The 120,707-nt window shown below is 48.7% G+C and overlaps 11 protein-coding genes across 12 annotated transcripts in view; 7 read left to right on the top strand and 4 right to left on the bottom strand.

Moving 5' to 3' along the window:
- SRGAP3 (SLIT-ROBO Rho GTPase activating protein 3) overlaps positions 1 to 7,854 on the bottom strand; it is a 64,869-nt gene extending 57,015 nt beyond the window's left edge. The window contains exon 1 of the mRNA XM_083869494.1: positions 7,757 to 7,854. Within this exon, the coding sequence (XP_083725620.1) occupies positions 7,757 to 7,823 (67 nt within the window). The 5' untranslated portion in view covers positions 7,824 to 7,854. The remainder of the gene's footprint in view (positions 1 to 7,756) is intronic.
- Positions 7,855 to 25,429: 17,575 nt separating this feature from the next.
- THUMPD3 (THUMP domain 3 tRNA guanosine methyltransferase) lies at positions 25,430 to 31,124 on the top strand (the record flags this gene model as incomplete). Its single annotated transcript, XM_083869670.1, has 9 exons — positions 25,430 to 25,642; positions 26,028 to 26,105; positions 26,634 to 27,176; positions 28,010 to 28,140; positions 28,561 to 28,630; positions 29,015 to 29,130; positions 29,280 to 29,390; positions 29,590 to 29,713; positions 29,947 to 31,124. The coding sequence occupies 9 exons, from the start codon at positions 25,430 to 25,432 to the stop codon at positions 30,076 to 30,078; spliced, it is 1,518 nt and encodes a 505-aa protein (XP_083725796.1). The 3' UTR covers positions 30,079 to 31,124.
- A 432-nt stretch (positions 31,125 to 31,556) lies between these two features.
- VHL (von Hippel-Lindau tumor suppressor) lies at positions 31,557 to 33,403 on the top strand. Its single transcript, XM_083869766.1, has 3 exons — positions 31,557 to 31,792; positions 32,426 to 32,536; positions 32,907 to 33,403. Exons 1-3 carry the CDS (start codon positions 31,570 to 31,572, stop codon positions 33,089 to 33,091), a joined length of 519 nt encoding a protein of 172 aa, XP_083725892.1. The 5' UTR covers positions 31,557 to 31,569; the 3' UTR covers positions 33,092 to 33,403.
- A 3,398-nt stretch (positions 33,404 to 36,801) lies between these two features.
- Positions 36,802 to 50,385, top strand: IRAK2 (interleukin 1 receptor associated kinase 2). Its single transcript, XM_083869129.1, has 13 exons — positions 36,802 to 36,972; positions 38,278 to 38,457; positions 41,123 to 41,287; positions 41,556 to 41,668; positions 43,068 to 43,262; positions 43,688 to 43,752; positions 44,177 to 44,291; positions 44,556 to 44,665; positions 45,045 to 45,240; positions 45,931 to 45,993; positions 47,014 to 47,214; positions 47,380 to 47,881; positions 48,184 to 50,385. Exons 1-13 carry the CDS (start codon positions 36,834 to 36,836, stop codon positions 48,300 to 48,302), a joined length of 2,163 nt encoding a protein of 720 aa, XP_083725255.1. The 5' UTR covers positions 36,802 to 36,833; the 3' UTR covers positions 48,303 to 50,385.
- A 721-nt stretch (positions 50,386 to 51,106) lies between these two features.
- SEC13 (SEC13 homolog, nuclear pore and COPII coat complex component) lies at positions 51,107 to 57,500 on the bottom strand. Its single transcript, XM_083869841.1, has 9 exons — positions 57,420 to 57,500; positions 57,064 to 57,108; positions 56,002 to 56,117; positions 55,469 to 55,620; positions 54,785 to 54,918; positions 53,883 to 54,016; positions 53,287 to 53,407; positions 52,355 to 52,501; positions 51,107 to 52,020 (listed from the first exon to the last, which is right to left on the bottom strand). Exons 1-9 carry the CDS (start codon positions 57,420 to 57,422, stop codon positions 51,910 to 51,912), a joined length of 963 nt encoding a protein of 320 aa, XP_083725967.1. The 5' UTR covers positions 57,423 to 57,500; the 3' UTR covers positions 51,107 to 51,909.
- Positions 57,501 to 57,797: 297 nt separating this feature from the next.
- Positions 57,798 to 71,371, top strand: LOC310913841 (cullin-associated NEDD8-dissociated protein 1-like). Its single transcript, XM_083869628.1, has 15 exons — positions 57,798 to 57,884; positions 59,959 to 60,102; positions 61,298 to 61,452; positions 61,867 to 61,990; positions 62,623 to 62,879; positions 63,488 to 63,593; positions 64,662 to 64,807; positions 64,970 to 65,262; positions 65,627 to 65,768; positions 66,337 to 67,842; positions 68,199 to 68,294; positions 68,989 to 69,158; positions 69,269 to 69,433; positions 69,744 to 69,851; positions 70,031 to 71,371. Exons 1-15 carry the CDS (start codon positions 57,817 to 57,819, stop codon positions 70,256 to 70,258), a joined length of 3,708 nt encoding a protein of 1,235 aa, XP_083725754.1. The 5' UTR covers positions 57,798 to 57,816; the 3' UTR covers positions 70,259 to 71,371.
- A 110-nt stretch (positions 71,372 to 71,481) lies between these two features.
- On the bottom strand, positions 71,482 to 73,352 carry RPL32 (ribosomal protein L32). Its single transcript, XM_083869629.1, has 4 exons — positions 73,216 to 73,352; positions 72,569 to 72,669; positions 72,196 to 72,377; positions 71,482 to 71,654 (listed from the first exon to the last, which is right to left on the bottom strand). Exons 2-4 carry the CDS (start codon positions 72,662 to 72,664, stop codon positions 71,525 to 71,527), a joined length of 408 nt encoding a protein of 135 aa, XP_083725755.1. The 5' UTR covers positions 72,665 to 72,669; positions 73,216 to 73,352; the 3' UTR covers positions 71,482 to 71,524.
- Positions 73,353 to 73,877: 525 nt separating this feature from the next.
- Positions 73,878 to 77,428, bottom strand: MBD4 (methyl-CpG binding domain 4, DNA glycosylase; the record flags this gene model as incomplete). Its single annotated transcript, XM_083869292.1, has 7 exons — positions 73,878 to 74,045; positions 74,178 to 74,281; positions 75,036 to 75,185; positions 75,409 to 75,543; positions 75,840 to 75,914; positions 76,270 to 77,042; positions 77,235 to 77,428. The coding sequence occupies 7 exons, from the start codon at positions 77,426 to 77,428 to the stop codon at positions 73,968 to 73,970; spliced, it is 1,509 nt and encodes a 502-aa protein (XP_083725418.1). The 3' UTR covers positions 73,878 to 73,967.
- Positions 77,429 to 77,619: 191 nt separating this feature from the next.
- Positions 77,620 to 105,625, top strand: IFT122 (intraflagellar transport 122). Of its 2 annotated transcripts, none has more exons than XM_083869801.1 (29): positions 77,620 to 77,695; positions 78,343 to 78,409; positions 79,518 to 79,602; positions 80,390 to 80,468; positions 81,216 to 81,292; positions 81,715 to 81,781; positions 82,497 to 82,643; positions 83,363 to 83,438; positions 83,976 to 84,167; positions 84,857 to 84,995; positions 85,603 to 85,805; positions 86,273 to 86,410; positions 87,096 to 87,260; positions 88,089 to 88,286; positions 89,661 to 89,801; positions 91,455 to 91,508; positions 92,806 to 92,967; positions 95,686 to 95,852; positions 96,667 to 96,838; positions 97,409 to 97,511; positions 98,260 to 98,400; positions 99,021 to 99,118; positions 99,993 to 100,093; positions 101,047 to 101,212; positions 102,188 to 102,299; positions 102,688 to 102,816; positions 103,644 to 103,726; positions 104,366 to 104,530; positions 105,203 to 105,625. In XM_083869801.1, the coding sequence occupies exons 1-29, from the start codon at positions 77,655 to 77,657 to the stop codon at positions 105,290 to 105,292; spliced, it is 3,558 nt and encodes a 1,185-aa protein (XP_083725927.1). In that variant the 5' UTR covers positions 77,620 to 77,654; the 3' UTR covers positions 105,293 to 105,625. The 2 variants fall into 2 exon arrangements, with proteins under 2 accessions (XP_083725927.1, XP_083725928.1); XM_083869802.1 differs by having other exon boundaries at positions 104,369 to 104,530.
- A 3,522-nt stretch (positions 105,626 to 109,147) lies between these two features.
- Positions 109,148 to 111,883, top strand: RHO (rhodopsin; the record flags this gene model as incomplete). The annotated part of the gene is made up of 5 exons (XM_083869842.1): positions 109,148 to 109,508; positions 110,434 to 110,602; positions 110,716 to 110,881; positions 111,113 to 111,352; positions 111,764 to 111,883. The coding sequence occupies 5 exons, from the start codon at positions 109,148 to 109,150 to the stop codon at positions 111,881 to 111,883; spliced, it is 1,056 nt and encodes a 351-aa protein (XP_083725968.1).
- A 2,196-nt stretch (positions 111,884 to 114,079) lies between these two features.
- H1-8 (H1.8 linker histone) lies at positions 114,080 to 115,380 on the top strand (the record flags this gene model as incomplete). The annotated part of the gene is made up of 5 exons (XM_083869293.1): positions 114,080 to 114,095; positions 114,294 to 114,556; positions 114,636 to 114,768; positions 114,847 to 114,899; positions 114,976 to 115,380. 5 exons carry the CDS (start codon positions 114,080 to 114,082, stop codon positions 115,378 to 115,380), a joined length of 870 nt encoding a protein of 289 aa, XP_083725419.1.
- Positions 115,381 to 120,707: the final 5,327 nt, after the last annotated feature.

The raw sequence follows: 120,707 nt of genomic DNA on the forward strand, positions 1-120,707 counted from the left end.
GGGCACAGTGTGGCTGTGTAATTTTCCCAAACTCTGCAGGTTCCAGACTAAAACCTGCAGCACCACACAAAGAACCTCCCTGAACATCAGTGGAGCTTCACAGCCAGGAAAGCACATTTGGAAAGCTAACAGAAACACTCCTGGGAGGCAGATTGTTTAAGGCAGCTCAACAGCACCAAACGTGTAAGAGACAGACAGCAGTGGCCTTCTCCCAATTTCCAGCTCTCTGGTCCCCAGTCTCCCCCAGGGCAGAGGTTCCCAAACTGGGGAACCCACCTTGGACAGACAGACCACCCCACAGCCACATGAACCCCAGCCAGAGGCACTGCTGCTGCTCCCTCTGGAAATGCTGTGCCTGCAGAGCTGAATTTGGGGACCCACCTCCAAGAGAGGCTGGGAAGCACCAACTTCCACTCTGGGATTATGTTACCGCACCTTTTTTACATGTCTTTGTTGGTAAAACAAAGGGGAATATTTAAATTAAGGAGGATTAAAAAGCTCTCCTTCCCTACCATGGCCATCCTCCCAGCTGTCTCCTCACTGCTGAGTGTCAACAGCCCTGGGGACACAGCACAACCCTGGGACAATCAGCCAGGGCTGTCCCTATCCCTGGCCTGGCTGCTGCACCGTGGTGGGGCCATTTCTCACCTGAACTCTAAAGCCAAGCTGCTGGTAAATCACAGGCATTACACACTCCCACAGCACCCTGGCAGTGAGGAACACACAGCTCCATCACTCCAACTGGGTCCAGGCCAGGGAACACACCACAGCCCCGTGAACTCCCTCACTAATTTTATTTTGATACTCCACTTCCTCTCTTAAAATTGCATGTTGCAATACGCTGTTCAGTGGCTGCCTCTGCCCAAACCACCGCAACTGCCTCACAGAGAGAAAAGGGAGGCCAAAATAAGTTCTCTCAGGCCAATTTGTCAGGGAAAAGTTTCCAAATCAGGCTCTTGAAGACGTGAACAGCACAAAGTGCATCCAGTAACACAGAGCCAGAGCAGGAGCACAGGGCAAGGGCTGGCAGCCCTAAGGAGGTCAGCAGTGACAGGTACAGCCCACCACAGCCCACAGGCTCACCTGTCCACACATCCCTGTGTCCTCAGTCACTGCTGTGGCACAGCCACCAACACACACAGGTGGGGCACACACAGCACATCAGTCATTGGTAAGGAATATTCACCTTGTCTGGAGGAGGGTTTGCTGGCAGCTCAGCAAAAGCCTCCTGGGATTAAATCAACAGTCAGGACCAGAGAGCCACCCAGGTTGTAAGAAAGGGGAGATTACTTCACAGCAGTGTTGCTGTTGAGTGGCAGGAGGAACATGCCTGTACCTGCTGCTGAACTCTCTGCAGCCCTGAGCCCCAGCCAGGGGTTACCTGTGTGAACTGTCCCACACCTGCCAGGAGCACAGGTACCTCCCAGGGCAGGAAAGGCATTGCAGAGGTGACTGCCACTGCCATGCGTGGTTGCTTGATGAACAGCTACTGAAACCAAGCCAAACCCAGGCAGGAGAAAACCTGAGAGCTCAAGGAGGAGGGATCTCCCCCATCTTCCACAGGCCAGCAAAAGGGAGAGTAAATCCTGCTCCTGACAGGAGCTGAAACTGCACACAGAACGTACAAGATTCCCCCTTACAGAGGCTTATAAATATCTGCTAAGCACCATTTGGTGCTGCACTTAAAACTCTCCACCTGGAACGAGGACTAGCTACAGGCCTCAAGTAAGTGCCGTAAGAGGGTTTTTATTGTTATCAGGAGGAGAGGTGGACTGACAAATAATGCCAGCTGCACACCCAGGCACCGGCCAGCCATCAGGGAAGAACACAGCCAGGCTTACAGGATCCTCTTCTGTATCTACATCACCTCAGAGCAGGCAGGACCCCAGTTCCTGCCACCAGCCCCCTGCCCTGGGACAAGCCATGGCCTGGGGCATGTTGCTCAGCAGTTCTGACCTGGAGTCAGAGGCAGGAGGAGCTGCTGAGGATGGATGGATGGACCAGAGCTGGTGGTGGTCAGTCACACACAGGAGCTGCTGACTCAGCTGAACCATCCCAGCCTCTGCTGGGGCACTCAGCACTTGCACTCCGCAGGAACATCCCTGATAAATTCAAACTGTTTCCATTAGAAACTGACAATTAATCTCCATTAGGAATCACATCTGAACTCTCTGCTATCCCTGCCCATGGCCCAGGGCACACAGAGGGCTCTGTAAACCCCAGCTGGGAGGGAACAGCAGGGAAGGGAAGGGAAGGGAAGGGAAGGGAAGGGAAGGGAAGGGAAGGGAAGGGAAGGGAAGGGAAGGGAAGGGAAGGGAAGGGAAGGGAAGGGAAGGGAAGGGAAGGGAAGGGAAGGGAAGGGAAGGGAAGGGAAGGGAAGGGAAGGGAAGGGAAGGGAAGGGAAGGGAAGGGAAGGGAAGGGAAGGGAAGGGAAGGGAAGGGAAGGGAAGGGAAGGGAAGGGAAGGGAAGGGAAGGGAAGGGAAGGGAAGGGAAGGGAAGGGAAGGGAAGGGAAGGGAAGGGAAGGGAAGGGAAGGGAAGGGAAGGGAAGGGAAGGGAAGGGAAGGGAAGGGAAGGGAAGGGAAGGGGGTGGTAACAACCAGCGGGGAGCAGCTCTCCCCAGGTCTCACAGCAGAACCCAGAGCAGACACATCAGGATCTGCGACCTGCTGCAGACAGCTCCACCAAAGCCAGCTGAGCTGTGCCAGGCACACTTCCCCACATTTTGTTAAGCACAACAATTAAGCCAACAGACATTTTCTATCCGTTTCTGTGACTAATGCTTAGCAGTCTCCCACCAGCTCCTACAAAGGGCTGCAACTTTCTCTCTTGCACTGAACCTTTTCATTGAATGAGCTGTCAAGTTCAAGCCTTGATGCCTCTCTTTGTTAGAAAGCAAAGCTCCTCCTCTGAGCAAACCAGTATCTTAGAAAAATTGTTTGAATTTTCCCAACATTTTCTGAGCAAAATGGAAAGAGAACAAGAGGCGGGAAAAGAAAATAGACATAAAAGAAGGGATGCAGCTACTGCAATAGAAGAAGTCAAAGGAAGCTAATGGGCAATGACAAATTAACCTAAACTTTATGAAAATGGAAAAGAATACATTCATTTTCTTAGCCCCAAGTCTGCAGATCTTTTTAGTGTTTTTATATGCTAAAACCATCAAAAGCCTACTTTTATTATCAATTTACACAGCAACTCAGAGTCCCAGAAGTCAAGGAATCATCCCTTTGCCACTGTGCAGTCAAAGGGATGCACCATTTGGAGAGCCCCACCTCCAGGATCACAGAGGATCATGTCACCTGCCAGTCACACAGCACAAGATGCTACAGCAGTCCCCTGCCCACAGCAGCCAGAGGGATCACACAGGGACCCGTGTTCTGCCGGGGTTAAGGAAAACTGCAGGAAGCAATACAAAATCCAACAGCCAATCAACACAATGCACAATTTTCTGCAAGACTGCCAACGCTGGACCATAGGCAGTGGCATCTGCATAACTAAAACTGGTTCGGTTTTTTTGCATTAAAGCCACAAATCAGGCACGTGACTGTAAGGAGGGAGAGACATTTATTTCGATTTCTGGCCAGACAGACCAATTAAAGCTGCACATCCGAAAACACGCACCTTAAATTGTGCATCCAAGGATCTGCTGTGCTCTGTATTCCGCAGGCAGCTGTCATGTGGCAGTTGTAAATCTGCAGCCACATCTCCATTGGTGTTTATTTTTAACACCACCACTCCTGTCTGCAAGGCTAAGGCAAATGAGAAAACCTGCCTCCTAAAAGTATTCTTAAATATTTTCTTTCTGGTACCATCCAGCAAGCATCTCGTGGCAGTGCTGGGGCCAGCTCTCCCCTCTCCCGGACAGCTGGAGGGTGCAGAGCAGCAGCAGAAGGGAAGGACAGACCCTTGGACAGGAGAGATCACTCTGGGAAGGAGCTGGCAGTGCTGGTGTGCAGGAGAGGACCTCACACACCCCCACTATCTCTCCTGAAAGCATTTTCAGGACAACTCCTTGCCACCGTGAGAGGAGCAGACACAATTCTCCAGGGAAGGAAGGAAGATACAGAGCCATCAAGGGCAGTAAATCACCCTGTGCAGGAAGATAATTCCCCAGTTCCTCTCTCCTCCTCCCAATCTCACTCCCCACGCACAGTGTGGGCTCCCCGATTGCTGCAGCACCCGCAGGTCGGGCAGGGCTCAGCTCCCACCCTGCAGCTACTACAGGCCATCCCCAAACACCCCACCTCTGCTCCAATTCCCAACAACCAGAGCCAGAGGCTTCAGCAAAACTTCCCTGAAATCGCTCTCAGGAACTTTTCCCCCCTCCATGTCACTGCAGGTGTGCTGTCAGCTCCTCTCTCTGGCACAGCAGCTTTGTGCACCTGAGGCTCTGCTGGCAGGTCACTGCCTCACCCAGCACTGGCTGACACCCCAACAGTAGCACCCTGCCCACTTCCAGTCCTCTCTGACCTCATCCTCAAATGCATTTCCAGTGCAGCTTTGCTGGGCTTACTCCTCTTCCATTCATGCTGACACGTGCCCTGGAGCTCACACACGGGGTTCCACCTTTCTCCCTTCCATTTTCCTGTCCATGTCATGGGGACAAGAACTGTGCCATGGTCAGATTCCAGGCCCAGCCTCCACAGTATGAGGTCACTGCTTCATATTTTCATCCATTATCATCCTCATATTTCAGCATTTCTGTATCAACACTTTGGTTGTTAGTCCCCCTTGCCACCACCTCCCCTCTTCTCTATCCCTATTTCTCTTCCATTTTAGTCTTTCTCTGGAGGTTTGGGCAACTGTCTTAATGAGAGTAGCAAGGGATTAGATATGAATAGAGTAATGACTCAATCCTTGAAGAAAATAAACAGGCTATCTGGGATAATGAGGTAGCCTACATCTAATCCTTCAGTCAAGCCAGGAGAGACCAGACTGCACAACTGGAGGTGGGTGTTCATGGTCACTGTCACAGCCTCAGAGAAGGTTTAGATGGTCACAAACCCTGGCCCATGTCAGGCTGGCACACTTAACTGAGCACAGAAAAGCCCTGCTCCTTCTGCAGTGCATCCTCAGCCACCAGCCCTCCTTGAGTCCCCACAAATACAATGACCAAGTGCTGTCCTGCCTGCCCAGCCACGTTTGTTTACACTGCCCCTGTCCAGTGAGGCAGCACAGGCTACAGCAGAGCTCTGCACCAATCCCTCCAGCTCAAGTGGTCATCCTCCTGCAACAGCTCAGCAAGGTGGGAACATCAGAACCACCCTGGTCTGCACAGAGGTGACAGCAAGTGAGGGCTGCCCCACGGAGGTGACAGCAAGTGATGGCTGCCCCACAGAGGTGACAGCAAGTGAGGGCTGCCCCACGGAGGTGACAGCAAGTGATGGCTGCCCCATGAAGGTGACAGCAAGTGATGCTGCCCAGGCACAGCTGTGAGCACTGGAGCATCTCACCACGGTCACCCCAGACCACCCTGGTCCTGTAACAGACCCAGCGTGTCCAGGGATGGAGCTGCCCCTCCCCAAAGGCAGCAGCACACAGGGCCTTGGGGTCTGCCTGCCCACCCCTCCCCAGCTACAGGCACATCACACCCTCCCAACATAAGCATCAGACTTTGTTCAGGTGAAATCAGACCAAGCACCCAAATCAGGAATCAGACATTCCTGGAGCTGTAATTATGCACAGAACAGTACCAAGGAAATTATTACTGGCCCATCAGCAGTGTCTGCGTTAGAGCTGCCCAAAACGTGCTCAGTGTGGTGTAATGTAACACCCTCACACACACTCCAGCATTAACTGCCTCACATATGGAAACCATGAGGCTACAGCAGCCAGGCCAAGAATGATCATGGCCTGCGAGTGCTCCGGTTACAAACAACAATCAGAAAAAACACTGGCCATACCCACAGCAAAGCTTTTGGCCCAGCTCAGAACCAGCCCTGCTCACACTGACCCCAAGCACCCTATAGGAACAGGAATCACCCAGCCCAGGACATCTTTGGGAATACCGTGAAACCATGGGACAGTCCCTGGGAACAGAAGCAAATCCCCTCCCATGAAACGAACAATACCACAGACTCAAAGAATATTTCATCTGCTTAACTGCAGGGTGCAATAACATCGATTTGCCCAAATTACACACAAGCAGAAAGGTAATTGGCACCGAGCAGGGCGTGTTGTGACTGTTCCGTCACTCTTTGGGGCCAGCTACAAAAGACTGAAATTCAGGAAAGTAAACAATGGCACGGAACCAAGAGCCAGCCCCTTCCCCAGCATCCCTCCCTCTGGCATCGCTGCCGCAGTCAGGCAGAGACTTTTCCAGGCAGAGTCTGTGCAGACCAGCCATCACCCAGCTGAGCTCCAGCTGGAGAAAAATGGAAGCTCTTTTGAGTTTGGACAAGCACGAGTTAATCTGCAAAAATGCTATTTTAGACTGTTAATTAACCGTGTCCTGGATTTAAATGTGGTGAAGTGGTGAACACATATCCATATGAAACAGGCAAGTGAGGGGAGAGCAGAGCTGGTTTTATATAATGGTGGGGGACTGAGGGAGGCAATGGAAGGAAAAGGAATGAAGCAGAGCAGCTGAGAGTATCCTCCGTCTGAAGGTGGGAAAAGGAGCTGTCATCAGCTAACAGAATTAGCCATTACGGCAGTACAGAGTGGATTTATTAAGTTATCCAGAAATGGCCATTAACAGAGTTTGGTACCAAAACAATCCCTGGGTGTGCAATGGGCAGAAGGCTCAGTTCATTCCTTCTGGGTGTGCAATGGGCAGAAGGTTCAGTTCATTCCTTCTGGGTGTGCAATGGGCAGAAGGCTCAGTTCATTTCCCTCTGGGTGTGCAATGGGCAGAAGGCTGCAGGGGCTCAGTGCATTTCCCTCTGGGTGTGCAGTGGCCATAGGTCTCATTTCACTCCCTCTGCCCCAGCCCTCCCAGCCCTTCCCTGTGCTGAGCCCTGCCCTGTGTCACCGGGTACCAACTTTCCCTCCAAACCAGAATCAGCTCGGAGCCTGGCATTCCATGCTCAGCGATGCCAACAGACAAAACCCTCCAGTTTTATCCTTCCCCAGCACTCAGCAGGGCAGGGGCTGCCGCACCGCCCCGCGCCCCGCACCACCACCAGCCCTTGCATAATAATAATGACTGCGGGGCTGCAGGCGAGGGGCCGGAGGGGGAAGGCGAACTCCCTTACATAAGGGGCCAGGATGGATGCGCTGGGCCCCGCACGGCCCCGCACGGCCCGGGGCTCCCGGGTGGGCTGTTCCCGGGTGGGCGCTGCCCTGGGCGGTCCCGGGGGCTGCAGGATCCGCGCCCATCACCGGGGGATGCAGGGCGGTGGCAGCGCCCGGGGACAGGGCAGGGCAGGGCAGGGCAGGGATGGGCAGGGCAGGGCAGGGCCGGGCAGGGATGGGCAGGGCAGGGCAGGGCAGGGCAGGGCAGGGCAGGGCAGGGCCGGGCAGGGATGGGCAGGGCAGGGCAGGGCCGGGCAGGGATGGGCAGGGATGGGCAGGGCAGGGCAGGGCAGGGATGGGCAGGGCAGGGCAGGGCAGGGCAGGGCAGGGCAGGGCAGGGCCGGGCAGGGATGGGCAGGGATGGGGCTGCTCCGCTGCCGCAGCGCGGGAGGGGCGGGGGGCGGCGGCACAGCCCCCGAGATGGAGCCAGAGATGGAGATGGAGCTGGACCCGGAGATGGAGCTGGACCCGCCCCGCCCCGCACACAAAGGCGGCCCCGCAGCGGCCCCGCTCCGCACCTTTGACCTGCGCCTCGTAGTCGGCGATGATCTCTTTGTCCTTCTTGAACTTGCCCTGCGCGGACATGGTGCGGGAGGGCCCCGCCGCCTCCTCCTCCTCCTCCCGCTCCTCCTGCTCAGCCGCCCGCGGCCCCGCCGCCTCCAGCGCCCGCCCGCATTGGCGGCTCGGCCGGGGACAGCGGGGACAGCGGGGCAGGGCAGATCCGGGCCGATCCGATCCGATCCGATCCGAGCCGAGCCGAGCCGGGCCGGGCACAGCCGCTCCCGCCGGCGGCCGAGGCGGGGCCGAGCCGCGGTTCCTGCGCTCAGGTTGCGCCTGGGGCGGGCGCTCCGGACCCGGCCCCGCCCCTTCCCCGCCCGGCCCCGCCCCTTCCCCGCCCGGCCCCGCCCCTTCCCCGCCCGGCCCCGCCCCTTCCCCGCCCGGCCCCGCCCCTTCCCCGCCCGGCCCCGCCCGGCTCGGCTGCGCCCCCCGTGCCACCGCCCCGCCGCTCCCGGGCATCCCCCGGGCCCGTCCCCGCCCCGCCCCGCCCCGGGCTCTGTGCCCTCCCCGGGGTCTCTGTGCCCTCCCCGCACGCTCCCCCGTCCCCCCGGCCCCTCCTGCGGGGCTCCGGCTCCATCCGGCCGCCACTGCAGCGCGTTTGTCACTTTCTGTTAAAACTGAGGAAAGAAAGAGAAAGCGTTAGTTGCGAAGCGAAAGCAGCATCAGTGTTAAGGCACTTTGTTAGGGGAGCTGGGTGAGCTCAGACACTGCTCCAGGAGAGCTCAGACACCCGGGCAGGAGAGCTCAGACCCCCGGTCGGTGAGACCCCAGCCTCCCGGGCAGCGGCACACCCCAGCCCGGACAGGCGGCTCCTCTGCGGACCCACAGTAACTGAGCGCAGCCTCTGTCCGGCCCGGCCCCGCTCCCGTCGCTCCTCCGCACAATGGGGGCTTTGATGGTGTCCTGTGAGCAGAGAATTCAGGCAGATTTGATGATTCACAGTTGCTCTGCCAGCTTTAAAGAATAACCCCCAGCCCGTTACACAAACAGTTTACCCAGAGCGGGCAGGGGCACAGAGGAGCGTTCTGCATCTGGGGCTGGGGCAGGGCCGGGGAGGAGGGGGAAAGCGAGTCCTCCAGGGAAACAAACACTGCAGAACGCCAGGCCCAGGCTCAGGGCTGAGCGGTAACTCCAGCTCCAGGGGGACCAAGAGGCTCAGAGTCCCAGGGAAAGCACAGACTGTGCCAGAGCCCCGCTGGGCACAGCGACAGGCAGAGGACAGGGGCCCAGGGAAGGCACAGGACAGTGGCTTTGGGTGTGGGTCAGGGCTTTGTGGCAGGGCAGGAGCAGCCAGACAGCGTGTACCAGTCCCGGGGTGGGCTGCTGCATCCCCTGCCAGGGAATCTGGGAAGGGCTGGGCTGGGATGCTCCGTGTCAGTGCCCTGAGCTGTACCTGCAGCAGGGCTGGGATGCTGTGTGTGACTGCCCTAAGGGATGCTCCATGTGACTGCCCTAAGGGATGCTGTGTGTGAGTGCCCTGAGCTGTACCTGGAGCAGGGCTGGGATGCTCTGTGTGAGTGCCCTAAGGGATGCTGTGTGTGAGTGCCCTAAGGGATGCTGTGTGTGAGTGCCCTGAGCTGTACCTGGAGCAGGGCTGGGATGCTCTGTGTGAGTGCCCTAAGGGATGCTCTGTGTGAGTGCCCTAAGGGATGCTCTGTGTGAGTGCCCTAAGGGATGCTCTGTGTGAGTGCCCTAAGGGATGCTCTGTGTGACTGCCCTGAGCTGTACCTGGAGCAGGGCTGGGGGATGCTGTGTGTGAGTGCCCTAAAGGATGCTCTGTGTGACTGCCCTGAGCTGTACCTGGAGAGGGCTGGAAAGGAAACACAAGGAGAGTCAAGAGGTAACCCGGAATGATCCTGCAGGAACATCAGGTCTCTGGAGGGGGTGTCACTGGGTTTGAATGATCAGTACACACCAATGGTGTATCACCTCCCAAAGGAGGAAAAGCCAATTCACACAATGACCAGAAGAGTCCAGGGATAATGATGTTGTGTTCCTTCACAGCCAAGAACATTCTGGAGGGACCTTACAGTCCTGAGCTCGCTCTCCACAAAGAAAAAACAAACCAAACTAAGCAAGGAAAGAGAAGCACAGGCCATTTGACAAAGGGCTCATCCTGGCAGCAGTCACTCCTTGCAACACCCACAGGGATTCAGGGAGCAAGGACCAGCATTCCTGATAACCACCTGTGCCATAAGATGGATTTTGATTTTCTTGTGAAATTGGTTCAAACCTGTGAGGCCTCCTCTGAGGTCAAAGCCAAGAGAGAGTCTGAGGGTGTTAAGCATCTTTTCTCAGAGTGGTCTGCAATATAGTGGTGAAAGAAAATTCCCAGTCATTAAATGATCCAACAGTGCCAGGAGTTTCTGCTACTCAGATATCATGAAGAATAAAGAAGCAGTGGTGGCTGAAGAAAAATAATCCAATCATGAATTAATGATCTTTAATAAATATCAATGTCTAAGATACTTTGTGGAATTTCTACTTAAAAGAGCTTCTTAAAAGGAAGGATTACATTGTAATTCACTTCGTGACACTTTCAACCCAGAATTTTTTAATGAAGAATGGGATGGGATGGGATTTAATCATAATAAACACTTCAAGCTTGAGGTATAGAGAAACCAACAGTAGCTATGGCAACGTGGTCACTCCAGTAAGGCTAATGCAGGTTATTTCCAGGGCAGTAGCCTTGTGTGTGCTCAGGAAGCAGAGGTAATGTTGGCTTAAAGCAATTCCTAAATTAAGGAAAATGTTTTAAGCAGAAGCTGTCTTGCACTCTTTGTTTCCAGCTTCAAACTGTAAGTGTTTTATGATGTGCTGAGCATACAGCAGCCTCAGCAGAGTATTGACATGTCCAGAGACACTCACGTGTGTCACCACGGGGTGGGCAGACCCTCTGCTCATGGATTCACAGACTGGTTTGGGTTGGAAGAGACCTTGAGGCTCATCTCATTCCAACCCCCTGCCATGGGCAGGGACACCCTCCAGTAGACCAGGCTGCTCCAAGCACTGTCCAGCCTGGCCCTGAATACTTCCAGAGACGGACTGTCCATCATACCCACCCTCACACCAGTGAACCTTGCCAGAGAAGGCTGGAGCCACACCAGGCCACAGATGATACAGACACCAAGCTGTTTGTGGAAACCCTTCACAACCTTTGGCAAGTGCCAGAGCTGCAGCACTGCTGCCAGTTACTCACCCCAGAGTAACACGAACCCAGCTCTCCCTTGGTCTTTCTGCCTTCCTTAGGTCTCTGAAAGGCAGAACCCCTTGTGCCATTCCTTGCGTTGATGAAGTTGGGGAAGGGGGATGACTTTGGCCATTGATGTGTGGCTAAACCCTCTGCAGCCTCCTGGGAAGTTGCTGTAAATCCCTCCTTGGTAAAACTGTTCCAGTACAGGCTTGAGGGTCCCAGGGAGGTGTGGGCTCTGCCTCAGGCTCATGAGACCTGCAGTAAACCAGCCATGGGAGAGATGGGCCATGCAGGAGAGCACTGAGCTGCAGCACTGAGGGCAGCAGAAGCCAGCCCTGCTGGCTGTCCCCTCTGTGGGAATGCAAGGCTCTGATACAGCACTCTGGACTGCTGGGGAAAGGCCTCCACACACCTTTCCCAGTGCAAGAGTGAACTAGCTGGAGACACGTAACACAGCAGCTGTTGGTGCTGCACTACATCACCTTCATTGTTTGAACCTTACATCTTCTTTCCTGCCAGCAAAGTGCTGTTACCTTGTCATATTAACAGGGAACTGCTTCTCCACTCTGTTCCCTTTTTTGTCTCTGTAGTGAAGTGCAGTTGTAGCTTGGCACTGACAAAGCTGTATCGATGTGTCCTGCCTTTGCACCCAAAATAACTGCAGACAAAGATTATTTTTTTTATGTGGAAATGCATGTTGTTTTTCAGGTAAAACATCCCAGAAGTTTGCTTTTGATTTTTATTTTATTTGGGTCTCCAACAGCTCAGTTGTAAGTAGAAAGGTATCTTCCAAAAATACATGTGTAGTATCCTTGAGGCCATGAACATTCAGAGAAGAAAAAGAGCATTCTAAAGTACACACTCCTCTTGATCCCAGCGTTTTCCACCGTTGCCATCTTAAGCCCTTGTGGTACCAGTAGAATTCAGCATTACAGAGGTCAGTAATTCAAGTCCCTGTAAGAAATGGGGATATTTATGTGTGACTAAATGCATGAAGAATTATGATAAACAACTTGGCAAGGCAACAGCAATTCTTCCCAGTAACTCTAATTCTCCTGTAAAAGGCACTGGGGTCACAATCTGCTCAGAACCCGTTGTAGCTGCACAAGGCCGTGGTCTCACTGCACAGAGCTTATCAGTGCTGAAAAGGCTCTTGCGAGCAGCTTCCTGCTAGAGATCTGCTACCTCTGTTTCCTCAGGGAGATTGCCCACACTCTGTGGTCAAAGCTGCGTTTTCATTTCCCTGCTGCAGGCAGCAGGTTCAGCTGGTGCTTGAGCAGCCACTGCTTTTGGGAGTGGGCACTCAGCATCCCCACCCAGGCCCTTAGGAAGGACATCCCCTGCACAATGCTGGCGTTTGTGTGTTAATATCCAAGGTGTGCAGCTGAAACCCAAGCGGCTGTTTAAGCCTTGCCCATGGGATGGGTTGCAGCCCTTTGCCCTGTACTGTGCAGGCCCCCAAAGAAGTGCTTGTGCACACAGCTCTCCAGGAAAAGCAGCAGGAGCTGTTTACTCTGTTGGGCTGCTTCCATAGCTTTGATCTTGTGCTAAACCCAGACTCCTCTTGGGCCCATCCCTCCTGTGCACACCATGCTGAAGCCAAAGCTGCCAGAACCAGATTGTTAATTTTACTCCCACTGATCTAGAGGAAAGCTAAATATGTAATATTTCATATGCATCAGTCACCCCCCCTTTCTCCATATGTCATTGTTCCTCTCTGCCTCCATTTTCTTCCATTTCCCCCATTCTCTGCCCCCCAGGGGTGAGGATGCCCCACCCTGCTCTCCTGGGAGCTGTGGCTCCATCCTCCAGCAGGGTCCCACCATCTCCTCTTCCACATACGGGCACAGCTCTCTCCAGGGCTGGGTACAAACCTCTGCCATTTACTGCAGATGGATTTGCAGTTTGGTTATGACCCGGCCCACGCTTTGCTCTCACAGGATGTGCTGCTCTCCCCTGGTTATGTGCTCCCAGGAGTTCATCCCAGTGCCAGAATCAGTCTTGTTTTGTGTCATCTCAGAGCAACTGCACTGGCCTTTCTTGCCCTCATCCCCATCCCCTGCAGGGCTGAGCTCCCTCAGCCTGTGTGGAGCAGCCCTGTTGTGCCTGGCACACGCAGGTGACACTCAGACACAAAGTGACAGAGCACCTGCTGCAAGGGCTCGGGGCTGTGGCTGTGCCCGTGCAGGAGCTCTGGAGGTGAGGGGCTCTCAGGTGAGGCAGGTCCCTGTCAGGCTCTGCTCCACCACGCCCAGGGGTCCTGCATGTGCAGACGTGACCCCAGAGATGCAGGTCCCTGCCCTCCTCAGGGTCTGCCCCACCAGAAACACAACTGTGGGGAGGGAGAACTGAAATGCAGCAGTGCTTTAAAACCAATTTTAACGTTCCCAAATCCAGATGACCTCTGTTGCAGTTACTCAGATTTTACATTTCTGGTCTGTGCCACCGGCATAAGTTGAACTTTGCCAAAACAGCACTTGCCAAGAAGTGTTTGTTTCTTTTTAAAGAATATCAAGGCTTTGGGGATTTTCATACAGAATATGATTTGTGGGTAAAATACATGATGTTCACATGCAAAAGAAATAAAGTCAAGAAATCCAGTGTTTATAATCACCCACTGGATTTAAATAAACTGATTTAATTGGTTTCTGAGGGGAAGGAGGAAAGAGCAACACAGGAATTCTTGTCCCACGATTTCCATCTGAAATCTAACACAATTAGTGCAGCAGGATTCAGTTACCAAAGGCAAAAAAAAAAAAAAAAAAGAAGGGAAATCAGGAGTCAATTGAGTTGCTGCAAAATTTAATATCTTGCTGTCATCTTTGTTCTTGGTAGAGAGTTGCTGTAGCAACAGACCAAAAAAAGAACTTGCACAAGAGGAGGAGCTTGCTGCTCTTTTAACAACATCTCTTTACCCTCCCTGAAATACTGTTTATGGCCAATCAATCCCTTCCTGGGGTCTCAATGACTGTGGACAAGGCCACAGCCTGCAGGTGTTACACCTGTCACACACACAGTGCTGTTCCCAGCTCCTCTCTGCAGGTCACATGGTGGAAACTCTTATCTGTAGAACTGAGCCCATCCTTATCACATGCAAGAGACATCTATTCCTTGATCCTTTTCCATCACTGGGGGCTCTGCACCCTGCAGATCAGCACTGCGTGGGACTGTGCAGCTATAAATAAGAGACAGCTCTCCCTGCCAGTGCCTTTCTGGACAGTGCTGACAGCTCAGGAAGGACAGGCCAAGGGGCAGCAGAAGGCAGCAGCTCCAGGGTAGTGAAGCCAGCAGCCTCAGGTCTGCTCTGCAGAGCAGAGCCTCAGGAACTGTGTGTAGTTGGTGATGCTGAAGCAAAGGAAGCTCCAGTGTCAGTGATGGCTGGGCTGTCAGTGTTTCCCAATAGTTGGGTCCCTGCTGTTTGTTGTTCCCAATTAATTTAGTCACACACAATCTCCAAATGTCCATCTGTAGTGTGAAACACACTAACAGCGATTTTAGGCATTTTGGGATGCAAAACTCCTGAGTGCAGGAGCAGGTTGGTGCCCTGTGGAAGGGCCCCCCCACAGCCCTGCAGGACCAGCAAGCCTGCCCATCATGGCCCTGAACATCCCTGCACCAAAACAGGGTCCCTGCACCTCCCAGCATGTGCCTGATGTGGTGCCTGACTGGATGTGCCAGCAGGGCGCAGAACTGAGGGTGAGCCCCTGTTCCTGCCCAGCATTTCCAGCAGCACCCTGAGCCCTTGGCAGCAGTGAGGGGCAGGTGGGTGGGCACGGGGCCCACTGGGACGGAAACTGATCTGGGTGATCTGGGACACCAGAGTCTCGCCCACATCCCCATCTCCACATCTGTAAGTGGAGCTACACTCCTTCCTTCTGGGGGCACTTTGATGGCTGCTGATAGAAAGGAACATCCCCCTCTGTGCAGACTGGATGGCCCTGCACTCTTGCCTCTGTGAAGGGGCCCCACCAACTTGTTGCAGACATTCAGTCTAATTTGATTTTTTTTAAAACTCCACTCTGTTGCTCCTCTCTGCAGCATCTCCACCTGCCCTGGTATCACCTGTTGCCAGGGATCCCTCACCAAACAGACCACAGGGGCACCAAAGCCACCCCTGGGGCCATCACCTTGTCTCCAGGGCTGCAGGGAGGGCCCTGCTGGATTGTGGACGGAGCCCCCCCTTGTATCCCACTGTGCATTTTTGCTCCAATTACTCAGGTCTGTTGCAGTAGAGGAAAACGCTGCAGTACCTGCAGCTGGAGCCGGGGCAGAGGGGCCCACCCCACTCCTTTGTTCAGTGCCAGCAGCCCCTGCACTGCCGGGGCTTCCAGCGGGACAGGGGAGAGGAGAAAAGGAAAAGCCTGGGAAACTGAGCTGGCACTGTGTGCTCGCACAAAGCGCTATTGTTGGCGGCTCAGAGATGCAGTTTAGTAGGGCAGGCTGTCCTCCCCGAGCAGCCCCGGGCGGCACACAGCCCCAGGGGAAGCTGCATGTGGGGCCTCTGTCTGAACTGACAGCGATTGATGAGGGAAAAGGGGCCAAATGGAAAACACAGCTTTGAGGGAGAATTCGGCTCTCATTAGAGTTGAATGCAGCTGGCCAAAGGGGCCTTTTCCTGGAGAAGCCCCGGGCTCCAGCCACATTCACAACTTCATTGCAAATTCCAGCATGAAAGTGTTATTTCCTGGAGGAGTGGAAAGTTTTGGGGTGTTTTTAGGCGCCCCTTCCCACCGGCACAGCAGCGGCACAGAGACCCAGTGCCCTGTGCACCACAGCAGGGCCGAGACACTGAGGGCAGATTTTGTTATCTGAGGTCTCAGCCACATATTTGCAGCCCACCCAGAGGGAAATTTTAGCTTTTCTCAGGAACTGGGGCCAGGCCCACTGAAATGGGTTCAGTGCATTACTCATCACTGTCCATCCCGTGGATCATCTACCACGGGGCAAACACAGAAAACACCAGCACTTCCAAATACAAGTTATTTCCCAGGCTCTTGGCTTCAGCACTAATTTAGCAGGCGGGGATTTTCTGATTTCCTCCACCAGCTCAGCTGAATGCAAAGCAGATTGGGATAACCACAGCCATAGAAGGGCTGGAGAGGAGGGGAATGGGCTGTGAGTTCAAGGGCTCCAGGGGCTTTGCCAGGGAACTGCTCTGTCTGCCCCACGGACCACAGCCTGTCTTGAGTTCTGTTTCCTCAGACCTTCCCTTCTGCTCAGGCCCAAATGACACCCAGCCTTGCTTTGGGAAGTGGAGCCAGCCCTTGGTACAAGGCATTAGTGCATGTGCTTTTGTACTTTAACATGGCAAAATCAGGAGAAAACTGGTAATTATTATTGCTATTATACAGTGAGGTCACACAGTTAACCCCATTGTGATGGAGAGGAGAGGAGAGGGAGAGGGAGAGGGAGAGGGAGAGGGAGAGGGAGAGGGAGAGGAGAGGAGAGGAGAGGAAGAGGGAGAGGGAGAGGAGTGCCAGCTCTGGCCTATAACCTGGGGGCACAGCCCTGCAGGAAGCACCTGAAGCCAGGGAGATCTGCTGATGGAGACCTTCCCTGGAGAAGGAAGTCTGTTTACTGGAGCAGCATCAGTCAAACCTTCCTGGAACAGCTGAAGCAGCATAAGCACTTTGCTGACATGAGCTGTGTCAGCACGACTGGACCTGGCCAAGCCCCTCCTGGATCTGCAGAGGGCTTGGGCAGCACTGGCAGCAGTGAGGTGTTCCCATGGCCAAGGCCCAGGGCTGCCACCCCAGCCCTGCCTCAGCTGCAGGACAGGGATGCTGCTGCGGTCACCAGCAATCCTGACCCTTCACTCAGCAGTGGGGCTGCACCCCTGCAATCAGCACCGTGGGGACAAAAGATCTGCCTGGGGCAGGCAGGGAAGGTGTATTGAACCACCACAGCAACACACTGCAGGCATATCTCAGCCTGGCTGTGCCTGCAGGGCACAAAGAGACTCCCAGAGTGAGGCAAGGACAGCAATCCACTTTTATGCCACGTTTTTAAAGCTGTTTTCTTCCCTCTCTGACCAGCATCGCTGTGCTTTGGGTTTGAGAGTTTGTATGCACAGTGAATCTAATTTGATTTTTATCCTTTTTGTCTCCCTCTATTTTGCACACTACATTAGGCTTTTGTTCCGAGGCAGTTAAAGCAGATTTGCTGTGTGCTCCGAGCTGCCTTGCAGTGCTGGCAGAGCCTCAGAGCACAGACGAGTGTCACATAACAGATATGCCATCGATAAGGGGGAGGCTGGCACAACAGGGAGGCCCAGGAAACTGGAATTCTCAACAACAGCAGTAAAACCAATTGTGTGTGAGCAGGTCCCTCCAGCCGGAGAGCTGCACCCTGCAATGATAGCACTGTGGTCGCTGGAGCTGCAGCCACTGGGGGGAATTATCAGGGAGGCTCCAAGGGCTTCAACAGAAATTGCAGCTCTGCTGTTGTTCAGCTACACCCTGATGTTTGATTTCTCCTTCCCCTCTTCCTAAGTTGATGCTGTGTTGACTGTGCTGCTGTCACAGCCCTGGGAAATGTGGAGGTGGCCCAAGGTTTGCTCCTGCAGCCCCCAAAGGCTCTGTGGGTGTGCCCAGCAGAGCTGTGCATCCAACCTCCCCTGCTGGGACCGGCCAGCTCCTCCTGGGCTGCCACTCAACGAGCTGCATGTGAATCCTTCCCTTTAGACAGGATCAGGAATGTCCCAGCATGTTCTAAGTATAGCCACGACTGCTTTCCAGAAAAAAAAAAAAAAAAAATGCACTAATTTGTGTTGGCATCGATTTGGCTGGTTTCTCATGTGCCAATCATGATACATTTTCTTTTCCTGCCCTCCCCTAATCACTGCGGTAAGAAAAATCTGGTTTATGGTGACAGTGGAATATCCATTAGCTATTATTTAAATGTATACAGATCCACAGATGCTTAAAAGTACTTAGATTCAAATGCCTCGGGGAGGAAATGAGGACAAAAGATACTTTGTCAAGACAGTAAAAAGTACATTGTATGAGACAATCTACTGGTTTAATAATACTAGAAAATATTTTTTAAATTACTGTGGACTTTTAATGCCTGTGAGTTTCAGTCTGAAGGAAAAGGCCCACCCACTGCTGCTGCAAGGAGGGGAAAGCTGAGGCAGAACTGTGGTGATCAGATAGCCAGGACAGGAGCAAAGCTGAGGTACAGCTTGAGAAGCACCTGAGCAAACCCTGAGCTGGGCTGAGGTGCTCGGGCAGTGCAGTCACCGTGGCTTCATGCTGGGCCTCATCACCCCGTGGTGACACCACTGCAGTGAGGGCTGCACTGCCCTGCTGCCTCCCACCCCTCCTCTTCATCCTCTCTTTCCACAGCACCATGGGCAGCACAGCACTCAGCTCTCCCTGCTGCTCTGCCTCTCACTGACCCTGCCAAAATGGGCTGCACCTTGTAACTCGTGCAAGTTAAAGGACCTCTGCCATGGGAGGTACCCAGGTGTGTGCCTTGTGTGGGTTCCTGAGGCACAGATCACTCAGGAGCACACTGCTCCAGAAGGGAGAACTTCAGGTCCTGAGGGGTCTCCAAAAACACAGCAGGAATGAAGGTGCTGACCTGAAAACACCAAGCAAAAGCTTGAGTCAGTCATCTCCAAAGGGAAAGCAGAAGCACAGCCCACATTCTTGGGGTTTCACCTTCTCAAAGAGCCAGATGGGCTTTTTTTGTTCATTTCACTGCCAGAAGACAAGGCAGCGACCTTGGCTCCCTGCAGCAATAGCCCTGGCTCCCTGCAGCAGTGGCCCTGGTCCCTGCAGCAGTGGCCCTGATCCCTGCAGCAATAGCCCTGGCTCCCTGCAGCAGTGGCCCTGGTCCCCTCAGCAGTGGCCCTGATCGCTGCAGCAGTGGCCCTGGTCCCTGTAGCAGTGGCCCTGATCCCTGCAGCAATAGCCCTGGCTCCCTGCAGCAGTGGCCCTGGCTCCCTGCAGCAGTGGCCCTGGTCCCCTCAGCAGTGGCCCTGGCTCCCTGCAGCAGTGGCCCTGGTCCCCTCAGCAGTGGCCCTGGCTCCCTGCAGCAGTGGCCCTGATCCCTGCAGCAATAGCCCTGGCTCCCTGCAGCAGTGGCCCTGATCCCTGCAGCAATAGCCCTGGCTCCCTGCAGCAGTGGCCCTGATCCCTGCAGCAGTGGCCCTGGCTCCCTGCAGCAGTGGCCCTGATCCCTGCAGCAGTGGCCCTGATCCCTGCAGCAGTGGCCCTGATCCCTGCAGCAATAGCCCTGGCTCCCTGCAGCAGTGGCCCTGGCTCCCTGCAGCAGTGGCCCTGATCCCTGCAGCAGTGGCCCTGGCTCCCTGCAGCAGTGGCCCTGATCCCTGCAGCAATAGCCCTGGCTCCCTGCAGCAGTGGCCCTGATCCCTGCAGCAATAGCCCTGGCTCCCTGCAGCAATAGCCCTGGCTCCCTGCAGCAGGACTCCAGGGGCTCTGTGCTCTGTGGCACTGGTGTGCAGCTCTGCAGAGGTTGATTCCTGTCAGCTCTCACAGCTTCTCTCCAGTGAGGACACAACCCTGCATTATGGGGCTCCTGCTCCAAAGCACTGCCATTGCAGGGATGCAGCTGGATCCAGCAGCTCCCAGATCTGAGGAGCAGAGCAGAACACATGTGTAAAACAGGAACTCAGCTGAACTGTGCCAGCTGTCCCTGTGCCCAGAATTAGTGCAAAACACTGTCAGATCTAACTGGCAACCTCAACTGTAATACAAACAGCACAGCCTGCTTGCTCCCAGGCATTCACAGCCAGTACTTGTATGAGAGGCAACATGTTGTGGGGGATTTTAATTTGAAATAGAGGCTGGAGTGACCTTTCACTTCAGGTTTTAATTAAGCTCCCCTGCCTCAAAGCTGCAGAGAAAAATCCTGAAAAATATAATCCAAGAGCATGGTAAAGTCTCAAATGTCAAAGGCGAGCAAAATCCCGAGCTGCTGTTGTTTTAATTGTAAGTTTGTTAGTCCAAAGAACACAGCTTCCCCAGTGCTCATAGTCTGACTTTCTGTAGGACACATCAAATGCCAGACAAGTCATAGATACAAGCCTTTCTTAGATATAAGCCTGCATTCCATCTTATCACAAGATGCTGCATCTGGATTTACCTGCATTCAGGATATTATTTTTCCATCCTTTCACCCCCTCAATTCAGAAGAGTTACTTGCAGAGCTCTTGCCAGTCTCTGGCTGAAGGTTTAGATCCCCATTTTTGGCAAACTAGTCCCAAACCTGCTGTTCCCAGGCAGCGTGACTGGGCTCCATGGGATGTCCCAGCATGCTCACCTCAGGTTTGCTCACCTCCTTCACCTTCTCTCTGGGATTTGGCCAGTTTTTCCCCAGGCAGAGGTGCAGAGAGCCCAGAAACATTTACAGAAAAAGGCTGACAGGAGTGTCCAGCATTAAGAGCTCCTTCCTGTCTGCTGGACTGAGGGAAGCAGCACTGGAGGCTGTGGTCCTGCCCAAGCATCGTCTGGGCAGTTACTGCCTCCTGTTTCTGTAGCCTTGGCATCCCTCCCGTGTCCTCTTGCATTCCTGCTCTAAGTTCTTCCAAGAGCTGTTTCATTGCCAGTGTTTGAGTTCTAGGCCTTGGCATGCTCTTAAGAGGAGGAAATTGAGCTGACACCAGCACCAGAGTCTGCTGCAGCCTCACGGGGAAACTGCTGCATGCACAGGGACCTGGGCCAGGGCAGAGGGAGCCCCATTTCCTGAGCAAATCACCCACAAGGTCACTGTTTCATAATCAGCTTGAGCAAGACCATGGGGGAGCAGCATGAAATACTCCTGCAAATGCTTCAAAACTGCAACAAAACCTCAGCACCAGCACTGCAAATCTTTGCTCTGACATACTTCACACTAAACTGAATCCACAAATGGGTTGCTGTGTGAGTGTGGTTCAGGTTGGTACAGGGGGGTGAGTTGTTGCTCCCTCTTCAGCTGTCACTTCTGATCCAAAACAGCTCCAGTTCACAGCACATCCAGGTCAAGAAAGAAGAACCAGGTCAGCAGAGATAGTGACTGACACCTCCACACTCTCCTATGATGTGAAACCCTGGGAAATCTCTGGGTAAGGAAAACAAAGATTTGGGACAACTGGCACCTCCCTAATGCTCACTTCCACCTGCCAATTTACCCCACAAAATAAGGCACAACTGATTGAACACTGTCATCCCCGTGCAGGAGCCACAGAGCACATACTGTTGGCCCCCTGGAGGCTGTGTGGCACAGCCCTTACACACCACACAGCTGACACATCACGGGCAGAGCTGCCAAGGCCCACCAAGGAGCAGTGACCACACAGAGGTAACGGGTTCAGGACTGTGGAGGGAGTCCCATATCCTCCAACCCAAAATCTTACTGGCAGGAATTTGGGTGAGTGACCCATGTCAGTGCTTTAATTTGGATTCATTCCAACAAAGGGTTATCTTCCTCCCCACTAGGAAATGAATTTGAAGATCATCATGTTTCAGAATTTCAAAATTCCAGGCCTTGGTTCTCTGACTTCACTGTTTTGCAGCTCAGCCAAATCCCTGTCCCTGCTGAAGGGATTCCCTCCAGCCCAGGGTGAGGCACTCTGGAGGAGCAGCTCCAGAGGGCAGGACAACCTACCCAGAGGATTGGCATCCACAGCCCAGGAGACTGATGATCCTCGAATTATTGCCGTGGCTGCAAGTATTTCATACGAGCCACATTTGATGATAATGTCTGCAGCCATGTAGTCATGGATATAGAACAAACAAATCACAAAATTGCAGAAAAACAGCGAGAAAATTTAAACCTGGAGTTTGTTCTGGACTCTGCTCTCTGCAGAGTTGCACAACATTCCCAGTTTCACTTTAAAATATCTCTGTGATTTAATGCCAAAGAGCTGGGTTTCAGCTGAAGCCTGGATTCCCCATGGCTGACTTCACAGATGGAGTTCAACACTGTCTAACTTGGAAGGCATCTCCCTTCTGAAAAACCCAGTGCTGCAGTATTTGTTAAGGACTCAGTCAGATATCTGCTCAGACAGAGCATTCATCACAGCACAGAAATACCCAGAAATTCACATGTGAACCAGAATGTGCAGGGGGTTGTCTCTGGCCCAGAAGAGCATGTAACTCATGAAGAATTAACACAGATCACTGGTGCTTCACAAGACCCTGCTGGGGTCTATGGGTTTGGATTGGAAACTTAATTATGAAATCTGAGTTTTCATCTTACTGACATCATCCTTTTAAAATTATTTAGGATGAAGGTGTAGCAGTAAGCAGACATGTTATCCAGGATTACTCCTTTTCCTAGCCAAGGAAGGGCTGTCCACTCACAGCAGCATGAAACAATTCCCTGTGAGGCCCCGTGTGAGCTGGGCAAGCCCCGAGGCCAGAAGGAATGCTGGGTTTGGCAGCACAGGCAGCAGGACATGCAGTGTTTGCACATTGCTGCTTCTCACCTTGATGCTCCCGTCACAGCAGTTCCAGGAGAAGGACCTGTGAGCAGGCACAGATGGATGTAGGCAGACCTTGCACATGCTGGACTAGTTTGTGCTGTCTCTATGTGTGTTGTTACACAGCCCCACAGGAGAGACCTCAGATTCAGTCTCCTCATTTAGGGAAAGCCCCTCGCAGGGTGACTCACATGGACACAACTTCCTGTCCCTCTCCCTCGACAGGAGCTCTGAGCAGCTCTCCCGCTCTGAAATCCCAGGCACAGGGGTGGGTTTGTGCAGAATGGGCTTTAAGGAAGCGATCAAACTCTTTGTTTCACGTGGTAAAAGACAGTGCAGGCTTCCCACTTAAAAGCATGTTTAAAACAGAAATGAACTTTTACTAGTAGATCAGACTTTTAAAAATAAAACCCAAATCCTCAGGCTTCCCAAAAAAGCCTTTTAAAGTGTGTTTATGCCAGTCTTCTTTCAAACATTTCCAACAGAAGGATTTCCATTCAGTAACATAATTTAAATCTTCTCTGCAGGACATATTTGAAGAAAATCGCTGACAATTCAGCTGAGCTGTCCACTGCAATATCCAGCTGCAATGCCCATAGAGGTTACATGCAGGCTAAAGAAATTCCTAACAGAGTCATTGGCACAAAGGTCACTCCAATTTCTACCACGGTTCAGCTGTTTGAGGAGCTGGGATTTCCCAGTAAATGCAGCAGAGCTCCCTCACCCCACAAGGTGCTGTGGGCAGGACACGGTGATGCTCATGCCCTGACACACAGCCCCTCACACGTCCCTGTGGTCTGTTAGGCACCACAACAATTCTGCTGTTCCTCCCACAGCAGTGACTAACGATTAGCTGGAAATAACCGACCAGCCAGGAACAAAGGTCTCAACAGCAGCTCTTGAGTGCAGGAGATCTCACTCACTGACAGGTGCTGCTTGTGCTGGTTCAGAAGGAAAGACGTTACAGCACTTGTGTGCCAGTGCCTGGACTGCAGAGCCCTGCTCCTAGGGAAAAGAGCCTGAAACCGGTTTCTTCTCAGCTCAAAATATCAGCAATAGCAGGAGTGTCAGCAGTTAGTGCATCCTCTGAACGTGTGGTTTAACGTGACAGATGTTGAGCCAACAGCGAGAGGGGTGACACATCCTCCAGTCCCCAGAGCAGGGTCACGCAGAGGTTAACAGAGGTAAATTAACTGAACTCTTCTGATATTGCAATACACCATGCATCTTGTACATTCCATCCTAGAGAATAATTAAATTGGCTTTATAAGACGGGCAGTTTTTTTGGGTGTGGAGAACAGACTTTATAATTCCATTAGCCTCTGTTCTGGCCCCTAAGTGATACTTGGCAAGTCTGTTAATATGCAAAAGCCTCAATTTCCTCACTAATAAATTAGCTGTTAGGAAAACAAAGCCTCAGATCAAAGGCATTAGTAAAACACAGCTGCGGACTCTGAAGATGCTCAGCAGTGCCCTGGTAGCTTCCAAGGCTGTATATTCTTAGCATCAGTGGCATTTTGGACTCGGGTAGGAGCGAATCAGGTGTAACAGTAAAATCCAACAATGCACGTTGCAGGGTCACAATGAGATTATATATTCCTGAATCGTGTTTCCAGATCTGTTAAAAATGACTGTAGGGTTTGTTAGTTTTCCATTATTTAAAGCTCCACCAGCACTGTGAGCAATCCCAGTGTCCTGGCTGCCAAAGCAGATTCAAGACCATAAAGTATCCCTGGCTGGAAGAGGAAGAAATCCTGAACTGTGCAACCTCTTCCCTTCCCCACACAGGCCACGAGGCAGCACCAGGACTGGACTCTGTTAGCTCTGTCTGACTGATCTGCAGTTCACACCACAGCCTGTCCACCCACGCCTCATTCAGACCTTGCCAGCACCAGTTTGAGGTTAAAATCCCATGAAAAAAATCTGAATTGTAAACTACTTAATCTTTGCCTGCTTTTAAATTACACAAGTAGGAATCTTGTCTTTACTAAGTCGTCTCAGAGTAAGCTGGAGTGTCAGGCCAGAAGCAGCTGCTGCAGGTTCAAAGGTGATCTGAAGGGATCCCCACGCAAACCCTCACTCCTGTAAACCTCTGGCAATCTGAGCAGCAGTGAGGTGCTGCACAAAGGGAGTAATCCCAGCAGCAGAGAGCAGGAGCTAGAGCACCAGAGGGGGAAGTGGTACAGCCTTGCCCACACTCCCTGAAAGCAGAACCTTCTTCAGGAGGTCACCGGAGGGAGGAGCCTGGCACCCCCACAACATCTTTGTCTGAAAGGCTTTCCTTGCTGCTTCCAGCATTTTCACTTGGGAAGGGCAAAATTTTGATTTCACTTCTCTGCTCACATATTGCAGTAAAAAATTACATTTTCAAAAGCAACCCCTGGAGCCAGGCTGCTGCCCGAAGAACTTTAACCCTCGCAAACTCAAGTGCTGGATGGAATTTATTCAATACGTGCCCGTCACTGCAAGACAAACCAGATCGGTTCACATAAAATCCATTCTGCAGCTCTGAAATTAATACAAAAACAACCAGTTTTTGCAGGTGAGGGCCAGCTCGGAGGGCAGAACCCTCCCGGCCCAGCTCGGGAGCTCAGCCCGGGACCCGAGGGGCTGCAGGGACACCCGCACTCCCGGAATGCCGGGCTGGGAACCGGGAACTGACCCGCGGGCCCGGCAGCGCTGCTCGGGGGAATGAGTGACCTGTCACAGGGCGGGAACACGGACAGTGATGCGCTCCGAGCCCGGCCGGGGTCCGACAGGCGCTCACAGCCGGGCTGCTGGACCGACACCCGGTCCCCGCGGGTCTGTAAGGACCCACACCGGGTAACCGCGGGTCTGTAAGGACCCACACCGGTCCCCGCCGTTCCCCCGGGCCGAGCCGGCCGTGCCCCGGGAGCAGCGGGGGCGGTGCCCGGCGCGGAAGCGGAAGCGGAAGCGGAAGCGGAAGGGGCGGGCGGGGGCGGCGCCCGGCGCGGGGTGCCCGGCGCCCGTGGGTGATCGGTGGTCGGTGTCATGGCGGAGGCGGCCGGCGATGCGGGGCCGGGCCCGGGTCCCGCCGCAGTCCCGGGGGGCGCGGAGCTGGCGGCCGTGATCGGCGCCACCGTGCCCACGGGCTTCGAGCAGACGGCGGCCGAGGAGGTGCAGGAGAAGCTGGGCTCGGCCTCCAGGATCAGCAGGGACCGGGGCAAGATCTACTTCGAGGTGCCGGCCCGGAGCCTGCCCCAGGTCCGTGCGGGCTCCCCGCGCCGCCGTTCCCCCTGTGCCCGGGCCGGTTCGGTTCGGCTCGGTTCGGTTCGGTTCGGTTCGGTTCGGTTCGGTTCGGTTCGGCTCGGTGGGTCCCGGCCTGCCGGAGCCCCCGGTAGGGACAGCATCCCCAGCCAGGGCCGGGCTGCAGCAGCTGTACCCGCCTTTACCGGGTGTCGGGGTCCATGAAATGATACATGGGGACGTTAAATCAGTGCAAAGACATAAAACGATAATTCCCCTGGGGAATAAAGGCGGAAATCCGTAGTCTCTGAAAGCTCGATGTAAGATGGCAAAATTCTGACGGCAGTAAACACAGTCCCCACGGCACACGGTTAGTAATGTGTCACCTTTTCATCTCTTCCAGGTCCATCGTCTGCGGTCAGTGGATAATTTATTTGTTGTTGTCCGGGAGTTCAAAGACTATCAATTTAAAGAAAATAAGGTGAGTTGCTCTCACTGACTTTTTCTGTCAGTTCTGGGGTTTGGAGTGTTGTTTGGGGTTTTTAATTTAAGGGTAGCATCAAAGTATTGTTTGTTTAACAAGTTTGTAATTTGTGATATTATTCCAGTTTCCTTTTTCTGGCTTGTAAATGAAAGTGTGGGCATGTTGTCTAACATAATTTCTGCAGTTAAATACTTTACATTGGCAAAATCTGGGATAAAGCTGATGCTATATTTGTAGGTCACAGACATAGGACAGTGAAGTGTCACTTTGGTCACTTAATACAGTGTTAGTTGTCTGTTTTACAGGATAAATTATGAAATCCTGTAGGTCTTGTGATTTTCAGTGTAATTCGATTTAGTTATGGCAAAACCCAGACAAAAACCTGTAAGCTTTGCTTAAACATCTAGTGGGTTAATGTCTAATAAACTACTTTGAGAGACCTCAAAATAAAGAATAACTTTTATTATTTTAATAACTTTTATTATTTTCATAACTTCAAAGCACAACTTTTTCTGTCTTTTAAAGGAAGATGCTCTAAAGGATTTGGAAGATTTGGTTAAAAAGCTGCCCTGGACCGATCCATTGCAAGTTTGGGAGTTAAACAACAGCCTGAAAAAGAAAAAGACAAAGCGCAAAAAGCACAATCTGCAGAGTCCTGCAAGCAGAGAGAAGCCAAGTGATGGTGGAGAAGAGGCAGGAGCAGACCAAAATAACACTAATGACCAGGAGGACTGTGCCCAGACCCCCGTGTCTGTGGAACCCATGGGTGGCCAGGATACAGAGACTCCCCAAGGGGTGACACCCAGAAATGGGGAGGAGGAGGAGGAGGAGGAGGATAAGGAGCAGTCAGATGTGAAGGGTGGGGCACAGGAGAGGTCTGAGAGCGGGGCCAAGGCTGGTGAGGGGCACACGGGCGAAGGAGAGGCGAAGGTGCTGCGGTTCCGAGTGACCTGTAACAGAGCCGGGGACAAGCACAGCTTCACATCCAACGAGGCCGCCAGAGACTTTGGGGGAGCCGTGCAAGAGCACTTCCAGTGGAAAGCTGACATGACTAATTTCGATGTGGAGGTAGAGTGGTGTGCCTTGGAAATACCTGTGTTTCTGCAGTACAAATGTTTAGTTCTTACTTCTGGTGCTTAGAGATCCTCAAACTGCCTTCCAGAGACTCTGGAACTGAAAACTGGTAACGCTGAAATCAGTCTCTGAAGTGTTCATTTCCCTGGCAACATTATGTGTGTCCTCTGATGCAAGCACTTGCCTTGCTTTCACCTTCAGTAAATTTTTCCTCTAATGCATTGTTTAATAGCAGTTACCAGGAAATGCTCCAAATGGAAGCTGTTTTGGGGTGAAGGGGGCAGAAGGAATTAACAATAACTGTCAGTTTATTTATTTTCTGTCAGGGGGGAGCAGAGGCTGGGAAAATACAACCAGCATCCCTGGCCTGTCAGTGGTGAGGAACCACCATTTTTCAGGGGCAGAAAGACCTAAGCTTTTGTTGCAAGTTCACTAAGAGCTGGCCACTGCCCTGGAGTGAGATTTCACCTTCCGAGTTAATGTGGTCCCCACCACAAATATGATTTTTAATGCTTTTGCAGATGGTTCACTGTGTCTTGCAGGACTTACCTGGCTTCTGCTCCAGACTTACAAACCTAATCTTTTAATAAGCCAGTGCAATGGTTATAGCACTTTGGGGAGTCTTGTGCAACAGGTTTGGTGTGAATGAGACAGTGTGTGAATGCTCCCCTGAATTCTGTCCTATTAAAATGGTGCTTTGCTTCACTTCCAAGAAGAAAAGCTTTTTTATATGTTACTCCTGGATTTTAAATTACCATCTAAGATTCCTTTAATTATTTACTGGGCATTCTGTTACTTCTGTAATTCACTTCAGTTTTTTTCTTTAGGTTCTTCTGAATATTCACAACAATGAAGTGGTGGTGGGGATTGCATTAACTGAGGAGAGTCTCCACAGGCGGAATATCACACACTTCGGGCCCACAACGCTGCGTTCCACCCTGGCTTATGGCATGCTCAGGTCAGGGCAGTTACATTGTATTATCCTCATTTAACAAGTCATTTTGTTTCAGAAATTAAACCTTTTATATCCCTCACTGCTTGCTCAGAAGTAATTTCTGCTAATTCTTAAAAGAAAAAGAAATTTAAAAAACCTGGAGTTGCTGACACCATGTGCCTCGTAATAACAGTGGGTGTTTCCCAGCCAAGGAAAGTAAACATTTGCTGTATTAGCCAAGTTTCAAAATAGTGCACCACAGTTTTCAAAGAATTTCACTGCATTGCTGGTTATAAAATAGTACTTAACTAGTGGGAAAAAAAATCACAAAGTTTTTTGTTAGAAGGGTAGAACCAGAGTGATTAAAACAGTTCACTTTCCCTTATTTACAGAAATTAATGTTTTTAAGACATTTCTCACCATACCTTTTCTTCTCTTCCTCAGGCTCTGTGATCCCCAGCCTACAGATATCATAGTTGATCCCATGTGTGGTACAGGTGCGATACCAATAGAGGTGATTCTTCCATGATTTTTTAAACTTAATTAAACTTGTCTGTATCTGCAGCTGAATAATATGTGTAAATCTTTTTGGTAATGACTGAAGAGTAAGCTCCAGTCTCACCAATTTTTGAACAGATGCAGATACACTTTTTGTAAATGACCTCATTTCCCTTCTATAGGATCCCGTCTATAGGATGTAGCAGGAAGAGACTAAATCCAAAAGTATTTTGAGCTTTAAAGGTGCAAAATACAGCTCTCTGTTACAGAATTCTAAATTTCCTGCCATCCACTTGCAGTCACATTGTCGTATTCTGTCATGTTTGAGAAATTATTCTGGGATTTTATTTCATTCAAGCAATGTTGATGCTGATGTTGTTTATTATTATTTCCCCTCCAGGGAGCTGCAGAATGGCCCTTCTGCTACCACATTGCAGGGGATAACAACCCTCAGGCAGTGAAGAGAGCAGCGAACAACGTCTCCTCCCTACTGAGGAAAAATGAGAGTAAGGACAGGTGAGAGGAGCCCGAGGGATTTACCTTTGCTGCAGTGTTGTATGCACAGAAACCCACCTTGCATTGATGCATTTGGGTGTCTGGTTCATACTTATTTTATTGCAAACGTTCTAGAGTGCTCGTGTCTGAGGGAACTTTTGCTCTTGCAGCAGCAGTGCCCTGGGCGTGCCCTTGGACATCATCCAGTGGGACATCTGTAACCTGCCCCTGCGGACGGGCTCCGTGGACGTGGTGGTGACAGACATGCCCTTTGGGAAGAGGTGAGCTGTGCTGGGAGGTGCTGCACCCCCTGCCAGGGCTGGGCTTCCCCCACAGGGGCTCTGAGCTGCGCCTGCTGGGGGAGGAGTCATGGACCCCACGGTAAAAATGAGCTTGGGAGTAACTGTGGTCCTGAGTGAGCAGATTGGTGTCTGAGTAATTGTGCCACTGATCACAAAGGGATCTGGATGTGTCTTGCAGGATAGGGTCGAAGAAGAAGAACTGGGATCTCTACCCAGCTTGCCTGATGGAGATGGGCCGCATCTGCACCCCAGGGACAGGCAGGGCTGTGCTGCTTACCCAGGACAAGAAATGCTTCGCCAAGGTTCGTTCTGTGAGAGAAAATCAAACCTGTTTACACTTGAAAACACATTGAGGGACAATTTGCGAGCTGTCATCATTACAAAAGAATGCTCCATTTATAGAGCAATAATTAGTAACGCTTAAATTCAGATTTGGACCTGAAAAATCCTTTGATGTTGCCATCAGACATTATATAGAATAATAAACAGTAATGTTGTTGTCTTACTGGTGCTCTTTGTCTGTCTGTGTGAGCAGGCACTGTCCCGCGTGGGGCACATCTGGCGCAGGGCTCAGACCGTGTGGGTGAACGTGGGCGGCCTCCACGCCGCCGTCTACCTGCTGAGGCGCACCTGGGAGCGGGCAGAGGAGACACGGCCCCTCTGGTAACACCTGGAGAGAAGAGACACCTCCAGACAGCCCTTCTGGTAACACCTGGAGAGAAGAGACACCTCCAGACAGCCCTTCTGGTAACGCCTGGAGAGAAGAGACACCTACAGATGTTGTTCAGTGGCCAGCTGGTAGAGCAGACACCTGAGAGCACAGCTCTGTCAGCTTCAAAACCACACAAACCTGTGGAGAAGTTGTCACACGTATATTGAACCAGAGATCAACGTGAGAGCTGCCAGTTCTGCTGCGTGCTCTGAAACCTCATTATCCAAATCACCTCTGCTCCCTTCCACCCAAAGTTAAATTCATTAGTGGAATTAGTAATTCTTTTCCTTGGCTTGAATCTTCTCTTGTATTTTTCAGTTAAACATTTATTTCTTCTGCTTGCAGTAGAAAACACGTTGAGGGAGCTGTGGGGGTGACAGTTAATTTATTTACCAAGCTGTATCTTCAAATGACTAACAATACTACTAAGACAGTCACCTTGAAGGGTTCAGAGGTGGTATCTCTAATGTAGTTTTCTAATTTATACCGTTGCTCAAATGTAAACTAATAAGAAACCAGGATCTGGTTTTTGTGGTCTGATAAGCAAATTCAAGTTGGCAAAAACAGTCTGCTGTGCTACTGGTTCTCTTGCCTGTTACCTCATTTTAGGGCTAATTACCAGTAAATGATCCATATTTCACTGTTCCATTGCCACGGGTGAGGGGATAACACAGCCTTAGAAAACAGAGATTCTTTTAGCAGTTCTATTAAAAAGTTCATGGTTTTGGTGTCTACCGTGGATGCATCAAGGTGGCAATTTGAATTTCTGAGGTAATATAACTACCACAGTTATGCTGCCACAGTGTTCACAAAAATATTGTTGCAAATATTTTTTTCTTCTGTGACAATACTGTGATTCCTCAGGCCTGTTACTCTGCTCATCAGAGGCTAAAAACACATTCCTGGTGTGCCCTTTTCCATTACACTGTGTTCATGCTGAGTACGTGTAACAGTTTAGAGGTGAATTAACAAATATTAAAGTTTTAGAAGTTTTGCATAAAGAGATGAGTCTTAATTGTGTTCCTTTTCTGGTTCAGATTTCCCAATATCTAGTTAATTTTTCTCAAATTTTACTGTGTTCATGTGTGTGTGAGAAAGACAATACAGTGTTTGTGAATCTACATCAGAAGGATAAAGCAATGTGTTGGCACCCAGAGCTGGGGAGGGGAAGGAAGTGACAGCTGAGCTGTTTCTGAGGAAGAATTGTTTTGTGGCCGCCCTGGTGAGCTCCGTACCTTAGTGACAAGAGCTGTGAAGTGATGTTTCCGGGCGATAAGACACGACAAAGAGCTGACAGAGGAGGAGTGAGGACTGTGGCTGTTTTTAACTCGGCTCCCCCCAGGGCGGCCGCCAGGGGGCGCTGTGGCGGGCCCGCCCCGTGGGTGACGCCCCCTGGCGGGCGGTGCCGCCCCCGCGCCTGCGCACAGCGGGCGGGGCCGGGCAGTGATGGCGCCGCCGGGCCCGGGGAGAGCGGCCGGGGACGGGGACGGGGACGGGGAGGGGGACGGGCCCGTGCTGCGCTCCGTCAACACCGGGGAGCTCTCCAAGGTGGTCTTCAACAACTACAGCCCCCGATACGTGCTGCCAGTCTGGCTGGACTTCAACGGGCAGCCGCGCCACTACCCGGTGCTGCAGCCGCGCAGCGGGCGCGTCATGTACAGCTACCGGGGTGGGTGCGGGGCCGGGCCGGGCCGGGGGCTGGAATATACCCTTTGGCCTTCTCCCTGCCCCGTTTTCCTTTCTCTTCCCTTTTTCCTTCTTCCACTTTTACCTTTCCTTTCCTTCTTTCTCTCGCCATTTCCTTTGCTCTTCCTCTTTCCTTTCCCCTCTCCTTTTCCTATTTCCTTTTTCTTTTCTTCCTTTCCTTTCCTTTCCTTTCCTTTCCTTTCCTTTCCTTTCCTTTCCTTTCCTTTCCTTTCCTTTCCTTTCCTTTCCTTTCCCTTTTTCCTTTCCTTTCCTTTCCTTTCCTTTCCTTTCCTTTCCTTTCCTTTCCTTTCCTTTCCTTTCCTTTCCTTTCCTTTCCCTTTTTCCTTTCCTTTCCCTTTTTCCTTCCCTTCCCTTTCCTTCCCTTCCTTTTCCTTTTCCTTTTCTTTTTCCTTTTCCTTTTTCTTTTCCTTTGTTTTTTTCGTCTCCTTTTCACTTTTTTGTTTCCTTTTCACCTTTTTCCTTTCCGCTCCCAATCCATACCAGACTGGGGCCGTGGTGCCTGTGCACACAGAGCTGACTTGGTCCCTTGTGACTCTTCAGAGCCGCTCATTGCAAAGCTCTATAACTGGTGCATTCCCACCGTGTTCCCTGGCAGGGCACCTCTGGCTGTTCCGGGACGCCGGGACCAACGAGGGGCTGCTGGTCAATCAGCAGGAGATGTTTGTGGCAGCCCCCGAGGTGACCAAAGCTGACATCACTCTGCCAGGTAAGGGACAGGGCCACGTGTGCACTGGGGAGTTTGGAACTTGGTCTCTTTGGACCTGTCGGGATTAGTGAGAAATCAGATCCTTGTGAAATTAAACCTGCTCAGATGCTGGAAGAGATGGTGAGGGGTCCTGGGTAGAGCTGTGAATGGAACTAGTGGCAGAGCTCTCCTTTGAAGGGGTCTCTGGGGGGGTTTTGTAGGTGCCTCATGGCAGGAACCACATCTGACACCTGACAGAGAGCCCAGCCTGGGGTGGGCACTGCTGTGGGCTGTGCTCTGTGTCCACATGCTCAGAGCAGCACTGCTGGCACTGCAGGAGCAGCTGAGAGCCCTCATGACAAGGCTGTGTTGTGCTTGTGTTTGACTGCAGTGTTCACCCTGAAGGAGAGATGTCTGCAGGTTGTGCGCAGTCTGGTCAGCCCAGTGGACTACAGGAAACTGGACATTGTTCAGTCTCTATATGAAGAGCTGGAGGATCATCCTAATATCTGGAAGGATCTTCAGCGGCTTTCTCTGGAGAGGAATGAAGCACTGAGGAACAAAGCTGTGGAATGACATAATTACTTCAGACTCCTCAGTAGCAAACCTCTGAGTCTGAGCAGCGAGAGTCACCAGGAAACACACCAAGAACTGATGCCTCTGTTTAAATTGAAACATAAACTCATGACATTGGTGATAGTCAAATCAATAGTCAAAGACTGAACAGCACCTGGAGGTGTGCTGGGTTCTAATGGTTCAGTTCATGTCTTCATTACATGTGCTGCAAACTGTGGGGTAAGATCAGGGCAGCTAAATGGAAAATATTTATACAAAGTAACTTTCATTGTATTAGAAAGCCAATTACACCAAGGATTAATTTAGCCCAGACTAATGGTTGTAAGTGTCATTGGTTTCGTTTGAGTAATTTGTTTTGATGGAATTTCCCTTTCACACGTAGCCTCAATGTGCCTGTGGGTCACAGAGCATGGGTGGTTTGTTTCCAGCAGTGCCTGAGGTCTGACAAACATGACATTGGTGGAAAGATGTAAATGCTTGGAGGTTATTCTGCCTCTTACCTTTCCACGTACAAAGCAGTATCAGATCCACTCCAGGTCTGACCTGTTGTTACTGTTATCGTACCTCAAATGCCTTATTTGCCTTTGTCATATGATTCTTGCCTGGCTGATCTCAGCCACACAGACCAGATCCTAGTTTTGGACACCCATTTTCCCCACAGCTGCTTCCCCAGCAGCCTGTACAGGGTTCACAGGAGGTAGAGGCTTTAAGTTCTGTCTTTTCCCCTTGCAGTGCTGTAGTTCAGGTCATAGTAGGAGGCATTTTCAGGGAGTGTGGGCCTCTCGAGCTGCCTGTGTCTTCTCAGGACCAGTGGGAGCTGCACTGGCTCAGACAGCCAGCTCACAAACAAGGCCTTGCTTAGTGTCAGGCTGGAGAAAGAGAGAGAATACTTCTTTGCCTGCATTCTGTTCCCCACATCTCAGTGGAATGTGCTCTTGTGTGAATGCACACAGAGGGTTCAAAGCAGCACAGTTTAGAGTTACATTAATTGTCCATTGAGCAAGATGTAATGCAGCTCAGGTTAGGAGCAGATTGGCTGGAGATTGATTGCAGCAGGTTATTTCTGTGAATATGTTCCACTCCTGTTGTACATTCTGAGAATAGCTGTGAAACCAAGAATCCAAATGTATTTTTAAGTATGGAATGTTTCCCTATTTGTAAACTTGTTTTTCTTATGTATTTGAAGAAACTGGTTTTTGACATAAAAATGGAAATGCATGCTAGCTTTCTGACTGAAATTGTGTCGGGTAGCTCCCCAGTGCCTCTGTGTTTGTATTCCTGTGACAGTCCTTGTGGTTGATCAGGAGACACTGTACAGCCTGCCCAGCCCGTTGTGCAGGGCTGTGCTGTGGCTCTCAGCACTATCAGCACAGCCTCAGGCAGTGTCTGCACAGGAATGGGGCTACTGTCAAGTTCTGCTCTTACCACCTCTCACAGACCTCAGAGGGGAAAGGGAGCCCATGCAGGCCTTGGGAGCAGACATGGGACAGTGCCCCAGGGAGCTGAGGGTCAGAGGGTGCTGTGCTCTGCTCTGACCATCCCTGGGAGGAGGTTCCCCCCTGCTGCCTCTGAGGCTGTGCACTGCAGTCAGCACAGCAGCTCTGCCAGACCTGGCAGAACACTGCCCTGCTTGGCTGAGCTTTCCCTGTAACCTGGTTGGTATTGGGTGTTGGGTTAACAGTCTGTACATGGCACACACGCTCTGGGTATTTCTGAGTTGGGTGGGGCCTGGGATTTCTTGTGTTTCTTTTTAGAGTGTATTTTTCTGTTCTGGAGTGCTCCTTTGGATCAGAATAAAAGACTGGAGAAACTCCAGCTGGCTTTAACACATGAACACTGGGAAATACAGTCTCCTGGTAGTTTCTCAGATGGATTAGTAATGAGTGAAAGTCGTCATTTACTTGTGGCAGCTGCATTAACTCTGGGTGGTTCCAGTCAGTCCAGCACAGCCTCATTGGCCACCCCGGGAGCAGCAGTGAGAGCCAGCAGGGCTGGCCCGAGGGAGAAACCCCTGAGAAATAAATTCCTCTGGCACTGGCAGGGCTGGGGAAGGCACACAGCAGTGCCAGAGTCCTGCCCACACCAGCCTGGAAAGGGGAGGCCTGGCAGGAGGAAGGTACAGCATTGTTCCAGTCTCTGTTCAGTCGGTTTCAGTTCCCCAGTGAGACTCTGCATTACCTGTACCGTTCAGAGCAGAACTGGAGCCTCACACAGCTGGATCTGTTCCTTCCCCTTGTTTCCCGCAGAGGCAAAGAGTTCAAATGGGTTCACAAATTTTTCCAGTGCCCAAGGGGAGGAAGTCTTTTCTTCCTACTTTTATGTGGTTCTTTGCAACACCATTTCAGTCCCATCTTACATCACTTCCAGAGATGTTCTAATCATGGAAGCATTTAGGTGTGTGTCAGAGGGACAGTAAGTAGGGAAAAGGGAGGGGGAAACCCCATAAATGAACTATTATTGTTGAACTGGTACTACTGATAAAACAGCTCATCCCAAGGCAGCCTTTGAGTTTTAAAGATATTTAAAATACACTTTAAAATAAGATACTTTAAATACACTTTTGGTAGTTTCATTTATTTTTTTCCTGTTCTTTGACCTTATAGCTACAACAACATTGCATTTTTCAGTTTTTCCTTGCCACAGCAGAGCTAAGAAGTGCATGATTTCTGAGGCCAGGAGTGTAGAAACCAGCAAAAGTTTGAAAGTTCGATACTGAAAACATGAGCTGTACTGTAACATAGATGCAGAGTACAAAGAGGTGTCAAAACTTAGAGCAGTTCTTGCAATTCATACAAATTTACACCTGGGGCTAAATATGAACAGCAGGAGCAGAGGATGGATGGTTATGCTCATGTATCTGCTGGCAGTCTCTGGCAGCAGAAGGATGGCAGGAAGGCTCTCCTTTTTGCCTGTAGTAATATTTACACTAGCGAATTAAATTATACTTTTTTAAATCCAAATCAGGTTAAATTTTTTAAAAAATTAGAGAAAATTATTGGCTTTGAGAACATATTTTAAACCTAACATATTTTAAATCTTAGGGGTCCGTGTTCACAGCCCCTGTCTGTGGTCACAGGGCGAGGGAACTGCAGGCGGAGTGCCCGGGGGATGCTCTGCCGGGCTCTATTCGGGCTCTGCCGGGCTCTGCCGGGCTCTGTTCGGGTTCTATCGGGCTCTATTCGGGCTCTGCCGGGTCCCGCCGGGCTCTATCGGGCTCTGCCGGGCTCTCCCGGGCTCCGTAGGGCTCTATCGGGCTCTCCTGGGCTCCGTAGGGCTCTGCCGGGCTCTATCGGGCTCTCCCGGGCTCTCCCGGGCTCCGCTCCGCTCCCGCCCCGCTGTGCGCAACCCCCGGGAAAACACCTCTCGCTTCCGCCGCGTGAATCTCGCCATGTGGCAACCGGCCGGGGCAGAGGGTCATGGAAAGGAAAACCTGATTTGCATCTGGGGCCGGGCCTGACGTCAGGCGGAGCCGGAAGCGGCGCCGGGAGCCCGCGGGGGTCGGGGCAGAGTCACGGGCTGTGTCCGGCAGTGCCACGGGCTGTGTCCGGCAGTGCCACCGGCTCTGTCCCCGCAGTGCCACGGGCTGTGAGAGCGGCCCCGCGGGCAGGGGGCTCGGGGGGAGAAGGGCAGAGGCCGGGCAGGGGGCTCGGGGGGAGAAGGGCAGAGGCCGGGCCGGTCCCGGGCGGTGGGGGCACCATGGGCAGCCGGCGCTGAGCCCGGAGCGCTGCCCGCACACGGGGCCATGGCCCTGCAGCCCCCCCCGCTCGCCCTCCGGCCGGGCTCGGCCCCGCCGCTCTACATCCACAGCATGCCCGCCTGGGTGCTGGAGGACTTCTGCCAGAAGATGGACTGCCTGAGCGACTACGACTGGATGCGGTTCGGTGAGCGGGCGGGGGGCCGGGGGGCACAGGGACAGGCGAGCTCCGGGCGGGACTGGCGCTGTCCCCCCCGCGCCGGGCAGAGCAATCCTGTGAACAGGCAGTTCCCGGCACCCGTTTTGCTTTCCAAACACAGGTGGAATGCCGGGCTGCCGTGGTTCCTGGCAGCCAGGTTCCTTCCCCCGCTCCCCGCACTCTCTCGCAGTTCCCTCTCCGGTCACCCTGTGTTCCCGCCGCCTCTCACTGCCTGTTTTCACAACGCCCCTCAATCTGCTCAGATGTTCTGGGTTTTTTTCTTTCTTCCTTCTCTTCGTGTATATTCCCTCATACTTTCTGCCCCTGTTTTTCTCAGTCCTGGCTGTGTACAGTCAGTAAGCACAGAAAATATAATTCCTGAATTATTTACTCTTTTTTTCTGTATCCCAGTGCAAACAATTCTAAGCTGAATCTCTCCTTAGTGCCTGCCTTCCTTTATTTGTCATTACTTCCCTCACTGTGCTGAATAAACCCTGAGCCCAGTTAAACTTCCTGATGTAGGATGGATTCATCTCCACTGCCTTCAGGTGCATAAAGCTGTAATTCTGATGTCCTTCCCAAGGCAGCCGTGGTGAGAACCCAGGAATCTTTGTCTCCACACAAACACCCCAGCCCTGGCCTTTTTCCTTCAGGCTCAGCCTCTCTGGGGCTCCGGCTCTGGGGCTGTGTCTGGTGTGTGGGGTGGAGCTGGGGCAGCAGGAGGGGAGGTGGGTTTTGTTTGGGAAGGATGCAGTGGGGTGACGAGAATGGTCAGGAATCAGGACACGTTGTGTAGGGTCAGCTTTGGCACAGGATCTAAAAATAGCTGCATTTCCCTGATAGCTGTATCAGAGTGTAACTAACACCCAGGTGATTCAGTTATTGTTTGCCTCAGCACAGCACAGGGACTTAGGAATGCAAGTGGGGCTGCAGCCACTCCACTGACTGCTGTCACCTGCTTTGGGAGAATCACCTCAGGAGTTTGATCTAACCTTACTTTGGTACAAAGTATTAAGGAGAAAGATTACAGGGAAAATATGCTGAAAAGTGTGTCTTCTTTTCAAGTGTCTCTGATAAAACAAAATTCTTTCCAAAACAGTTGAAGGAGGAAAAGGGATATCTTATTTTAGGAACAGAAATTTCTTCATGTCCACATAGGTAATTTATTGTGCTCCTTCCTTTTAAAGATACGCAAATGCAAAAGGAAACTGTGTCTCACACCTTAGCCTGCCCTGCTTGCCCTTGCCTGTTTTTTCTAATATTTAAACAGAAATATCTGTTCTCTCCCACCAGCCTCCTATGTGATCACTGATCAAACAGAGCTGCGGAAAATCAAGTGCATGGAGAAGACAGGGATCAGCATCACAAGGGAGCTGATGTGGTGGTGGGGAGTGAGGCTGGCGACAGTGCAGCAGCTCCTGGACCTGCTGCAGGGGCTGCAGCTCTACCGGGCGGCTCAGGTCATCCTGGACTGTGAGTAGCTGCCCTTCCTTCCATGGCCCTGTGCTGCCCCTCACAGCACCCAGGCCCCTCCTAGGACAGCTCCCTTGCTGGCTGAAGCTTTTCGTTAGAAGTCATATCCTGCGTCAAATTCTAAAATGTCTCCACTGATTGTGATTTTCTGTTCACTCAAGTAAAATTGGTGGTGCGAGAGAAGAGGTGACACAGGTAGACTCACTGGTCCCTGCAGCTCATCACCCCAACTTTGTGGTGCCCCTCTTGGACCCTTCAAGAAGTGCCATGAAGATGAGCTGTGGCCAACCAGGGCTGGTGCTTTTAAACATGAGACAAAACACAGAGGCTGTACAAAGGGTCCCTGCCCTTCAGGCCTCGTCCTGTGCACTGGATCACATCCTGAGAGATGGCATATTGCAGCCCCTGCCAGGATTGTTTCCAATCCAAGAGCAGGTTCCAGCAGTTAGCCCTGAAACACAGACACAACACAGACAAAGCCAGTCACCGTCCCTGCAGGGAAACACTCGCCATCCCTCCGTGGGTCTGGTTTGCTCCCTGTGGTGTGTCAGTATGGCCATTGCTTCCACAATTTGCACCTGGCATAGGTACAACAAGGCATTACCTGCTTTCCCTTATGCTGCTGTCAGTTTTTTTTGAGCTTTTCTCTGTATCTGAATATGCTTACTCAGGTGGTCCCTCTTGGGCAGATGCAGAGGATCCATAGCTGGTTCTGTTGGGCACTTCAGAAAACTAAACAGTCCTTACATCACCATAATTCAATCCACTCCTACTTAAAAGAATCAGACACAGCACAAAGAGAGATCTTTTGCTGACAGGTTACTTCCCAGAGTTCTATTTCTCTTAAACAGTTTCTTGCACCCTCTAGTGCACCAAATTCTGAATGTCCATAATGATGTTTTCTATGTCAGTTCTTTAGCTGCAGTGCTGCCCTGTATGTGTGACATGCAGGAAGTTGCAAAAGTCATGAAAAACCCTGAAAAATAGGTTAAATAAGGGAAGTGATGCTAAGTTCTGAGGCTTTTAGGTTAAACCATGTGAGGAAAAAAAACAGAATACAGGGACTTGCCTGGAGAAAGGCCTGCAGACTGTTTGACAGCTAATTTTAAAACCCTGTAAAATTTGGGATTTCACAGCATTCTAACACAATAACAAAAATAAATACCTGAGTGTTCTGAGTTTTAATTTTCAGACCTGGTTTCATTCAGACCTGAATTCATAGGTGGCATTGAATAAAACAGATAGAAACCTTAAACAGAACATGCCTGTCTCTGCCATTGTGTTCTTCAGCCTCAGTGCCTGAATGTGCCAAGGCTTGTCTTCTCTCCCACAGTTCACTGGCTCATGGTTCATACCAGTAGCCCAGATTACATGAGAAACACTGGGCTTCCTGCTCTTCCAGGTACTCCCTGGCCTTTGTACAAGTAAAAGAGCACAAAGCTGTTGTTGATCTGATTTGAGATGCAAACAGAGGCCTGGCATACTTGATTCTGAGATCACCAGATAAGATACAAAGCTGTTAGGACACCAGGATAAGGATCACCATGTAATAATATTTGGGCTTATGATTTTTCTGTATAAAAATAAAACATTAGTTTGGATTTTAAAGAAAATGTTAAATGTATCACTGATTAAAGGTGCCAGATAGAAGTTTAGAACTACAACCAGGAGAATGTTATCAGGGAGTAGAAAGCCCTTATATCACCCCTCGTGCTCAGTGGGCATTTCCAGTCTCCTTTTCAACCTCAGTTTTAAGAGCACTTTAAGAGATAAGAATTCAGCTGCTTTAGAGATTTTGACAACCTCATATACCACAGCATCTTGAACTTTTGCACTTTATTTCTTCCCATCCTAACTGTAGCTTAATCTCATCTGAATAATCCCCCCTCAGCTGTACATGGTTTTAAGTTCCGGTATGTTACATCTTTGTTCTTCTTTTAATCAGATTTCAAGTGGTTTTTCAGGCCTGACTCTGAGGTTTTGCCAAGCTGTGTACAGCACTGCTGTTGAGCTGTAGCAAATCAATAATTCGTCCTTTAAACTTTCCTTATATATCAATATGTTTTGAGCTTTGACCATTTTTTTGTGTTTTCCCTAGATTGTCTTTGGTTTGTTTCTTTGTGTTGCTAAGTAAAAGTATGACTTTCTTAAAAGTAATCCTGTATATGACAGTTTTTCGTGGGAATGAACCTAGTCATGCCACTAAAATCACTCAATTGAAAATAGTCCTAAAATGTTTAACTGACTAAACCCAACACAGTTCTGTCCATCTTCCCCTCAGTCCCATGACAACTGACAGAGAACTCAATACCTTCCTTAGGCTGGGAGGTATTTATGATTTGAGATCATTACCTGAAGGATGCTATATAGAAAATGATAAATATATTATTATTGCTACTTTCTTCTTGTAAGAGACTCTCTGCATCTGTTGAGTAGTGATTGCTGGTATTTGTTTGAAGCTATTAGTTCCTGTTAATTTTCAGTAGAAGTTAATGTTGTGGGTATAGTCTCAATTTAAAACTGTCTAAATTGCTTGAATGTTCATTTTAATGTTGATGCTAATTTGAAGTCTGATGTCCTGACTAGGATTATTTTCTGGTCACAGCTTAGAGTCAGACTCTATTTTCCCTCGTTGTCCTTATCTTCCCTTTGCTGTGTTTTGCAGGGACATCGGCCTCTAACATCACCAGCCTTGAGAAAGAAGAGCCAGAGCCACCCAAACAGATCATATCTGTACCTCCCACAGATGGCAAAAGGAGAGAGAAAGAAAATGCCCTAAGTTTGATGCCATTCCCAGACTCCTCACACCTAGGAGCAGTCTCAGCAGGCAGTAAGTACAGTACTGGACTCCGAATGTGCTCTGACATGAAATGACTTCATGGCCAAGGCTGCTGTGTGCTGTGGTCAGGATAGTACAGTGGGGACACTGGTCTCCCAGATGGGCACATTTCACAGTTTGACAGCTTGTCACAGATTATCCTTGGTCAGAAAATTAAAAAAAAAAATACCCCAGATCTTCACAATTCCTAGACTTTTGTAGTTAGTCACAGCTGGTGATATTACAAAAATAAGATGTGTTTTCAATGCTGTTATCTCAGTTTCAGGTGCTGTTTCTGAAGGAGCCTTGTATTCCCTCCCTGCTCCACCACCTCCCCCAAGAGACCTTTTGAATTCCCTACAGTCCAATCCTCCTGTTTTATCGAGTGTGAAGGTAAATCCCCTTAGTGCTCACTGACTATAACAAGGCAAATTGCCTTTATGACATTGTCTTTTTTCAGTTAAAGTTTGTCCCTCTACTTGTACTAAAACATTGATGTAGTGAAAATGTTGAGCTCCATTACAAAGGGCTTGGACTGAATACAGTACTACTAGTGCTTTAGTTATGATGCTTGTGGTTTACATCACTTTTCTTGCCAGTGAAAGACCAGTGAGGGAAAAATTTACAGTATAACTTTCTGCATAGCTCAGAAGGGATAACATACCCACAATAGCAACTGTGTTTGAAGGACTCTCATGTGTAGATTTTACAGGACTTACATTTCTGGTGTGACTGCAGGACAGGACAGTATATACCACTGATTAGTCAGAACCACATACCTCTTTTAGTTTCATTGTATACATAAAATGTGTTTTCTGCTCAAAACTGGGCGAGTGTTGAATTTAAGTCGTGTTGTCCAAAGCCTTGTGTAGCTGACAACTGAAAATCTCCCAAGATAAAGTTTCCATCAACTGTCTGAGCCCCTGTTCCAGTGCTTAACCATCACAGTGTGAAAAATTCTCATATTCCTAATGATTTCAGCATGAAGTCTCCTGTTCCTTCCTCCCCACAGTTCTCTCATCTTTCATACAGTCTAACTAGATCTGTCCTGTCCCCAAAGTATTTCCCAGATCTGTGGGCACACCTTAGTCCCATCATGGTTGTTCTTGGCCTGTTTTCTTCGGTTTATTTTGTCTGAGACTTTAAACTCTTCCACAATAACATGGTCAGGAGAGAAGACTGACTCAGAGTGCAGTAGTTTCAGAGTTTCTTGAGAAGAAATTAGTGCTTTGTTTCCTCAAGTTGGGTGCACATTAAAGTTGTGAAAGCTGCATGATTAGAGTGCAGTGGGACTGTAATTATAGTTGGTATTAGGACTTACCACACTGGAAGCAACAAATTATTGTGCAACTGATGCCAGATGCTTCAAAAGTAGATATGAAGTTTCTGCCACAGCATAATTACATTATGAGGGACCCCACTTTCTCATCCAACTGTTTCTTAACATATAACCTAACTATAAAGATTAATATCTTTTGTAAATCAGACTAAAATCACTTCACATAAATATATGGACTTTTAAACAAAACGAAGTCTGTTTCCTGGGAAAGGTGGAAAATGCAGATTGGTAACTGACTTCAAGTTGCTTCTACTATGCAAAAGTTTTACATCATCCCAACACATCAATACAGGAATTACCTACACCCTAAGGAGTGGTTGCATAATACCTTTCACAGTTTCATTCAGCAATCACAGTGATGGCTTAAAACATAGGAAGGAAAATATGGCACTTAAAGAAGAAAAAGCATATGGATTATCATGAGATAAACTTGTTTCTCTTACAAATGTGTAGCCTTGCAGCTCTTCTACTCCTCAGCAGGAGACAATGGGTGATCTCCCCAGTGGGAGTCTTCTGTGGACCCAGAAGGAAATTGCTAATGCCACAAACAGTTTCAGTGACAAGAACAGACTCTGTGAAGGTACTTTTGCAGACGTCTACAAAGGTCAGAGGAACAACATGGTGTTTGTCATCAAAAGACTCAAAGAGGCAAGTACTTTTTCTAGGAGAGGGTGTGTTATTAGCATGACTTGCCCATTAGTAGTTGTTGTTTAATATTATGTGGGGAAGGAACCAGAACAGCTACACAAGAGGAGAGGTAAATGTGAAATTATGTAAATAATTAAACCCAAATTCAAAAGACACGAATGATGGATACTTTACTCATGTGAGTAGTTCCATTAACTCTATACATAGGAGTAGCCTGCAGTATAGCTGCCTGCATTGATGATTGGATTGGAGATGTCTTTACACTAGTCTTTGTTCTAATTGCCAATTAATTGTTGCCTTTGACTTAATGTTGCTATCAGTGGTGCTTGTCCTACACTAGCTTGTCATCCAGAGACTACCAGATGTGTATAAATGCAAAGTTCTAGTAATTACTAATGACATTCTTGCATGTTTTCATTTTTCAGCTGGAATGCACAAGCCCAAATTCCACCCAGAGGTTCTTTCACACAGAAGTGCAGATTTGCTTTCGGTGAGTGGTTGGCTTTCAGAGGCAGTGATGCATGTCCTGCTCGTGGTCTGTGCTGGGTGTTCACCAACACTGGGGTGTCTGTGCCAGGCACCGTTCTGGGCTGGGGACAAGGGGCCGTGTGCTGCCTGTGCAGGAGCCCTGGGCAAGCAGCACAGAGCCCAGGGCTCCTGCTGGTCCTGGCTGAGCTGGCATCACCCCTCTGCAGCCTTGGGATGGGGAGTGCCCACCTTGCAGCCCTGCTGCAGTGTGATGGGCTCTCCCTTGGTCAGGCTCCTGCTGTCTCCGGCCCAGGACCATGTTGTGCCTCCAGCTGCAGCACACCATTCCAGTTGCCTTGAATTTAGGAACTTACTCCAGCTCAGGAATGTATTTTTCTGCATTGCTCTTACACCATTTGCAAATCACTGCTGATCTGTGCCTGCAGGTGTTGTCACATAAACATCCTGCAGCTGCTGGGGTTCTCTGTGGAAACTGGATTGCACTGTCTGATCTATCCGTACCTGCCCAATGGCTCCCTGCAAAACAAGCTTCAGTGCCACGTAAGCAATAATCTGGCTCTGCCACCTACCTGTGATTGCGAGTCCTCCCCTGGAATTCCAGGAAAAACAATTGCATCTCTTTGATTTCTGAGAGACAGCCAGAAAAAAAGGTGCCCAAGTGCCTTGGCTGCAAGCACCTGAAAGGCAGCAGCTCTTCTCCTGGAGTTTGACTGGGACTCAGCTAAGCCTTTGGGTTTTTAAACTACCAATGTCTTACAGTGTTTTGTTCCATTAAATACCAATTTTTTCCTCCTTTCTTTGCAGAGTGATTCTGTTCCACTGACCTGGGAGATGCGAATTAGCATTTCTATAGGAGTTCTCAGAGCAGTGGAGTATTTGCATAATTTTGGAATTCTTCATGGGAATATCAAGAGGTGAGGACTTTGGCATATCAGCACTTCCATGGTCACCTGGTAATTCAAGGATTTCTTTAACAGTCATGGCTAAAGTGTATACAATTTGGAAATCCATTTGCAGTATTTTCTGCTATCCCTTGTTCTGTAGGGCCTTTACCCTTTTTTGTTTAACCCGTTAATGTTTCCTAAATGATGGACGTAAATTATTTTGAAGTAATTTTTGGGTGCTTTTTTCCCCCCTTCTTGCTTTCTAACATTCTTAATCCTTTCAGTCCTATGCAGGAGGCCAAATGCTGGCCATTTTCAGGGCTCAAGTTTAAAAGTATAAAATTAATTCTTTGCCTCAAGATAAAGTAATGATTTGACCAATATTGTAATTTGTCTGTCATTATTGCAGCTCAAATGTCTTGTTGGATGAAAACTTTACACCAAAGCTTGGGCATTCTGGCCTGCGGTTGCATTCTTCTGATAAAAAATCAGAATATGCCGTGATGAAAACCAAAGTCCTACAAGCTTCTCTTACATACCTGCCAGAAGATTTTGTCAGACATGGGCAGTTGACAGAAAAAGTGGATATATTCAGCTGTGGTGTGGTATGTTGCCTTTTTTCCATGCTCTGTTGCATTTTTTGATGCTTCTAGACAAGAAATTCAATGTTAGAGCAAGTACCTCATATGGTGGTTTTGCTGGAAATTTCATATTATAGTTGCTGTCTCTATAATGTGTTGAAATCCTGGTTTTAATTGTTCACACTCCAAATGTATCTCAGTTTGTGGCAAAATGAGGTGAATCTTTCAAACTAGAGAAACAGGAGTGTTTCTTATTGTAAATAAAATATTACTGATGATGGCTTAAATGATGGCTTAAAACAAATTAGATGCTCAAAATTCTTGCAGACTCACCACATAAACTGCTACAAACATTGCCTGTTATTTGTAATTTCAGCTAAAATAATCTATAGTCTATGATGTTACCCATCTCCAGGTGTTTCCATTTAAGTAGGAAGTTACTCTGTTCAGTGTGATTTCATATCCACATTTAGCTGTACTTTCTTCTTATTCTTTACTTCAGCAATATCCATTGTATTATAAAATCTGGGCTTGGCTCTGGAGGTAGATCTAAAGTCTCATAAATGCCCTGACCTGGAATTGTTAAGCCATCTGAAATAAAAACATAATATCAGAATGCATTGAAAGTTCAATATTTCTTTAGTTAGAAAGTTATTTTTTAAAATTATAGTTCATTCTTAACAATTAATTTTATCTTCCAATTACATTTTATAGGTGTTAGCAGAGATACTGACTGGGATGAAGGCACTGGATGAAGACAGACAACCGATTTACTTGGTAAGAAAAAGCAGCAGTTATGGGGTTGCTGTCATAAAAATAATTTAAATTTTATTTAAATACAATTTCGTAATTGCTGTCTGCTGTACATCCTGCAGAAGGGAAGTTTAGGAGCCATATCCTGGTTCCATTAATGTCAGTAGCCTGCCTGCCATTAGAACAGAAGCACAATAGACACTCCCTTTTCACATACCTTTCATGAGTGCTGGCCTGGATTGCATTAGGAGAGACTCCAAAATAAATAAGTATTTAAGAGACAAGGCTTTGTGCTAAAATGCTGCTGCATATTTTCTGTGTGCCAGGAGGAGGTGATATGATCTCCTCACGGTGAGTGGGGAAACCTGGGTAGGCAGGAACTGCAGAATCTCATCATCGTGTTTATCAGGTGTTTGTCTTGTGCTCATGCCTGGAACTGATGTCCTCACCAGGTTCTCAAGCTGAGGTTAGAGCTATGTGAACCACTTTCACAAGCAATCAGAACAGCCAAACTCAGTGAATGCATTAAAACCATCTGTAGAAAGCAGCCTCCACCTGCATCCCTTCTGTGGGGTGTGCTCCCAATTTCTTGTCTGGCTGAAGCCTTGGAGGGGAGAACAACTGTATTCCCACTATTTGCAGGAATTCAGAAGTGTTCAGAGGGGTTCAGAAAATCAAAGATCCTACGTTCCTGACTTCTTTAACATGTGTTATAAAGAAACACGTGTGTAAGAATGCTGCTCTACACGGTGTTGGCTCTTTTTCATTCCTGTATAAATCAGCACAAGCCAAGAAGAGCCGGCCCTGCTTTAGGGAATTTGGCACTGGACACATGCAGAGAAAGCCACTGGCCTTTTTCTCTGCTGTGAGAACAAACATTCAGTCAGTTGCATGAACAGAGATTATTAAAGCTTTTCAGTCTGTGAACCAGGCATTGAGGAGCACTAATGACAAATACAACAATACTGATTCTCAGAGATTCAGATAAAAAATGATGCTTGTGTTCATTTTGCCTTCATTAATGCATCTCCTTCCTCTGAACAGAAAGATATGATTGCTGACGAAATTCAAACAGCAAAAGAAAGCTCACATGCCAAAGCAAAAAATTTGGAGAAACTGGCTGCCAAGGAAATCTGCTGCAAATACCTAGACAAAAAAGCAGGGCACTTGTTGGAAGAGGTGGCTGTTGATTTTGCATCAGCCATCTGCCTTTGCCTGAGAAAGAAGAATTCAAACATAGCAGAGGTAATATTTTAAATGCATGGTCAAAATTTAAGTCTCCTTGTCATTGAGGTGTAAAGCTTCAACAATCATGTCTTGGTTATTTTTGTGGGTGTTGACATAGGATAATAAGTGTAAGTGGGGGTACAGGAATTACTATGTGTTCACAGATTTGGTTGTTAAAAACAGGTACTTGAAATTATGGAAATGGCTGAAAACAAATTAAAAGAGCATTACATCTGTGGAAGCAGCACTTCTGGATTCTCCATGAACACTCCAGAAGAAACTGATGACGAGACAGCCAGTCTGAGCGTGGATATGCCCTCTGCAGAGGGGAATAAAGAGGAGAGCACGCAGGCAGCAATCCTGAGCAGTGCCAGCCCCTGCACGACTTTCCTGGCAGCTGTGGCACCCGACACGTGTGGCATCTACATGTCACGGGTCCCCTGTGAATCAGATGAGTCCAGTAGTTTCATATGGAACCCTCCAGAAAAATCCACAGAGGAGTTACCCAGCCACAGCTGTACCAGTTCAGAAAAAGGGGCAGCCTGTGATTACAGCATCAAGCAGGGGAAGCCTGCCCCGGGACTGCAGGAGAGAAGCGTGGCCTGTGCCAGAGGCGACGGCACCTCGGAGGCAGCAGCTGCTGCACAGGGAGACACAGACCTGGACTCTGCATGTGCTCCACAAGGTAAAAGTGCCCTCATCTTACAATGCTAGGGACAAATTACTCTCCAGAACTCCTTAGGGTTCCTCTTCCTACTTTTAAACACATATCAGTAAATCTTGTCTCCTTGGTTATGAATTTACTAATAAATCTACAAAGCATTTAGCGGTTTTCTATCAGATTTTTTTCCTAAGCCAGTTTTCTTGGTTGGTTGGTTAGTTGCTTTTTCTTCAATTTAAAACTATCATCTATTCCTTATATAATATTTTATAATATTATATAATATTTTTTTTTTCCTCAGTATTTTGGCTTTTTTTGTTTTTCAGCCTTAGCCAGAGAGACATCTTGGAAAATACAGATAAATGATCAAAAAAAGAAGCTCATGGAAAATATTTTGCTGTATGAAGAAGACAAGTTAAACAGTTCTGAACTTTTTGAATCATAAATTGGATGGATGTATTAGCTGTGGCCAGCTAAGAAGAAGAAATAAGGACTGTCTCCTCATCAGAAAGATGGTAAAAGTGTAACTTGACGTAAGATCAGCTAGCAGGTTTGGATCAGGAACATGAGCCCTGACTGAAGGAAACAAGAAGTACCACATGGAGAAGCACTAGAAAATACCTGTTCTGTAGCAGATTAAAGCACAGTCCACACTCTACACAGAAATGCCTTCTGCCTTTTCATCTGCAATGTGAAAAGGAGTGGCAAACACAAGTGCCAAAATAAGTTATGACTCATTTGCAGTGTGTTTCAGGAAGGGTCTGTTGGTCTCATTAAACCACAGTCCCAGGAGTTACAGAGCAAACACTGGCCGGGGCCAGGCAGCAATACCCACTGCAGACAGCAGACAGGAATCTTCAGAGTCACTGGGGAGGTTTCCCACTGACTCTCCTATTCCATATAATCCTAGTCCACATACTCAGGACCACTGCATTACCAGAGTGGGGGATTTTTGTGCAAGTTCTCAGAGTGTTGTACATGGCTTCATCTCTGTTTGAATTACACTGACCACAGGTGTAAGTAAGTAACTTCAGCCACTTTCCTCTGTCCCTGAGCTCCTCTCCCACATACACTTGTGCCACCACTTAAGTCCAACCTTTCAGTTCACTTTTGGGAGCTCTAAGACCATGTTTAATACTTCATAGCAGTACTTTTGGGAATTATTTTTTCCTAAATGTCCTTTACATGGTGATGTTCCTCAATGTGTTTCACATGGTAACTGTTGTATATTTTGGATGAGGGAAAAGATTTTAATTTAAAATAGCTTTGAATTTTTTTTTTTTAGGACACTTGAAACGTAATTTGTTATATTTATTTTGGCAATGGGTCAAATATAAGCTAATAAGGGGACTTGTTAGTGGTTCCACACTCACCAGGCATTCTCAGAGGAATCCTTGTGGGTGTCCCTTGGTTCACCCAGCAGTAGGAGCCTTGGTCTCAGGCCCAGGGATCACATGCAAAAGAAAAATTAGAAAATTGTATGCTGGTGTATTTATCAAGTGAAAGCCCCCTTAAGAAAGTATCACTTTTGGTTTTATGATAGTATTTATTATTTGTGCTATTGCTAGCATATTCCACTTGTGTGCAATCTAGGGAAAAGCAGGTTTATTATGAACCAAAAGAATTATCAGAGTATCAGCTCAGCTTACAGACAGGTGAGCTGCCTCCAGGGCAAAGGGAACAGGGCCTGGTGTTCAGAAGTGGCTGCAATTCACAGTGTAGTTCAGGGAACAAAAGTAAAATTAATTATATTAAAATAAATTATATAAAAGTAATTATTTTCAGTGGAATTCTGTACTAGTATATATTCCTAGCTTTACCTTCTATTTTTGTACAGTACCTAGTTCATTGTATGTATTATTATGAGCAAGTAAAAGTATTTTAACAAAAACGTGAGTACTGGAATTACCTACACATTTCTCAAGTTATTCTCTACACTAAAAACTGGTAAAATTCCTTAATTATAAGTGCCTTGAATACTGTCTTTGTATTTACCAGGGTTTTTTTTTTATTTTACCAGAATCAAACCAAGATAAGATTAGTACTGACATAAGCAACATTATATACTCAGATTGGTCAATAACTGGTTAATTCTACAGATTTAATCGGGATACTTTAGGGTGCTACAAATCTAATATTCATCGTTTTTCACGGGTATATTGTGGGACACCCATGGTGAAATCCTCGTGTCTTCTCCGGGGAGGAAAGCCCTTGGTTACACTGCGGAGCTGAACGGGAAACACGAGAGTTTTAAACTGAGAAATGTAGTTTGTGCACAGTTCTGCTTCATCAAAGTGCTTTAGAGGTTTTGTTCTCCTCTAGTCACCAAATGGAATTGTTATTCTTTGTCTTGTAGCCTAATGGTTTTGAAATATTCTGAGGTGCTTTAGGTAGTCATACAGAGTTACCTAAATATTTATCATAACATACATAAGACACTGTGTGGTCTTACCTTAACACTGTTATGTAAATTAGCACTTCAGAAGCCAGTTTATGCATTAACACTTACTAATAGCTTTGTGAATAAAAAAAAACCTGAAAAATTCCTTTCTTTCTAGCCTGCTTTTTCATTATTTATGGCACAGAAAATGCATCTCATTCCACCCTGTTTGGGCAAAAGCAGCTCAAGGTCACTTTGCTCTCAGTAGAAATTATTAGTACAAAAATTACTCAGTCTTCATTAACTGTCAAAGAGGTGATTTTTTTCCTTTCTGATGGCTCTAGAAAAGATTTTCACAGTATAATGAATACAAAGATTCCGGCGGTACCGGCGGGCCGCGGCTGAGGGGAGGGGGGCCCTTCCCGCCCTTTCCGGCACAGCCAATCAGCGCCGAGGGGCGGGGCCATGCCTGAGGGGCGGGGCTGTGCCTGAGGGGCGGGGCCGTGGCCTGAGGGGAGGCGGCTCGGGCACAACTGCAATGAACGAGCGGCTGTCGCTTCTCCAGCGCTTCTCATAAAACACCGCTAACGGTGGTTTTAAAAACAACTTCACAGTGTGCGAATGGGCTCACGTTCTTCTTTCTTCCCTTATGACGAGTAAAGCTGTAGGAGCAGAGAAGGGAAGCTGGCACTGCTTACGTTTTCCCTGGGAATGGCCAAGACCCAAAGAAGAGCAATGGCTTTGTAAAGCCTTGTCTCGTTATGTACCATTACAAGAAAAAAAAACTCACCAAAAAACCCAAATCCTTGCAAAGATAATTACATGGATGGGAAGTTGTGACTGTGGCTTGGCTGAAGACAGACTGCAGAGTGCCTTGAAAAGGCAGTCCTGTGAAAAGATTATTTAATACAGCACACCAGGTTTTAACCAATAGGATTTTATTCTCTTGGTATCTCAACCAAAAAAAAAGAAAAAAAAAATCCGAACAACTGAGGTACAGTACAGAAGTGTAACTAAAAAAAATAAATCTTCAAACCATGGTTTGATTTACTGATGTTGGTTAAATAACCCAGTTTGAGATTATTATAAAGGAGAAGACATACGCATTCCACTACTCCTTTTCATCTTCAAGAAAGCAAAGAGACTTTCACCTGGCCAAGCACGTTATTTTCAGAAAGACACAAGTACAATGTCACTGTTACCAGCTAGGGCTAGCTAGCACATTATCAGCTAACCTGAGAACTCCACTAGCCCTTTTCCTCACTTGAAACAAAGCTCTGGTCTTTGAGGGCACAGAGTATTTGTCCCCTTGCATAAAACGAGTTCACACCTCATTGTTTTGATAGCTCCTCCTGTGCAAGAACTCTGACCACAGCACATACAATCAAATTTGACCCCTAAACCAGAAAAGCAGGGAGTAATTCCTACAGCATCAAGGAGTAGTATCAGGCACAGTACTTGGCTATACTGTTTACCGTAAATTTAAGGGAATGTCAATTAAGGCTGATTATCAACGAATTGTAGCCTCCCAGTAATAGAGTGCTCATAAAATTGGATAATTGTTTCCCACGTTCATGTCCAGTTTAGATAAAATCAGTTCTCATCCAGCCGAAGACACGTTGCAAATCAGGGACAGTGATCACTTGTTGCAGCTGGAGTATTCCACTGTGCATCACTGCTCGTTCTGCTGCCCTTCTGTCACAGCAGACACTCCTCCTTGGCCCTTGTTCACGTCGCTGATACACGCCCACAGTCCGTCCACTGACTCCTTCCACAGTGTCACCTCAAAAACAGAGCAGGAACAGCTTTCAGCTTTAAACACATCCTGTTTCCCCTTTCCTTGTAGCTACCACAGCATGGGTTTAGTGATAGCCTGCAGTCATATAAGGAGAGTATGTGAATTGTTGGTACCCCACAAAATCAACTTCAGCCTGCATTCCTGCCCTCCAGTAAGGACTCAGAATGCAATGCAAGTAGTTTTCCAAAGGTTAGGGTCTTCCAGCCCTCTTGATTAATCAGAAGAAAAAACATGCCTATTGCAGCAAAGGAGACTCTGGAAACTCAGCTCCTCTGGAAACAGGGCGCACAGGGGTAAAAGCCAAGGCAGCAGTACTCACTTTGTTGTCTCCTCCAGACACTGCAAGGATGTTGGCAGTGATGGACCAGCTCACGTGCCAGACAACATCATTGAACTTGTGCAGCAGCTTTGGTGACCACGAGTTTCCAGAAGCATCATCACACGTCCAGATAAACACTCGGCCATCCTGCAAAAGCACAGAGACCAAGGTGGATGGGCACAAGAAACATAACCCTGATTTGCCCTTGGAGTTACACTTCCAAATCACAGCTCAGACACCACCCCTTGATGTGTCTGCACAGATTTGTGCTCAGCACAGCAAGGAGGCTGTCTCTCTGCTATGTATAAAGGCAAGGCAAGAATACAGCTCTGATGAGAGAAACTACCAACAAACAATGACTTGCAAATACCAGAGAAGAGCCCCCAAACTACCTAACTACCAGCTGAACTCCCCAGAATGAGATTTTGTTTTCCAGTCACATGGTAGGAGCTCACTAAGTAGTCTTCTTGACATTAAAAAAAAGAAATTTACAGTTTAGCAGCAAGAACACAACAGTCAATATAACGGCTGAGGACATCAGAGCTGATTTAAGAATGCCAGTTATTAGAAAACAGTGTTTTTAGAAGGAAGTTTAATAAATTTGATCCCAAAACACTAAAATATGACATTAGTTGGAAGGTCTTCCTCCTAGTGAGACCATCATGACTTTCAAAACAAAAGTCAGTCTTTGGTACAGAGGCACACACACATATATAAACCTTTGTCCAGAAATGGTTCTGCTGGGCTTCTGAGGTTGGGAGGAATAGGAATCAAAGGCTCTTATGCAGAGGCCCAGATACAGCAAAGGATTGCCAAGAGGACTTGTTACAGCAGCTGTATCCCTACAATTCCTTTACTAGAGAAAAGGGGAAGGAAGCACATGGAAGTGAGGGCACCAAGAGCCTGCCTCTGTCGCTCCAAAGAAACCTCACCTGTGAGCAGCTGGCAATGGTGCTGGTTGGTAAACCTATGGATGGAGCCCAGGCCACATCTCGTACCCAGTCACTGTGAGCCTCCAGCTTCTGCTCTTCTTTCCACTGACCCTCTTCCTCCCTGAAAACACAACTATGTAGTCAGAAAGGTTGTGGCAGCATCCTTCATTATCTCATCCCCTGCTTGGGAAGGCTTTGGACTGTAGTATTCAGACTCCTTGTTCATCAATACAAAGCACAAGTGTTCCCCACTTCTCTAAAAATCCCTATGGCTTAAACTGTCATAATCCTTTCCAGGGGACAGAAAGCAGCACAGATAAACAAGTTCTGACCCTCAGTTACTGCCAGAAATCTGCTATTACCAAAGTGGAAACCAAAGACCATTAGAAAGCCACCCTTGGAGACAAGATCACACAGGGCTGGCACAAACTGCAAGAACCATGGAAGTGCATCACTCAGTTTCCATTTTTAAAACACTTCTCTAAAACAGTAATTCGAAGATGATACAAAAGAGATCCTGAAAATACTACTTGAGATAGTAACAGGGACACTCAAAGCCCAAAGTGTCAGGGTTTATCTGGCAACAGGGTACTTACTTCCAGATCTTGACCAGGTTGTCACAGCCACCAGATGCAAATCTTTTTATGTAGTTTGGCTTTTGACCAGAAGGTTGTTCTATAAGGCTCCCTGGGACAACAGCAGGAGCCCAGCTAACTGCATTACATCCAATCTAGTCAAAGAAAAACATTACTGTTAAAAGTTGCTTATTTTAATTAACAAAATTATAAAGGCTGCTGAGGGGGTGAAGAACAAGTAGCATACTCTCTACTGAGAGTGGTGAGTAAGCCCAGAATCTCAGAAAAACTGAAGTCTTCCACAATATTGGATGAATATCAAAAGAATAACAAATCCAGATGCAGTCTAGCCTCACTAAGGCACTTACTCAAAAAGCCTGAGGTAGCTAAGGGTATTTGCACACAAAATAGTTCATCTTGGATGTGTAAATAGGGGAGACAGAGATGTAAACTGCAAAGACAAAAGGCACACACAGTTGCTAAGATTTAGGAATATAGGAGTAGAAGAAACCTTTGGTCCTAAGCTAAATTTCCTTCGACTGGGGGCCACTGCCATTAGCTTATTACATTCTGGTGAAACAAAAATCTCCACAATTTTGGGAAAATCAGAGTCCCACAGTTTTTCCAGTTGGTGCGGGTATTCTTAGGACCAAGGCCATTTCTTACCAGGTAACGTTGAGCACTGTGTTTAACAATAATGCCCAATAAAAAGGCATTGCCAGTGCTGTTTAGTGAACCTCATCATATTTCTACTTCATTTTAGTGACTAAGAAGTACCCCTGCCTACTCTGGATGAACTTAAACTATTCCTGTTTCACATAATTTCATTGCATTTCATTATTTTTCTAGTCAAGTCTCTGAGGCATCACCTCATGTTATCTGTAGCTCTGGGAACTCTGGGCTGCTCCCAAGGACAGACTCACCGTGTGTGCATTGCTGATCTTTTTGACTTCCCACTGCCCATCACCTGTGTAGCTCAACAAGGAAATGGCCCCATCAGAGCTCCCACAGGCCAGGATCAGTCCATAGTCGTGTGGTGCCCAGCAGACAGAATTCACTGGGAAGGGCAAGACAGACCAGATTACAGCACAGGGACTACCTAAAACTGACTGACCAATTCACTGACTGGTATCAGTGGCACAGTCACCAAAATCAAGTGGCTTTAAAAGCTAAGAATGAGTCAAATTTCAGCAAAAGCCAATTAGCATTGTTTACTGAGTAACAGATCTGCATTGGGAGGGTAAATCATCCAAACACAACAGTTTGCATTTTAAAACAAAATACAGCACGATAAATGCAGTTTTTCTTACTGGAAACAGACAATAATTTCCTCAAGTCAGTTTCCTGGCATCTTTATTCGAAAGCTGACTTATTTGTATAACAACACCTATGGATACATAGTATGAATCAGTAGTGGGTTATCCAGCAACTGGACTTTAGGGAAATGTTTGGTTAGTGGTGAACAAATAAAAACTCTCTTCAGTTTCTATCCTTTTCTTTTTGACAGAGGCTTTCTTCTTTAACACTAACAGATTTATTTCAGTCTTACCCAAATCCCCTCATCTCCCCAGTCTCCCTTCCCAGCTCCACACTCCAACCCTCCATACCTGAAGAATCATGTCCCGTGTACTCGTAGGTCTTTTCCCAAGTGCCATTTTCTTCCTTCCAGATAATAACCTTCCTGTCATAGGAACAGGAAGCCAAGATATTCCCATACATAGGATGAGCCCAGGCAACCTGCCACACAGGACCTTCATGCCTGCAAGAAACAACATCATTTAGAAAAGCTGAGAGAACCCCTTCCAGCTGCAGCTGCCTCTCAGATCACTGTTCTAGGATTAGAGTTCTGACATAAGGAATGGGTAATGCTAAGATGGCAATGTTAGTGCCCTGACACAGGGCTCTCGCTGTCACAGAAAACAATTCCAGCTTGAATTACTACATTTTACTTCTTGAAAATCACAGGTGCAAAGTACTAAATGAACGACCAAGCCCCACTGTGTCTCCCACTGGGGCTCTGTCCACCCCCCTACTCCAGCCCAGTGTTGCTCAGCACAGTCTTGAAGGGATTCACCCTGCACTTTGTGCTGCCCAAGGACAAAAGGACAAAGCCTCAGGATTTTCCCCTGTGACGGCTCACCCCCTCAGGTCTGCAATGAGGATCTGCCCCCCGTTGCGGACGTCGAAGATCTTGACGGAGCGGTCGGAGGAGCAGGTGGCCAGGCGTGTGCCGTAGTAATCCATCTGTGCATCGTGCTGCAGGGAGAGCAGGAGGGCTGGGCTCAGCACGGTGTGCTCACCCTGCTGACTGACCCCCCACAGCACAGCACAGCACAGCCACCCCAGCCCCACACAGCACGGCCAAAAGAACCCCTTTCAACAATCCCCACATCCCACAAAAGCAATTTGTTTTCCCAGCTGCTTCTTCAATCACTATACAAACATTACACAGAAGGAATCCAGAGAACTGGATCCAGATCCAGCAGCAATCCACAGCATTTTCATTAGAGGGAATTCAGGCTGCTGACTACAAATCAATGACCAGTTATTTATTTCTGTTTCTTAAAATGTAAAGTGGGTGTACAAAAACTGCTCTTAATTATGTTTGAAACTTCACCATCACTGAACCACAGAATCTTTAAGGCTGGAAAAGACTTCCAAGGTCACTGACTACAACCTTTGACCAATGATACCTTGTCACTAGACCAGAGCACTGAGTACCACATCCAGTCACTTCCTGAACACCTACAACAGTGGTGACAACACCACCTCCCTGGGCAGCCCTTTCCATAGCTTGACAGACTTTTCTGTGAAGAAATTCTTCCTAAAGAACTAGGCTCCTCCTTCAACAACTTGCTTTGAAACCTTTCTTCCTACTCAGACTAATACATCTACTCTCAGAAACATCCACGTAAAGCAAAACCATTTTTATCAGCCAAAGTTCTGTAATAGCGAATATACACATATCTCTATTATTTCACAGAAATAGGCAGAAACAAGCCTGCATATGAGAGTTAAGATTTTAAATAATTTCCCTATTCACCCGAGCCAAGTTTTCCTCTCCACACAGTATAAAATGGCAAGATCAGGATTTCAGACGGCATTGTGCATCCAACACCCCCTGAGTTAGATACATGCAGCCCTCAGTGCTCACACAGCCGCCGCACCGGGCGGAGCAGCTCCCCGGTTTAAGGACACTTACGATCATGTCCTCGTGGGACGTGTCCACGGTGTTAATGACCGAGACCTGCGGGGAGAAGGAACACAAGGAGCTCAGCGCCCCAACGCGCCGCCGCGGCCCCTGGAGCCCCAGTCCATCCCCGGCCGCCCAGCCGGGGGCAGAACTGGGCCGGCTGTACCCTGTGCCGTGCCCGGTGCCCCGTGTGCCGTGCCCGGTGTCCCCTGTGCCATGTCCCGGGCTCCCGGGGCCGCGACGGGAGGCCGCACCCGGCTCCATTCGGGCCCCGCACCGGGACGCCGCGGGTTTCCCGGCCCCGCTCCCTCCCGCCCCGGCCCCCGGCGGCGGTCCCGGCCCGGCCCCGCTCATCCCCGGCTCACCATGGCGGCGGCGGCCCCGCGGTGCTCCCGGCCCGGCCTCTGCCCCTGCCCGCGCCTTCAGACGTGGCACGCCGGTCCGCGCACAACCGGCCCCGCCGCGCCCCGCCCGCCTGCGACGACGTTCCGCTCGTGCCGAGTTCCGGGGGCGGCCGCTGCCTCGGCTGGGCACGAGAGGGCGAGCGGCGGGAGAGGGCCCGGCCTGCCCCGTCCTGCCCCGGGCACCCCGAGCCCAGCCCGCCGGAGGCACCGCCGGGGCCCGGACACAGCCCTGTACCGGCAGGGCCGCCGCCCCGGCCCCCAGAGCCCTCGGGCCCGGCTCCTCCCGCCGCCTTGGGGCCGCCTGGCACGGAGCGGAGCGGAGCGGGCGGCGAGCCCGGGCCCCGCAGAGCCCTCCGCCATGGCCAGCGTCTCGTACCACATCTCCAGCCTGCTGGAGAAGATGACCTCCACCGACAAGGACTTCAGGTGCGGCACCGCGGGCCGGGCCGGGCCGTGCGGGCGGAAACCCCCGCCAGCGGCGCTCGGGGCCCTGCAGGAGGGGGCTGCTCCTGCCCCCCGAGGGGCGGCTGTGCTGGGACCTGACATTTGCACCGGGTTTATTTACAGCGTTTGAAGCCGGCTGTGTCCTAGCTGCGGGGGGGATTTAGAAAAGCCAACGGTGCTCCCCTCCCTCGCCTAGATGGGTGCCTGATGAAAGTGGAAGGGGGAATAAGTCTGGGCAGCTGGACTTCAAGTTGTTATTTGTTTTGTGGATAAAGAACATCGTAGCAGAAATGCTTCTAATTTGTTTTGATAATTAGTGAGATAATCAGTGCATTAAAAGGGGTGAGTAGACCCCGAGTTCCTGGGTGACGAATGCTGCTCATACTGGCTCTGCTCAGGCTGCCTGGAGAGCTTTTGCTGTGCGATGGGAGAATGTGCCTCCCCCACAGGGCTGAGGTGCTTTTATTTCTTCGTTTATGTCAGCAGAAAAATTGACATCTCTTTAGGGTTAGATGGATGGCTTGATGTGTAAGGCACTCTGTAAAAAGTAATAAAAACTGACACGTATGAAAGATTTCACTCCTGAGCATATTGTTCTCCCAGCACCAACCTGAAAGGTGATGTTTGGGCCAGACTTGGTATTTTGAGGTCTAGGAGGGGGGTTAGTAATAGTGTAAAAGTAGGTTGATTTTTGTAGAAGCTGCTGATGTTCTCAGATGTTAAAATAGGTACTTTATAAAGAAGTCAGTGATGGAGCAGTTGTGCAAACAGTTTATTCAAAGAATTTACAGTTAACACTCCAAACGAGGTGTGCCCAACAACAGGCACAGGTCATGTCACAGAGGTACTGCAGGGTCACTCCCTCCCAGCACACGGGCAAACATGATCTGTTACAGCACCGAGTTTCCCTTGTTCCCCCACAGCTGGAGCTGCCTGTGGGATCCCAAGGTCCTGGGGCAGGATGGCAGCAGGCAGAGTCCAGGGCTGGATGTGTTGCCGTGGAAGGCTCCGTGCAGCCCGTGGCCATAATTGGTCATGCTGGTTCGACAGACACTGAACTGCAGAGTGCAGCTGAAGAGCTCCTGCAGAATCAGAAATAGATTGCACGTTAACATCTTAGGGCACATCACTGCTGTTTTCTCACTCTGGGTTTCAGGCTGGCTGTGGAACACCACAGCAGTGCCTTGTTCCAGACGTACTGCTCTGGAATGGGCGTGCAGACTGAAGCCTCAAACGATGACCTGTACATGGGAGCTCTTATGTGCTGAATGAGTGACATCAGAGCCTAATTTTAAAAGGAGCTTTCATTTTGTAACAAGAGATTTTGTGGTTCCTGTTAGACATCCATTCTGTGCAGGGCTAACATTGGAAAGCAGCTAACACACGATAGCCACACTAAGATTTCTTAGAACCTCCGACTCCTATACTAGCACCTGTTGCATTTCCTGCTCCTGGGAAAATAGATACTTTCCAGAATTTCTCAATATCCATTTTGTTCCTGTTAGAAATCTGACTGTCAGTTGGGTCTTTGTTTTTCTTTCTAATCTGGTGTGATAAATACTTGATTGGTTTTGCTCACAGCAATCTAAATATAGTCTAGTGCAGTTCTGAGGTGTTGTTTGCATGGAATCATGACTTTTTTTTCATTTTTGAAAGTGATAGGGCTTGTCCATCTGTAGGGTCATATTATCAGTGCTAAGTTAGCCAGAAAGAACAGAGCTAGGTGCGTTCTTAGACCCCAGACTGCTTTTCCTATGCCAGGTGAAAAAATGGTGAAAAAACCTATCATCATTTTTTTCTGGCATAGTTAGCCATCTTTATTTAGTCACTGAGAAAAAATACACATGCTGAGTGCCACTTCTAGAGTTTTTGTTTACCTGACCCCTGTTAGGTAGTTATCTACTTTTAAGATAGTAATTTTCCTTTTTCTTAGACAGTGCTGTAAGTTACTCTTTGGTCACAAGCACCAGTTGCCAAGTTCTGTCCCAGGTGATGCAAAGGTGATGCATTTGTGTCTGCACATCAGCCAATCCACTTTTTCCCTGTGTCCTTGCAGGTTTATGGCCACCAATGACCTGATGATGGAACTGCAGAAAGATTCAATAAAACTAGATGAAGACAGTGAGAAAAAAGTTGTGAAAATGCTTTTGAAATTGCTGGAGGACAAAAATGGGGAAGTCCAGAACCTCGCTGTCAAATGGTAAGAGCCTAGAAAGTAACAGCCACGTTCCCTGGCTAATAAAACCACCACAGACTGCAGTGAGTGTGTGAGAGCAGAGCCTGGCCCGTGACACCTCCCTCAAACCTCCTTTGCGAGGGGCTTTGCCCTCTCTTGCAGGCACTGCACTTTCTCTGTAGACTCTCACAAGGGGCAACAAGAGATGATTTTGGAAGTGCTTCAGTGATCCTATTTAAACCTTACCACATGGAAGGCAGATCCCCAAGATTTTATTGCTTCAGGGAGAAGCACAATTTAAATTTTGGTCATCAAGCTTTTGACCTTTCTCAGGCTTTGAAATCCAGTGCTGAATTTCTCCATGAATCTGTCTTTGATAGCAATGGTACTAAACATGTACTGCCCTTATGGGCTTTAATTTTAGGTCCAAATCCTTCTCTTCAAGGGAGTTTTCATTGAACTTTATAATGCACTTGGATTTTTCTCTGCCTTTACTCTGAGTGCAGCCTGTGCTGTTGCTTTGCCTTTGACCATTCCCATATTTTTTTAATCAAAATGAACAAAAGCAGCAGGTTCTTCTATTAGTGAATCTTCTGATAAAGGGATCCTGCTGCTGACATGTTCTTTCCCATCTCTTTCCCCAGCATGGCTAAGTGGGCATGTTCAGTCTAGAAATGCCCTTGAATGGCTCAGTTCAGCCCAGGGCTCCAGAAAGGTGGGCCATCTAAAGACAGCTTTGGGTTCCTCTATTTTTCCTGCTGTGGAGCCTATTCATATTCCCTTCTTTTCAACCACGTGCTGCTTCTATGCCTGTTCTTTCCCTTTCTTTTGGCCCTTTCTTTTTTGATTCCCACTGTCCTGACTTTTTTTGGCCCCGCTCCTGTCTCTGCCTGGTTTGGGTTGGTTTATTCTGGGTTTTAAAGCAAAACAATTGGGCACTGAGCAGAGGACCAACTTCTCTACTTTGCCTGTTAATCTCTGGTTGTATCTGCAGTAAGTCCATGCTCATTGCAGTCTCTCATCCATCCAGAGTGTGATAATGAGGAGGCCTCAGAATGGATCAGGAATATTTCCTTTCTGTGCCTAAGGAGGTGCTTAGAGCAGAATGTCAGTCGTTCCCAGATAGGTGGCCAGGATCTTTAGGAAGGAGCAGTGTGATGGTCTGAAGGAATGGACAGTTGGATTAGTCCCTCATCCTGACTGGCTTCTCCTCCCGCAGCCTGGGCCCGCTGGTTGGGAAGGTGAAGGAGTACCAGGTGGAGACCATCGTGGACACGCTCTGCACCAACATGCTGTCAGACAAGGAGCAGCTGCGGGACATCTCCAGCATCGGCCTCAAAACTGTTATCTCTGAGCTGCCACCAGCTGCCACAGGTACACTGTCTGTCCCCTTTTGTCACTGAGGAACGGGGAGTCACAGCCCTTGGCCAACAGGGGGAAATGTAGAGTCCAGAGCCTAAAAGTTACCAATTCTTTACTCACCTGCCAGAGGACAATCTGTGAAATCAGGAGGAGGGACCGTAGAGCTGAGGTATCAATGGGATGAAAGATGGAATGAAATGAAAACTTGACCTGTACTTGGAACTATGTATCCCCAAAATGCATCAGCTTTTCAGGGGATACCTGAGGCTCCCAACAACAGGATTTTCCTCTGCAGCCATCTCATTAATCTGTCCTGATTAGATCTCCCAGTGGTGATTTCTTTTTTCAGTGTACAAGGGATTGAATGGTTCCTAGCAGCAAAGACTCCTTGTCAACTGACAGCAGGGAAAAATATCTGTCTTGCAGGTTCCACCATGACAGCAAATGTGTGCAAAAAGATCACAGCCCAGCTGACAGGAGCCATTGGCAAGCAGGAGGATGTGTCCGTGCAGTTGGAAGCTCTTGACATCCTGTCAGATATGCTGAGCAGGTACCAGAGGATTTCCTTCTGGCAGCTGTGCATAGAAGGGGGCTGCAAGGATATGTCTGCTTTTGATTTCTTTATTTCCCTAATCCTATTATTGGGACTTAAAAACACAGGATTTGGTTGGCTGCTCCTAGGGAATATCTGAGTAGAGCAGGTCCCCAGCAGGGAGGAGAGATAACATGCCAAGCCTTTCTGTGCTTGGGAATGGCAGTGCCTCTGGTGATGGATCCCACAGAAGCTTAGCTCACACAAACGTGGAGGAGTGAGGGCGAAGCAGGGAGGTTTATTTTAGCCCTATGAGCCCATCACACATGCTTTTTTTTTATTCCTGGCTGCCTCTTGTTGCATAAGTCAGAGTGACAGTGTCGTATGTCATCTGCATGCAGGAAATTATTAGCACACCCTTGGGTCATCCAGAAGGACACAGTCAAAAACTCCTCCATGATGGAGACAAATAACCTCTCCCTGTGTTTTACAGACCAAGTCAGTGTTCAGACCAAAATTACAAACCCACCCTTCTCCTCCCCCTCCCCACAATGTGCTTGAAGTCTCCACAGCTGAAGATTTGTTGCTGCCAAGAGGGCTTTTTTCTGAGCCTTTGAGTTTCACCTTGTGCCTTGTTCTGTTCATTGCAGGTTGGGAGGAACCCTCTACTCATTCCACTCCTCCATCCTGACGTGCCTGCTGCCCCAGCTGACGAGCCCCAGGCTGGCTGTACGTAAACGGGCCATCATTGCCTTGGGGCACCTGGTCTTGACCTGCAGTGGAAACATCTTCTCAGAGCTTACAGAGCATCTGCTGGCAGAGCTGAAGAGGAACGAGTCCACATCCACCACCAGGACGTACATTCAGTGTGTGGCTGGCATCAGCAGGCAGGCTGGGCACCGCATAGGTAGAGTGGCCAGCTTGAAATGATGCTGGGAAATGAACATGCATTTTAGAGCAGGTTGTCTTAGTGGTAAAAAAAGAGTGCTCATTGTTGTTAATGTATTAGTGGCTTGTGCTGGTGATCCCCTCTGTGGTTCTGGACTGGTTCTCTGATCTCCACTTGGAAAAGAGACACCAGAGTATCTCTCTGGCTGCCCTTCACTAATGATTTAAGATCTTCCCCTCAAGATCTTGCAGCACTTCCCTGATTTGAATTAATGCCTCTATGAACTAGGTCAGTGGATTCAGCCCCTTTTAAATGACAGAGGGGATGGCAATATATTGTATTACTTGTCTAAAAGACCTGCCAGAGTTGAGATTAGGTCCTAAGAGATCTCTAATCACAGCTCTTGCTTTGACTGAAATGCCAACAGGGGGCTGCAGACAGGGAGCAGGGATCAGCTGCTGAAAGCCAGCACAGCTGGTTTTGATGGGCTGCTGGCTCCTAGCCCCTGAGGTCTGAGGCAGGAATACCAGGCACAGGAAGGAAGTGGCAGGTGGCTGAGCTGTCAGCTGCCCAGGTGAGTGAAGGCTGGAATGGTTTTTCACTGCTGTTTGCCTTGTCTTTCCCAGGAGAACACCTGGAGAAGATAATTCCTCTGATTGTTCAGTACTGTAACGTGGATGATGACGAGCTGCGAGAATACTGTTTCCAGGCCTTTGAGTCCTTTGTGAGAAGGTGAGTACCCTTGGGGAATGCCTCTGCACCATCCAATGCATCCCCGTCCTCCTGGAGTAAATATCCATACCTTCAGCATCCTCAAAGGAGGGTCTTCCTGCAAGTATTCCTGTTAGGAAGACAGTTCACACATGAAATTTCTTCTGCACATGCAGGCTTGGACTGGAATCAGAAGCTGTTTTACCTCAGCATGGGAGGCTGTCCTTCTGTATTGGTTTTGCAGGAGTGGGAGTTTTCCTTGTCCTTGGAGTGTTCCTTAGCCAGAGGGAACTGCCTCACTCCTGGTGCACAGAGGGAGCTGGAGGCAGGCAAGGGGGGTGGGCAGAGGAGCTGCTGAGCTGCAGCTCTCCTGTTGTTTGGTCAAACATTCACTGCTTGGAAAAGGAGCCCTGCAGAGCTGCTGAGGTGTTCTCCTGGGAAGGGAGGATTCAACCAGGGTGTGTATGTGTGAATTGGCAATACAGGTAACCAAGGGCCACCATCAAACCACACTGAAATGCCAACAGTAGGTTTATTTCATTGCCTTGCTAATAACACTGGGTGACAGGGACACATGGGGACACAGGCTCTGTTTGGCTTAGTTATCCCAGCTGAGAGAAGGGCAAGGGGGCTCACTGCCTGCCTCACTCTAACCAAAGGCTTCATGGATGTCTGTGAGAGTGTATTATCTCTCCACAGGAATTGTACTTCTGAAAACATGCAGAGGATGTAGGTATAATAAATTGAATTTTCTCACACTGACATCTTTAGCATTCCCAGCTGCAGACCACTTTGGACAAAACTATTCCTTCCTGCTTGTCAAATCTTCTGGTTTTAACTTAGTCCTCCCAACAGGGTGTAGGCAATTGATATATTTATTTGTCCTTATAAAAATTATTGCATCCTCCCCATAAGGGAATATGGCCTTGCTTCATGCACAGCAGGAAGGAGCATCTTTGGTTTAGCTCATGTTATCAAAATGTTCACATGCTCTGTGAAGCACTTTGTGATCCTTTTGAGATTAATAATATTTAGATATTTAAAATAGCTTACTCTCTGATTAACTCTTAAAATTTTTGTTTGTGATAGGTGCCCAAAGGAAATGGACCCTCACATCGCCAGTGTTATGGGACTGTGTTTGAAGTACATTACCTTTGACCCAAACTACAACTATGATAATGAGGAGGAAGAGGAAGACATGATGGAAACTGAAAATGGGGAGGATGAAGAGCAAGGTGCCTGCTTGTGAGGATGGCTGTGCTCAGCAGAAAACGGGGTTAACATTTCTCCCCTTCCTGCTTTCTCCTCCTGGAGAGGGCAGCTCTGAGGATCAAGTGGTCCTTTAGCTCCTGTTTTCTCATAATGCTGCACCTTGTTTCCCCTTGTGTTGTTTCTAGAAAGCGACGACGAGTACAGTGACGACGACGACATCAGCTGGAAGGTCCGCAGGGCCGCGGCCAAGTGCCTGGAGGCCATTGTCAGCAGCAGGCACGACCTCCTGCAGGACTTCTACAGAACTCTCTCCCCAGCCTTGATAAGCAGGTTCAAAGAGAGGGAGGAGAATGTCAAAGCTGACATCTTCAATGCTTACATCTCCCTGCTGAAGCAAACGCTGCCTACCCAGAGCTGGCTGCACTCTGCCGATGCCTCTGGCAAGGATGACGTTCCCCTGACAATGCTTCAGAACCAGGTGTGTGAGCAGGTGGTGGCTGGGTTAAATCACAAAGCAATGAGCAGTAGGTACTACTGCTGCCACCTTGAGAATGTGGCTAGCTGAAGGAGCCCTGGGGCAGGCATCTAGAGGGCTGGCAGTTTACTGGCCCAGGGGAAGAGTGCTGGCTCAGCACAGGAGCCTGGGGGTACAGCCAGCACTGCCCTGGCAGTGTGCAGGCTGAGGCAGGGTGGCTTCTGGGTGAAGTGTCTGGCTGGTGCCTTACTGCAGCTGTTGCTCAGGAAATTCATTCAATAAACTGGTAGAAATGTACCAAAGTGAGCCTCTGAGAGCAGCTGGTTGACTGAGGCGTCCCCTTCTCATTTGGTTCTCCAAACTGCAGGTTCCCAACATCATCAAGGCCTTGCACAAGCAGCTCAAAGAAAAGAGCATCAAATCAAGACAGGGTTGTTTCAGCCTTCTGACAGAACTGGCCAGTGTTCTTCCTGGCTGCCTGGCAGACCATATACCTGCACTTATCCCTGGTAAGCTTCTCTGTGGTCTGGGGTGAAGCAGCAGACTTGGCAAAATCCATTCTGAACACATGTGCTCCTTGCCTGTGTGTTACAGTTTTATTCCTGTGAGTTATTCTGCTCAGTGTTAGGACAAACACATGAAGTTCTGCTCTGTGCTGATGTGCTGAACAGTTCCCATATTAATTTTGGCCTCTGCACTGAAAGCCAGGATAAAAACATCAAGTTCATTTCCACAGTCCCTTGAGAAGATACTTTTGGGAGGGCCTATTCCAGCCTCCTCTGAAAGCAGCTGGAATTGTGCTGTTACCACACTGAGATCAGAAATAAAAATGTCATTTCCTTTTGCAAAATACAGTGGGGTGTTTAAAAAAAATTCTTTATATTGACTGATTCTTTAATTTGCACCACCACATTTTTCTCTGGCCTGTGAGCTTATGAAGCATCCTACTGCTGGAAGGCTCAGGTCCCGCCTTTGCTTTTGGTGTGATTGTATGAGAAAAGTCTCCTGTGATTGTCCCTGGCTGGATCCATGAACCTCCTTCTTTGGGAAAAATATGACATATTTTCTTCTGCACAGGTATTGTTTTCTCCTTGGCGGATAAATCCAGCTCCTCCAACATGCGGATCGACACACTGTCCTTCCTCCACATCCTTCTCTGCAACCACCAGCCTGAGGTATTTCACCCTCATATCAAAGCCCTGCTGCCTTCTGTTGTGGCCTGTATTGGAGACCCCTTTTATAAGATCACGTCAGAAGCTCTGCTGGTAACTCAGCAGCTTGTGAAAGTTATCAGGCCTTTGGACAAACCTTGCACCTTTGATGCCAAGCCCTATGTGAAGGACCTTTTCCCTGGTACTCTGAAGCGGCTGGAAGCAGCTGACATCGACCAGGAGGTGAAGGAACGTGCCATCTCCTGCATGGGTCAAATCATTTACAACCTGGGAGATCATTTAAGCACTGACCTCCAGCCAACCTTGAAGATATTTCTGGAGAGGCTCAAAAATGAAATCACCAGACTGACAACAGTCAAAGCATTAACCTTAATTGCTAGTTCTCCACTTAAAATAGATTTGAGACCCATCCTAGGGGAAGGTCTCCCCATTCTAGCTTCCTTCTTGAGAAAGAATCAACGTGCCTTGAAACTGAGTACTCTGAATGCTCTGAGCATCCTGGTGAAGAACTACAGCGACAGCCTCAAGCCTGCCATGATTGAGGCTGTGCTAACAGAGCTCCCTGTCTTAATTACTGAGAATGACATGCACGTGTCCCAGGTGACCATCATGTTCCTCACAACTTTGGCCAAAGTTTATCCATCCTGTATCTCCAAGATCAGCGGCTCCGTCCTTGAAGAAATCTTTCAGCTTGTCCACTCACCTTTGCTTCAAGGAGGGGCGCTGAATGCCATCATTGACTTCTTCCAGGCACTGGTCCTGACAAAGACAGCAGCCATGGGTTACTCAGAGCTGACAAAGAAGCTGACAGCACCAGTTTACTCCTCGGGTTCGGCCGGGGCCTCGCCGACGCTGCACAAACAGGCGTATCACTCCATCGCAAAGTGTGTGGCAGCCCTGTCCTCAGCCTGCCCAAAGGAAGCCCCTGCCACAGTGAACCAGTTCATCCAGGACGTGAAAAGTTCCAAGTCCAGCCCTGGTGTTCAGGTGCTGGGTTTCCTCTTCCTGGCAGAGGTGGGGCGCAGCACAAACCTCAGTGCTCAGAGGGAGCTCCGAGCCGTCATCCTGGACGCGTTCGCCTCCCCCAGCGAGGAGGTGAAATCCGCCGCCGCCTACGCGCTGGGCAACGTCAGCGTGGGCAACCTGAAGGAGTATCTGCCCTTCGTGCTGAAGGACATCGGGAGCCAGCCCAAGAGACAGTACCTGCTGCTGCACTCCCTGAAGGAAGTCATCAGCTCCTCCCCAGCTGACAGCCTGGCGCCTTACGTGGAGGCTATCTGGGCTCTGCTCTTCAAGCACTGTGAGTGCACAGAGGAGGGGACACGCAACGTGGTGGCAGAGTGCCTGGGGAAGCTGACTTTGGTGAACCCTGATGAGCTGCTGCCCCGGCTGAGGAAACAGCTCTCGGCAGGTAATGGGTAGGGAAATGGCCAGAGCAGAGAAATGCTGCCTTTTCATGGAAATTCGTTTTGTAAATTGCTTGTGGGTACAACAGGGAGCAAAGCCAGTTGAGAAGAGAGCAGGTAACAAGAGGGATCTCTCTGATCCCATCAGAGGAGCACTGGTCCACACAAGAGCAGGAGGGTGCTGGGAACAGGGACTAAGTACACCAGATTGTGCAGGAGCAGATTCAAACAGAGTTGATAAGACTCCTCTACTGCCTTATAACACGTGTAACAGGACCAAGGGTAGAATATGTACTAGAGAGTTACAGCAGTGATTTTTTCTCTTGATCTTTCACTGTTTTTCTTCCCGTCTTCATTGCAGACTCCCCACATGCCCGGAGCACCGTGGTTACTGCCATCAAGTTCACAATTACAGACCAGCCTCAGCCCATTGATGCTCTCCTGAAAGACTGCATAGGTAGGCTGGTTTTGGTGTGAGCTGGGGGCATGAGAGGTTGGGTGTTGTTAGCAGCTCAGGGATTTTCCACTCCTCTGTGAAATTCATCTAGTCCAGTTAGTTTTTATCAGTGTTTCTCACCTTTTGGGATTAAACAGCAACACTGTACTATGAGTCCTTGCTAAAAGCACTGATGCCTTGCTCGTGGGCATGTTCCATTGTTTTTTAGAGTGCTTAACTTCTTTCTGCATTTAAACTCAGAATTCCAGCACCCCACAAAAAGGATCTTCAAAAGTATAATCTACATGAGGAGTGTTCGATGTCCAGGGAGCCCACACATGGATCTGCTGTATAAAACTGGCCTGTTTCAGAGAAGTTTGATCACATGGGATCTAAGCAAGAAAAATCCCCTTACTTACTTGAGTAACAAAGCTTTCTTGAATAACAAAGCTTCTGATTTGATTTCATGGTGAGGTAGCCAGTCACTCTGTTTTTTTTTCCCAAATGCATAAGATAGTCATGCTTCTTTACTGTATCCCAGAGAATTGAGAGAAAGCATCTCAAATGGCACCAACAGACTGTGCCACTAGTTATTTTACCCTTAAAGCTCTCATAACCAGCCTCCTTGAAATATACACCAATACACATTTAAAATACTGCAAAAATGTTGCAGCCTGTTCGCTGCAGGACTGACAGATGTGTTCTTATCCCACAGGTGACTTCTTAGAAACTCTGCAGGATCCAGACCTGAATGTTCGCCGTGTGGCTTTAGCCTTGTTTAATTCTGCTGCTCACAACAAGCCTTCCTTAATCCGGGATTTACTGAACACTGTCCTGCCCAGCCTGTACAACGAAACCAAAGTGCGACGGGAGCTCGTCCGGGAGGTAACTGGGCTGGGCTGGTGCCACATGGTGACTCACAGCAGCCTGTGAAGTCCAGGTGGACTGTCCCTGTCTGCTCTTTGGTGACAGCTGTACTGTTTGTCTTGGTTCAGGTAGAGATGGGGCCATTCAAGCACACAGTGGACGATGGCCTTGATGTGAGGAAAGCTGCTTTCGAGTGCATGTACACCCTGCTGGAAAGCTGCCTGGACCGGCTGGACATCTATGACTACCTGAACCACGTGGAGGATGGCCTGAAAGACCACTATGACATTCGGGTAGGTGCTGTGCCCTGACTGATGGCATTTTCTCTGTGGGGCCTGGGCTGCAATTGGGCTGTGTATCCCCACAGCCCCAGGCCAGGTGGTGCAGTGTCCCCAGGGCTGTCGGCCCTTTGGAGACACCTGCAGCACTGCGCACACCTGGGCCAGCTGCAGCTCCAGCCCCCTGCCTGCCAGGGCTGCGTTTGCAGCTCTTAGCACAGCCCCTTGCACAAGTGCAGAGGAGCTCAGCAGGGTGTGGGCACAGCCCAGGCTGTCAGCAGAGCTGGGTGCTGAGAACCAACCCGTTTCCCTCCCCTCGTGGCAGATGCTGACGTTCATCATGCTGGCGCGGCTCTCGGTGCTCTGCCCCAGCGCTGTGCTGCAGCGGCTCGAGCGCCTCATCGAGCCCCTCCGCGCCACCTGCTCCACCAAGGTAAGAGCAGCACTGAGGGCCCTGCCTCTGCTCCTGGCCTTCTCCCTCAGTGCTGCTGAGCAGCACTTCCCTCACTCCCACAGCTGGAAAATACTCTGCTGGTCTTTGCTGCTGTGTTGGTTCTGTGCCTGTACGGGCTTTTCTAAATGCCAGCTGAAAACGGGGCTTTGGATTTGCAGGTGAAAGCCGGTTCAGTGAAGCAGGAGTTTGAGAAGCAGGATGAGCTGAAGCGCTCAGCCATGCGGGCAGTGGCTGCTCTCCTGACCATCCCCGAGGTGGAGAAAAGCCCAGCAATGGCAGAGTTTTCATCCCAGATCAGATCCAGCCCTGAAATGGCATCACTTTTTGAGAGCATTCAGAAAGATTCTGCCTCCCTCCCCACCTCAGAGTCAATGGACATGAGCTAAGATGTTTTTCCCCACCACCGTTCTGCCCTTGGGATGCCCAGCCAGACACACCAGCTGGGGTGGAATAAATGCCATTGAGCTGCTCTCCTGCCACAGCCAAGTCCAAGTCCCTGGGCAGCTGCAGGAGAAACGGGATGGTGTGTGAAATGTGACAGCTGGACGTGACTGGCTTGATCCAGCTGCACTCGTATCAGACACCTCAGAATTGGAATGAGACCTGAGATGAGGGGAATACAGCCTCATGTAAGGGAGGAGCTGGAAGATGAATAGTCCCATTTTTTAGAAAGTTTTAAGGGGTGCACAAAGCAATCACAGTTGTAGTTCCACAAACAATGGAAACTACTTCCTCAAATACTCCTTACTGCAGTACAAAGGTTTTTATTCACTGCACATGCACTTTCTACCTTAAATTGCCCAAGAATGTATTTATAGTATTTAACTAAAAAACATGGCTTAAAACTGGAAGCCATGCCTTTATTAATGGGTTCATCCCACAGGCCTTTTGGGAAAGGAGACTTGCACCTGCTGAGCTGCAGAAGCTGCACAGGGCAGGGGGTTACCTGACACCCCCACCCTCCTCCTGGGGCTTAGTTTGGCATTTGGGCAATATGAAGCTTTGTTGCTTGGCTTTCATATTTATGGTTTTGACTGCAAAATACCTCAACCATCTTCCCCAAGGGATGATTAGTGACTGTTCCAGTGACAAACCCTGCTTCAAGCTTTGCTTTGCACTAACCCTGGCTTCTCTTTCCCCTTGGAGCACCTCGATGTTGGTGTCACCAGCCACAAAGGTCTACTGGTCCTGGTCACACATCAGCAGCAGGCATTGCAGGAGCACCAGTGGTCAGTGTCAGGAGCCAGGGGTGCAAGCACACAGCCCATAGTGGCTGCTGTGCTCAAATCCTGCTTTGTGCAAGAGAAAATGCCTTAAGAGACAAAGGTTCTAACAGCCAACCAGAGGACGTGGCCATCATGACACACTGCTCTAGCCATGAACTGCTCTGTGCTTTCTTTTCTCTTTCGACAGAGTGGTTGATGTGAATTGTATTTATAGTGCTGTGTGAAAGGACATCTGTTGTCTGGGTGGTATTGAAAATAAAATACACTTGTGAAGCTGCGTGCCCTGAGTTCACTGACCGTGTCACTGCTCCCTGAGTGCCCCTGACAGCAGAGCCAAACCCAGGCTGTTGCCCCTCCCCTGCCCACGCAAAACAGCACCCGGGTTGGACTGAGGCTTTATTAAATACACCTGTGCTGCAGAGGCTGCTACTCGTTCTCCTCGCTGCGCAGTCTGGCGTTGGGGTTGGTGATCTTGATGGCGAGCTGTGCCGCTCTCTCCACGATCACCTTCCTGTTCTTGGAGGACACGTTGTGGGCAATCTCTGCACAGTACGACCTGTTGGAGACAGACAGTGTTGGGCCTGGCTGCAGCAGCACCAGAGCCACGGCAGAGCCTTTGGAGCCATCCCACAGTGGGAAAGAGCTGGAGCTGTCCTGCCAGCAGTGCTGGGACACAGCTGAGCATGGGGGCATCACTGCATGGGCACTGAACCATGACTGCCACCCCTCACCAAGCCTGACCCATCTGAGCTCCCCTCCAGAACAGCTCAGCTTTTCTTGTGAATGACTCAGTTAGAAGTAGTTGTTAATTATTGTTCTTAGTACTTTGTAGCAAAAACAAACACTGGAGCAGACTTGTGCCCAGGTCTGACCCAGAGCCCCAGTTCTCACCGTGGTTACCAGAGATGTGGCACAGCCACCAATGTATTTCTACCAAGGGGATGAGATGCCAGCCCCGAGGCCTCTTTGTGCCCCCACCCTCCAGTGGCACTGAGGGAATGGTGATGGCATCTGTGCTCTCAAAGGCAATGACCTCCCTCACTTCACCCTGCCCATGCCACCTCTCCCAGGTGGGAGTACAGGCCCCATACACTCACTTGTTGCTCATCATCAGCACTTCCAGCTCTTTCACGTTGTGGACCAGGAACTTTCTGAAGCCCGTGGGCAGCATGTGTTTTGTCTTCTTATTGCTGCCATAGCCGATGTTGGGCATCAGGATCTGCCCCTTGAAGCGCCGGCGCACTCTGTTGTCGATGCCTCTGGGTTTGCGCCAGTTGCGCTGCAGAAACGCAGGAACAGTTACAAACGACACCCCCCTGAGCACAGCTGGCCCAAAGCTGCCTGCCCCAGCCTCCACACTCCCCCTGCCCAGCTGCTGCAGCTGGCACCGTCCTGCTGGGCTTTCCTTCACCACCTACACCAAAGGCACCCCAAAATTCATGTCCTCAGGAACCTGCAGCAACTCCTCACCTTGATCTTGACATAGCGGTCGGACTGGTGCCGGATGAACTTCTTGGTTCTCTTCTTGACGATCTTGGGTTTCACGAGCGGCCTGAGGGCGGGCATGGCGGCTGCGGGACAGAGCGGGGTGAGCGAGGGGCGCGGCCGGGGCGCGCTGCGGCTGCCCGGGCCACGCGTGTCGCAGACTGTCTTCCCCCGCGGGCCACGGCGGGCCGGCGAGGGAATGGGTCTTCATCTGCTGAGGCTCTGCCTCCCGCCTCCGAAGCTGGCAGAGCACTGGGAGCTCTCCAGATGCGATCCTGGGAGGGGCGCGGTGTCATCCCCGCGGCCTGCGATGCTCTGCCCGGAGCCCGGCGCCGCACACCGCCATCAACAGCGACCGAGACCCCCCGGCTCCGCCCGCCCGCGTCCCTCAGCCCCGGCCCTGCTCCCGGCCCAGCGCTGCCCCGGGATCGCCGCCCGGGAACCGGCCGGGGAGGCCCCAGCGCCGCCCACCCGGGGTCGCGCCGGCAGGCAGAGCACCGGTCCCGGCCCGCGGGGGCCGCTTTCCGCGCCCCGGGAAAAAGACGCGGCGGAGGGAAGGGGAAGGGGAGGGAAGCAGAAGCGGCGGGGCGCGGATGGGCGCGGATGGCCCCGGATGGCGCGGCCGGACTCACCGGTGCCGATGGCGCCTCCACCGCGGGCCCGGCCGAGAGAGGGAGGAGCCCCGCGCGCGGGCGCTTATGGGACACGGGGACGGTCCTGGCAGGGGTGTGTGATCCCCGGTGTCCCACACACGGCACCGGGCACGGCGAGGCCCCGCGGAGACCAGACCGCCGCCGCAGAGAGCTGGCACCGGGTACAGAGGTTCAGTCCCGCGGGGGCGCCCAGATCGGTGCCTTCCGCCCCCCGCCACGAACAGCGTGGAGGGTATGGAGCTGACAGGACCTGTGGCGTCACTCCTGTGCCCGCCCGCCCCTTCCGCCGGTACCAGCGGGGCGGGCGGAGCCGAGTGTGGCGGTCCCGGCCCGCTCCGGACACCGTACACCGGGCACCGGCCGGCACCGCCCGAGAGCGGCCCCAGAACCCGCCCGGGCCCCTCTCCCGCCGGAGCCACACCGGGCCCGGGCCCGGATGAGAATGGGAGGGCAGCGGTACCTCCGGCGGCACCGGGGGAAGGGCCAGGGCCGCGCTGCGGGGTCTGCTCTGTCCCGGTGCGCTCCCTGCACGGGCTCTCCGCTCAGCCCCGTCCAGCAGCGGGGACAGCAGAGCCCGGCTGCCCCGGCCCCGCGGGCAGTGCAGGAAGAGACGGGCACTACAAACACAGCGACACGTTTATTAAAAAAAATAGCAATTCCCCCAGCCATGACATCACACAAATATTTACACCCGATGGGAGGTGGCGGGGCCAGGTCAGCCCCAGCTCAGCTCAGTCGATGCTCAGCCTCTCCCGGTTCTCCCACAGCCACGTGTGGTACACGTTCAACTTGTGGTCCTGTGGCTGCACCTGGGACACGGGAAAAATGTTGAATACTTACTAAAACACCTTAAAATATCTCATTGCTCCAGCATTGCGAGTGTCGGTTTTTCAGTGCCGGGGGTCAGCGGGCACAGGGGGGATGCTGCAGGCACCACCCACCTCCTTCCACTCGTTGACACAGAAGATCCTGTAGGAGTCGTTGCCGTATTTGCCGATGCCGTGCAGCTCGATGGGGTAGCGCCAGGCCTTGCTCAGGTACTCACCTGCAGGGCAGGGCACAGCATCAGCTCCTGCACACACACCCTGCCCTCACTGCCTGCACACCAGGAGCAGGTTTTAGGTGTTTCCTGGTGAATGCAGGCCATGAATCCCCACTTGGGAGCCTTCTGCAAGTCACCAGAGTGACCCTGAACAGAGGCCCCTGTAACAGTGCTGTGGGTGCTTAGGTCTCTTCAACACACTGCTGGTCCCCTGCAGGACACACTGCCTGGAATTTCTTCCCCAGTTCAGACTGGGATCACCAGCTTTGCCTGCCTGACACCAGTGTGTCGTCCCTGCATTTCTTGGTTTCAAGTGTTTGAGTCTTAGCAGCCTGAATCTTAGGCTGCTGCATGTAAACAATGTGTATTCTTAGAACTTATCAGTATGTTTTGCATTCTTGTTGTCTGACAGAGAATTTGACTGATGGTCATAGTGACCAATGGAGTCAGGAGGTTGTGACCTCCTTGGGCCAGTCTGGGCCCTCTGTACGAAATGTATATAAGCTTTTGGAGTCAGATAATAAAGAGCCTTCCATGTTTGACCCTGCTGTGCCTGCTGTCCTCTGTGAGGGTCCACACCACGTCACAACGTGCTGCCCCTCTAAGGGCAGGGGTAACACCCGTGGATCCCAAATGCTGCACAAAATAACCCACCAACCCCCCCAGTAGAGGAGGAGCCACAGAGCAGCGTTTGGATCAAAGATGTTTCTCTTTTGCCAGCATAACCAAGATTGTTCCAGATGTCAGGAAAACCCACCTGAGAACCTGATGATGGTTTTGGCTCTGAGTTCATAGAGGCCAAGAGGTCTGAGCAGCTCTGACATCTCTTTCCAGTCTGCAGCCCTGGCCACCTCAGGAGAAGGATACTTCTTCAGGAACTCCCAGAGCACTGGAATGGCCATTTTCCCTGGTGAAAGAGCCCCGTGAGCAGGAGGCTGGGATGGAGTTCTCCTTCTGCACTATCCATATGCTTTCCAAAGTGAGCTTTTCCAAGGCAAAGTACCAGCTAAGGATTATTATTTCACAGTGACACAAATTAAAATAGTTTATTTCATTAATTCATTTAAAACTGGCAGCTGTTCCAGCCCCATAACACCTCCCAACATTTACACTCCTGCTTCTCTACTTACCCGAAGTTTTGTTGAGAAATATGGTGGCAATGAGCAGCTTCCATGGATCATGGAAAAGTGTTTCTTGGATAAGATTGAAAGGAGAACGTGGAGGAGTCCATTTCCTGAGGGCCTTCCTTCTGGGTGGGCTGAGGGCTGTACAGGGGCAACACAGGAACATTTATTAGACAGGAAAGGATGGCTTTATCTATTTAATGAAAGAGAAATTAAAATGAAGACCTCTGAGGCATTTTTGTGGAGGCACTCTGCATGGATGGAGCCATGGCAGCTCCCACACACCTTTACAGGGCTGCAGGGGACTGTGTCCCACTTGGCACAGCTGCAGCCAGTGTCAAGCTGCAAGGAATTTTCCACATCATCACTTGATCCTGAGCCATCCTATCCCTTCCCCATTAAAAAAAAAAAAAAATGTATTTCCCTAAATACAATACCTTCTTTGCTGTATTTACTGGAAAAATATGGACTCGTTTTCCTTCTCTCCACTTGTGTTTGTGGGACAGACTCTTCTGTAAAGAAACAAAACTTCAGCATTCAGAAAAGGACCAAGTATTTTGCTCTCATGTCTCACACACCATTCCTGCTTTATGCTGTGATGGAAGCAGAATGAATTCTTCTCATGTACAGAACACAAATGTACCTTAAATCTCCTCCAGATTATTGTCTGACACTGTACAGCTTAAGAGCTTGGCACAATAAGATTCACTTTTGAGTAAGTCTGCATTAATTTAAATGCTGTTGGACAAAAATGAGATTTGGATGTCAGAGCAGCTTGACCTGGAGCAGAACACAAGGCCCTAACAGTCAGGAGAGGCCTGGCAGAAGGTGAAGACTGGCATCACACTCTGCTCTGCACACACGCACCTGGTGCCATTCCAGCTGCTGGGAGGCTCCTCCTGTCCCACGGCTCAGGATCCACCTCAGTGCCAGATGTAACATCCTGCCTGCCCAGCTGCCCTGGACCTCGCCCTGCCCCTGTCCCCAGCCTGGAGCATTTCTCCCCAGGGCTGGCAGCAGGTGTGTCCCTGGAGCAGGGCCCCTCCTCTGGCAGCTCCCTCAGTGAGGCAGCCACTGCCCTCAGCCGTGCCCTGGGCATTCCTGACAGAGCTTTCCCTGCATCCACAGGGTCAGCTCCACGTGTGTCTGTCTGTCTGTGGCCCCTCCTGGTCTGAACACACTTGGTCTCCCGTGTGTTAGAGATTCTTCTCTGCCTCTTGCTCTTGGGGTCACCTTGGTTCCTCCTTTCTGAGCCCTTCCCACGTTTCCTGGTTTGGACACTTTTCCCATCTGCCCCCTTTCTTTTTGTTTTCAAACTCTGCTCTGGGTTTGTGCCTTCTGTTACTAAATCTGTGCTTTCCACAGGAGCTGTGGCATCTTCCAGGTGTCCATTCCCAGCCTGGATGTTCTGAATTCCAACCTCAGCACCATTCTGTGCCTGGAGCTCCTGCACTTTGCTCTGACAATGCTCCTTTTCCAGGTCAGTCCTCGCAGCTCCCAGGCCACGTCTCCTCAGCCCTGGCCGTGTGCTCCCTCCAGGAGCTGTGAAATCAAAATCTGCTGCTTCCAGTGTTGTCTCCCCGCTTTTCTGTAAATACTCCACAAGTGCTCTTTTTGACCTCAGCTTCTTCCCTTCAGGGCTGTGAAAGGAAATGAAAGTAAATTAGCAATGACTTTCTCATTCTCCTGCTCTTTACTTAAAAATCTTCAATAACACATAAAAATAACCCCAAAACAAAGGACAAAAACACTTTTCAGGGCGTTGTGTGGGCACATTTCTGCGCTCCTGCCCAGAAAGGTGACACAGAGCTCACTGACAGCCCCAGCCTCACCTCACGAAGTACACGTCGATCCTCCCGGCCGTCCTGCCCGCCCGCCTGAGGCTGCTCACCCGCTGCCACCCGCGGGGGACGGCGCTGGGCCCCGCCGGGCCGTGGTTCCCGCAGCCGGGGCCGGTGTTAGGGCTGTGGCCGGGGTCGGGGCCCGGGCTGGGCTCGGGCTCTTCCACCGCTCCCGGCGCCGCCATTTCCCGCGCGCCGCTCGCGGCCCCGCCCCGCGCCCCGCCCCGCCCCGCGCGAGCGTCCCCTGAGGGGCGGACAGCGCCCCCTGGCGTGCCGGCGGACCCGCGGGCGCCGGGCGCAGGCGCGTTGCCCCTGGCAGCGGCGGGGAGCGGAGCGGGCCCGGCCGTGCCCAGCGGTGCCCGGCGGTACCGAGCCGAGCCGGGCGGTACCGAGCCGTGCGGGCCCCCAGGGATGCGGGCCGCGCTCACCTGGCGCGACAGGGCCGAGCAGTGGTGAGCGGCCCGGGCACAGGCAGTGTACCGTTCAGGGCACAGAGGGTGTGAGGGGCCCCGGGCACGGGCAGTGTGAGGGGCCAAGGAACAGGCGGTGTGAGGGGCCCGGGGACAGGAGGTGTGAGGGGCCCCGGGCATAGGCAGTGTACTGGCCCGGGCACAGGAGTGTGAGGTGTCAGGGCACAGGAGTGTGAGGGTTCAGGGCACAGGGATGTGAGGGCTCAGGGCACAGGAGTGTGAGGGTTCAGGGCACAGGAGTGTGAGGGCTCAGGGCACAGGGTTGTGAGGGTTCAGGGCACAGGGATATGAGGGCTCAGGGCACAGGGGATGTGAGGGCTCAGGGTACAGGGGTGTGAGGGGTCAGGGCACAGGCGTGTGAGGGGTCGGGGCACAGGTGATGTGAGAGATCAGGGCACAGGGGATGTAAGCGATCAGGGCACAGGGGATGTGCCGGCCCGTTCCCCTCCCAGGGCTGCTCGGGGCTGCAGGGGGGTTTCCCGGCTCGGGGTCGGTCCCGCTCGGGAGGGTGTTTGCAGTCTCACCCACGCTCTGTGCCCTTCCCGGGGCTGGCCATCGGCACTTCTGACGGGCAGGGGATCTGTTACTCTCTCCTGACACGCGGTTCTTGGTTTGTTTGTTTCCCTCAGTATTTACGACATCGCCTTCAAGCCGGACGGGACCCAGCTGATAATTGCTGCTGGAAACAGGCTGCTGGTAGGGAAACCTTGCTGTCCTCTCTCTTTTACAGCCGTAGGAGCATGATTTCCGTCACATTCACTTGTGAATATAACCTATCTGAAATCCCCTTATCTCTGTCAGTGCAGCCTCACAGCAACATACATATTAATGCGGGCCAATTCTAAAGTGTTTTGAAGCTTTTTAATATTTCTTACCAAGTTTTAAGCTCTATTTCCGAAAGTAATGAGATTTAAGTTATTTGTGTCATCTCATCCTCTTGTGCCGTGCCTGGGGTTTGAGATCCATGAACCTGCCCCTAGTCCTGGCACAGAGTGCAGGGGCTGGGCTGGTGCAATTTCATTAAAATCTCTGTGATGGAGAGAGACTCAAACTCATGTCCTGGCCTTGTGGTGACAGGAGAGATGTGGAAACTTTCACCTCAAACTGTTTTGTGGGTCCTTGGGGCTGCTGCAGGAGCAGCTCAGGTCCTGCAAAGCTTTCAGATGGAGCAGGTGTAGGAACTGCAGGAAGGGATGGATGGTTTGTAGAGGTGGAGTTCAGCCCTGCAGGACAAGCAGGTGTTATTTTCAGGGCTAACAGAATCATGTATTTAGTGATGCTCCTTTGCAGTAATTTATTATGCTTAAACATCAAATGTGTAGAAAGATGTTTTAACAGCAAAATGTAAAATATAAAAATAAAAGATAAAAAGCCAATAAGATGCAAAACAAGCTGCCAAACAAGCTGTTGAAAAATATCCTTTGTGCATGTTATTTCTAGTACTGACTTTTTTCTTTTTAAGAAGTATCATGTTACAGAAAGCTGTTTCTGTGCTAGAAAATGTTTTGTCTTGTGTGAACTGTATGAAATCCAAAAAGCAGACACAAAAGGAGGGGCCTGATCTCTTGGCCTTCAGTAATTTCATATCCCAGCCCTCACACTGGTGGTGTTTTAGGCCAGGTTGGATGAGGCTTGGAGCAACCTGCTCTAATTAAAGATCTCATGGCAAGGGCATGAACTGAGTGAGCTTTAAAATCCTTTCCCACCAAAATGTGGTTCTGTGATTCACTGAAGGGTTTTTTTTTAATGTAAGTTCTTTGGTTTATATGTTTAGATTGGGTTTTTTTTCTCCCCATTTGAACAGGTGTATGACACTTCTGATGGAACTCTGATTCAGCCTTTGAAAGGACATAAGGACACTGTGTACTGCGTGGCTTATGCCAAGGATGGTAAATAACACCTTGGGCATGTCAGCCTGGTTTGTGATTGCCCACTGAAAATGGGGAATGGGGGTTGCTTCAGTCACAGGGTGGGAGTGCTGGGGGTTTGTCCTTTAACAGGTGCTGGGGTTTGCTGTCCAGTGGAGGGTGTGATCTGCTGTGCACCAGTACCTGTAAGGTCAGCTGTGAGCCCAAGAGCTGTGCTCCCACTGCTCCTCCTCTTTGACCTCAGTATTGGGTTTGGCACTGGTGAAGTGTGTATTCATGGGTACTGTGAGGAGAAGGCTCACCTCACAGAGTCCTGTTTCTACTACTCATCTGCCTCTGAGTTTTTTTCCTGTAGTTCCCCTATCTGAGAGTGTCCTGATCTCCTGATCCTTCATGTGTTACCTGCTCACTGCACTCTGTTCCAGTTCTCTCTTGGTCTGTGACTCTCATTCAGTGGGACTCACTCTGTGGGCTTGGGGCTCTTCCTGCAGCTGCTGCAGTTTGAGTGATGGGAGTTCCTGTGACAGAGTACCAGTTTAACTTGTCAGTGTCCCCATCAGTCTCCAGCCTGGGGCTGGACAGCACTGGGAGGGCTGGTTGGTTACTGGCAAGGCCCTGTAATGGTGCAGTACAGCCACTGGAACTCCACGTGGCTGGGGAAGCACAGCACATCCAGGCACTCAGTGTCAGCCCCTTTATTACTTGAGCCTTGTCAAGTTCAAGAACTTCTTGCTCTCTCTTTGATTCAGTATTTGGACTGAAAGTGATTCTTGTATCTGTGGGATTTAAATTATCTCTTAATTCCTAGGCAAGCGTTTCGCATCTGGCTCTGCTGATAAAAGTGTGATAATTTGGACTTCAAAGTTAGAAGGAATTCTGAAGTACACGTAAGTGATGCCGTTCAGTTCTGTGCCTCAAAAGGCAATTTTGATTATGCTCTGCTGCAATTAGAGAGCACGAGCTGTTAGATTTGGGAGAAGGTTCACTAAGGTCAGAGAAAAGGGGTATTAGGAGAGGGAGGAGGAAAAGAATGGCTGGAGTATCTGAATGAGGCAGGAAAGTAATTAAAGGCATAAAAGGAGGTGGGAAGTCCAGAGAAATCTGTGAATTTAGAGGGCTGACAGAGAACTAGGGAAATTCAGAATAGGTCAGAATAAAATGAAACATAATATGACCAGTCTTCTATAATAAACTATAATTCTGCCTCAAAAATCAAATTAAAGATGGGTTTGGCACTTTTAGAATATTTCAATCATCTGGCTCTGTTGTCAGTCAGCCCTCTGAGGCACCAACTTCATGTTCTGTTTCCTGAGTGCACATTTATCAGGAGTTGGTTTGTGTTAGCTGGTCACTGCACAAGCACACTTGGTTTAGGATTTGGATGCAACCTTCAGTCCTATTTCACAAACCACAGCTGCTGTAATCTTGATGAAGTACAGTAAATCCTCCTGCTTGGAGACAGTTTTTACAAGGTTTATTACTGATTTACTTTACAGTAATAGCAGATTTACTTGATGTACTATAAACCAATCCAATTATTTTGGCATCTGCTAAAGCTTTCAGCTCACTTGCTGAAATCAGAAAAGGGACATTTAAGAATGATTTATTGAAATCTCATTGTAACTTCATTCTAGGCATAATGACTCCATCCAGTGCGTTTCATACAATCCTCTCACTCATCAGCTGGCATCCTGCTCCTCTGGGGATTTTGGTATGTCTTCTCCCTTGAACTCTTCCATTGAGACAGTGCATTCCATTACTGCTGGAGCTAAGCTAAGCACAGATAGGTGCAGCTCTATAACTCCAGGAGAGATGGGACACAAAGCTACCTAACCTTCAGTGATATTGGATACTGATTTAAATCACTTAAACTCCGTGGGACAGTGTAGTGAGGGGTCACAGGATCAAATGTGCTGCTCTGTTACTGGAATTTTTTGCAGAGACACCCTCTATTATTTAGATGGATTTTCTTTCCCATTTAATAATAAATAATATGTATTTAAATGTCATTCTAGCACTGGACAAGACTTTGATGCCTCTAAAATCCCAGCTGAGTTTTCTGACAGTATTAGTTTCCAGTCTGAACAGTGGCACATATTTATTTATCATTTTTTTTTGTTTCCTTTCATCAAGGTCTGTGGTCTCCTGAACAGAAGTCAGTTTCTAAACACAAAACAAGCTGCAAGATTACTTGCTGTAGGTAAGTTATAAGGGTTATCTGTGTCATTTAAGTTATTTTCAATACAGATAATTTCAAGTAAGATGGAAGCTTCAAAAAAAAAGGACTTTTTCCTCCTTCTTTTTCTGTAGCAAAATGTTGGGTTATGCTTGGTTCTATTTATAACCAAATCCTTCTGAAGGCATCAGAGACATATTCTGGTCTTGAGCAGATGTCTTAGGTTATTTGTCTGTCTGTTCCTCTGTCTTGTGAAGCAACAATAAAATGAAGTTAGAGGAAAAATAATGGCAATTTTTGTTTGTAGTTCATTCCCGTGTATTCATGTAGCTCATGTTGGTGTTTTCAGTTGAAGAAGGAATTACCTTTGTGGGGAACCTGAAGCAAGAGTTCATTAGCTGAGCTCATTCATCTGACTGGAGAAGAGACCAGAATAGACCCCAGACTACCATCCCCAAAATGTATCTGTGACTTAGCACATGATACAAATATTACCAACTTTAATTTATTATTTTACTTCTGTGTATGTGATAAAATATTCTCGATGTAGAGTGTGCTGTTGCTATAAATGTGGATTTAGATGCATAAACAAACCATAGGATTACTAGCCACCTCCCAGAAGTCCCTCTTAGAAAGATATTTTAATCTCCCATTCCTGTGTGAGTGTGCTCTATACCATCCTGCCTTCCTGCTGCTGGTTTGCAGTAGTTTACTCTTCAGTACTTATGTGTTTTCTCAGCTGGACAAATGATGGCCAGTACCTTGCTTTGGGCATGTTCAACGGCATTGTCAGCATAAGGAACAAAAATGGTGATGAGAAAGTGAAAATAGAGAGGCCAGGAGGCTCTTCCTCTCCAATATGGTCAATTTGTTGGAATCCTTCCAGGTAAATAATTTCACACTTCCTTTTTTTCATGCTGAATAGATAATCCTTGGCTCATTCATTGCAGAAAGGCTTGACTTTTATTCCTGCTTGAACAGGTTAATACCATGTGTGTTACCTTCTTTAAGTGATTATATATTGGGGTTTTGGCTTTGCTGTCAGTCTTCAACTGAGTAGAGTACCTGGGAACAAGTTACCTTTATACTGGAGACATGGGATTGTTTAGATTGGAAAAGCACTTTGAGACATCGAGTCCAGCCATTCCCACAGCAATGCCAGGGCCACCACTAACACCTGTCCCCAAGTGCCACATCCACAGGTCTTTTAAATCCCTCCAGGGATGGGGACTCCACCACCTTCCCTGTGCCAGGGCTGGACAGCCTTTTCAGGGAAGAAATTTTCCCAATACCCAAACTAAACCTTGCCTGGCACAGCTTGAGGCCATTTCTTCTTGTTGTGTCCCTGCTCCCTGGGAGCAGAGCCTGACCACCCTCTCAAGCTTTGAGTTATTCCTGTAGAGGAGACTGGTTCTGATTTTGTGTCCCCAAGCTGTTTTCCACAGGTTTAAATGACAAATCACTGTCCTTTCAGTTTGTGACTTTTAAAGAGGAACGTGAAGTGAATTTTGCTATTCTGCCACTTGGTTCTGTTGCTCTAAGAAATTTGTTAATAAATTGCTGTAGGATTACTACTTTTCCTTTTTTTTTTTTTTTTTTTTCCAGAGATGAACGCAATGACATTTTAGCTGTGGCAGACTGGGGACAGAAGCTTTCCTTTTACCACCTGAGTGGCAAGCAGGTATGTCTTAGAGAGTTTATTCAGGAGTCACAGGGTATTTTTGGTTCTGTTTTGTGTCCCACTGCCTAAATGTTTTTATACTGGTGCTTTATTAGTTACATTAAATGTCTTCTGTTTTCCCAGCCTTTTATGAGTCTATTTTTTTTTAACCATTACTCCTTCAGCTCTTGTTTCTCACAAAGCAGCTTAGCTGCTTTCTTGCAGTTCTTCCATTAAAACCCTCACAACTCTGCTGACTTCTGTGACATGGTTCACTGGTTTGTGGAGAAGATCTTTGTGGGTTTTTTCAGCTGGTTAAAGGGGTTTTGTGGGTTGTTGCATTCTGAGCAGAATGGTTTGAGACTGGAGGGATTCTTGGACATATTTTAGAGCTGCCTTTGGGCATCTTACTATATCCAGGGGTCCTGGGTGTTGAAAAGCCATGCATGGAGGAGATGAATGGTATCAGTGATGGCACTTGTTGCCTTCAGGAAAGATGAAATAATCCTTTTGTTAAAGTTTTTGATTGTTTTCTGTTTGTTTTATTTTCCACTGTAGATTGGGAAGGACAGAGTGCTCAATTTTGACCCGTGCTGCATCAGCTACTTTACTAAAGGAGAGTATCTCCTGCTGGGAGGTTCAGACAGGCAGGTTTCTCTCTTCACAAGGGACGGGGTACGCCTGGGCTCTGTGGGAGAGCAGAGCAGCTGGGTGTGGACCTGCAAGGTTAAACCAGACTCCAACTATGTGGTGAGTAGGGACGTTTTTCTAACATTTTCACAGGGAATTTGCTACTTAAAGTAAGATTATACATTTTCCACTTAGTTGCTTGGACATTCCTACCAAGGCAGTAGAACCTCAGCAGTGTCTAGGGGGGTCATAGAACTGCAACTGGAATTACAAATATCCCACAAAAGTAAAATCTGAGCTGTAAGAAGGATGTAAAGAGCATAACACCTGCTCTCAAGTGGTAAGGCATTTGCTGCATTTTGATTAAAAATGTGGAGGGAAAAATAATTAAAAATATCAGCTAATAACTTCTGGAATTGACCAAATCTAATTCCATGATGGGAAGAACATGCCTACAGGGCAACTGTCAGCCCAAAGTGCTGCACTCTTGAGTCCTGTACTAGTTGGAAGAGAATTAAAACAAATTTAAAAAAGAACAAACAAACGCATCCCCTCCACAAAAAATCTAACCAAAATCCCAGCCAAGTAAACCCAAGGCCCCCACCCAGCTTGGTGGTTTCTGTGGTCTGTGCAAAGATCAGTCCTCATTCTGCTTTGCACTTGTACCATGGATAAATATGAATGAGCTGTAACTGGTGTCTGTGTGTTCATTGTACCGGAAAAGGGGCATGGTGTTCATATAAACACCACACAGCCAATTCCCACCTGTAAGTACCAGTTAACTAAAATCACTCCCTTCTTGTGTTCAGGCAGTAGGGTGTCAGGATGGAACCATCTCCTTCTACCAGCTGATTTTCAGCACTGTCCATGGCCTCTACAAAGATCGCTACGCCTACAGGGACAACATGACTGATGTTATTGTCCAGCACCTCATCACGGAACAGAAAGGTAATTCCACACTTGCAGGCAGGCCAAAGCCTCATGCAGTTTGTTTTAATTAATATCCATCAGGACACTGGGATATACGCTGCATGTACCTGCCAGGCTGTTGTCAGTTTGGCAGTCAAACTGTGGAACACCCTTTGCACAAGGAGAGTGCAAACTTGGAGTGTGCAAGTTCAGCACTGACGAGTTTAATGAAAGTTGTGAGGATTGGCACAGGGACTGGAAAGGACAAGGGCTCTTAAAATAAGGTTTTAGTCTCTGAAAATGAGATAAAAATACTATGTGTTATATTTAGCTTTTATTTTCCTTACTTGTAACCTCAAGCATTTGTGCTTATTTTGTTTCTTCGTTTCTGCTGGCTTTTTATGGCAAGGATTCGAAGTACTGCTCCAGAATGTGCTGTTCATAGAGGGTGGTAAACTGTGACAGGGTTAGTAGATTACGTAGATGCAGAGCAGCAAATATATCACAAATATATCTGAGCAGGAATGTGCTTTAAATTTTAGAGGTGCTCTAAGGAGATTCAATTTTAGTGTATTAGTTCTATGATATCTGTATGTTATTTTTGTGTCAGCTTATAGTTCATAATTTTGGTGTTTTTTCTTTCTAGTTAGGATAAAAGGCAGAGAGCTTGTGAAGAAAATTGCAATCTACAAAAACAGATTAGCCATCCAGATGCCAGAGAAAATCCTGATTTATGAGTTGTACTCGGATGACTCTGCAGATATGTACTACCGGGTGAAAGAAAAGATCATAAAGAAATTCGAATGTAACTTGCTGGTGGTGTGTTCAGATCACATTATTTTATGCCAGGTATGTGCATTAAAAGCTAGAATAGTCGTGGGGTGTGCTCAGTGTTCAAGGGAGCTGTCCCTGTCAGTGGCTGGCAGGATGTGACTGTTCTGTGGGAGCTGCTGCAGCAGTTCCCAAGGCAGCCCTGCTGTGCCCTGCAGGGCTCACCTGCTGTGGGCAGCCCCTGTGGCATGGCTCAGGTGACTCTGGTTCAGTAAAGCTGGCTCTATAGTGAATTTGATCAATTAGCACAGAATTCAGGGGTACTTTTGGGTGAGAGAGAACAACTACAAAAAGATTGAGGGTGTTTGGTTTCGTTCACTCGTAGGATTGGAAAATCTTAAAGAATTCACCCATTACACTGAGTATTTGACTTTATGATTTTTAAATGTAAAAGTAGACACACCTGCTAGTATAGGTATAAACATCACACACAAGATTTTTGTTTTCACCTCCAGGCTGTGTTTTCTATCTTGCTGTGTCTTTAGGAGAAGAGACTGCAGTGCCTCTCATTTAGTGGTGTTAAAGAGCGAGAATGGCTGATGGAATCTCTCATTCGTTACATTAAAGTAATTGGAGGACCTCCAGGAAGAGAAGGCCTCTTAGTTGGTCTGAAGAATGGTCAGGTAACACATTATGTCTGGTATTTGTCTTTCCACTGCAAATAAAATGTGTCCTGTGCTCTTAGAGGGAGACCTTAGGAGCAGCAGGCTCTTTTACAGCTTAGAATTTTATTTGACAGTCTCGTTTAGAAATTAATTACTTCGGTCTTTCGCATTCACTGACAGTAAAATTCATACAGATTTGTTTAACTGTGTCTAGAAATCTGTGAGATGTTAGTATCAACTGACAAAAATTGAGTTGTTGGTGGAGAGAGCAGGTTTGCCTTTAGTGGAGGTTGGAGGTGTGTACATGTCTCCTGATGAGCACTTGTGAGGGTGTGGCTGTTCTCCAGGTGTAGGTGCTGTCTGGTTCACACACCAGGTGGCAGCTGGAAGTGTCAAACTGGAGCCCAGAGGTAGCAAGGAAGTTGAGATCCTGTGTGTCTTCTGTATGTTATATATTCCTGTATAATGAAATTGTGTAACTAGTGGAGAACTCAGGATGCCTGGCCTCTGATTTTTCTGAACAGGCTTGTGACCTAGAGCGTGTTGTAGCAGCCAGTCTGCTCAAGAGACCTCAAACTGGAAGCATTTCCCTAATTTTATTGCAGTTTGTCTCTGCAAAAGCTTCCAATTTCACACTTCAGGCAGCACTGAGTTTTTACCCAGTGCTGGGGACAGAAATGTCTGAGGGGTGGTTTGTTCCCAGATCCTGAAGATCTTTGTGGACAACGCTCTGGCGATCGTGCTGCTGAAGCAGTCGACGGCCGTGCGCTGCCTGGACATGAGCGCGTCCCGCAACAAGCTGGCCGTGGTGGACGAGAACGACACCTGCCTGGTCTACGACATCCACACCAAGGAGCTGCTCTTTCAGGTGAGGATTTACCTCACTGGGCTTTTGGGAAAGGGAGGAGGCGGGCGCACAGGACATCCCAAAAGTGTCGCTGTGTAGAAATGCGTGTAACTCATTTAAGCGATTTATCGCATCTTGTAGAATTTAGCTGTGATCTGTTTATCAAAAGCACTCTCTCAGAGATGGTGGAGTAAAAAGGAGAAGACTTGAAATCTATGTGAGCAACAGCTGAATAAAGAGCTCTTAGACATGTGACCTTTTCAGTTTAATTTAGAACTCTGCCCTGCTTCCTTCTGAAGCATTACAGTTAATGAGCATTTTAGTTTTATCATTACTACAAACAGAATTAAAGCCTAAACATCTTTGTTCGTTGGGTATTCATAGGCTATAAAAGAAATCATGATAATGGTCTCTTCATTGGCAGTTTAGCAGTCACTTATTAATGTTGATTAAATGTTTTCAGAACACACTGGATAGCAAAGATGGAGTGCTGCAAAGATAGGGTCTGCAACTTCCTTTGTGTAATGGACTGAGAAATGATCAATTAAATGTGCTAACTAGCAGTATATTATTGTGGAATTTGGTATTATGTTCTACAGATTGATTGTAGAGATCACTAGTAAATATACATAAAAGGCAAAACAATTATAGCTGAGTATTAAAATGTAAAATACATGAATTCCCTATGAATCTGTTTAGGAATATTCTAGGCTTTAGGATATTGCAAATGTGAATAATTGGTGTGTGTGTACACACCAGGCTGTAAGGGGTCAAACACTCCAGCTGAAGGAGGGATGTTTCTTAGCAAAGACGTGATCAGTTGTAATCCTGAGATGTTTTGCTCCTTAGGAACCCAATGCTAATAGCGTGGCCTGGAATACCCAGTGTGAGGATATGCTTTGCTTTTCTGGAGGGGGTTACCTCAATATCAAAGCTAGCAACTTCCCTGTCCACCAGCAAAAACTGCAAGGCTTTGTTGTGGGTTACAATGGCTCCAAGATCTTCTGCCTTCATGTTTTCTCTATGTCAGCAGTTGAAGTTCCACAGGTAATCCTTTAATCTCATTAAGTGTTGCTTTATATCTCATAAACATGAATGTTTAACAAGTGAAGAAGCTTTTCTGAGATTTACTTGTATTTCATTACTAAAATGATTGCAGTTCACACTTTCTTCGTTGTTAAGTTATATTGTGTGATCTATTTTATTTTTGTTTCTTTGGCAGTAATTAAGCTAGCTTCCTTTTTGCTGTTGGTAATTGTTGTTTTTGATTCTCCCTTTCTACTTGCAAATGCACATAATCTAATACAGTGCAGGCCTTACCTCCTGCAGGATTTTTACTGTGTTCTCTGCATAGCTTTTCCCCATTGTAATTTCATTTTTCTTGAATACATCAAATACTGTTTTATTGTTGCTTCATCTAGATGTCTTTAGGCAATATTTAAATGGAATATTTTAGTCTGAATATATAGTACCTGTGTGGTAGAAGGCAGAATGTCCTGTGCTTGTATGGACTAATGCACACCTGTGTTACAGACCTCTGTCCCCTGAGGGCCTGGGCAGGTCCCTGGGGAGGCTCTGGGTTGTCCAGGGTGGTGGGCAGGATCAGACAGGATCCCCAGGCCTTGAACACTCCTGTCTGCCTTGGGCACAAGGTCCCACAGAATTACTGTGCACTGTCACAGAGGCAGCTTGTCCAAGGCTATGCTTTTAGAGACAGGGAGTACCAAAGGGTGTACAGTTTTCAGATAAATTGATGAAAATAACCCAGGAATGGACCTGCATCGTGCTGGGGTTGCAAACCCAGGTTGGGGCAGTGGTGCTGCAGGGCTCCCTGTTCCCTCAGAGGGAACTGTCTGTGTGTGTCACCCTGCAGCAGCTGGCAGCTCCCCCTGGGATTTCCTGTAGGGCCTGAGTGTCTCTGGGGCCTGGGTAGAACAGCCTTGCCCTCGAGGCTGGGACAGGAGGGTCGCTTTCCTTCCCCGTGACCCCCCTTCCCATCCCTGGATGTTCCCAGGGACACATCACACCCAGCAGTGGGGCCACTCCTCGTGCTCTTGGCCCCTGAGAACACACTGCCCCTCCTTTGCTCTGCTTCCAGAGGACTGAAAAACCTCAGTCTACGTCATATTTACCATGTGCAATTCCCAGAAGAATTTGCATTCCTAACTACTTCCTAATATTGCCAGGAACTGAAAATTTCAAAATGGATGAGTTTGGAATGTAATTAACCCAGCTTGTCTAAAGATATGATAACGATCACCCCAGAATGTTGTTCTCTCTGTGTACAAAACTGAGATGTCTGGGCAGCTTGTAACAGTTGTGATTAGAATTTCTTTTTTTCCCAATATATGCAGAGAATTTCACTGATACATCTCAGTATTCTGCTTCCTGATACATGTTTTTTTCTATGACAATCCTCAGTCTGCTCCCATGTATCAATATCTGGAACGAAAAATGTTTAAAGAAGCCTATCAAATTGCGTGTTTAGGAGTGACTGATGCTGACTGGAGGGAGCTGGCCATGGAAGCCTTGGAAGGGCTGGAGTTTGAAACTGCTAAAAAGGTAAAGCATTTCTTTACTCCTTTAGCAGAAATCTTGGGTGTGATATTTATATATATTTGTCTGTGTATATGTATAATGTGTGTTTTATGACTAGAATGCACGTGGTGTTCCTGGCTTACTGCCTCACTTATCTTTAGTGTGTCTTATTCCAAAACCAAACCAATTGTTTGTGATAAACTCAGGATTTTAGAGGAGGTTTTGACCTGAAATCGAATGTATCTCTCTAGATAAATGCCGCGTTCTAAATCAAAGTGATGGGTAGAAAGGAAGCTGGCGTTGTTGGGTTTAGGGAGCAGAACTGGGAAGCCGCTCAGCAGCGCCCACCGGGTGGCAGCAGAGGATGCTCACCTGGCTTCGGCCCCCACCTTCCTTAGGGATTCAAACTTGCCCTTTTTCCTCCTAAATATTTAATATTACCTCAGTACAGATGTGAAGATTGCCTATTCTTTGTTATTTACCCATTAAGGTTGTGTGAAGGCAGCGGTGACGGGATAGGATCATTTCAGCTCTTTTCTGTGTGATGTGCCTTGATTTGGGGAGTGGTCTGTGAGCGGGCATAGACTGAAGAACTGAGTTTTCTCTGGCATAAAATACTTTCTCTTTCACCAGCTCTTCTCGAGTAAAAGAGAGCAAACTGAGTTCAATGTCATGAATATTGTATGAAAGACAAAACATTCTAAAAATACACTGAGAATGGTCTGTAATGATAGGCATCTTTTAATAACAGATTTTTTTTTATAAAAAAGGAAATTAAATGCTTTCTTTTTCTTTTTTTTTTTTTTTTCCTTAAGTAGACGCATCAGAATAATTCCAGTCTCATGGATGGCTTTATGCAAATAGATACTTTTAAAAAGAAGTTTTCAGTGCCTCCTTGGAATTTTAAAGTAGTGCCCTCTTAGAATTAGAGCGGATTAATTCAAACAAAAAGCTTCTTGACATTAAAGGCTCTCACAGTTCCTAGTCCAATCCGATGTAAGCAGAATATTCTCTGCCCTCTTAAGTATTATTTTGGTTGGAAGTCTTGAATGTGCAGCCCAAAGAGTTAAATTTCTGTTTTGTGATGCATGTCAGGAATAAATGCTGAGCTGCTGCAACTTGTACGTGACTTTGCCACTTGGGACTTCGGGTTGCACATTTATCTCCATTTGCAAAGATATTACACTGCCTTACAGTGCTTTTATCTTATCGTCTTCTTACTTCCTTTCCTCTCTCTGAGCTCCTTTCATGCTGGATTTTCGGAATGGTTTAAAACCTAGGAGCATATGCAGCAGGCTTTGACAATACAATCAGTTACGTGCCCTTCCCTGTAACAGTTTCCTGAAATTTCCTTGCCTGTGTCACACCTCACAACAAAATGGAGAAGGTGTAAAATAGCCAGAACAAAAGCATGTGATATTTTAATTGACACACTGCATTTCTTGGGGGACTGACAGGCACAGCTCCCACTCCCTGCTGTGCTGCTCCTGTCAGGGCTGGGCTGTTTTGGTTGTACCTTGTCTCCTTTCCTGCCAGGACTGCACAAACCCAGACCCAGCAGACTTCTGCCTGTCCTTTTTGCATGAAGACAGTTTGATTCATGAAGAATAATATTGGGGTTTTTCTGGGTTTTCAAGTTAATACCTTTTACTCCTTTTTAAAAATTGTTTTCAACAGGCATTTACCCGGGTACGAGACCTTCGATATTTAGAGCTGATCAGCAGCATAGAGGTAAGCCAGTGTTCAGGAAGGTGTATTTTCTTAAACTTACTACTGTGCCAAAATCAGTATTTTCTGTTTTGGAAGGACTTTTGTTTGGATAGTGCTTCTGACTGTTTGAGATATGTCTGAAGTGAAAAATCCTGATTCATAGAAGTGACTCAAGTTCTAATCATAGGATTGGAACTTCATGGACAAGAATGTGGGTGTGGGATGAGAACTTCGGAAACTGTCTTCAGGAGAACTGGAGAAATGTTCAATATTCAATTAATAATTGGTAGAATACTCCTGTGCTGACAGAGCTTAGTACAGAATACTTCATAAACATGAGTCTGTTAAGCCTTTCCCTACCCCCTGGAGGTAGGTAATTACTATTATCTCCTCCTTGCAGAGACAGAAACAGGCCCAGAGAAATGAAATTACAAACTTGGGGTCTCATGACAAGTCTGTGACAACTGGAAATAGAATTTGGGATTCCGTACTTCTGTACTGTGCTCTAATCACTCCTTCCTATTCTTTTCACACTTCTTGATAGAATTTCACCCAACAATAACTGTCTGTCATGAGCACTTGAAAATACACTCATCACCCTTGTCCTTCTGCAGAGATGGCAAGATAATGCTTAAAGATCTGCTAGGAGATGGCATAAAGGGAATTCCTCTTCCTTGTGTTAATTAGATTTGCACCTTCTCTTAAAAGATACACTCCTTGTCTTCACGTCTGCAGAGCAGTCCTGCTGCTGTAAAAATCCCTGCTGGTTGCAGTGAACTTTTCTCTAACACAGGACAAAGGTCTGCACTAAGCCCCCTTTTCTGTGGAGGTGTCACTGGTTTGTATCCAGAGGCAGGCTAACATACTGTCTGAATCTACTTATTGCTGGCAGTTATCCTCCTGTTTGTCATCCCACCTGCACATATTGTTAATGTAGCCAAATTATATGCTGGTGAGATTGCAGGGAGAAAATGAGGAGCCCATCATATGCCTTTTTTAAAATAGACTGGCATAATGATAGCATGTGTTCATTTTCCTGTGTGAAATCAAGAGAACTGACTTTTCATCTCTTTGGTTTGTATAGTGACATTTAATTTTGCTCTTCGTAATTTTAATTAAGAAGGGATTTAATCCTTTAATTATAAATTCACCAGAAATGTAGGAGAGGCATAATTATGCTATCCCGTTCCAGATTTTAATTATTAACAGTTAAAATATGAGCCTGAAAAATCTTAATTCCTCAATGGCTATTTCTCACCTAGGTCCTGATCATCTAGAATATTTTCTACATCTCTCTTCAGTATTTTTTATTTTCCAGGACCGTAAGAAGCAGGGAGAGAACAACAACGACCTGTTCCTGGCAGATGTTTATGCCTACCAGGGGAAGTTCCAGGAGGCAGCAAAGCTGTACAAGAGGAGTGGCCACGAGGGCCTGGCCCTGGAGATGTACTCGGACCTGCGCATGTTCGACCACGCCAAGGTACCTCCTGGGCACAGAAACACTGACCTACCTGAGCTGTTTCCAAAGAATGAGCCTGCTAAAGGTTTGGAACAAGTGTGGGCTTTGAGTTCCAATTGTATTTTCTCAGGTATTTGTTATAAGGGGAAGAGTGTCTCTGGCCTGGGTGTGACGGTGGCATTTTCCTTTTGGAGTCTGCTACCAAGGCAGCAGGTTGTGTTTTGTAGAGTCTCAAATATGGCTGTGGAAATTCAGGGCTTTTCAGTGAATTCTTTTGGTGGAGACCACCAGTGATTTTTATAATTACAGTATTATCCATAGTAATTTTCCTTCTATCAAAAATTAAAAATTTTGGGTTTATGACTCCTTCTCCATTAGCTCATTCAAGAGTTCCTTTTTATTTGTTTGTCCTCCAAAGATGACAAGGCAGCACCCATATTATAATAAAAAAAATATTTATGGATTAGAGTAAGTCAGCATTTTAAAATGCTATGTCTATGCATTTTAAAAACTGGATAATATGCTAACCTAGAATATTTTTGTTTACTACAGAATTTCTTCCAAAGATACAGAGTCTTGGCTTTTTTTAAAACTCTGTTTCCATGTAGGAATAAATCAAACATAATTCTAAAAAGTGATGTTTTTATATGGTGATAAGAAGCATTACTTGGCTTTTAAGTCTTCTGTGGTGTTTTCTTATCAAAAATCTGGAGAATGCATGCACTGTTTAGTCTCATTCATCACTCATCAGAGCCCTATTCTGCGCAATCCAGGACAAAGAATTCACCATGACATGCACAGAAACTCTTTAGCAGAGATTCCCCAAGCCATGCTGCAGAGAGATCTTTTTCTTCCAAGAGCTCAACAGAAACATTTGGGGGCTTTGCTGATGTAAGCCCGACTTCCGCTATTTTTGGCAGATGAGTCTTTGTTAGCTTCAGTGTTTTGGCTCCTCTTGAACATAAATGTAATTCATACAGGAAAACGTTCCCATAAGTCTCTGTAAGAATCTTTTAATTCTTGGCTGCAATCATGTCTAAATTTAACCAGTAGAGAGCAAGAGGTCTCATGTCTCCTATACTTCAGAGTCATTCCATGCTGAGAAATTTAAGGTACTTTGTAAGGCAGCTTCTTGTCCAGGGAGTGCACAGGATGTGGAGAACATGTAAACCCCCCTTGTTTGCCAGTTATTTATCCAAGGAAAGATACATGGGGGAGGAGTGTGGGTTTGTGGCGTTGTTTTCACTGATGCTGCCAGAATTATTCAAAGAACCACAGAACCTGCTTTCTTGTGCATGACTTTGATGAGTTCTGGGTGGAGGGTCCAGACTGGAGGCAGAGGTTGGGAGTCCTTTGATATCTGGTCACAGGCTCTTTATCACAGCACCAGATCACTAATTATTGGCAACTCACAAAAAGACTCTTTATACTATGAGAAGCTGAGCTTAGCTTTTGATTCTGGGCTTATTTTGGTGACCTAAGCTGCAAAACAAGTCATGCCAAAGAGACTGTTTGCACTCTTCAGTGCAGTTTTCCACACTCAGAGCTGTCAGATACCTGGGAAGCTGCTCCTGGAGCTGCAGGAGGGAGGCCTGGGGCTCAGAGCTGGCACAGATGGGGAGCAGCTCTGGCTGTAACTCCTGAATTGCACTGGTGAACCAGATCTGCTCTAGAGGTTTTTGCCCATTTGTTGCTTTGGTTTTGGTTTTGGTATTTTAAACCTCAGTCAGAATTTGCCAGAAACACAGAGGGTACACAGTTTTCCACTCTTTTCCCACCTGTTATTTTTCCTCTGCTCTGATTTTTCTTTTGATAGAAGCTGTTTAATGGGCAGTAGCCTGTTCTGTTAACAGACAAAATTGCCCTTAATCGATCTTCTGGTGTTGAAGGGGGGTTTTATATTTTTTTCCTGGCACATGATGTCAACAGATGTGAACCATATGGTGCCAGAGCTTTAGTATTGGCAGAAGAAGCTGAACTAACTATTAGAAATATTTCCAAAATGGTTGTCAACACAGGGTCCAGGCTTGGTGTTTGCATTCCTTCCACAGGTCCAAGCAGTGCTTCAGAGCAGTCTCACTTTTGAGCAGCTGTGGTTCTGTCTTTATAAAAGAATTTCATGGATATATATTTTTTAAAATATCTTGTTTCCTGCAAAGACATTTGATAATTATTTCAGCCTTCAGTTGATTTGTGGTGGGGCATCCTGATGTCAGCATGTAACTAAGAGGATGTGCTGTTGTTAACTGAATGTGGCTGGGGCTGGGTTGTCTTTGAGAATGAATCCATACCTGCTTGGCTCGCAAGAGAAAATCTGAAGCTTGGAATTGTTCTATTAGAGTTTTTAGATGAGTACCCTTTTGTTTTGGGAAGGCCTGTTCCTGACAAGCTTGCAGAAATCATAACTTGTACCCACCAAACTGGGCTTAGCAGAGAGCAAGAGAGAACATCAGTGTTGCCTCTGAGGCACCTGCATTGTCCTTCTCTGGGCCTGGCCACAGTCTCCTGCTTTTTGTTTAATTGAAAACTGTCTAAATGTCTACATTGCTTCCTCCCAGACATGGGGCCTTGATGATGAGCTGCTGAAGGCTGGCTCAGTGCATATTGCCCTCCATGGAGTATTTCTGTGCTTGGGAAGCATCATGATAGTCATTACAAAAGCCTTTATCTATTTTAGAGTTTAGACTGTAACAACATTTGTGAGAAGGTAACGCAGACTTTTGTATTGCACTGTTGCAGGAATTTCTGGGATCTGGAGATCCCAAGGACACAAAGATGCTGATAAAAAAACAAGCAGACTGGGCCAAGGACATCAATGACCCAAAGGCAGCAGTGCAGATGTACCTCTCTGCTGGAGAGCACGTGAAGGCCATCGAGATCAGCGGGGACCACGGCTGGGTGGATATGTAGGTTCTCTGCCACCTCAAATATATAATATGATATAATATATATATGTTATATATATAATATGACATAATGCATAATAAAAGCCTGAATGAGATATTATGAATTCCACTTAATTTTAAAGTAAGAACAAATGTATTTGGTATCTGCCTTTATATCAGATTGAGTATCTGAAACACATCTGTGATTAAAAATGTTTTAAAAGTTGCATAAATAAAATAGCCTGAATGCCTTCAGAGTAACCATCACAGCAGTAATTGTATCAGGTAGCCCACTGCTGCTGTTTTCAGCTGTTTAGGATAATCATCTAGAGGATAGAAAAGTCACCTGGAGCACAGAGTCTTTAGAGATTCTGTGGGCACTCCTGTTGCTGGTCATTTCTCATCAATGTAGGTGGCACTTGGGGTCATTTGCTGAGCTGCATTAACATCTTGGTCAGGCCCCTCAGGCTGGCCTTGCCTCTGTTTTGCTGTGTGGCACAGGGGGTGATATTTATTCAGGAGCCTCTTGCTCAGGTCAGGTTTGGGGAAGTGTGTCCTCTGCCACTGAGTCATGCAGGACGTGTTCCCTCCTTCCATCTGCACTGAGTCTGAGATATGGAGCTGAATGTGGGAGCAAAGAGGGAAGGAAGGGGTTTGAGTTTGCAAAAGGAAAAAGCTATTTGGAATGTTTACTGAAACTGAACAGTGTTGCATGGTACTAGTATTAGGATGTTTATTAAATGTTAACTGATTAGAGGTGAAGTTATGACAATAATTAAAAGGCAAAGCACCAAGGCAGCATCTGAAACATCTGCCTTCTTTCTGCTGAGTCTAGGTTAATCGAAATTGCTCGAAAACTGGATAAAGCTGAGCGTGAGCCTCTGGCCAAATGTGCCTTCTATTTTAAGCAACTGGATAACCCTGGTTATGCTGCAGAGACCTACATGAAGGTTGGTGACCTGAATGCGTTGGTGCAGCTCCACGTGGAGACTCATCGCTGGGAAGAAGTGAGTGTGCCCTTGATTTCTGTTTTGAAAACCAGAAATCTGCTTCTTACTGTCACTGGTTGCAACAAAAAAGGGAGGCAGATGTCTGGCTCCCTCAGCACTGCAGTGAGGGAGAGGCAGAGAGGCTTCTGCAGAAGGATTCAGAGTATTCCAGTTAATCGTGTGTGCCAGCGTGTGGCTGCTGGTGGTGTGGTTTTCTGAAAGTGAATCTAAACTGCATTTATAGTGATACTTCAATTTCTTTAGAAGAGATATTCAGTAAAAATACAAATATTTTTTTGTCTCTTGCTGGGAAATCTAGTAAATTTCCTAGATAATCACTTTCAAGTCTTTCTGTTTCAATAGTCAGTCTGTTATTATGCTAAGCTTCTTTTCTTTTGTTATTGATTGCTTTTTATTTTAAAACACATAAGTTTCATGCTGGAGAAAATAGGGATTATACTCTCTATTCTGTGTATATGTTTCATTGTGAATTTTCTTAGAGTTGAAGGATTGATCCCATGGAATATTTTAAACCCTTTAACTATTTAAACCATGCAATATTCTAAGATTTTATTTTTTTTTTGTCAGGCATTTGCTCTGAGTGAAAAGCATCCTGAATTCAAAGATGATGTCTATGTCCCTTATGCTCAGTGGCTGGCAGAGAGTGATCGATTTGAAGAAGCACAAAAAGGTGAGAATGTCACTGACAGATCAATACTTGCTCCATATTTACTCCATAGTTCTCCCCTACAGAATATGCAGACTCTGCCCTGGCAAATTTCTTATCAGTGGTATTCAAAACCAAATATAATCCATGTTTTCATATTGGAAATCTCCTTATTTTATAGGAAAATGTGGTTGATCTATCAAAAATTATGGCATCTAGATATAGGTCCATTGTTTGCCAATGTACATTTGCCAAGTGAGAATTCAAGGTGTTACTTGGTGCATCAGAAAAGGAGATGCTGTTAGTAAATGACAGAAGGGTGTAGTAGCTGTACCCTTTTAAAGTATTCAGCACAATACTTTTAAATTATTCATACACACCAGAGCACTGACTTCCAACAATTTATTGTAGTTTTGAGTGAAGTTGTGATTTGCAGTGTTTGGAGATCACTGTGTTTGTACAGAGATCTAATCATCACAGCATCTTCTCTCTTTTCTATTTAAAAAAACCCCAGTAACCAGTATTATACACACTCCTTGAACTCAAGAGTTGCTGAGACAGTGTAAAAGCTTCAAAATACCTACAGGTTCTTCTCATGTTCCATTAGTGTCACTGCTTCCAAGGAGGAAAATATCAGTGTATAATCCCTTTTATCCTGCCCTGGACAGAGTGTTTGATACGGGCTGAATAGTCTGCTCTCAATTCAAAACCATTAATTTCCATTAATTGATGTAATCACAGTGTAAACCCCTCTTTGTTTTGGGCTGGGCAGCGTTTCACAAGGCTGGCAGGCAGAGAGAGGCCGTGCGGGTGCTGGAGCAGTTAACACACAATGCCGTGGTGGAAAGCCGATTTAACGACGCAGCCTATTATTACTGGATGCTTTCCATGCAGTGTTTAGAGATAGCCCAAGGTGAGTCACCCAAAGGAAGTGTGTGTTTGTCACCTTATTGTGCACGTAGACAAACAGCTCCTGCATTGTGAGAGCGTTGCTGCAGCTGCTTCACCGCCGGGTGGTTTGATTTGGGTTTCTTAATGCTGTGCATATCTCGGGCTTGTGCTATTTTTGTAGTCCCCTGTTTTTCCCATGTGCTAATTTAAAACAAATAAACAAACCAGCGACATCAGCAGGCACAAGGCTCCTGCTGAAGTCTGGCTGGGATGAAAACGGTGCCTCCTGGGACCGTGTATCCTCCTGCACCTTCCCACCACACCCATTGCCTGCAGGGCTGCTAGTAAATAAAAGATGTTGGAGAGTAAGTTACCTCAAGTGTTGGAACATAGGTTAGGGGGGGTTACAAATTATTTCTGCCAACAGGTAAAACTGATTGTTTCCCAGCTGTCATCTTGTCTCCCAAATGTATGTCACTGGGAGAGAGGTGTTAATAGGTGTCGTTTAGTGGTAATGAATACAGAAGGTTGGGAATGCTGCCTTTTGCCTGGTGCTCTAAGTACCTTTGGGTTTAGTTCAGCTGATCTGTCACCCCATAGACTGCTCTTCGAGACTGACACCAATGCCTTTGCCTCCCACAGAGAACGAAGGACAGCAGACTGAAATGTTGCAGAAGTTTCATGACTTCCAGCATTTGGCAGAAGTTTACCATGTCTACCACTTTATTCAAAGATACACTGTAAGATACCCACTTTAGAATTGTTTATTTATGTTTCCTGAGCTTTTTTCCTTAGGGAGTCCAGAAATAACTAGGACTTTACAGGGAATTAAATACTGAATGTACATCAGTGATACTGTATAGTAACTTTATTTATTTAACTTAATTTTATTTTATTATACAGTTTTCAGCTGTCCTGTACAAGAACTTGCTCAGCTCTTTAGAGCTGCAGGTGGGGCAGGGCTGTTCCAGTGCCTGACCTTCCTCCTGCCCTTGGCCCTTTTTGTTGGTTGCCTTGGTTTGGTCCCATGGTACCCGAGCCTCTGCTCCTGCACAGGCCAGGGTCAGTTTTTCCCTCAGTCCTTGGAAAACAGGGTTGAACAGAAGGCAGGCTAGCCTAGGGATTTCCACAGGGTGCTACGTGTGTCACTGATGTGCAGTCACGAGTGAGGAGCTCCCACTAATGCCAGCAATTAGAGTCGTGTTGTCATCCCTGTTGGTGCAAATACCTGTTGTAGAGCATTAGAGAACCCTTGCCCTGTGCCTTTGCCTAAAAGAAGGCTCTGTGCTGTGGAGTCTTTGCTGTCAGACTGCTGCAGATCTCACAGTGCTAGAGACTCTGCACTGTGACTGTGCAGGCTGCCCTCATTTTTAAATAACCTGTTAAAGGTTCTCTCTTAGCTACTCTGATCTCTCTGTCTCTCTTTTCTGTGTGTATCAGGCGTGAGCTTTGGTGATAAAGACATGCAAAATCCACTTGTTATGTTCTGTCAACACCTCTTTTCTCAACAGATGAAAGAAACACAGTACTAGAGATGCCTTGTGCTGTGTTGCTTACTGATGTAAGTTGTTGGTTTTCCAGCTTAGAAATGTGTCTTTGTTTTTCATACCACAGGAGGAGCCTTTCAGCTTCCACTTGCCTGAAACTCTCTTCAATATTTCCAGGTTTCTGCTTCACAGCTTAACAAAGGAGACTCCTTTGGGGATCTCAAAAGTGTATCCTTCCAATACAGTATAAAATCTAGCAGTTATCATGTGATACATGAAAGGAATAACTGCTGTTGGTCCAAGGCAGGGATGTCCTGCAGGGAATCTTCAGTGTCAGCTGTTAGTTATCATTAATGGGAACTGACTTTCATCCCTCAGGAACAATCAGCATCTTCAAACTATTGTGTGCTGAGCTGCACTGGTTTATTTGTTACAGTTTTGGAGAGCTGTGCAAACCAACTACCATGTAACTCTCTTAGGCCACCTTGAGCACCTGCCCAGTCTGGTGTGTCACCTGTGCCAGAGGAGCAAGTTCTAGGACACCAGTCACTGCTAAAGGATGTTGGCTCTGAATCTTGACAGTGTTGTTGCAAGGAGACTGAACTGAGACAGAGGCAGGGAAACCCAGGGGCTTTTGCTTTCCATGAGCCCTGTGCGGTCTGTCAGGCCAACATCTGCATGGCTTTGTGAGCCTCTGGGGAGGTTCCTAAATGGGCTGTGTGAGTGAAATGCACCTTTCTGTAAGAGATAGCCAGAAGGTCACTGTATGCCATAGGGAGGCATCATCTGGGTTTCACCTCATTTCTGGCTTTGGATGGTGTATTTACTCAGTGTCAGTGGGTTACTTATGCTGTTAAAAATGTTTGGATTTGGGTTTTCTTGTGGCTGGGGGAAAATGCATGCACTTCAAAATTACTGAAATACTGTAAATGGAGTCAGAATATTTAACCATAGCAGCCTTTACCTAGGGTCAATTCCTTACCTTGCTAATAACTGCCCACTGATATTTTGATAGTCCTTTCACATGTGTTTGTAAATGAAGTTCTGTACATTTCTCTGGATAAAGCCTGTTTGAGATCCTTGTGTTGGATGTGCTTCATTGCACAACTTCTATGATTAGACAGTGTATTGCATTTTTTCCTAAATGCAGTATGTATTTTTATTCCTTAATTAAATTATAGCAATACATTATTGGCCCTGGCAAAGCAGAGTAAAGCTCTTGGTGCATATAAATTGGCTCGTCATGCCTATGACAAGCTGCAGGGACTGCAGATCCCAGACAGGTTCCAGAAATCCGTGGAGCTGGGCAGCCTGACAATCCGATCCAAGCCATTCCATGACAGTGAAGTAAGCTGGAATGTGTTTCATGTTAATCATTAATATGTGGCCTAATCCTAGAATATGAGTTCCTGTGTGCACAAAACAATCTGAAATGTATTATGCATGGCTCTGTGATATAATTATATTTCTGCTGGAAACACAGTCTTTTTATTGTTGTTCTTCAAGTCAGACTTCCTTCTGCTCCTGAGAGCAAATTAAAATCAGCCCTCTCTTTGTGGGCAGCTTCCATCCTCCCTCTCCTCTCTTGCAGTCACCTTCCTTGCTGCCGATTAATTCTTCCAAGCCCTTTTTTCCCCCCGTTCACATGCTATTGTTCTACAGTCTTTGTCTCTCTCTCCAGCTGGAGGTCACTTTCATTTGTCCCACTCCTAACACTCCCTCCCTCCTCCCTCCATCCCTTCAGTGACCTTCCTTCCGTAAATCTTACTTTAACACCTTTTCTTCTTTCACTGAAGTCTGGCTTTCTGCAGTGTTCTATAAAGCCATTTCTCAGGGAGTGCTCACTAAAAATAAATTGCATTGTACCAGTGAACATGCACCTGGCCTCCTGAAATAATAGAAACACACCCTTTAAGAACTGCCTAAAATAACTCTGCTCTTGAAAAGAAAGGAATTAATTGGAGAACCTAAATTTGACCAAATCTTAGAGAAAAAAAAACTTTGCTTCAGTAAACTTCTCTTCAGCTTCTTTTGTCCCTGTGTATTTGATGCAGAATTCTACTTCTGTTACTGCAAAGGCAAGGTGAAAATTTAATAGTTAAAATGGTGAAGACAGCTATTTTTAATGGGAAAACTTGCTGGTTTGTTAAAAAGGGAAAGCACTTTCAGATGTTGAAGGATCTGATTTCACAGCAGCGCTTCTCCCGGCTGGCGCTGGTGTTGTATCGGTGCTGTCAGCCGAAAGGGCCCGTATTTAATTGAAAACAAAGAGTTGAGGATGTGCCAGTCTGAGATTACCATGCTCTCAATCTGTCTTTTCAGGAGCTCGTGCCCCTGTGTTACAGGTGCTCCACCAACAACCCTTTGCTGAATAACCTGGGGAATGTCTGCATTAACTGCAGGCAGCCTTTTGTCTTCTCAGCCTCCTCCTACGGTGCGTTGGGACCTCGGGTTTGCTCGTGCTTTGCAATAGATAAATGTTAACAGAGTAGGTCAGTGCTTGATTTCTTCCCTCTGCACTGTTGTTTGGCCAAACAAATGTTCCTTTACTGTTGCTAAATTTGACTAAGTTGCTGGCTCTCACTGCAGAGCAGCAGCACAGCATTGTTTTATTGCCAGACACTGAAATACATCTAGTGATGTTCTGTGAAGGTGAACACAGAGGTTCAGGGGGTTTGGTTTGCTGCAATTTTATTTTATTTAACTTGTTTCATGAGAGAAGGTGGGCAGAACACCACTGATGTGAAGGAGCACAGTATCTGCCATGAGGCATCTCCTGAGTTCCTGCAGGTCAAACACTTCCTGCCTTTCCCCCCTTTTAGAGGTGCTGCATCTGGTTGAGTTCTATTTGGAAGATGGCATCACAGATGAAGAAGCTGTAGCTCTCATTGATCTTGAAGCTCCAAGAGTGAGTAAAAGAGAGAATAAATGGCAAGAGATGCTGAGTGACCGTATCCTTTTGATTAGAATTGGTTTCCTTTTCTTAGGGAAAAATTTAAACAATTTAGAGTTTATCTCTTACCCTTAGCTTTAAACCTTGCTTTTTGTTGTATGACTGATGTAAGTACAATTGGATCTTGTTTTTTTGTCATGTTAGTATAACAACCAAAGTATGGTTTAACTAAACCTAATATTGTCAGGACACTTTTCCATCAGGGCAGTTTATTTATAATCCTGTGCAGTGTTTATTTTTAACAGTGGAGTGCCATGCTTTACCTATTCTGTGTGAACTGCTTTCTGACAAGGATGGGGGGAATCTGGAGTGTGTTGCTTCCAATAACAGCTTCCTTTAGAGGCTGCCTTCTCTCAGCCAAGGGAAGTAGCTCTTCACAACTGTTCCTGCTGAGATCTGGTCTGGAATGCTTTGGCATCCAGAGCTCCTGGTTGCAAGGGGGTTATAGAATATGAGATGTAGAGTAATGCACAAGGGCACACAAACTCTGACTAAAGCTGCCCAAAATTGTAGCTTCAATAGATTGCTTCCTCTGCTCTGTCATCTGTGGAAGGGTAAGAGCTGATGTCATGCCTGGCTGTGGTCAGACTTGCTGCTCTACAGCAGCTGCAGTGATAAACTTCCCCAGCCACTGGAAATCCCAGCAAGGCTTTCTTGGTACTTATTATAAAGACCTGGGCACTGTCATTACAGTTTGAGTTACTTTGAAGCAGCAAGGGAACTGGTCCTGCTGGGGTGCTCTCATACTGATTCTGTCAGTGCTGGCTGTGGTCAGCAGAGCCACTTTTACAGGAATTCTTGTCCTTCCTTAAGACATGCGTCCAGATACTCAGAGTTTGAGGCTTGATGACAGTACAGATATTATTATTGAGGATGATGATCCCTTTACAGCAAAACTGAGCTTTGAGGTAAGAACTGTAGCTGTGTCTACTAACAGAAATTAATAGAAAAATTTACTTTACAAAGCTGCTTTTGTGGTGTGTATGTGGTACAAAGAGCTGCAGAGGAGGGGACTGGGAGAGGGATGGCTCTTGAGAGAGAAATGGACTAACTAGTTAACTCTTCCCTTAAGAACACAAACAAAACCTCTCAAAACAAACAAACCAGCAAAACCCACACAACCCCCCCAAAACAAACAAACACAAACCTCACAAAACAACAAAAGTTTTTAAACTAAACACTCCTGGAATTTTGTTTCCTCACCGTGCACTGGTACAGCAGCAACACACCTTTAGAGCCGGCCTTACTGTGGGGGTTTCACAGAGACTGAGCATGGCTGTTATTTGCAAGGAATTGTGTTAAAGAGGTAAGGGAAGCTCACTGGAAACAGGCGTGGCTGGATGTGCTGCTGCTGGAGGTTTTGGTAAAAACCTGGCAGGGTTTGATAGAACCGGCAGGGACTTTGGTGGGACAAGGCTTGGGCCAGTTCTGCCTTATCTTCTACCGAGTGTTATTCTGCTTTTTAAAACATCTCACAGCCCCCAAGGGGCTGGCAGTAACGGCACTTCTCTCCCGTGCAGTCGGTAACAGCCCCTCTCTCCGTGCAGCAGGGCGGCTCGCAGTTCGTGCCCGTGGTGGTGAGCCGCGCCGTGCTGCGCGCCATGAGCCGCAGGGACGTGCTGGTCAAGCGCTGGCCGCCGCCGCTGCGGTGGCAGTTCTACCGCTCCCTGCTGCCCGACGCCTCCATCACCATGTGCCCCTCCTGCTTCCAGGTAACCGCGCTGGGGAGGGCTGGAGACAGACAAGGGATGATGGGGCTAGTCATTGACACCTTGTACTCTAGAGTGTACTCAGCAAATTCCTCAATGAGGTAAAGACAGAGCGAGACAGAGCAGTGAAACCCCAGCTCCGAGCTGTGTGATAGACAGAGGAACAGCTGCCTTGGAAGGCTTGGCCGAAGCTGAATTTGAGAAGTTGCCCTGACAGCAAGTCAGAGCCTCTTGAGCAAACCTTGGATGACCAACAGAAGCTGTTTTATATTTATTTCCTTTTGCTCTGTCTCTCTGACTTGAAGCCTAGTCTAGGAAGGAAAATCAGTCAGTGACTGTTATCTTGTGGTTCAGTCCTGCTCCTGCTTCACTCAGAAATGACTTTTTGAAATGCTGGGATTCAGTCATGTTTGCTTACACAACTGCCTAATTGTCCATCCTTTTGCAAAAGTAGTTAAGGGGTTTGTGGTTCTCAGCAGCACTGGCAGAGGTCTCTGAAGTGCTTGCTGCTCTGTTCCAGGCTGTGGAATCTCAGGTGATTGAAACCAAGAGGACCAATTCTCTGTGATGGTAGTTCCAGAATATCTGTGCTGTTGAGCAGCCATTGAGCTCAGTTTGCATTTTCTTTGAGCAGGGCACGGGCTAACTTGTTTTAAATCTGTTCCTAATTAACAGATGTTCCACACAGAAGACTATGAGCTCCTCATACTCCAGCATAATTGTTGTCCATTCTGTCGGTGGAGAACAGATGAGTCAAACCAATGAAGAAAACCAGTCTTTTACCTCAACTCCCCTGTTGGCTTGGTAAAACACTTCTTAGATCTGTAGAGCTTTTCTAATAACTTAGTTATGTCATCTTGTTTCATTTTGTATGTAAGAGTGAAACCAAGTTGAAGAATTGTAACTATTTTTTTAAATTAAAATGTCTGGGTTTTGTGAATCTGCTCTGCATTTTCCAGACAAGCAGCTGAAGTGCCACAGAATTTTACAGGAATGTTTCTAGGATCTAGTTCAGCCTTTAAGTAATTGTTTTTACTCCAGATTGTGCTCCTTAATACACACCAGTTATTGACAGATCTTCAAATAAATGGGACTATTTTTCACTATTTTCTCAGAATTTGCTATAACACTTGTGCTTCTCATCTTGAATCTCTTTTTCCTTTCTATTCCATTTAGTCAAGAACAGCATTTAGAGCCCTTCAAATATAATCAGAAGAGTTCCACTGCTCTTGGCTCTGGGGGCATCTCACAGCCACCCTGGGGCAGGTGGTGGCTGGGTCTGTGTGGAATTCACCTGGTTAAAGTGCAGCACATCAGGCTAAAGCACACCTGAGCTCCGTGCTGCTGCAGGGAGGGCTGTGCCAAGGGAGTGCTGCTGAGCAGGGTGTCCCCAGCATGGTGTCAGCCCTGAGCCCAGGGGAGCTCTGTGTGTGTGTGGAGGAGACAGACCTGCTGCTCCTTGCTGCAGCCTCTTGTGGAAACGTGAGACACGGGGGGCATCAGTCCCAGGCACCACCTGAGCCCCTTCACTGGCTCACTCTCCCTACAGGATGGGCAGAGCAAAAGCCAAGAAACTCCTGGGCTGAGATCAAGACAGTTTAATAGCTGAAGCAGAGCTCTGTGTGCAAGCAAAGCAAAGCAAGAAGGAATTTATTCCCTGCATCCTGGAGAGCAGGGCTCAGAGTGAATAACTCTCCCTTGGGAAGGCAAACACCACAAGCACATCCTCCCTTCTCCCCCCTTTCCCTGAGCTTTTATTTTGGAGCATCAACATCATCTGAAGTGGCACACCCCTTTGGCCAACTGCCCCAGGTCTGTCCCTCTGTTCCCAGCCCTGCTCTGGCCTGTTGCTGAGGGGGGCAGAGCAGGGAGAATGGAGACCCCAGTGCTCAGCCCCAGCTGCAGCAGGGGAGTATTCCCAGTGCTGGTTTAGACACCAACACACAGCACCCCACACTGCTGTGGGGGACCTGAGCCCTGTGCCAGTGACACCAACGTACCCCGGGCAGGGGAGTCTCACCAGGATGGCCAAAGGCTCATTCCCAGCAGCAGGAAGACCCGTGAAGGTAACCAGCTTGGCTGGAGCTGGGAACTGGTGTGTCCCTTGACGTTAATCCAGTATAAGCTGTGCCTGTGTTGCCACGAGTCCTGTTGTGATGGCAGCGTGTCTGTTCCAGCCCTTTACCCGGAGTGGGAAAGGACATGAGCCGAGGTGGTCAGTGCTGGCAGGGCAGCTCCCACGGGAGCAGCACTTTGCACGTGAGATGGGATGTCTGTCTGCTCGAGTTCCTCTGCAAAAGGAGACCCTGCAATCACACTGCCGGGTTTCCGAGTCCCTCGGTGCTTCCTGACCAAGTTTGCTTGATTTACCACTTTAAAAACATGCTGTTCTAATTACAGCTCGTCTGCTTTCTGACTCAGCTGTCACTGTTTGCAGTGAAGACTCTGCTATTGACATGGATAAACAATGCTGTTTGAGATGGGAGCCAGGGTGGAATTCAGCTCCTTCTGGATCTGAGCTGGCTGTACAGAGCCAGTGGAAATGAAAAATTATAAAACTGAAGAGAAAGGGTTTGCTGTGACACAGAGGCAAAATGGACCAAGACAAAATGGACCAATATTTTTTTAAAACAACTCTGTGAATATAGTCTAGCTTTGAAAAGCATTTTGGCCTTTTCTGGGCAGAAAGACTCTGCATGTCTCATACATGATGAAGGTGTTCTAGTCCAGGCTGCCCTGTGCCATGGAGCCACCAGCTGGCTTCATGCTGAGGAGTCCCTGGAGGTACAGGAGGTCCCACCACAGCACTTTGGTTAGAAGGTGTGAACAGTTTGCCCCATTCCTCTATCTCTCAGCTGCCTGCCTGTCCCACTGCAGCATCCAGTGGTGACGCACGCCAGCCCTAAGCTCTTTGCAGCAGCTGCTACCTCAGCACTGGCTTATTGCATCAGCTTAAAGTGTTTTAGGAAATAAACCTTTAATCCCTGTGTGCCCAGGTACGAATGTAAAGAGCTGCATTGGCAGTTAGAAAGTGGCACTGCTCTGGCCTTGGCAACAAATGTGACAAATTGATTGAGAGGACTTAGGGTGAGCAGAGTATGTGTGAGGACCTGGTGTTTTCATGTTAAGGTGAAGGAAGATCTTTGGGCCTGTCCAGAGCCTGTGGCCTGCACTGGGCTGCCAGCAAAGTCTGCCCCAGTCTGTGGTGCAGCACTTCAGCTCCTTCCACCTTCCCCACTTCGAGGGCAGGTTTCCCAGCTTGATCTCTGCTCTAAGGAGAGTACAGTGCTTTGTGCTTTTTTTTCCATTAAACTTATTGCTAAACTAACCTACAAGGAACATTGGTGAAAACTAGGCCAGGACTGGAGGAAGTTTATTAAGGTGAAGAGGACATGAACTTCTGCCCACCTTGCACCCATGAGCTCCAGCAGCTCTGGTACATCCTCCTGTATGGGATGAGGCCCTTGCATTCACCTGCTCCTGGCTGAGAGGAACGCTCAGCTCAGCCCCCAGTGCAGCCAAAACAGCAAGGGGAGGTGGGTGCAGAGCCAGGTCCCTCTTTGTGCTCACCCTCTGTACAGTCTGTCCCACTACCTCTGAAAAGTTAAGAAAAGATAATGTGTAACTCAGCTGCTGGTTGGCACAAGGAATGCTTCAAGCACAACTGAGTGCATAGAGTGGTGAGTCAGAGAGACACAGAGGGCATGAAAGGTTCCAAAAATAGCCTTCCCTGTGGAGTTTGATGATTATGCAAGATTTGAGGAGACTGAGGTTATCTGTCAACAGCATATGAAACTGAGTGCTGGCTTCAGCTCTGAACCTGCCATCAGTGCCCTGGTCCAGCACCTTTGCAGAATTATTCCAGTCAGGACAGATGGACTGGGTTATTTATGAGGTGTTACCAATGTAGTTGGCGTGACCCAAATCAGATACAGGCACAGAGGAGATGGCACAACTGCTAACCTGCCAGTGGGCCAAGTGTTTCATGGTGGTGGTACACCTCCACAGCCAAATCCTGAGCAGAGATGGCTGGAGCACGCAGAAGAAGGTTTGGTGATGCTGCCTTCTGCAGCCTCCCACAGGGATTGGCAGTATGTGGGGATGGCTCTCCAGTGGGGACACCACACCACGCCTGCCCAGCCTGGCCACCATTTGCACCCCCCAAACCCTGGGGTTTGAACCACACATGTCCCTCCTGTTTGTGGGGAAGGGAAAGGAAGAGCAGGGATGTGCAAGGGAGCTGCTGCCTGGATTAAGCCCCTGCAAATGAATAGTGCAGTGCAGAGCTACCTCTATATATGTGACCATGAGCCGTGGTCTCCAACAATGACAGCGCTGGCCAGAAACTGGTGTCACCTTAACACCTTCCCAGGAAAGCCAATTACCCAGGGATGATTATGATTAATAATTCTCTAAACCCTAATCGTGCTGACACCAGTGCCTGGAGCTTACCCTGGGGGCACTTTATAAAAGGTGCCCTGTGGAGGAGAGTGTAACTCGTTCTCCTTGGGGTGACAGTGAAGGCTGAGAGGTGGCAGGAGCTCCATTTCAGAGGCAGTTTCCCCCTAGCACAGAAGAACTCCCGGAGTGAGAGCAAAAAAGGCCTCACAAACTGCAACCATGAACGGGACAGAAGGCCAAGACTTCTACGTGCCCATGTCCAACAAGACTGGGGTGGTGCGGAGCCCCTTTGAGTACCCCCAGTACTACCTGGCTGAGCCCTGGAAGTTCTCAGTTCTGGCTGCCTACATGTTCATGTTGATCCTGCTCGGCTTCCCCATCAACTTCCTCACCCTCTACGTCACCGTCCAGCACAAGAAGCTCCGGACACCTCTGAACTACATCCTTCTGAACCTGGCATTTGCCAACCTCTTCATGGTATTTGGAGGCTTCACAACCACTATGTACACCTCCATGCATGGGTACTTTGTCTTTGGAGTAACAGGGTGCTACATCGAAGGCTTCTTTGCCACACTGGGTGGTAAGTTTTCCAAATATTCAAATGTCTTCTGTCAGGAATTCCCCCAGATTGTAGGAGTGGGAGGGAAAACACACAGATGACCTTGGAAAAACATGGTACCTGTAATGTCCTTGACCTGCTGCTGATGTGGACTGAGGCCATTTGCCATGTTTCTGGGTAGGAGCTAAAGAAAGTGACCAGTGACACTTTAAAAAAAAACCTTTATTTTGGGAACCACCTGCTCAGTATCCTGAGAACCATGGTGCAGCAATGAAAAGCAGCCAATACCAGATTTTGCAGTTGTTGGATTTGGGCATCTCCTTGGCTCACCTTCTGACTCGAGAGATGACAATTTTGTTCCTCCCATTTTGCGGGGCTGAATCTGCCATTGGCTCTGGTGTGCTGCATGGTGGTACAGGCAAGCAGAGCTGGCTCTCCTCCCCATGCCAGCCTGGTATGGAACCAAAAAAATGTTAAACAGAATTGTGTATCTGAAAATGCCTTTCTCCTCCATTTGGCTCAGCTTTCAGCCACAGCTACAGGGTTTTTTTTGGTCCTTGTGGCACAAGTTTCCTGGGAATCTGTGGGTAGTGAGGGGAAGTCCTGGGGTGATGGGCACTTGCTGCAGAGTGTGACCACAGGCTTGCAGGTGCAGGTGCTGTCTGGGATGAATGGTGGGGTCAGCCATGAATCTCAAAACACTGCAGCAAAGTGGTTCCTGTGGGTCAGCAGTACAGTGAGAAGGGGTCTTCTTACACTGTCCTACCACATCTGCCCTTGATCGTTCTCCATTTATCTTTCCAAACCCTTGGCAGAGATTAAGCTGCTGCTGGGGGTTGCCCTCAGGAACATCAGTCTGAGGAAGCCTCGTGCTGCCACCAGGTTGTTTTTCTTTTCCTGTTGCTCAAAGTCTCTATGTCCCTTTCTGTCCCTCTCCCTGGTGCAGGTGAAATTGCTCTCTGGTCACTGGTGGTCCTGGCTATCGAAAGGTACGTGGTGGTCTGCAAGCCCATGAGCAACTTCCGCTTCGGGGAGAACCACGCCATCATGGGCGTCGCCTTCACCTGGCTCATGGCCCTGGCCTGTGCAGCCCCCCCACTCTTCGGCTGGTCCAGGTAGGGAAGGCATTGACCCCGTGTCAGGGGTGTGGGAGCCTGGCTGGTGCCTCAGCCGTGGCTTCCAGCCAGTCTCCTCTGCTGGGTGCTGACCTGCTGGGCTCACCTTGCAGGTACATCCCCGAGGGCATGCAGTGCTCATGTGGGATCGACTATTACACTCTGAAGCCAGAGGTCAACAATGAATCTTTTGTCATCTACATGTTTGTGGTTCACTTCACCATCCCGCTGTTAGTCATTTTCTTCTGCTACGGGAACCTGGTTTGCACTGTCAAGGAGGTGGGTACCCCCAGTGGCCAATAGGGCTACCCCTGTCCCCAGTGCAGGGAAGGGGCCCTCACCAGGCTCGAGAATGGTGTCAGGAGAGCCCTCCAGGGGCCAGCCTGGCCACCCCTGAAGAGGGAAATAGCAAATTCCAGATGTGCAGGACTCCCTTGAGCCCTGACCCCGTGTCCCTACCGGTGCAGCACGCACTGTCCCCATCACATTTCCGTCCCCTTCTGCCCACAGGCTGCTGCCCAGCAGCAAGAGTCTGCCACCACCCAGAAGGCAGAGAAAGAAGTGACTCGCATGGTCATCATCATGGTCATCTCCTTCCTGATCTGCTGGCTCCCCTACGCCAGTGTGGCCTTCTACATCTTCACCAACCAAGGGTCAGACTTCGGGCCCATCTTCATGACCATCCCTGCATTCTTTGCCAAGAGCTCGGCCATCTACAACCCTGTCATCTACATCGTAATGAACAAACAGGTAACTGGCAGAGTGCCAGGAAACTCCTCTTTTTGTTTCTCTTTATATCAGCTGGCAGAGAGTTGCACCATCTCAAGGTGCCAATAATCTGGAGAGGGGATTGTGTCCAGGAGATCTAGTCCTGGCACACAGGAAACTCCTCTTGTGCAGCTCATGCCTGATGCTGCATAAATCTCACAAATGCAAGGCCATTCCACCTGAAATAATGCAGGTGCTGGGTTGGTGGAGGAACCAGGACTGGAGCAGGCAGGGCTGGCAGTAGATGGGTGGGCAGCAGACAGTGGGGCAGGAGACTCCATGTAGGCATAGCTCCTCCTGTACCACAGTACTGGGGGTTCCAAGCAGCTCTGCTGGGCTCTGCAGCTCGAGCTGCATGGTGTCTGTCTCACTCTGGGCTTCCCTCTCTCCCAGTTCCGCAACTGCATGATCACAACCCTCTGCTGTGGCAAGAACCCACTGGGTGACGAGGACACATCTGCTGGCAAGACAGAGACCTCCTCCGTCTCCACCAGCCAGGTCTCTCCTGCATAGGCCCCATGGGAGCAGCCAGTCCCTGGGGTGCCACCCTGGGAGCACAACCTTGTCCCCACCACCACCCCCTGTCCCTGCCCCACCGTGGCCAAGGCCCTGTGGGGTGGGCTCCTCGCTCCTGGCACTAGGAACCCTGGGAACAGGGCTGGAAATGTGTACACATGTTTTGTAATTAAAATGCAAAGGCTTAGCTCCTCTGGCGTAAATCCATGTATTTCTGTTGACTTGCTGAGAGCTCATGCCCCTTCTCTGAGTGCAGACTGGGTTGGAGAGCTCTACCGTGCCTGGGCCATGGCAGAGCTGTCCTTGCCTCCCTCAACCCACCCTGACACCCCAGCCAGGGGACATTCTGCATCTGCTGCTGCTAGGGCCAGACCTGGGGTCACTTTCTGGCTCTTTTGCCAGAGATGGGTCCTAGCCAGTGCTGCCCAGTCCCTCAGCCCCATCATGCTCTGTCTGCCCACAGCAGGTCTGGCTGCTGCAAAGTGCCCTGGCTCTGCAAGATGCTCCCAGCTCTGGCCTTGCCCCATCTGCCAGAAGTGCTGGGAGACACTGTGATTCCCCCAGGGGGTGGGACAGATAGCGGTGCGGGGTCCTGCCTGGCAGGCAGGGGGCAGGGAGGGCCCTGCCAGCACAGCACAGCACAGCCGTGTGTGGCTGCAGCACTCCGGGGCAGCTCTGTGCTCAGTCCTCCAGCACGGCTGCAGCAGCACACAGAGGGACTTGCACCCTCAGCAGCAGCTCTGCTCCATGTCCCCCAGCACCCCTTCCCCGCAGTCCTCTCTCTCTTCCCTTGGCACCTCTGGCCCCCTAGGGCCAAGCCCGCAGAGAGCTTGCCCGTGCCCCTCCCCGTGCTGGCCGTGGTCAGCCCGGCCCGGGCCCAGCAGGAGGTTTTGGGCAGCTCTGGTGCTGCTGAGGCTGGCTGGGCACAGGGCAGATCTCCCTCCACGCCGCAGCAGGCAGGACCCAGCAGCATATGGCTCAGCGTGCAGACATATGCTCCAAGCACTACAAGATGGCATGTTGCAATTGTAGCAGTGTTTTTCATTTTTATTTTTAGTTCAGTTATACAAATAAGATGTTTTTCTCGCTGTTCAGTGTTACCAACATTTGAAACTATTTTTGTACGTTATTATCCTCTCTGATTTCTAATCCTATGCAGCTTTGCAAGGACTAATAGGGAAGGGATAGAGCCCGTGTGAGTTAAACCCTTAATAAAGAGCAATTTGCAAGTACAATTCTCTCATTATTTTTTTTATCGATACTTCTGCATATTCAGTGAAATCTAAAGATTAGAGTTTTATGAATAATTCAGTGTTTAGGCTGATGTCTGATTCATGTGCTTCAAATCTGGGAGGTGATTTTGGAGGGAAGCGGGAGGATTCAGTGTTTATTTGCTGTCCTGTGCCCCACAGGAGTGTGGTGATGCCTGGCACTGTGGTTCTCCTGCCCGTGGAGGACCAGCCCTGGCACAAGGCTGGCCCCAAGCCCACAGGCTGTCCCCACACTGTGCCACCTGGCTACTGCTCGTGGTGCTGGGGGCAAGCAAGGGTTTGGGACCCTCCAGCCAGCTCGGCCAGGTGCCAGAGGCATCACAGAGCTACCAGGGAGGTGATGGATGGATACAGGATGAGGAAATGAACCCAAACCTTCTGTGGTGCCAGCCCCAGCAGCTCTCCTATGCCCTCACTGTCCCCTTCCTGGGGAATTGAGAAATAGACTGGAAATGAAGCAATAAAAAGGCTGGCCATACTTGGTAAGGGGGACAGCACATCCCACCTTCACACTGGCAATGGGTCTGTGTGGGCCCCATGCTCTGGGTGCCCTGTGCACCCCACAGCTGTCAGCAATCTGCAATCCCAGCAGCCCAACGTTCACCTGGCAGCAGGTGGACACCTTTCATCTGCCTGTTCAGGGCAATCACCCTGCACACCCCCATCTCATCCTTCTCCAGACCCTCTGCTTAGGTGTGCCCCTTCCCCCTCCAGCCCCTCACAAAGCTTTGGCTAAAGGGCCTTCAATTTCCAGAGCCTGGCTTCCACTAGGGCTTCTACCACAGCAATTAGCAGCTGCCAACCAACACCTGCAGCCAGCCTCTCATCGGATAAATTGGATGAAGGTGGGCTGGGTGTGGCAGTAGGATTTGTGGTGCTGTAGGGTAGAGCTGCCTCTGATTGCCTGGATTTGTGTACTGCCATGGAGCCTCAGCTAGGTAAGGGGTCTGCATGTGCTGTGGGGTTCCTCAGAGCTGGAGCTTGGCTCAGGCTCTGGGTTATGGTGGCTGAGGTCCCTGGGGGGCTGCAGGGATGAGCAGGGTTGTGGCTGCTTGGCTTCTGGGAGCTTTGAGCCTGCTAGGGCTGTGAATGTCTCAGGACTGGGCTCCAGTCCCAAATGGCCCCTCTTCCCACAGCTGAAGCTGCTGGCACAGCCCAGCACTATCAGGGCCAGCACCCTCCAACCCTGCACATGGTCAAGGAGGCTCTGCGGGCCCATGATGAGAAGAAAGGTGCCTCAGTGGTTGCCATCAAGCGTTTCATTCTGGCCAAGTACCCCACTGTGGACCCCATCCGCCTCAAGTACCAGTTGAAGCAGGCGCTGAGCAAGGGGCTGAGCTGTGGGGACCTGGTGAGGCCCCACAACTCTTCTGCTGTGGGGGCCACTGGCACCTTCAAGGTGAGCAGGGGCTGCTGGAGCACAGGGCTGGGGACTGAGGCACTGTCTGGCCCTGGTGACACCCCTCTCTCACCCACAGTTAGCACGCAAGAAACCACAGCAGAAGCAGAAGCTGAGCCAGGCAGACCCTGACCTAGGACAGGCCCCAAAGCCAGGACAGAAAGGGACCACCAAGGCCCCCCAGGCCCCCGTGGCAGGAGCACGACAGCGAGGTAAGGGGCTGCTGATGCTGTGAACAAGCTCTCACTGCCTGGCCCCACCTGGGCTCATCTGCTGCCCTTCTTCCACAGGTGCCACCAAGCAGCCAACAGCCACCAAGCAGCCAAAGGCAAAGCCTGTGGATGTGAGTCAGGGCCAGCAGTGGGGTTGGGTGCTCATGGCAGAGCAACACCTGAGGTGATCTCTTCTCTTCCCTCTAGGCTCAGCCACGAGCAACAAAGAAGCCCAAGAGTGAGACAGTAAAGCATCCCCCAAGTGCTGATGGGCCCCAGTCTCAGGGCTCAGGGCCTTCAGGGCCCCCAAAAGCTGCCAGCAACCCCCAGCTCCCCCCAAAAGGACGCTCAGGACGCAGCACAGCTCAGGCTCCTGAGAGTGCAGGAAGCAGTGACAGTGACAGCTCTGGAAGTGCTGGGCCAAAGGGACCTCAAAAGGCCCCCAGGGGAAAGAGCAAGGGGAAGGTGCCCAAGGGGGCACAGCAGGGTGCCCCCAAGGCACAGGGAGGCCAAGATCAGGCAAAGAAGCCCCGGGTGGCTCCAGGAGCTGGGCAGGGGAAGGCCAAGGTGAAGAAGGCAGCCCCCGTGGCAGCAGACAGAAAGGCTCCTTAGGGAGCTAAGCCCTGCTTCAGCTGACCCCAGGCCCTTGGGGTCTGGGCTGGTTTCAGTCCCTAGGACGAGTTTTAACTCTGTGCTCACCTCATCCTAATAAAGTTTCTTTATTTGCTTCATAGAATGCCATGACTGTTGGGGGTCCCCGTCCCTGTGCTTCCATCTCTCAGTGCCAAAATCCCTCAGCCCTGCCCTCAACCTGCAGGGCGTTGTGGTGAGCTGGTGCTGCAGGTGGCTGCCCTTGTGGAGAGGTGCTCTCTGTCCCCGTGTGTCCCCAGCTGTGGTGCCAGGGGGCTGATGGTTTGGGGCTGTGTGTGCAGATGCCAGATTATGGGCAGGGGCCCTGGCACCCAGCATGGTGACAATCCCTAGGAACAGAGGAGCTCAGGCTTGGCTGGTGCTGTTGTGGAACATGGTGCCCACAACCTGTGTGAGGTGTCCAGGCTGCCCTTGTGCTGAGCCGGGCTGAGCTGGGATTACCTGAGCACCAGAGCAGCTCTGGGTGTGTGCCACGGGCAGGTGTCTCCCTGTTGTAATAAGTGAGCTGGGGCTCCGTTTTCTTCATGTGGGAAAAGCCAATTCTTTATTCACATCACTTCTTTGATAGAGTTTTCACACACTGGAAATGTGTGAAATGTGTGCTGGTAGTTGGTCGTGTTGGCTGGGAGTTTTCTTACTGCTCCATGTTTTGGTCAGAAGGTGATTTGTGCTGAGATTCAGGTTGTTCACATTTTTCCTTTCTGGGTTCTCGTGGAACAGGTTTGATTGTTCACACAGGTGCACTTATTTTTCAACCCCAGAACAGGTGTTAAGGAACGTTTCATACCAAGATTGCTCTCACATGGGAACTTGCAAATTGCTTAACTACATTTAGAAGAGATGACAGGCCAGCCAATAATTTAATAGAGCAGGCCTGATCTTATGAGGCCTTTCTTTTATAATTCTTTTACCTGTCACAACATCTCCCCCTTTTTTATTAATTTAAAAAAGCTCGCATGTTCTGATGCTAAAACAATTTGCATCTTACTAAGGCTATTACTGGTTATCTGTTAAATATGAAACAAGATACGTAAAAAACCAATCACAATCAACCAAAGTTATTAAATCAAATCATGTCATTGACACAGGGTCTTGCAGAATGAGAAAAATAATGTCTAGTGTCTCTAGGGGAAATTGAGATAAATGACCATTGTTTTAAAGTCCAAATAGTTGAGGCTCAGGAGAAAGTCCATTAGCTGGAAATGTTGATCTTTGGCATCACTGAATGTCTTTTTTGCAATCCTGGAACAGGGAATAGCTGAAGAAGGTTAGCAGGAACGCTGTACCATGATGATGACATGAGGGTTTTGTTGACAGTTTCTTCTGTAAGTCTCCAGACACAGCCAGGCTCTGGCAGTCCCACTTTTGCCCCTGTTCTTTTTACAAAGGCTGGATGGTGGTGAAGTCATTTCTCTTCTCACTGGGCCTTATTTTCTCAGAGGCAATGGATGTCTGATCAAATGAACAGATGACAACTTTTAACCTACTGATGATAAAAACACACGCCTGTCTTCCCTTTAAGTTAATGAATCAATTAGGCTTTGCTATTGTACACTGAATGGGGATTTAGATTTAATTATCTTTTTTTATATCAGTCATAACAATCTGAAACAGTTGAGATCATATATTCCAAATATTCATTCAAACAGTAAAATGAAACAAAAGAAAACACTGAACAATTTACTGGTGTAAAAGCTGTAGTAACTCTGAATAACACTCAAACCTGGTATAAATTAATTTTGACAGCAATAAAGCTTAACAAAATGAACTCAATAGAACTCTGTCCTAAAAGAACTTTATATTAATAAAATGTAGCTCAATTATTACCTCAGTAAAACAGAAGGCACCCTTACAAAAACTCAAAGTATTATTAATACTGAATGTAACTGTGATCTATATAAAACTGGAATAAAACATTGCCTGAACTTAATAACACTAAAACTTAGCAGACATGAAATTACAAAATTAACTTGATAGAGCTTAGCCCTGCTCAACTTAACAGAAGGTAACAGAGCATTATATCACTGGACCTCCACTAAACATAACTGCAAATTAGTACCCTAATAGTACCCTACTAACCTAAGTTATAGATATGGCAAGATGTAGCTTAATCTACTGTTATTAACACAAAAATAAAATTAAAAAGTGAACAATCAGTAAGAGAAATAACAGCATGATGGTTCACTAAAGGCATAAAAGTCACAACAAGCATATTAAACTTATAAGCAATTTAGTTATGAGAAAAACCCATGGCAACTGCAAATTTCATGGAAACAGAAATTTAGTAAGACTTTTTAGAGTGCAGGTTTACTGAAAAAACATAACGTGTAGTTTGGCAGACTGCTGATCAGCTGAGTAGCTTCTCATGCTTTTATTTTGTGTAATTTCATCTGGCAAACTGGTTAACATTCTTGCTAAAGAAATCAGACTATGTTGAAATCTTTGATAGGCAATAAGGCACCGTATTTGCTGCCTTCCATCTCTCCAGCAACTGTAAAAGTGTAAAAAAAATAGAATTCAGTCAGAAAACAAACTTTAAAAAGCCTGTATCGACACGTTTTGAAGGCATACAAACACAACGTGTAAAGCTTTATTAAACAGAGGTCAGAACCCGCTCTGGGCTGGAGCGGGGACAGGGAAAAAGGAGAGGAGGGGAAGGAGAAGGAGAACTTTGCAGCCGCCGCGGGGAAAGGGAAACACAAACCCGGCGGGTTGTGCTGGGACCCGCAGGAGGAGAAACTGTTCATTCCCCCCGCAGGGCCCGGCACAAAAACCCTCTAAAGGCCGCATGAGGGAAAAGGGGGAGAAACACCGAAAACAAATACAGAAAAGGTAAAAAGAACCACATATAGCGCTTGTGGTCCCGCCTGCCCCTGGAGCCCAACGGCATTGGGACTGTGGGCTCCGGGAGGGAACAGGAATGTAATTGTGAGCTCCCTGAGGGAACGGCAGTGGAGCTGTGGGCTCTGTGAGGGAACAGGAATGGAGCTGTGGGATCCCTGAGGGAACAGGAATGGAGCTGTGGGCTCTGAGGGGGAACAGGAATGGAGCTGTGGGCTCTGAGGGGGAACAGGAATGGAGCTGTGGGCTCTGTGAGGGCAGTGGGACTGTGGGCTCCCTGAGGGAACGGCAATGGAGCTGTGGGATCCCTGAGGGAACAGGAATGGAGCTGTGGGCTCCAGGAGGATAACGGAATTGGAATTGTGAGCTCCGGGAGAGAACGGCAGTGGAGCTGTGGGCTCTGTAGGGGAACAGGAATGGAGCTGTGGGCTCCCTGAGAGAACGGCAATGGAGCAGTGGGCTCCGGGAGAGAATGGCAACGGAATTCTGAGCTCCGTGAGGGAACGGGACTGGAGCTGTGGGCTCCGTGAGGGAACGGCAATGGAGCTGTGGGCTCCGTGAGGGAACGGGACTGGAACTGTGAGGTCCGTGAGGGAAGGGCACTGGAGCCCTCAGCTCTGGGAAGAACTCGTGTTGCAGGAAATGTTGTCCGGTTCTCGCCGTCTGCAGAGCTCGCGGGTTGGGCGTGGAGCTGCGAACTGACCGGCGCTCGGGGGATTTTCTGGAGGATAAAACTCACTGCCGGGGGCGGAGCTGCCCTGGCTACCGGCCGAGACCGCGGCCACCGAGGGGCGGGGGCGGAACCCGCGGGGCGAGGGGCGGAACCCCGCGGCCCGGGGACACAGTTCCCCGCCGGAGCATTTCGCGGGGCACACGGCCCGGCCCGGCCCGCAAACACTTTGTGAGGGCCCTGAGGCGTTACCGGGACCCGGGAAACGGAGCCGAACCGTAACTCACCCCCCGAGCGGGCACAGGGCACGGAAACCGCCCCGCGGACACCGGGGACAGCGAGCGAGAGCTCCCGCAGCCCGCGAGGGGCCCGGGGGCCGCAGCGGCCCCGGCCCCTTCAGCGGATCGTGTTTTATATAGGATTTCTAATAAAACACCCTCTAGGTAACGGCTGAGTGCCCGCACACCTATTAGCACTGAAATTCGCCATTTCCCGTATTTTACCCTTATTTTAAACCCTCACTCTGCGCGTTACTCCGCGGAGTATGGGCGTAGTATGCGCGTAGTTACGCGGCCGTGACGCTCCGCGGCGCGGAGTTTCCCCAGCGCATTTTCCCGGATCCCTTTTGGCCGCGGTGTCCCCCGGCTCTGCTGGTTTGTGTGTTTGTTCCTCTGTTTGATTCTCTTTCAGTTTCTCTCTTTGTTTCTCTTTGAGTTTCTATGTTTGTGTCTGTGTTTGTTTCTCTTTCTCTATGTGTTTCTCTGTTTTGTTTCAGTTCTGTCTGTGTTCCTGTCCCGGGCTCTCCCCGCTCGGTCCCGGTTCTGTCTTTGTGTGTTTTGGGCCGTCCCGGGGCCGCCCTTGGGCGGGGCCTTTGTGGATTCGCTGCTTTAATTTCCTTTCGCTGCGGCTTCTTCTTTCCCGTCTTTGTGTGTCCCGGTTCGGTTCGGTCCCGCCTCCTTTCCCGCCCTTTGTGTGTTCCGGTCCCGCCTCCTTTCCCGGTTCGGTCCCGCCTCTTTTCCGGCCCTTTGTGTGTCCCGGTTCGGTTCGGCCCCGCCTCCTTTCCCGCCTTTTGTGCGTCCCGCCTCCTTTCCCGGTTCGGTCCCGCCTCCTTTCCCGGTTCGGTCCCGCCTCCTTTCCCGCCCCCCGCGCTCCCCGCGGCCCATCGGGTGCTCTGATAAATCAGCCCAGACTCTTTTTACTCCATTCGGGAAAAGCCAAAGAATTGTCTTTATTCCCATCACTGATTTAATTCTTCTCCCTGTCACAAGCTCTCCCGGCAGAGGTGAAGCAGCCGGTGCTTTAACTGTTGTCAGAGGAAGCCGGAGGTGTCTTGGGGCTCAAACCCCAACTTTGGGGGTGTTACTGTGGCCCCAGCACAGCTCCTGCTCCTGTTACCAGTCCGTGCCACAGTTCCCACCTACAGACTTGTGGGTCAGTGTATCACACTTCCATTTAATAGCTTAAATTGCCTGGATTTCCCTTGCTCTGCCCAGAGCAGAGCCCTTCTGAAGGTCATGCTGATCATGTAAAGTCCTCCTGGGTGGGAGGAAATAAGTGGAAGTAAAACTCTTTCTAAAGCCGATTTTGTTAATCTGCAACTGGCCTTGCCACTGCCCTCCAAGGCTCCCGGCCTTGCCTTGGGGCTTAAGCAAGAGCTGAGCAAACCAACTTCTCTTAAACTTCAGCCTTGACTGTGTTGATCCATCTTTAATGGAGCTGGAACTCGTGTCTCCCCGGGGACGGGGTGGGGAATGTGGCAGCAGTAACCGAGCAGAGT

The sequence above is a fragment of the Zosterops lateralis genome (genome assembly GCF_965231275.1).
Source record: "Zosterops lateralis genome assembly, chromosome: 11".
NCBI classification, from domain to species: Eukaryota; Metazoa; Chordata; class Aves; order Passeriformes; family Zosteropidae; genus Zosterops; species Zosterops lateralis.

What these genes read in the sequence shown, in the direction of transcription:
- VHL (XM_083869766.1), top strand. Translation starts at nt 31,570, where the DNA reads ATGGCGCCGCCGGGCCCGGGGAGAGCGGCCGGGGACGGGGACGGGGAC. An exon ending in CGTCATGTACAGCTACCGGG is followed by an intron (nt 31,793 to 32,425) that starts GTGGGTGCGGGG and finishes GTTCCCTGGCAG; the next exon opens with GGCACCTCTGGCTGTTCCGG. An exon ending in AGCTGACATCACTCTGCCAG is followed by an intron (nt 32,537 to 32,906) that starts GTAAGGGACAGG and finishes GTTTGACTGCAG; the next exon opens with TGTTCACCCTGAAGGAGAGA.
- IRAK2 (XM_083869129.1), top strand. Translation starts at nt 36,834, where the DNA reads ATGGCCCTGCAGCCCCCCCCGCTCGCCCTCCGGCCGGGCTCGGCCCCG. An exon ending in AGGAGCAGTCTCAGCAGGCA is followed by an intron (nt 41,288 to 41,555) that starts GTAAGTACAGTA and finishes CTGTTATCTCAG; the next exon opens with TTTCAGGTGCTGTTTCTGAA. An exon ending in CTCTGCATGTGCTCCACAAG is followed by an intron (nt 47,882 to 48,183) that starts GTAAAAGTGCCC and finishes TTTGTTTTTCAG; the next exon opens with CCTTAGCCAGAGAGACATCT.
- SEC13 (XM_083869841.1), bottom strand. An exon ending in CACGGGACATGATTCTTCAG is followed by an intron (nt 54,919 to 55,468) that starts GTATGGAGGGTT and finishes TGCCCTTCCCAG; the next exon opens with TGAATTCTGTCTGCTGGGCA. An exon ending in CCATTGCCAGCTGCTCACAG is followed by an intron (nt 52,502 to 53,286) that starts GTGAGGTTTCTT and finishes GTGCTTTTGCAG; the next exon opens with GATGGCCGAGTGTTTATCTG.
- LOC310913841 (XM_083869628.1), top strand. Translation starts at nt 57,817, where the DNA reads ATGGCCAGCGTCTCGTACCACATCTCCAGCCTGCTGGAGAAGATGACC. An exon ending in CAGAACCTCGCTGTCAAATG is followed by an intron (nt 60,103 to 61,297) that starts GTAAGAGCCTAG and finishes CTCCTCCCGCAG; the next exon opens with CCTGGGCCCGCTGGTTGGGA. An exon ending in AAGACCACTATGACATTCGG is followed by an intron (nt 69,434 to 69,743) that starts GTAGGTGCTGTG and finishes CCCTCGTGGCAG; the next exon opens with ATGCTGACGTTCATCATGCT.
- RPL32 (XM_083869629.1), bottom strand. Translation starts at nt 72,664, where the DNA reads ATGCCCGCCCTCAGGCCGCTCGTGAAACCCAAGATCGTCAAGAAGAGA. An exon ending in ACCGCTATGTCAAGATCAAG is followed by an intron (nt 72,378 to 72,568) that starts GTGAGGAGTTGC and finishes GCGTTTCTGCAG; the next exon opens with CGCAACTGGCGCAAACCCAG. An exon ending in GTGCTGATGATGAGCAACAA is followed by an intron (nt 71,655 to 72,195) that starts GTGAGTGTATGG and finishes TGTCTCCAACAG; the next exon opens with GTCGTACTGTGCAGAGATTG.
- IFT122 (XM_083869801.1), top strand. Translation starts at nt 77,655, where the DNA reads ATGCGGGCCGCGCTCACCTGGCGCGACAGGGCCGAGCAGTG. An exon ending in AGCTGATCAGCAGCATAGAG is followed by an intron (nt 91,509 to 92,805) that starts GTAAGCCAGTGT and finishes TTTATTTTCCAG; the next exon opens with GACCGTAAGAAGCAGGGAGA. An exon ending in GCAAGAGATGCTGAGTGACC is followed by an intron (nt 102,817 to 103,643) that starts GTATCCTTTTGA and finishes ACATGCGTCCAG; the next exon opens with ATACTCAGAGTTTGAGGCTT.